Below are 122,000 nucleotides of genomic sequence, written 5' to 3'. Positions count from 1 at the left end.
AGAGAGAGAGAGAGAGAGAGAGAGAGAATCAGTATCAAAACCAACTACGAAAATCAAGTTCCTCTGATCCACCCAAACTGTAGCACTGGATTTGGTTTGTCCAGTCATTCACATATCAGGTCATGCTATGGGCAAGCCCCTGCACTACTGCAGTGAACAGAGCCCATGACCGAGCCTCAAAATTCGGGGACTCGAGTAGCAATCACACGTGCCCTCACGCGTGAATACGAGGCATTTCCGCGGATTTATTTCCCCCACAAGTCCGGCGTCTGTGATGGGTCCCTGCCGCCTCCGGCGCACTGGGTCAGCGGGCGGCGGCGGCGCGCGCCGTTTGCGGTGCGCCGAAATCGCCGCCAACGGGCTGCAATCGTCGCGGCGATCACTGTCCGCGAAACCGCGCCGTATTAGCCGCGGGCGCCGGCGGCGCCGCCGGTTGATAAGGAGGTCAGCGGAGACGAAGTGTGCAACGGATGGCTCACGGTACCTACCCTGGGGAGTGGGGATGGTCGCCCGCGGCCGCCGCCGCGCGCGGGGACCTCGGGTGGCACCGAGCATGTCCCGTTCCATGCCCTGATGGGATCGAACAGGAAATACCGAGCCATTTGAGCTCAGTGCGGTGTTTTGTAGAATTGCCACCTAGCTGAAAATTGACAGCTTAAAGGAAGGGTGCCACCTTCCGAAATTTTTGTTCTATGAATCTATTTTACTTATTTGAATTTTTAGACGTGGTTAGCGCGTCCACAATATACAAAAAACCGAAACATTGCATTTAATACATTGGCCAAAAAAAAAGATCGTTGTTTATATCACCACTACAACTCAAGGTCGTTTGATGTGGCAGCTAGGACGGCTGGCATATCCTGTTGTCATGGCAACATATCATTCTGCCATTTGCATTGATGGCGCAACTGAGACAAAAAGATGAACAAATAAAAAGGAAGAAGATAACATGATTTGAACTAAGTTGTAGGTAACCAAGTAGGTAACTGTTGGCCATATTTGCCAACAGTTAAAGAACATCAAATAAGTCGAGTAAAGGTTTTTCCTTTACAATGCTTAAGAGATCTATGGAACCCTTCACCCTTCATGCAACTTACTAGAAAAACTTCCCAATTAAAATTTTAAAACTTAAGTGTATACCATAAAGAAAAAATATACCCTTTCAAAATGATAAAACATGCTTCAAAAGTATAACTTTTATACATACCTTTGCTGATTTCATGTTTTATAAAATACCCTTAACACGACGAGGAAATAGTGCTGAAGATTTTTGCCTGCCCGAATGCTGGCAGCAAAACTCGCAAATGATAACTTCACGTGCGGATTCAATGCTGACCGTCTCGAGCATAGGTAAGTCATGGATGAGATAATAATGGATTGGTGTCTTCGCAGTTTTTGGCGACATTGAGCTTAGGCCTGCCATCTAGCGGGAGAATTATCGTAAGTTAGGAGCAAGCCGAGTGAACGCCGCTGATTAGCATTGTGACACACGGGAATGTGGTGTAGTAGCGGGTTGTGCAATTTTTCAAAAGGTTACGTCTATATGTCAGTAAAAGCGAAGAAATTAATAGAATTATGTGCAGCGTCAGTAATAAGATAAGCAGTTCCATGTTATTTCCTCATTAAATCGTGAAACAGGGGGTTATTGGAGACTTCGCCAGCACGTGTCGTTTTCGCTATTTTTCACATGAGTCTTTACTTGGCCTAAATCAAACAAATTGCCCGATCAAAGAACAAAACGAACGTAAAGTACTATCTACAAGTCTAATGAAAAAGTTGAACGGAATTGCTAACGTCATTGCCGCTCAATATGCCATTCAAGACGCTCTTTGAAAAGGACCCAACCAGTGCTGCGTAGTCGATGAAATTTCAGTGACTTTGGCTCCAACTCCGATTCCGGTATCCAAATATCGACTCCGACTCCTCCGGGCAGAACTGTCGATTCACACAGACTCCGACTCTGACTCTGACTCTGCAGCCCTGGTAAGTCTGTGGATTCGATGACTTTTCGGTGACGTTCGACTCATACTCCGACTATACCTATAGCTTTTAAAAATCAACCGACTCCGAGTCGGAACTGAACTGCTGGCTCTGACTACAACTCCGCAGCCCTGGCCTAAGATAGCCGCCTAAAACAACTTTGATGTGTGATCTTCTTCTTACGTACATTGTTAATGTTACCTATTTTAAACAAGGGGTGGAAAAGGGAGACGAAGCCTTCACAAACAAGGATCTCCTGTTGCGGATCAATCAGCTGCTGGAACAGAAAGGCATAAACTAAAACACCACGCATCTCAGTTCCTCGTTTTCTTTACGACTCTGCACCAATGTAAGCACTGATCAATGCAGTGCGAGCATCGATGTGACATTTGTGTACAAAGTTTGAGTGTTATCCGCCCAGCCGTTCTTGAGATATGGAAGCGGCACCCCGTCCCCGCACGTGCGCACGTGCAGTAGCACCCTCATAGTGACACATGGAAATGCATTGGCCACTGGGTGCCTAACTACTAACGAAGTTTTACTGTAATGGGCCCAGCCATTGCGGAGTTACTTTATGTGGAACAATTTCGACACCCCTAAGTTGGCACGTGGCACGTGCCGTAACAATTAACTGAGATGGAAAAAAAACGAGCGAAATTCGGAGAAAAAGGAATAAGCCTACCAAATATGTATGGCATATTGTCAAATTGCTGTACCATTGTGAGTAAATGACAATTGAAAAGGTCGTACAAGCCGATGGGACCGGGCGTTTCAATACACACCGTCTTACGCATTTTATTTTCGTTATTACCTAAATGCTGCTTGACATTTTTGGCTTTCAAGCATTTAAGACATTTTTATCGTCTCAAGTCAAGTAAGATTACCTCCAACTCGTGGGAATATGCACTTCAAGCCAACTAACCCACCACACCCACGTGTGTCATAATGCTGAGAGATGGCGTTCACTCGGCTTGCTCCTAACTTACGATAATTCTCTCGCTAGATGGCAGGCCTGATCCCAATGTCGCGGATCCCAATGTTAATTTCCACGAGACACCAATCCAGTGTTATATCATCCATGGGTAAGTGAAGCCGGTTTTTAGGTTCATGTGAGGCTAATCTTGTAAAAACTGCGTTGTGTCCAAAAGGTGGCACCCTTCCTTTAACAGTGCTGAGTTAACTGAGGATTAGAAGAAAAAGGGTCGCGAGACGAGTTACATTGTGAGAATTTCCCAAGATATGGAGATGTCTCATGCAAATAGACCTTCCACCTTTTCTTCGGAGTCAGTACATAGTGGTGCAAAGATGACGAGATGCATTCAACGAGTGAAGATAGGGTATTGTCTGAAATAGCCATGATATTATGAAATAGCACCTACCTATATTCAATAAGTAAATTTATCCTAGTTTTGCTACATCAAAAACTAATGCTTCGCTCATTATCCACCTAGCAGTTAAAAATCTTACCACATCTTGGCAAAGCGACGAATCAGAAGAGGCATCGCGTTGTATGTGACTGGTAACATCTTCATTATCCAATATCCAGACAGTCGTTTGCAATTTATACCTATAAAGAAATACATTCTAACTATATAATAACGCCTTGCTGGCACCAACTCGTCTCCTCTCACCTGCACGTCTGGCGGCGCCGATGGCGCGCTAAAGTGGACCGTGGGCGGTGGGCGGTGCTCTCGTGAAATACCGGCGCCGTTTGGTCACACTCGAGTCCCCGGGCCACGCCGAGCTGCACCGCTAGAGGACGAGCTGCGGTCGTCCGGTGCCGAGAGCTTTCGCAGCCGCCCGCGGCCCTCACTGACCGGAGGATGGAGGTTTCTTCGGCCTGCAGCGGGGGAACGGGTTAGGTGGGCGGGTGGGTGGTGCCTGTTGGTTTGTTTGTTTTGTTGGGTTAGGCCCTTTCGGTCTAATGAGACCATTTCAGAGCCGGGAGGATGATAGGATATAGGGGGAGACATTGGTCTGGGCAGGCACCCTAGTGAGTCGCCGGGGCTGAGCCCGTCCAGAGGACAGGCCACCCAGCCCCAAGGCACTCACTGCACCCGGGTGCCTGTTGGAAGGGTGAGTGGAAGGTGAATGCGGCACCTATCGGAGTTGCGATGTCCCTACCAGAACTTATGATGCTCCATTGTACATTTTTCCCTGTCAATGTTGGAGAATGCCAACGTCCCTGTTTGAGAATGCAGTGGGTACCTATGATTGCACAACTCTGGCTAACTGCTCAGCCCTCGGGAGTCGAGTCAATTTGTGGATATCGGATTATAACAAAGTGTTGGTTTCCAAACGCTAACGGGAAAATGCAGATAGAAAGGCATCGTACGTCTGTCACAAAAAACAACACTGTTTTCCTTGTTTGATGTGCGGGTTATATTCAAGCTAACAAAGATGTTCAAACAATAAGAAAACAAATAAGCATAAATATTGCATGATTCTGCAGCTTTCCACAGCTACAAATCAATACTCCAGAAATTGCCCTTCTCATAGCATGTCAAACTAAGACACTAGCGGCCGCAAACGGCGAGGCGTTAGCCGTTAGATTCCCTCTTGTAGCCGTATATAGAGCTACGGCCATCATGGTCTACGATATTTATGTTTTGAGCTTACCTGATAAATGTTAAAGGTTTTATGCAAGGCCCTATATACCGTTTTATGACAACATTTCGCAATTTAAACCCCTAATTAACACCATAATCTTGTTGACGCATCCCACACGTGGCGCGCCGCAATCGTAAACACTTTTCAAGCAGAAGTGATCTTCAGGTTATCAAGAACTTTTAGCTTATCGTGTTATCATAAATCATTTATCACTTTTCAACTGTCAAAATATTATATGTAATGTATTCTTGCATGTTGTCCTAGAATGCCAGTCTACGAATTTGTTTTTTTTTAATCTTCACTTGTTTTTATACTGAAATACCAACTAACTATGCATGTGTTGATAGGAGATATGGACGTAGGTGGCGCCACGTTAGCTGCGTAACGGTAAGTTCAGCTGGTGGAGCCAGACCTGACCTGCCCTAAGGCCCTAAACTGACCAACGTGTTATGTAGGACCTGACCCCTTTCTGTGCAAGCAGCGGCGCCTGATTGCGACTTGTAGTAATAATTCATCCAAGAGAGAATTCTACCTAGCTAAACTTGCTCGACTCTGTCGGATAATGATACCGGCAATGCCTCCTACTGGTTTATGAGTCCCAAATAGTAGCTCCCTTTGCCCGGCCATCCCATTGTGTCCATTAGCTAGCCTCTTAGGTGGCGTATTTTATGCCCCTCGTTTTCCATCCCACATTCAACTTCATCGGCTTCCAGAGTGGATAGAGCACCACTTCATGACGTCTCAAGACCAAACGCAGCGGCCACCTTGCATATGAGTATATGTATTCCGTCTCACTACGACCAATGGTACACGGTGAGGTGTGAGGGGCTGGCGGCGGTACGACTGGTGACGTCACAGTCACACCCACGGTGAGACGTGATTGGCGGACGCTGACCGTCGGCGAGGGCAGCTCTAGGAACCGACCAGGTCTGGAGTTGAAGGACCGGGTCGTTCGATAGGTAGAGCCGCGTTTTGCAGCTGCTGAAGATCCACGAAAGCGGGGAACGATACAAGAAAATGGCGACAAACAAGGGGTTGTGGGCGTGTGTATACAAGCACGCCCAGTTTCACCGTACTAATTTCACGTTGACATGTCATGATCGTCCCTAAAACGCACTCGCGCCTCCTCAGGCCATGCACATCACCTCACGTGCTCGCGTGCGACGCCGCGATCGTGCCGCCGCCAGCGGACAGTCAGGGAACTACGAGTTCAGCTAGCTGCCGCGAGGATGACAGAAAATAAAAACACGTGCTCTACAGGTGGAAAACTAATAATCGATGGCACCTGCGCGGCCCCGGACGACTCCGGGTGATGAGAGAATGGTGAAAGGAAAGAGCGCTGCGCCGGCCGGCGCCGCGACGGAAGAGGACAAAAAGACAGGCGGGAGCTCCAGCCTTCGTTAAAGCTATACCACGCAGACAGACTTCTCAATGCGCGCCACTGGCCCGATCCCGGCGGCGCGGCGGCGCGCTCAGTTCCCGCGCGCGCGCGCTCGCGCCGCTTTGGCCCTGCTCGTCGCGCCACGCTAACGCTAAATTTGTACATTCTGGGCAACCGAGCGCACACGACGGCGCGTCTTTTGATTTCTACACCAGCTTAAATAGCGTTGCCCAATGTGCGTCGCGCACCTTTTCCACGCATCATCCCCGCCGCATACTTTCACACCGCACACAGTACACACACTCGCACAAATACACACAATCCGCACACTGCCACACAACATCAGCATGATCATCACACCGCGCAAACGTTGACACTATACCGGCGCATTCAACAGGAACATTTTGCATACCTACTGTGTTATATCACAAGCAGCTTCTCGGATCCGTGGCCTCCCACCAGCGCCGGGGCGCGTTGGTCAACTATTGCACTATCCGACATGTGCCGGCAGTTGTTGCTCTGCAGGCCGTTGGCCAATCAGCGCGCCGCTAGCCGCGGCAGCGACCAATCACCGACGCCGCCTGACGTGCCGAGCCAATCAGCGCGTTCCGACGCCGCAGACGGCCAATGAGCGCTCGCCACGTGGCCGCCAGTCGATGTTTTCTCCGGACGCTGGCGCTGCGTCTGCCGGGACCTCGCGGAGCGCTGGCCAGGACCTCGACTTCCGTCGACTGAGGTTGGCCGTGGCGTTCCGGGGTTACCCGCCGGATTCCGAGCACTTTGGGACGACGTTCCCCTCCTCCAGGATAACGTTCGAACCCAGTCTGTCGCCGGACGTCGCAGGGCCATCCAAGGCTTCGTTGACCGTTTCGTCATGCCTGCGGTGGTCAAGAGATCTCCGGACGTTTTCACGCAACGTTCTTCAGGCGTCTCCGGGCGTTGACCAAGGGTCTCGTGGCACAGAGACAGAGTCTCCAGTCTTCGCTGCCTCACTTGAGGACCAGTTCTTCGCCCGGAGGCGAGTCACCAGCGGAACACTTCGGGGATTACTTCGCCCGAAGGCCCGCACTCGAAGATGTCCTCGACGAGAAACGTTCGCTTAGACATCCTCACTCGAGAGATCCCATTGTGAAGCACCCCGTGCGAGACGGAGCCTGCCGCGGCAACTCATCGAAGGTCTCCGTGCTGGAGGATCCTCCTATCGGGAACTGTACACGTTTCACCGATGAGTCCCCACCGACCAACGCAGGCTGCAAGCTCCCAGAGACGTGGCTTCTTTCACCGAGACTGCACTTCCTTCTTCCAGAGAGCCAACTTTTCGGGTTTCCCCTAGAAGAGACCAAGCTTTCCTCGAAGAGACCAAGCTTCCCCACAGAGACCAGCGTTCACTCAAGAGGCCACACGTCCCCAGAGTCCAAGGTCACATCCGAAGACATGACGCTCAGCTTGCACCACGAGATCCACCCTGGCGGCTTCACTCGAAGAGGCTGAGAATCTCCTCCGCTGTGGCGCTGCTGGAGGGCGTTCCACCGCCGGTGGGGCCCGCCTGTGAGGCCGAGCCTCCGGAGCTGGGCGGCGTGGCCAGGTCGGGAGGCTCCAGGAAGGAGAGCAGGTCCATCGGATCCACGCTGGTGTCCGGGTACAACTGTGGGGAGGAGAGAGAGAGAGAGATGTCAGGGGACTGGGATACGAATGTCAGTGGATTAGCTTGAACTACTTGAGGCGAGACAGAAGACTGGGAGACTTTGAGCATGACCAGGAGATCAATGCTGAAAATCAGATAACTGGTGGAAAACTTTATATACTTCTTAAGCAACTAACTATATTCAAACAGCTTCATATCTCTTCGACAGTCTTCGAACTTTTAGTTTCCGTCTACCATTTCCAAAATAGCAATCACTGAATATGGAGGATTAGAGTTTACGATACGAGAATATGATTCGGCGGAGGAGCAACAGAACATGATGCAATAACAACCCTTACAGCACACCAGCAACTCTCCTCTACACCGCAATCCCAAACCGCCTCCTCCCCGTCGTCTGAAACTTACATCGAGCGCCTCAGGACCGCCTTGACTGTCGCCATCGACGATCTCCGACGGGTCGAAGTTGAGCTGGCCGCTGAGGTCGGGCAGCTGGGGCTCGCTGCCGCCACCGGAGGTGGTCTGCGTTTCACCGCCCGAGCCGGCGGAGGAGGTGACCGCAGTCGGACCTGGGGGTGTACGGAGGGTCGGTCAGGGCGGGTGAGGGGTGGGTTAGTGGGGGAGTGAAGAAGAAAAAGAAAAACAAGTGCTGCGGTTGTTGGGTGAGTAGAGCGAAAGAGGGGTCACACGTGTCGAGAAACACAAAAAAAAAATGCGAGAAGAAAACAGTTTCCCATTAGTTTGTATGGTTATTCTTTGTAGAAAGTTGACATTTGATAAGAAAATGTCGCAAATTATGTCGTTCAGCAGTTACTCAGAAGACCATCTGATCGGTTCCTACACAGTATCATTACATATGATTGGTCCCACCCCACACAAATCTCATCCCTGATTGGTCCCCCTCCCACCACCCTCGGCCCTGATTGGCTCACCGCTCGATGACGTCGTCGACGAGGAGGAGCTCCCGGGCGTCATGGGCGTGTGTGGCATGGTGTGACTGGCCTGACCGCCCCCCTGAGACTGTAGGCTGGAGCCGCCACTGCCGCCGCTGCCGCCGTTGTTGCTATTGTTGCCGCTATTACCGGTCATACCTCCCATCTGGAAGAAAGTGGGATTATTAGATTACTGCCACGATCTTGAGTGTGGTGAGGCTGAGGTAGGTAGTGAAACAGCTCATAAAGTTTCGCATCGATCTGGTGTTTTGCTTGAAGAGTACGCAACAAACTTGGAATGCACACACACCTGCAGTGTTTATGAAGTATAAGCTCCCAGCCTAGCATCAATATGTCAATAGCCTACGTTAAAAACGCACAAAAATGAGTTTCATTGGACTTCGATACAAAATAGCCACACATTTATTCTTTTCATACTCTGTTCTTAACTTATCATGTCTTGCACCCGCCAATGAACCAATAGGAGTTAAAACCCTATATTCGCATGTCCCCGTGTCCCTTCACTCACCGTATCCTGCATGCTCTTCTCCATGGCCGCCAGCGGGTCCAGGCTGCTGACAGACTCGCTGAGCTGGCTCAGCGCCGAGGGCTCGGACGAGTCCGGACCGCCCCCGCCGCCGCCCCCGCCCGGACCGCCGCCGCCCGGACCGCTGAACGACGAGACCGGACCGCTCGAGGTGCCTCCACCGGACGAGTAGGGCATCATCGAGCCGTTGTTTATACCTGATGAGAGGCGGGGTGAGAGGGTGAGAGGCTGTGAGGGTCAGGAGGGTGAGAGTGCATGCGACGGTGAGAGCTGAGAGGGTAACATGGAAGAGGGAAGAAGTTAACAGAGGTGACAGATTGAAATGACGAATGATCTACAAGTTGAGTAGAAAGAAAATATGTCTATTGGATGGCTATTGTGATGCTTGCTTTATAGGGCACCAAAGACTGCCAAAGAGCATTCAGGAGCTAACGTCCCTCCAATCACGAGGCTTTCGAACAGAAACTACAAATAATCGCGAGACATAACGAAAATGTTTCGAATATGCGTTAAAATTAAAATAGGACTTCCCCACCGCGGGTTCGAACCCATTCCCGTCCACTCACTGGTCATATCTGGCGGGTACGGACAGTAGGGCGACATGCTCTGCGCGCCCTCCCAGCTCGACATGGTCGGCATCTGCATAGAGGCCGGACTGATGGCCTTCAGTCGCTGCTGCTGCTGCTTGGTGCACGGACTGACCCCCCGATCACTGTCAGGCTCCTCCTGCGGGTCAGGGGTCACAGGTTAGAGGTCAGAGGTCACGGACTGACCCCCCGGTCACTGTCGGGCTCCTCCTGCGGGTCAGAGGTCAGAGGTAAGAGGTCAGAGGTCAGAGGTCAGAGGTCACAGGTTAGGGCCCACGGACTGACACCCGGTCGGAGTCCAAATGTCATAACTCAGAGGTAAGAGGTCAAACGTCAAAGGTTGGGAATCATATGCAACGTCGCTGGTTATGGTCATTGGTCATCAAACGGGACAAACATAAAAATTTGTGACATTAAACTTTCAAATACGCAAGGTCTTGTAAACATTTGTAAGGCAAAGGCCGAAAATCACACAATAAGAGTGAAATGGTCAGGGCAGTGATGACGAACAAGGACAACAGAATGATCCCAATTACGCGTAAAAGTAGTTCCAATATGCCACTGATTCAACTAACTAACCACTATTCGGCAAAGCCAAGACCATTCTCACGCCACAGCCCCTTCTTCTTTTCCCGAATCACCCTGTGCGCCCTTTCGCTGACATTTTTGACGGCTGTTCCGTTGCTGGCACGCCAGCTGGCCGAGGCATCAATGGTGACCTCGTCTACATCGGAGTTCTGTAGAGAGTTGAGGATACCCCAGATGTACTGGTCGACCTCGAGACCCTCCAGTGGCGCCGGCTTCCTGTGAACGGGAGAGGAAGAAGGGAGCGTTAGAAGGGTACATGAGGTCGGGTAGGGAGAGCGCTTCTTAGGGGGGGAGGGGGGAGGCTAATGGAAGGGGTTAAAGATAGAGAGATATGAGGGTTAATGGGGCAGGATATGGGGCGGGGCACGGAAAAATGAGGGTATGGAACGGGATACAGGGATGCTAAGGTATCATGCTAGAGGGTGGATAATCAAGTTATGGGGTGCGATGAAACATGAAGGGAGGGAAAGTAAAACGGCGGGTATGTGGACATAGATCAATAGGGCGTATAGGGCGGGTAAGGGCACATAGCTACGGTAAATACACCAACAACGTCATAAAATGAGTCTATAAAACACCACTGACACCATTGGGGCAGTCCTATCCCCCTTACCCGCAGACGGGGCAGCGCCAGGCGCCTCGCTCGCAGTTCAGCTGCAGGTACGACTCCAGGTCAAAACACTGCACATGCTTGCAGTCGTGACCTCGCGCCGGCAACGTGATGCGCTTGATGGTGATGGAACACTTGAGCGATATCTGAAAAGAAACAGAACGACGGGGAGGTTAGTAAAAAGGGATCGAGCTCGCCCCCTGAGGGTTCAATGTGTGCACTGTGTAGAATCGTGACAAAAATACTGCAATTGACACACTACGACTTATGTCTAATTGATAATCGATGCATGAGAAAGAGAAGCATGGGATAGATATACGAGTTATTTACTGGGCATGAGCATAGTAAGACCGTATTCCAAGCAGGTTCCAATGAAAAATCATTTCTAACGCTTATTTAGCTGAACATGATCGGCAAAACTATTACATAAAACCTCCCTCTCTAACCTAAACTGTCCTAAAAAAACAACCACCACTCCTCAACAATCCTCAACCATCTTCAACGACCCCTCCACCTACCTTGATGGCCGTCTGTTCCACGCCGTCTCCATCTCCGCCGTTCGGCCCGGTCAGTGATGACGAGCTGAAGTTCCGCTTGATCTTGTTGATGCAGTGATCTGCTGGAAGCAGCCGCTTCCTCAGCAGACCCTGTAGCACGCTCCGCACGCTCGGACGGTGCACCAGTTGCAGGACGAAGAGGTGGGACTGTTGGATAAAAAACAGCATGGTCAGAGCATGGTCGAATGAGTGAAGGTTACAAGTTTGATAAGTTGCTCCTGGAAATTTCTTTATGTCACAATACCGCCAACAGGTAATGCTCATTGAAGGGCGACTCCAAAATCCTGGCGGCATGCATGCAAGATATACGGTGGCAAGTGGCAAGAAATTAATTCAAAAGCTAATGACTCTGCGAGCGCTCCACGCCGGCTTGAGAGGACTCAGGAACTATCGGTTCTCAGGAAGTCCGTAAGACGTCTGGGCATCCAAAACCCTCTATCATTCGCGCCTTCATCTCTCCCCCCCCCCCCACCCCCACCCGTCCTCCACTCACACAGCAGCAGGCGGTGACGGTGATCTGAATGGTGTTCCTGCCGGGCTGACAGAATTCCTTCAGGTTCAGCGGCCGGTGGGTGCTCTTGTACTCGCCCCGGTCGATGTTGAGCGGGTACGCGTTGACCGAGACCTGGACAGACGCCGGCCAGTTGGTGTCCATGTTCCGGTCGTCGTGGTGGAAACACTTCAACTGTAGCTCCAGGTCCGATCTGTACGAGGGAAATGACGTCAAAAGTGGAACATTGGCAGCTCGAGGTCCGACCTGTGTTAAACGAACGGAGGAAGGGGGAGAATGTTGTCAGAGGTGGGATCAGAGACAGCTCTTTATAGGTCCAACCGGTGTGTATGGGTGGCGGCAATTGATGTCATTGTCAAGAGTGGATCCTTGCCAGCTTGAGGTCCGGCCTTCACGTGGGAGAGGCGGGAATAATAAGTGTTAAAATAGCGGTGATGGCAGGGAATGACATGTTGGGAAGGGCGATAGCCGATAATGAAGTCAATATCATTGACTAGCAAACAATAATCCTGTTCCAGGTTGTAACGAGGTATCTATGCGGCAATTTGATCAGGCGCAGAACCATGTTAACTGTCGGCTCAGCGTTACGGTTACATTGGTGTAGAACTGTAGAGTGAAGGGCGCGTTGTGAGAAAATGTGTTCATAAGCTTCGATAGGATCGAAACTAAGCATTATGCACTCAGCCGACGTTGTTAATTACGCGCTAACAGCCGTAGTTCCGACACAAGTAATCATCTATGCATCATAATGTCTCTACCATGTGCTTTTAATGTTGTGACATGTAATTTAGGCCCATAACGTCAATTGTAGCTAAACTAAAGTCTGCACATAAATAACACTCCCCAGGTGCAAAACTCCCGGCAAATGACTATCTGATCACATCTGAATAAGTCATTAGTCAGGTGAATCACTAGCTGACCGAACCTAACGATCAAGCAATCAGCAAAAGGCACGCAACACTCCGTTACAAGCAAACCTCACGCACAACTCTGAAATGTTCCTCGCTTACATGGTTCGAAACGAAAGTTCATTCCTCGCTTACATGAGCGGAAGTTCATTGGTCGATTGCTTGTCATTGCGAACAGACAGCTAAAACGTTTACCAATGGAGCACAAACCACCGAACCAAGCTCGCCCTTGACCCCCATAACGCACAGTGGGCCTTCCCCAAACCCTCACAACGCACAGTGGGCCCTCAAGATGCACAGTGGACCATCCTAAAACCTCTACAGCACACAGTGGACCCTCACAATACACAGTGGACCATCCCCACACAGCGCACAGTGGACCGTCCTACGATACACAGTGGCCCATTCCCACACCCTCTTAGCGCACAGTGGACCATCCAGCGCCTTTCCCGTCCAACTCACCGCCACATGAGTGTCTGGTGCACGGTGGGCTTGAGCGGGAACTCGTGGTTACTGACGGCCAGGTTGTGTTCCAGCCGGAACGGTGGCAACACGATACCGTCCCGAACCGGGAACGTTAGCCGCAACTCGTCGTCTTCTGCGGGGGAGAAAAAAAGTGGGTTAGAACATAGAAGGTGGTGGTCATACAAAGTGTCGAATCACTGTGTAGAAGAGTCGAACGGTGTATTTCCTGAAGATGTTTCGGAGGTGTGCATGGTTTTGTATGGCTACCTGTTGGGCTGAAAGTGCATTTCGGAAGCCGGAGCATCGGTTCACCCAAATAAGTGCCCAACTTAAGCTTCGCAACTGCGCGGTTTAGATTATCCAGCGTAGCAGCTCTCATTATGCTTGGATAACAACACCTGTCAGTCTTGTAGCTTATAGCAATTGCTTCTATCTGATTCTTCGAGTTATTATCGTCTGCCTCTCCCTCAGAGTCGTCTTGCTCGGCCCCTGTCTCGCCTAATCTCTACCGGCAGCTCCTTCGCCATCACCTCCGCTCTCTCCTGGCCCAGTCCGGCGCGCCGCCGTCGCCACCGACGCGACGTCGCCGCCGTTTTCCAGCTAACTTTATCTAACCCCGATTGATCCGGTCGGCGCGCGCCGCCTCCACCAATGAGGCGGCCTCCCGCCACCGCGTCGGCCAATGAGACAGCCTCGCGCCACCGGACTGGAGGCGCATTACTGCACAAACCGCGCGAACCCGGTTGAAAATCCATCCACATATTCTCCGCCGCCGGGCGCGAGCAGTCGTAAATAACCTAACGCCGACGCGCAGTCGCCAATAACGGCGCCAGAACGTCGCGGTCGACGATCCGACGGAGAATTTTTCCGCGGCCGCCGCCGACGCCGATGAGAAAGAGAATGAAGTTCCACCACTGCTGGCGACAAGGGACTGGGGATGGGGTTAACCCGCGCCCCGTTGGGCTCTGCCGAGCAACGCGCCCGGTTGGGGGGGGCCATTTTGGCCCCCCCCCCTAAGATCTCGAGAACCACGCAACATAGCGACAAGCGGTAAATGGCGTTGGATAGCCCCAACGGGGAACTACCTTGTGACCCAATTTTATTGACCTAGGTCAAACCGATGACGTCACAGGTCAGGTCAAAGGTCCAATTTTCACCGTTTACAGGCACTTCAAGAAATGCGTTGTAAAATCGAGTAAAATGCATTTCATTGAAAATCATCGATGGGGAAATGTTCTTCAAACACATATTTTGCTATTTGAGGTCACTGATACCAGGTCAGGTCACAGAGGTCAGGTCACGGGGGGGTCACAATATGAAAGTGTCGTGTGATAGATGTTTTATGGTCCATTTTACATGACAAATGCGATTATATGGGTCAGGCAGCCTTTGGGGCAAGCTTAGATCACGTTTTGGTCAAGGTCAGGTCAAGTTCAGGTCAAGGTCAGGTCAAATTAGGTCAAATTTCAGAGTTAATATTTTTGCATAAAGTGGGTATCGAATCGATGCAGCTCGTCACGGGGAGTTCAATGGTGGTCTTTGTTTTGCCGTACGTGGTCTAGAATTGCTAAAAATTGAGTTCAAAAATTTGACGTCATCATTTTTGAACAGTTTTTTTCGCTATAACTTGGCCAAAAAACGAGATATCGATCTGAAATTTGGTATGTATATAGAAGAGCGCTGGGACTATCACATATATTCCGGTTTTTTCGAAATTCGGAAAAATTCTGGATTTTTTCAAAGTTTTTCTAAAAAAATCAATTTTTTGAATTTTTTTGGGTCAAAAACCAAAAATTTCGAAAATCCGAGATAGCAGTTTTGTAGCACCGCTTTTTGTCTACTAGACCATATAAAGAACTTTGAAATTGCTTGATAACTGTAGATTTGGTGAGCGTTTCAAGATTGCATGTTTTTTGCTCATTTTTGCTCGAACATGACCTCAGTTTGACCTCAATAACTCCTGACCTAAGGTGACCTAAGACTTGAAATTTGGTGTGAAGGTGTCAAATTGATGCCCGGGAAGGTACTGAAAATTTGGCGGCGCTGCGCGCCGCCGTTTTCTTGCTATTTAGGAAAAACCACAGGGGGGGCCAAAATGGCCCCCCCCAACGGGGCGAGGGTTAATACAGGACTTTCCGGGAAAGAGGCATTTCGAACGAAGTCGGAGAAAAATAAGGAACTGGATTGTAGGTAACGAATCATTGTGGATATGGTGTACCGGAAACCCAAGTCGGCAGTCTGAGGTGAGCCATTCACTGGTTAGTGGTTAGTATGCAGTTGAGGGCAGAGCCACTGGAACTTTGCGGTTCAATTCCAGGGACGTGGGCATGAGCTGATCCCAAGACGTGAAAGGTCTTTGCACGGGCGAGCGAAGGCGTCTTAATTTATCTGCGCTGCAACGTGCCCCGGTTAAGTAAAGGTCAACCTAGCAGCGTGGAGGTTGCTCACTGCATCACTACCCCACGCAGTACCACCAGCCTCCACCCACGCTCCTCGCCCACAGGGCACCCATGAACCTCGACCTCTTCTCCTTAGGGAAGTCCCAGACTTTCTCTGAAGGATCCCTTGCCCACTACCGCCTGGACGCCAGTCTTCAACGTCCACACATTTTAGAAGGTTCGTCAGGAGAAGCATAGCACCCCACGCAGTGACGCCAGCTGTTCAATATTGCAAACTAACCGCACGTTGAGCTCCAGCCGCTTCCGATCGAGGTCGACGTGGGCAGCCGCCTCTGAACCTCGGGGATGCATTTAGATGGCCCACTTGAGCTCAGGATGAGGACAAGGCGGTTGGACACCGCCTGCGCGTGGGGCTCTCGCGGTCCCAGCGCGGTGAAACGCACAGCACACGTGCACGGTAGTTGACTCTCATGAGCCTCCGCTGAAGGTTTGCCGACACCCAAGAGATGGATGGAAAAGAGACATGGCATCTGGATAGTGAAAAAGCGAATGAGGAGCGTGACCTAGCATGAGTTAGATGAACATTCTTGTAATTGATTTGATTCGGTCAGACGTGGCTAACTGCCCGGACCAACATCATCATTAGTGTTTGCAGATCACCGTTCAGTGTCATCATGGATGCTCAGCTTCCCCCAGTCCCATCCCTGACCTCAGCCGTCTCTGTATCTGGCCCCAGCTGCCCCTCTCCGTCGCCACCTCCGCCGCCGCTGCCCAGACTCCCCTCCGCTCCGCCGCGTTGCTGGCAAGGCGATGAGCAAAGTTACCGAATTGTTGACTTTGTCGTCGGGCAGGGTGTAAAAATAGGGCCGTCGGCGCGCACCCGGCACGTCGGCCGCCGATCGGGCCGGCCGCGTCGACTCCGACGACACCGCCGTCGGTGTCGACGACAGAAATAGGAAGGTGGCGTCCGGGGCCTCCCAGGCAGTCCGACGCTCAGGGCCTATCGTCCATAGCCCGTCCGCAGCTCATCGCCCGCCGCCCACACCGCCAACTGTCCGGGCGTTAGAGGTGGCAGTAGCGTAGGTAGGTAGCGACAAGGTAGCGATGAGGCGTTGTGTGCCGCCGACGATCGGAGAATATCGAGAGATGATGAGAGATGCCAAGGTAGTGAAGAACGAACGGTGGGAGGGATAGAGGATGGCGAACGAAGCATTGCAGTGCTTCACATGGCAATGCAGGATTTATTCTGTCACGTCTACATTCAATTCATCTAAGCCCTTATTCATGTGTGAACGTTCGTCAGAATTTAACGACGGCATCAGGTTCATATCACTGTCCCAATGTGACATCTACCATGGCTGGCATTGACAACCACGCTACTGCGCTGTGTGCATAGTATGCGAATATAACCCCGAGATCAAAGGCAGAAGACTGGGTTCAGGGGGTCTCAGTTGCTCGATCCCGCAGGAGAGGTCAGGGGTGAACAAAGGTCACCTGTCTCCGGCGTCACCTGGCACACAGGGGCGATCACGTGACCATCGCAGAGCGTCCGAACCAATCGCAGCACAGGTGGCGAGGTGCGGTATTTGGCAAAAACGACAGTGGATCGGGAATAGGACGGTGATAAGACACTCGGTGGCTGGGTGAAAAGTTGATGGCAGTCAACACGGAGCATTTTGTATGACGGCGGATAAAAAGGCTTTTCATCCAGAATTATTTTTACAGCGATACTATGCTATTTTAAAGAAATTGCACAAAATAAACCATCGAGCTGGAGTCAAGACAAGCATATTCGTTCGCCATCATATCCACTAAAACTACTCTAGCACCATTTGTTGGCTGTAAAACCAAATCTGACCTTCAACCGCTACATGGTTTGACGTTTCACGCAAGCAGTATGCACTTCATGGAAGTAGAGACGGTAGACTAGAGTAACGGCACACTAAAGGAACCCTTCCGGGTCGCAGATACAGTTCACATTCATTCCTATTATTTCTCCGCATGGAGGCGCCCCGCGACTATTTGTGAGACAAATCAGCACGCGTGCCGACAGCAGAATCGCCTGAAGCCACGCTGATTTCTGGCAGCCTGCCAACTAGTCGACCAGACACGAGTGGCAGTATTTATGCAGGCTTTTATCCTTGGAACTTGGAAATCCGGTGCGATATTTCTCGGAAAAGACGCCTGTCTTTGGTAAGGCGCGTCCCATGTTTGTGAGGTGCTCCGTTTTGTCTGCGAGCTCATCGGCCAATGACAGCAGCACACAAAGAACAGCAGAAATTAATGACGGCGCTGGACTAAGTTATGTGGCACGCTTAAAAGCCAAACGACAAATCTGAACGGCTTGAAGTAGCACCGGTCTTCCAGCTAACTTTTGAGAACTCATCCATACATAAAATGATGCGCTTCGGAACGTGCTTGAGACCTATCACGATAAGCTCTGGTATCCAAGAAATCAAACTACAAAACTGCAATCGCCAAGATATAGGAACGCATGTTTCTTAACTTTAGCAAATATTGGTTAAGTTACGGTGCTTAACCCCCCTGATAAAGAAGAAGGGCTGGAGATCACAAAGGGCAAAACACTTCTTTCACCCAAGCAATTATCCACCACAATTTCGATTCTACCTTTGGTCCCTTTCCTTCCGCTTCTCTCCCCACCCTTCCCTTCCCTTCACCTCCATCCCTCCCTCTCCCTCTTCCTTCCCTTCCCTATCCCTCTCACTCACTGGAGGAGTTCATCATCATCATGTTGGGCTTGGTGTCGGTGCCCGGACTCATGTACGGCAGGCCGGCCGCCGGAGTCAGAGGAGGTGTCGGGTTGCCAGGTATCGGCGAGTGCTGGTAGTTCATCGCGTTACCAGACATTGGCCTGAAACACGGACAGAGAAATACAGTGGTTAGTGATGAGTTTAAAGGGTTTGTCAGATTGGGAAACAATGGGTGGGGTCACGGTGCAGCCTGTAAGTTATACGGGGCGAGGGTAAGCAATAGACAGTCATGGTCCATGGGTGTCAAACATAACAAATTAACCAATAGATATTAACAAAGAGCCAAGAGGAACAAGAAATCAACCCATACACAACAAAAGCACCACCGGAAAGACACGCCTTTTAATGACGCCTCGATTACAAATACAGAATCGCAAAACAGAAGAAAAATTTTAATGATGAATATAAAACAAATGAGTGCCTACATGACCAAAAAACAACGGTTTGACATGCCGACACACCCACCCACGCACATACACATTAATTTTATGCGGAAAACACCAAGGCCGTTCGCTCAAAGGCTTCAATGACGCGTGTCAGCCGAGACGCCAAATGGAGCTGGAGAACCGCCAAAGGGACCTCGCTCAACATCACAAATGGAACTCGGATCAGCCCGACGTCAGCCTGCCGCAGAAAACTGCTCCGCCAGGGAGAGGGGCGGAGGCGGGGGCGGGTGGGGGCGGGGCGGGGGTGTAGGTAATTACGGAGCGAGCGAAGCGAGCGGAGTCTTACGTAGAATAACGGAAATTTCTGAGTATGAGCGGCCGGCCGGCCGGCCGGCCGTGGTCACGATTCTGCGACGCTTATATCTCAGCGTCGCAGAATCTCAATTACCGCATGTAAATGAGTTATATCTCATTTACATGCGGTAATTTTTGTAGGGTAGCTTCATTCCTTCTACCAAGTATTGGACTATTCACGATGGATGTGGGTGACCCCTTATGCACGTGCCACGTGCAAAACGAAGAGGTGTCACTTTTGTAATTGTTGCAATATCTCGGTAACTATTTGGCCGATTGCGCTGAAAGTTGGCATGTAGGTAGGCACCCACCAGGCAATGCATATCCATGTGCCAGAGTTGGGGTGCTGCTGCACGTGCGCACGTGCAGGGGTCGATTCCAGATCTCGAGAACGGCTGGACCGATTGCGCTCAAATTTGGTACACGGTTACGGAGCAGTTAGTAGGGTGCCGTGCACAAGTCAGTTGGGACCCATTTTGCACGTGCGCACGTGCAGGGTGCCGCTTCCAGATCTCGAGAACGGCTGAGCCGATTGTGTTCAAATTTGGCACATCGCTAGAGACCGGTTAGTAGGGCGCCGTGCACAAGTCAGTTGGAGGTACCCCCTCGCAATTTCGCACGTGCAAGGCCCACCCTCTCGCTCGCTCCGTTAATCGCCCCAAAAGGCGTTATACTGGTTAATCCAATTTACTAATACGCTCACATGATTACCGCGAGCCCCGACCGCTACCGTCCTTTCTTGCCACCATATTTGTTCCGAGCCCCAAGCGTCCACCCCTCTCCCTCCTCTCTCCTCTCTCTTCGCTGCCGGATGTCCCCTCTCGACTCTCGCTCGGATCATCGCCCGGAAATTCGCTACCGAGTGGGAAAAGGCTCACCGCTGCAGCCGGAGAGATATCCCGACCAGTGGCGCCGCCACGCGGCCACGGCACGAATTAAGTCCCTCGGTCGACCGCCCGGCCGGCCGCGGTGGCTTCAAGGGTCACAATCATTGATAAAACCGGCGTCTGATGGCCCGTACTGTTTGCCCACGGCCGCACGCGACGCGCTGCGGTTCTGATTGCGTCACGCCGGCTCGACGAAGGAGGCAGGAGAGGGGCCGGCGCTGACAGCCAAAACAGAGACAAGACGGCGAGACGCGGGTAGACTCAACAGAGGCCCTGAGACCCGGTTTGGGGATAAGACGGCGGTTGATAGAGGGCCGTGTCATGAAGCGGCCCCGTAAGGGTGACGTTCAATAAGAAAAAAATGAACAATTAACACTAACTGGCTTGAGTGTCACCAAGACAATAGATAGGTAATTGTTTGTGCAGGGCTCAATGAAAGGCACACAACAATAATCGGCTAATAATGGCATCAATTGCCACTACGATCTGTAAGCTTAATCAATAAGAGATGGAAGAGACGTGAAGGAGAGGCAACGAATGAAAGCTTGTGTTACGATGGGTTCGCAACTTCGATCTCAAGCACCGAACATATCGAAACGAGCTCCGTCATCCGCTCGTAACCGCCGTCTCCAGCGCTTCCTTTCTATCGGGGATTCTCTCAGCCGCCCCCAAATGGCTGCGGCACTGTCGACCCCGGTCCAAATGAAACAAAGTAACGCATCCACAGATCAATGGGGCGGCGACGACGGACGTCGTGGGAGACTTTCGTCGCAGGCGACGATTTTCGACGGAGGCCCGCGACTCTACGGTGACCTCAAAGAGTCGGTGACTTTACCTTAAGCTCTACATAAAACGTGTATTCTTGTCTGTCTTTGAAGTCTACGTAAGCTTCACATTAGGTAATCTATTTCAGATAACCTGTCAAACTCACGTGCAAGGTTATATACGAGCCTCAGACCAATGCAAAGGCCTAATAAGATGTCAAAATTTGATGTAGACGTACGTCAAACGTAGCGTAATCTGTGACGTAACGTACACGTCACACAGTGAGCCTATGGCGTCATAAGCTGACATCCCATTCATGTGTGCAGTAGTGAAGGGACGGTTTTAATGCCACCCCTGTGCGTTCACTATCGGTTGAAGGGATGATTGCAGCTGAAGGACAAATTTCTCCGAAACTGTCCCGATGGAATGCCACTGACTCGAAGCCGACTGCTATTGTCTGGTGTACCTGGGAGAGAATCAATTACATTAACCAGGTTTTCCTGTATTCCGACGAAAGCTGCATGTCCCGCAAGGCCTCGAGAGAAGAAAAAACTGGTGATGAATGAAGCCATTCGCCGAATCTCCCGATGAAAGTAAGACTGCACCATCCCTTCTGCCGAGAGACTTACGACGAACAGCTGTTTCGATGAACCCGTGGTATTGCTTTCCATCATTTATTTCACACTATCAACACCCCGGGATTCGGATTGGGTGCACCAAAGGATTGTGCCGGAGGTTTCTACCTACACTACACGGTCTTCCTGTAAAATGTGGCAGCCCATATCTGTTAATCTAATCACCAGCGACCAGCCTAACAGCCTGTCAGCCTGTAATTGTCCTCTGATACCGTCTGAAAGCGATAACTATTCCGATGAAATAGCAATACTAACAACTACACCAGTTGCGACCCGTTTGTATCGACTGAACAAACCAGCGCCGCAAGTCAACACATTCAGAAATGAAGCGTAATGAACGCCAAATCAACGTCATCACTGCCATGATGACGTCATCAGAGGCTAAACAGCGCTGTCTTATGAGATGCGAGAGGTGCCATATGGCAGCAGACACCCAGTGCTGCCAGACTACCGTCGGTCGGAATAGAGGCCGCGTGTTGATGTTCCCAAACCGTTCACTGCTAGGAATGCGCAGCTGACAACAGAGCCGAAAACGAGGAGAGAGGGCGAGGGAAGAGAAAGAGGCCGAACAAAGACACACCGATCGGGACAACAGGCGCGTGGAAAGCAACAGGGGAGGGCGGAACGTAGCCGGGGACGCTGCACCCAGGGAGGGTGAGAGCGTGGCGAAGGGGAACGGGATACAGTCGCGCACACAAAAAGATGACCTTCCGAGGGCCCGCCGCGACGCGCAGTCGGTTGGCAAGCAGTGCCAAAGTCGGTTTTATGAGCGGGCCAGGGCGTGCCAAATTTGTTGTCAACCGGTAGGGGTTTACATAACTTCAGTGGTTTGATTCGGCGCCGGGAATTTTTCTTAGTCGGAGACGCCTGGACACTCCAAAGTAGAGGTGGCAAAAGATGAAAATTTTGGGAACCAGACTCGAACCAGACCCGGCTGGACATTTCTGGAACCAGTCGGACCCGGTCTTAGTTGGAATCGGAACCATTTGGACCCGTTCCCCAAAAGTCAATTAATACAAACTACTTGTAGGTGTCATTAGTTGCATCTTGTAAAACAGCCTATTTCCCACTGGGAATACCCATGAGCTACTGTGTGCAAAGAAACATTCACTTCATGCACTTCATATTTTGCAATAATGTGTAGTGTCCAAGATGTATAGTTTATGGTAGGACCCGGTTGGACCCGTCATAAAATTTCCAGGAACCGGTCTGGACCCATATGGGTCCAGACTGGTTCTTTGGACCGGGTCCTCGGGTCCACATTTTGCCACCTCTACTCCAAAGATACTTGCATACGGCAAATTTGACACCAATGTCGTCTGAACGATCAGATAAAGGTAAACAGAAATTCGCAACATCTCTGGCCTTTCTTCTACTACGCATGACACTCCCGTTCATCGTAGCGCTTTCCTTTCCTTCGCCCTTCGCCATTCTTCGTCCTCTCCTTCATACCTCGTGCCTTCTGTTTCCCTTCACCACCCCACTCTCCCGCCCCCCTCGCCGGCCTGCCTGGCGCCGCCGCTGCGCACCGGCCCGGGCGTCTGCCCTGCGGCTGTCCGCGGTCGATCTGGCACTCATCTGGCAGCGCGTCCGTGACGTCACGCCGGCCGGCTGACTCAGGCGCCAGACCGACGCCGACGAGGGCGACACGGCCGCCGCCATCTGGCACAAATCTGGCAACTGACGGTGCGCCGGCCGGCGGGAGGGGGTGCCGCAAATAGCGCACGTGCTGCCGCTGACTAACTGAGCATATCGGTCAGGTGTGATAAGTCAGGAGAGTTGAGCTGTTTGATAAATATCACCGGAGCCCATGTGAGTGACATGTCGGCTGCGCACATAATTGGGCCACTCAGCGGAGGAGAGTCGTTGGCACGCTTGAAGAACGCCCCTCTCCCCATCCCCCTCTCGTTAAACATCCCCCGTCACCACTATCACGAACAAGGTGCCCACACCTGACGACATATGTCAGACCCGGCCGGGACAGGACGATCCTCACACATTGACAAACGACTTCACAGGTGAGCGAGTCACCTGTTGCTGACTTTGTTGCCGTACAAGCCTACCCACTGCAACCCGTGGCTGCCACCAGCGCGGCCATTCATCTTATGATGGATGAGGGCGATTACGCTGCCAAACAAACAATGCACCGCCACTACTGAATTACTCGGCTGCCATTCGTAAGTCGGCGCCGATGACATTTGTCCTGTCAAAGCTACCCATGAATGATACAGCCGAATAACAAAGGCCATGCAAAGGGTGTCACTTGGTCCTATAGGCGTCTAAGAATCAATCCATCCTACGATTCACTAACCAAGCCTCAAGGGTCTCTCCTGACTAACACTTAGCACGAGATCTTCTAAGCCTCTTAACTATTCCCCGACCATCGGTAGCTACCCCGTGTGACCGTGACAACACCTGTGTTATCTTGGTGACACCGTGTGTCATCGTATCTCAGTCAGCTCGTTTCGGCTGACACCACAAGCTGTCAGGGTGACAAGCAGCTGACGGATTGCGTGGACTGTCACTCAAGCTGTCAGTGACAGCGTGACCTCAACATCTTTCAGCGACCGCTCAACTCAGGCGGCCTTTTCAAGGCAGCAGTTTTTGCCGTGTAAGTTTACCTCGGCGAGAAAACTCTTCAAAGAGCACACGCACGCATGAAGATAAATGTTTTGTTACGCTACGCTACGCATTGTTTTGAGATGCGATTGGACGTCGACTCAGCCTCTCGACAAAACGCCGGCTAGGGTAGACATGCACCATCGCTCATCTATAGCGCGCCAAATTTGTCACAAGGGGCGAGGTTTAGCGCGCGGAGGCGGGCAGACAACGTGCACGGCATTCTCGCGTCGCGCCGCGCCCAGACTCGACCCCCCCCCCCCCCACTGCCCCAGACGGGGAAGCGACAGTGAGACAGATATAGCACATGAGACAAACTGGAGAAGGGTGTGGAACAGGAGGAAATTTAGGGGAGCGGTTACAGGAAAAGTAAACACGCCTACAGAGACTAGGAATGCAGATAGTGAGCACTAGGAAATGAAACAAACAAATAACGAAAGCGACTCAGTTCATTTATGACAGCCTCGACGCACCACGAAAAAGGTTAACGAGTAATAGGTAACTCTGCAGGATGAAAAAAGTCCTTAGCGAATATATTAACCGGTAATGGATAGCCTAAATCGGACGAATACCAAGACACGGACCAACAACAACGAACCCTTGACAACCACCCCTGGGTCAACGTCCGGCGGCGACCCTGGCCGTCCAGCTCGGCCGTCCAGTCTCGCTGCCAAATCCTCACGGGCCGGACGCATGGGTCAACACTCCGTGAGGAGGTGCCAACCGACACGGCGCGGTGGCTGGCCGGCGCCAGCCGGCAACATTCCCCAACCGGCCCGCAACGGTTCGACGGAACCGCTGGCAGCGCGCTCTCATGGCACTGCTAGCGTCGAAAACGACGACGACGACGGCAGCGGCGGCGGCGGCGGCGGCGGCGGCGTTGGTGGTGGTGGTGGGGAGGGTTAAAGTCGACGGCGACGAGGGCGTCGACGGCACCGGCGGCGGTGGTCGCCTGTCGGCGCTGGCAGAGGGTGACAACTGGCTGTTGCCGCCTGCCAGACGCTTAACACGTCGGATAAGTTGGTGGTATGGGGGGACGAGGGTAAAACTAAGGCGAGACGAGGCGAAAGAGAATGGTCTGATAGGCGAGTGACCAGACAATTTAGAGCCCGAGGCATAATCGCACACAATACGACAAATGCGAGAGTGGACAGGAAAATGTAGGTAGCTTTAGCCGACAAGATGTTATCATTGAACGGAGATAGCGCAAAACTGGCACGGATGCGACAACAAGTTCCTGTATCTGTACAGTCTGCTCGTCTCCAATATATTCGGATATCTCAGAATAATAATGCTTCGAGTGTCAATACCGACAGTTGACTCATGACTCAGTTCCGTCCCGAGGCAGCCGACTCTCTACTCTCTCCCCGACTCAGGCCGCTGACTCAGACTCCCACTCTGCCTGAGTCTCCCGGAATAACCGTCTCCGTCGGCTCGCCGAGCCAGCAGACAGCCATTCACATTCCCGTCGACGGTTAACGACGATCGACGAACACTGCGCTGTCGACAACGACCAGCCAGTGTCGAAATCGACGGGGGCGGAGGTCGCGGAACTTCCTTTGAAGTGAGCGGCTGGAGCTATGCGCGCGAGGGAAAGCGATGTTGAACTAGGATGAGGTTATGTTTGAAAGAGACTTCGAGCTTGCCTTGGTGACTGCATGAATTCTGGAATGATTATAATAAAAGCAGACGCCGCGGTGGTTTGGATCTAACTCAGACCAGGTTCGTAGAACCATGAGCATGGCGTTATATAAAGGTTGATGCTGAAAATAGCGTCGGTCATACATAACGCAAAAGAGAGCAGCAAGTCACATGAACCATCACCCGCATATAAGAAGCTAAGAAGCTTTCAGAAGCCTTCACTGACCTGGGGATGCCTTGTTGGCCCTGCTGCTGCTGCGGCGGTTGCTGCGGCTGCTGCTGTTGTTGCTGTTGCTGCTGCTGCTGTTGCTGCTGCATGTTGCCTGCGGCTCCGGGCATCGCTCCGGCTGGGTTCATGCCTCCCATTCCGGTCATCCCCGCCCCCGCGGGCATCTGACCCATGGTGCCGTTGTTCATGACCCCTCCGGTCATCTGTGGCGTCATCGCGCCTCCAGCGCCCTCCATGTTGCCATAGAAGTTGCCGCCGTTGCCGGAGTACTGGTTGCCGTTCCCGGAGTATTGGTTGCCGTTGCCGTAGGGCATTTGGCCGCCCATGGGGCCGCCGTAGGGAGAGGCTGGCCTCATGCCTGGTCGGAGGCCGCCCTGTGAAGAGGGGTACACGTCGAGTGAGAACTGAGAACCGAGTGAGATGACATACAAAAAACAACAAGGTTTTGCAGGGCTCAGTTATCGTCGTTATCGTGCGATAGCCGTGAAGCAGTTTGTCGACCGAATGAACAAGAAAATATATCTTCTTCGTGTCCTGTTATCCCCGCACCCGATTTAACTTCCTCCAATCGCGTGACCTTTTCCCGATGGGCCAGCACTGGGCACTTCCGGTCGGGGGGGCGGCTATCGGACCCCGCACTTCCGGTTCACGGTCGAACGTCGATAGCGGAGACGGTCGCGCAATCTGGAGCCACCCGAGACGGCTCTGCGTGCGTGGGAGTGCTAGTGAGGTCTGCTGAGTCATTCCTATTGTGGCTCCATCGTGTCAATATGAAAGTACGATCGACCGCGTACGCGTGACGTCGGACGCGCTCCAAGTTATCTCTCGATATCATTTAAACATCCTGTTTTAGGGTCGTTTATCTGTGAGAGCTATCTAATCTACGAGCTATCTAACTAGGTCATTGAAAGGTCTTTCGACTAGGCAGCTTTGACTCTCTGTTTACTGCGAAGAAAAGTACCTATTTAAAATGAAATGAGTTGACCAGGAAGGGCGCCACATCTCGATAACGGAAACACGCCACAGAAGTACCGCGAAACAAACGCAATAAGCCGACTCTATTCTCTGACATCCCTGGAGGTTTCTGGTGCGGTAAACATCCCAGTGACGTCACAGCTCCACCAGTGACGTCATCGGAGGTCCGCCGACGCGTTTCCCGGGCTAAAGGCAAGGAGGCGAGGAGTTCACGATTGGGTCGGCTACACAAAGATGACGGATATAGGTACCGGATATAGTCGCAAGGCGGGTCGCTGTTAACAAACAGATTCGGGAGACGAGGAATACTCATACTAGTCAAACAATAGGAAAAAAGGTTCCGCAAGTGGGCAATGTTTAGCTACGCTAATATAGGCAAACGCAAGGTACTTCATATAAATTCCTCTTCCCCATTCCGTTAAGTAGGAAGTTCCTTGAAATCACCAATTTTCAAGAGAAACAAATGATCGGTCATCGCAAGAAGCATCCGCTTAGCTGTCCCCGCCTTCTTTGACGTAGCTGGTTGATCAGCTGAGGTCAGTGGCTTCCTCTCAGCTCTACCCCTCCTCCTACTGCGGTCACTCCTTTTCTCTACCTTCCCTCCCCTCTCCCCCACAGCTCGAGTGACCGCGGCGGACGACCACCGCCCGCCCGCTGCGCCGCTGCACGTCTCTGCCACATCACCACACGTCACCAGTGCGCCGGTGCACGCCGCGACGGCGCCATATTTCGCCGCACTGAGCACCGGGATGGCCCGCTGGCCTCACAGGGGGTCGGGGTCGGGTTCGGGTGCACGGTGCATCACTGCAACACTGCAGAGGTCCACCGGGGCCGGGCGGTGGCTCAAACTGGCTCTAGCCAGAGAGGCAGAGGCCGGGAGGAGTGTGCAGAGGAGACGCACAGCGAGGGTCACCGGACGCACGATGTGCGTAACTGACGGCTCCGCCCTACAGCGTAGGATCTATGGCTACCGGGTAAGGGAAAGCGGTGGCAGTGGATGGAGAGGAAAGAGGAGGGACTGCAGGTTACCAGAGGTCACCGGCTGGGGCTGGATATAGTGGTGTTTGGTCTGACCTTCCCAATCCAATTCTATCAACTTTTCTTACCTGGTTGGAACAAAATTTGCCATATCGTTACTAGAACTTTTTGCCAACAGTGTCACGTTTCTTACTTGGTTGGGAGGGAATTGTGAGGGAAGTGGCTTTTCTACGGGGTTGTTACGAACGGACGCCCATTTAGACCTTTTTAACGCAGCTCTATCCTTGTTTCTTACCTGGTTGGGAGGGAACTGCGAGGGTAGCGGCTGCTGCACGGGGTACTGGCCGTACTGGTTCGCAGCGCCCCTCTGAGCCATCTGGGGGTGCGCCGCTCCGTACTGCGCTCCGCCGTACTGAAACAGGGCGGTACAGAGCCGTCAACACCGGGCGGAAGGGGAGCGGGAAATGGCGAGAACGTGCTGTAAAGTAGGTACGCTTTTTAGAGTGAGCAACTGATTAAGACCAATAAGTGACATCAATTCAAACTGGAGCATATATGTAAAGCTATCAATGAGAAAAAGTAATAAAAATGCGAAATTCGGTATCGAGACAAGAGCCTGGGTGTAGGTATGACTAATATGGCAGAAAACGAGTTTATGCAACATAGTGCTCCTTTGCTCATTCGTGTTTACAAAATGCAGTACAACCATCGATAATGTCACAACCACTGACAACTTTATCCATGTATTGTCAACTTTGTTGTAGTGTGAACAAACAGCTCAATTTACCAACCAATCCAACCCCATTTCCTATCCAATATTCTCGCTCACAGTTTTCCCCTTCTCCCGTCCTCCACCTCTCCCCTTCCCGGTATATTCTCCGTCGCCGCCGTTGTTTTATCCCATCGCGTCGCTCCGGGCCGCGCCGCGCCTACAGATCGTTGATAAATCGCGTCAGGCCCGGCGGCGCGTCGTATTTTATACCGACTTAACAGGCGCCCGCCGTCACCAGGATTTCCCGTCGACGTCGACGCCGACGACGCGTCGTTTGCGACGAGGGGTGGTTCATAACGCTGGATCGACTGGTTTACAGACTTTGCATATGTGTTTGAGTGTGTTATACGGGCAATGTGGAAAACATTTGAGTGCATATGCAACAAGTGGCGGTCGTTTGCAAGACATAACACTCCGCATGGTTCCAAATGTTGGGGAGACTGAATTCTGTCGCTTGCACCATATTGGCAAGTCGTAAATTTTATTATGCTTTACTGAACTCTCCATTTTCGGGACCCAGCGTCACGGAATAACACTTGCTCATTCTGTTTTCGCCCTCGGGTACTCTGCATCAAGGCACCTTCCTCCACCGCCTCTCTCTCTCTTCTCTCTCTCTCTCTCTCTCTCTCTCTCTCTCTCTCTCTCTCTCTCTCTCTCTCTCTCTCTCTCTCTCTCTCTCTCTCTCTCTCTCTCTCTCTCTCTCTCTCTCTCTCTCTCCCTATCTCTCTCTCCTCTCCTCGCACCACCATTGCTCCTGAATCTCATGCATAAATTAGCCGCCGGGCGCAACCAGAGCTGTGTTTGAGACTGTACCAGCCGACGATCGACCGTCCTCTGTTGGAGGCTGTACCGACCATGTCGTCACTCGGTCCGGTAACTATCATCCGGGCAAGGAACTTGACTCCTCAGCATTTATCAGCAAAATGACAATAGTTCTCACAGACGTAACTGAGTTTCTGATAAAAACTCATCATCCGATCCCACAATTTTTCACCTATTTGGCCATAAACCACGTAAGTGCCATCATCATTCATCATCCTTTGCTCTAACCCCCCCCCCCCAATTTTCACACCTAGCTCCGCCCCTGCTCTGTGGAGACAGGTTGACCCCTTTGCACCCTCTGAGATACCACGGGCAGCGTGGCGTCACCCCTGGCGGCGGCCTCTCTCTGCCAATCGACCCGTGGCCCCCGAGGCAATGAAGAGCACACCCGTGGCGGCGACAGCAGAGCGGACGGATTTCACGCCCGACCGCCCGGCCGTGAGACGGGGTTGGTAAGCGGCTGATCTATACACTCGGAAAGGTCGACATAAGTGATGTTTATGAGCTCAAATTGATAAGTGTACAGCCAACGGCGTACCAATGCAAACAGTCGCTCTTCTCCCGCAACAATTGTCTCCGTAAATGCATTACTGACACGGCTTTTACCTACGTCAACGCCTGCAGTTGTTGCATCTTTTTAAATGTTTGTCTGACATGTTTTAAATTCCACTATTTCTTACAAAGTTACACCTTCTAGGCCTCCAAAACATCATCAAGCGCCCAATCACCATTGTTTGTTTTCTAGCGTGTCATGCTCCCAAGGAATTCGTTTCTCTTCTCGGAGCCCGGCGTTTCCCTCTCCTCACCAGTCACCCAGCTTTCTCTGTTCCCTTTCTGTTCTCCTTCTGTTCCCCTTTTATTCTCACCTGTGCGGGCATTGCGCCGGGGAACTGCCCTGCCCTCTTCTGTGCCATATGCATAGCTGGACTCGGGTATGGCGCCGCCCGTCCGCCCATCATACTCGGGTTCATACCGCGCACATACATCCCGTTAGGGATCATCCCCTGCTGTGGGCGAAGGGGGAGGGGCGAGTGTCAGGGTGGGGTACGGGGTGGGTGGGGTGTTGTGTGGGGACAAATGGCGGCAAGAGGAGGTAAGAGCGGAGTGGGTTAACTTGGCCCAGGTAGTGAAGAAGCGACTTATTGAATGGTTGCTGGAATGAACGAACAAACGAACGAACGAATGAATGAATGAATGAATGAATAAATGAATGAATGAACGAATGAATGAATGAATGAATGAATGACTAAAAATATGTTAACTGCTATCGACTCCTTGTTTACTCTTCGGTAACGATTCCTTCAATTGCGTTTCCGGAACTAAATTTTCAAAAGCTTCCAATAGGTACTAGCCCGCGCCCTGGTGGGGTCTGTTTATAACGCGACCTGGTGGGGGGGGGCTATTTTTTGCCCCCCCCTCGTATCTCCAAAACCACTGGACGGATCCTCAAAATTCAAACGGCGTTCGAAAGGCCTGTCAAATTTGTTGAGGGAAACCAAATTTCATTGACCTCGGGGTCACCGATGACGTCACAGGTCAGGTCAAAGATGACATGTTTCACCGTTCACGGGTCATATAGGGAATGCGCTATAACACCGAAAAAAAACGCATTTTGTCGAGAATCAGCGATAGGGCGTCAGTTGCCTAGTAGATATGTTGCTATTAGAGGTCACTGACAAAACCAGGTCAGGCACCAGGTCAGGTCACCAAGGGTCACAGGTCAGGTCACATGAGCCCAACTTTACTAAGGTTGTGTGATGCATGTTTTATGGCCAATTTTTCATTTCCAACTCAATGATGTTGGTTATAAGACTATCAGGTATGGCTTAGGCCACTTTCTGGTGAAGTTCAGGTCAAGGTCAGGTCAAGGTCAGGCCAAAAAAGGTCAAATTTTAAAGTTGATAGTTTTGCATAAAATGGGTATTGTTTCGATGCAGCTCGTCACGGGGAGTCTAATGGTGGTCTTTGTTTTGCGCTACGGGGTCTAGAATTGCTAAAAATTGAGTTTGAAAATTTGACGTCATCAATTTTGAACAGTTTTTTCGCTGTAACTTCGCCAAAAAAAAGAGGTATCAATCTCAAATTTGGTATGTGGATGGAAGGCGGTAAGGACTATCACATATATTCCGGTTTTTGCGAAATTCAAAAAACTTTTTGGATTTTTCGATGATTATATCCAAAAAAAATTATTTTTTGATTTTTGGGGGTCAAAATCAAAAAATTCCAAAAATCCGAGATAGCAGTTTTGTAGCCCTGTCAATTCTACAGCTTTTATGTCTTTATCATTTTTCTGTATTTGCAAAGCTATAGGCCTGACAGCTCTTCCCGCGAAACCCTTTTTTGGGTCGAAAACGGCAGAACATGACGTCACTCTGACGTCATTTCCGGCCAACCTATCATAGCTTTTGGAAAAAAAAAAAATTAGTCACAATGTGTAAAATTGATGTCCGGGAGGGTACTGAAAGTTTGGTGACGATCGGCGCAGCGGTTCTGGAGATATATCGAAAAGTCTAGAGGGGGGCAAAAAATAGCCCCCCCCCCCACCAGGTCGCGGGCTAATATGCAGCTAAAGATTGGGTAAAGGACATAGGCTGGCAATGGATGAAGGAAAAGCAAACACACACAAACACGACACTAAGCAGTGCTGGACAGTGGACACACGGTAACAGGACTTGTAGTAACGATCACACTGTTATTTACATAATCACGGCTTTACATTCAACTAAAAAGTATTGACATCACACTGGACAATGTCAAGAACAACGTAAATCCCTAGGAAAACTCTTCTATGAGGTCGTTGTAAGCTAAGCCCGTGAAACTAAAGCATTTAGGTTGCGAGCATTTTCGGGACCAAGCCAAACTCTGGACTTATTTTACAAAGACACAGGATAAAAATAAAAGACCGGAATTCATGTTTGCTTCATCAAAGCTGGTTAGAAATATGAGCAAGTCTACGTGGAATGTGGATGTTTGTATGGGTATGGACATTGTCGAACAGCTAAATTACCTAGTTACCACAGGGATCACGCGGCTACCTTTCCTAAGGAGCACAGGGTCACACAGCTCCCACTCACGGACTGGAGAAACACAGACTGACAGACAACAGTCTGGAAAAAAAACGGACAGCCATGAACAGGATCAGAATCAACTCAAAGCAACGTCATTTCACAGATTGGTAATTTAACTGGATAAATAGTACTCACTAAGTTAACGGAATAGGGGAGGAGTAAAAAAAAAAAACAATAAGAGAAAGTTGATGTCAAACTGGTAACAATCATCTTTTGTTTTTATTCCTTATACATTTGTTAAAATCAACGGATGCAGCTTATGAGAGCCTTGACCTTTCAGTGCATTTTATAATACACTAAGATGCATATCCATATTAAGTAGGAATAACGATACATTTATTGTGTTTAAATTGCTATTTTTGGTGATAGACGATACCAGTACAATTTCAGCCCCGGTCCTTAGAGCTCCCGATAGAATAACAGGAGCCAAGTGTACATACCCCTTCCCTCCTACAATCCCTAGCGCTGACCACACTCAGACACCCCGCCAGTTTGGTTTATTTTGTTTACACCCATGGCGCCGGTCTGGCGTCAGGGGCACCAAACTGCGCGTGATCGGGTCAAACAAACGTCAACACTTTGGGGTGCCCCGGCGCCGCGCTGGCGCGCCGTGGTCGCCGGTGACACCGCAGTGTGTCACGACGTGTCAGTCGCGTCACGGTGGTGACATGGTGTGATGACGTCATTGTGACGTTAGAAGAGGGTGTCCCTGGTTAGATCTGGGAAAGCCGTGGGAAGGCAGAGTAAGATGGCCGAATATGGGAATGTTTTTAGACTATTAATTCTGTAGAAGTAGGTATAGTTCGTTTTTCTTAAGTTTGCCCCTCACTGTAAACGTCTTTTTGAACACAGCACGAGAATTGCTAGCTGAATTACTGAGAAAACTGGTTGGCGCACATTGATTTCACCAGATTTCACAGACGATCAATTTTACCAAATTCGTTTACTATTTCACAGACTCATAGCTCGTATTTACCCATACCTACAGCTCCACAGTGATAGACGACTTCTCATGAATTATGTCTGAAGTAATTAATAAATTGCACGGCGTTTAACATTAACGTTACATCGTCGGTGTTCAAAACTTATTTTGAAAATATTATTCATATCTCCAATACAATGTGCGCCAACCAGTTTTCTCAGCAATTCAGCTAGCAATTCTCGTGCTGTGTTCAAAAAGACGTTTACAGTGAGGGGCAAACTTAAGAAAAACGAACTATAATTATTGATCTAAGCGCCATTGAGTCAACGTACTGAAGTGAAACCCTGGAACACGTCCTATTATGACAGGATAGGATAGTTAGGATTCCATTGAAACACGGTGTCCCGCCCATAATGCCACGTGCTGTTGCTATTTCTCACCTGCATTTGCATGCCCATCTTGCCTTGCATGCCCTGGCCCATGGGTCCGGGACCCATGCCGTTCATGGGGCCCGGACCCATGCTGGTCATGGGCCCCATCGGTCCCATGCTGTTCATTCCGTTCATGCTGTTCATGCTGTTCATGTTCATCATGTTCTGGTTCACCATGGGCCGCTGAACGTCGCCGAATTGGCCGCCGTAGTTCGGCATCTGGCCACCCATCTGCCGGAGAAGGAAACACAATAATTAGTCACACGGGCTTCAGGGAAATTGGAGAAAAACGAAACCGGTAGAACACAACGAAATAAAAACGTCCGCTTGTGAATGACAAACGCAAGTCAACTATATGCATACGCAACATATGAGGTAAAGGCTGCATTTTCTTTTTCACAAATGACGTCGACTTATTGATGCACAGCAGGGATAATATATTTTACTCGTCTATTTTGAGCAATCAATCTCAAACACAGCTGGCATCAAACGACGATCATTTGGGTTCGGGGTACCGTGCTCGATACCGGCCATCGCCATTTAAAACAGACATCGGATGTCATAAACGAACATCTGTCTGCCCCAACTCCCCGCTTCTGGCACATGCCAATCAAGCCCTCCTACTCCAACCCGCACATACGGCACGTGATCCTCAGCTGCACTGCCACACGTATATCGATCACGTGCTTCGCTCACGTGCCTTTCGTATGCTCCCTTTCCCTCCCTCAGATTACTCGGGTATGGATTCGCGACCATTTGTGTGGCTTTGGTCTAGCGAATTTCTACGTCGATTACACCGGTATTTGAAGAACAGCATGGCTGCTAAAACAGCTGTGGTATGTGTGGCCTCCAACCCTTAAATATCAGCTTTTCCTGGTTTAACGAAGAGCGAATCTCAGACACTGTTACCGAGCTTAGCAGTGTGCTGGGTGCGTGACATTGAGCTGGAGAAGGTACAAGTGACCCCGGTCACCGACCGCTAAGACGGAGAAGCTCTTCACTGACAACACGCGTGAAAATCCCATCCGGTAAAACATCCCCAAAATGGTCCGAAATCTCCGCACGCAGGGTGTGGCGAGCCTTACGACCTCAACGAAGAATCAGTGCGGGATCCACGCGGATATCTCGGACAGTCAGGCGTGTCTCGCCGGACGACCCAACACGGCTGTTAATCTGTGTGAAGGAGGTGCCTGTCGACAATTAACTCGCGTCCCGCACGTGCGTGTCAGTGCGTGAGCTGCGTAGACGCTCTGCAGAGGAGCGTTGCGCCCGGCGTGCGGGGAATGTTCTGCAAACGCGTCCAGTTGTTTATGAGCTGTCCAGAGGGCAGTGAGTCAGGCTCCGGCGGTGAAAAATATTGGGCCGGTGTGTTGACACACCAGCTCTGGAAAACATTCGGCGGACCGCGGCAGCACATTAGCACGTGATCAATGTCAATCAACTGGCCGAAATCACGACAGGGAACTGCGGTGAAGAAGGCAATCAGCGCTGCCTGGATTCACTAGCTAACGATGTTTCCCATTCCAGATTCCATCGGTCGGTGAAAAGCCAGACCGACTAATTTGTTATTGAAAATGCAGCAGCTAGTTCGGCGGATCTCCCCCCCCCCCCGTCAGGGCCCTTCCACATCCCAACAAATTTTCGTTGCTGTGCCAGACCATAATCCAAAGCTTCTGATCTTTCAATCACATCAGTCAACCATTGACCCATGATAGCCATGGTTATCCCAATCTCTTGTGTAAGTGGGATGGCTCGGCAGCCCGTTCCTCTCGTCTCTTAGCAGCCCCTTACCGTATTTCGTCCATGTCCTATTGCTCCCGTTCAGTGACCTACCCGCGTCCGGTGCTCTCTCCCAAGTCCATCCCATCCCGCACCGTTAGCTCTGTGGTTCGTGCCGGACGATGATAGTGGACCATTCCCTCCCCCTCTCCCTCCCTCCCTCCGTCCCTCTCCCCAGCCCGCTACCCCGGCAGAGGTCACAAAGGTGACCCGAGCGGACACAAACAACGGATACTGGTCGACCGAGGGAGGCGGCCCGCCGACGGCCAACAAATGAGCCACGCTGCCAGCCAACCGGTGGAGAAATATGTGGACACTGCGGGGTGAGAAGTGGATTGGGGACTGTGATACTTTTAGGTCGAAAAGTATACCAAAGAGGAACCAGGAATTTGAATTATTTTGGCAATCCCACGCCGTGTTTCAATATATACCTAGAGCATCAAATAATATAGGTAATAAATAGATAGTTGAAACCGCATTCCGATAACTAGAAATATATCCAGAAGCGCGTAAGAGCCTAGATGAGACTAAATCAATATCACTTCAACCTCAAAGACTAAATCAATATCACTTCAACCTCAAAGACGTCATTTATCCGTTCAGTGACGTCAGATGTCTATTTTCATTCCCCGAACATCCGCCCTTTGTCTCACACAAACGTCATAAGAGAATAAGTGATTCTTATTATATTTATCTCCAGTTGTGGCCCGATGGCTATAAAAAGGGTCGGTATTTCTACCACAGATTTGTTCCGAGAGAACTTGGCCACGAGCTATGGAACGTTACATAATACGAATTTCGATACACGAAAGCTCTGATGGGTTACATCAGTCATCTCAAACTGGTTCGGGAATAGGTGCACGCATTATTCATACCTTAGCTCCCCCTTGAAAGGCAATGCTATATTATACATGATAGCTCTATCTACTATACTATAGTTCGTTTTTTTAAAGTTTGCCCCTCACTGTAAACGTCTTTTTGAACATAGCACGAGAATTGCTAGCTGAATTACTGAGAAAACTGGTTGGCGCACACTGATATAACCAGATTTCACAGACGATCAATTTCATCAAATTTATTTACTATTTCACAGACTCGTAAATCGTATCTGCTAATACCTACAGCCCCACAGGGATAGACGACTTATCAGGAATTATGTCTGAACTAATAAATAAATTGCACGGCGCTTAACATAACGTTAAATCGTCGATGTTCAAAACTTATTTTTGAAAATATTATTCATATCTACAATACAATGTGCGCTAACCAGTTTTCTCAGTAATTCAGCTAGCAATTCTCGTGCTGTGTTCAAAGAGACGTTTACAGTGAGGGGCAAACTTAAGAAAAACGGACTATATTTGTAGAATGAAACTCTGTCTGTCTGTCTGTTTGCACCGTGCAGAGGGGTGCTTTGACGCCGTGCACAGGCCAGACGGTGCGGTCGAGGGAGCTGAAATTTTCGCAGGGTGCTGATGACGTCACGGGCACGTGCAGTGTCGTGTTTCGGGTCTCGGGGGGTGGATGGTTCGCACGTGGCACGCCCTGGAAAAGTGCGTATTTACTCTCAAATTTGCTCAGTCTTCAAGGCATCGGCAGCCGGGTTTGATGGACTTTGCAACTAAAATGCATGACGATCGGCGGCGGGTGCCTCTCATTTCCGGATTGGCAGCTTATTTATTTTGATAAACAGATGCGAATGAAGGTGTTTATTTTCGTTGAATGGGGTCAGTTTTAAATGCGCTAACACAAATGCACCGGGTTTGCCGCAATGCGCCACATTTGTCGAAATGCGCCATTTTTTGCCGGAAATTGCACAACTTTGTCAAATATGGTCCGATAAAGGTGCAATTCGGTGAAAGGATGCATGACAAAAGGACAGGCACAAATGCGCCACTTTTGTCGCAATGCGCCACATTTGTCTCAAAGCGCCATTTTTACCAAATACGGTAAAGAATAATGGAGTGACACGTGTAGGAGCAGTTTTAAGAACTCTTTTTTAGTTTATCAGTTTATCTGCAATAGTCTGACCTCACATGACCCAGTGGTTGTGGTAGGTGTAGTGGTAGTGGTAGTGGTAGTGGTAGTGGTAGTGGTAGGAGTAGCGGTAGGGGTAGTGGTAGCAGTAGGGGTAGTGGTAGGGGTAGTAGTAGGGGTAGTGGTAGGGGTAGTGGTAGGGGTAGTAGTAGGGGTATTAGTAGGGTAGTGGTAGATGTAGTGGTAGTGGTAGGGGTAGTAGTAGGGTAGTGGTAGGTGTAGTGGTAGTGGTAGGAGTAGAAGTAGTGGTAGGGGTAGAAGTAGGGGTAGTGGTAGTGGTAGTAGTAGTGGTAGGGGTAGAAGTAGGGGTAGTGGTAGAGGTAGTGGTAGGCAGTGGCGCAGCCAGGGGGGGGGGTCAGAGGGTCAGCTGACCCCCCCGAAATTTTTGTCGGGGGCCCGCTCGAGAAAGAGAGAGAGAGAGAGAGAGAGAGAGAGAGAGAGAGAGAGAGAGAGAGAGGGAAAGAGAGAGGAGAGAGGTCGTAATCTAATTGGACGAGCCCGCTTCGAGAAATGCCTACTGGGACACCACGGGTGAGGGGTCGGCCCGGGGCTCCAGGTGGATGGGGCCCGGGCCCCCGGGAGAACGGGCCCGGGCCCCCGATGGATGGGTCCGGGGCCCCCGGTGGATGGGTCCGGGTCCCGGGGAGAACGGGCCCCGAGCCCCGGGTGAACGGGGCCTGAACCCCCGGGAGAACGGGCCCGGGCCCCCGGGTGGATGGGGCCCGGGGCCCCCGGTGGATGGGCCCGGGCCCCCGGGAGAACGGGCCCGGGCCCCCTGGGTGGATGGGGGCCCGGGCCCCGGGAGAACGGGTCCGGGCCCCCTGGTGGATGGGGCCCGGGATCCCCGGTGGATGGGCCCGGGCCCCCGGGAGAACGGGCCCGGGGCCCCAGGAGAACGGGGCCCGGATCCCCGGGTGGATGGGGCCCGGGCCTTTGGGAGAACGGGCCCTGGCCCCCTGGGTGGATGGGGCCCGGGCCCTTGGGAGAATGGGCCCTGGCCCCCTGGGTGGATGGGGTCCGGGCCCCTGGGTGGACGGGGCCCGGGCCCCGGGTAGATGGGGCTCGGCACCCCTGGTGGACGGGCCCCGGAGCCCCGGGTGGATGGGGCCCGGAGCCCAGGTGGACGTGGCTCGGGCCCCCGTGTGGATAGGGCTCGGGCCCCCGTGTGGATAGGGCCCGGGCCCTCGGGTGAATGGGGCCCGCATAGGTTGACGTAGGCTACCTATTGAAAAATGGAGGCCATCGATGAATTGCTATGTAGAGGTTTAAAAGGTTTATATTTTTAAGAATATTGTTGCTCTTCATGCAAAAGCGATGAATGGATCTTGGACAAAATTGAATGCTCTTTTCAACTATGCCATTTTCAATTGTCAAACGTACCAGTTTATGCAGCAAAACCCGTATAACTAAGTAGATAAGTCATGAACAAATGCCATTTTCTTCAGCGATTTGTTCCACCTTGTTTTTGATCAATAAGCTTTTCATAATTTTTCCATGAGAGGCGGTACGTTTCTCTTGACCTGACCTTCAGGCAGTGGCGCAGCCAGGATTTCATTTCGGGGGGGTCATCGCCTCCAAAGCGGGCCCCCTAGTGTGCGGGCCCCCCACCCATTTTTCAGAATCTCTCCATATTTCATACACATTCTGCTGAGCGGGCCCCCTTTACCTGCACGATAACCCTGAGCGAGTTTGAATCAGAACATTTGGATAGAACAATAGCTCGGTAATCACCCGGTGTTCAATTTTTGCGCAAATTGACCACGACAAAAATATGCTCTGTAAAAATTCGTATCTTTCGAGGCCGAAATGTGCCTCTTCCTCAATATGCATAGCATATATGCAATCGGAACTGTTGCCTGCTTCCGTCGGACAATATTTAACCCTATTCCTGGCGGGCTCCGCCGGGACAAGAAACTGGCGGGGGGCCGATTCGGCCCCCCTTCAGATCTCAAAAACTACACATCGCAGCGACAAACAGCGAACGGCGTTTGATAGGTCGTTTAAAGATCTACAACTTTTACATAAAACATTTTCAGGTCAGGTCAATATTGAGGTCACCAGAGGTCGGTCATCAACGATAAAATGTTTTGGAATTAGTTACCTATATAACTTTTAAACTAAGAAACATATAGACATAAAACCCATACATTTTTTGTTGCTCTCGCCGAGGCGATGCGAAATAAGTATGTGATGACCTTCACAGGTCAATTTGAAATTTGACCTGAGGTCAAGGTCAGGTCATTCATCAATGAGGTTGTGAGGTATGGTCATGCTGCATACCAAACGACGCGCATTGACCAGGCAAGCAGTTTGGTACCACTTACAAGTCTTTAGCACCATCATGTCGTGATTTATTTACAGAAAAACGATTTATGACGTCACATGACCTCAGATGACCTTTGCCGGTGCCCCTGTCAATTAGCGGCACCAGGATCATCACCGATGAGATAATCTTCCATAATACTGAAAGAATTGGATGGTTTTGACTCGTTTACACGAAGCAGGAGGCGTTTCAATATTTTCCCATAGGCTTGCAATGTAAAGGTCACGAGTCTGGCCTGACCTCAGGTCACAGATATGAAAATTCTGAGATATACAAATTGCACATACTGGTACCCTAACTAAAGCCTGAAGAGAAGAAATTGATCGGTCAAAAACTCTAGCTCTGGCGTGATTGCAAACTTTTCTGAGGTAGGGTCACCAAACCGCCTCTGGTGACCTGACCTGAGGTCAGATCAACTCAAAATTTTCAGAAATGTTGCGTAAAAGCCTTTTATTAAAAGTCAGAAAATTTGAGCTTCCTAGCTCAAAGCGTTTGGGAGAAATAACCAAAAAACCTCAGGGGGGCTCCTGAGGCCCCCCCGCCAGGAATAGGGTTAACTAGTCCCATGTGCCTGTTCTATGTCATCTATTGGCTGCTGTAGTAAATTGTGCCTTTACTCTTCTTCATTACGTGAATTTGCTCACAAGAATTTTTAACCCTCGCGGCACAGGGGGGAAGGGGCTGATGCCTGATGCAATCCCCCCTAAAGTTTTTTTTTTTCGCAAATAACTCGCGTAAAAAGCGGCTGATCGCGACGTCTTTCAGTACCCTCGCGATCAATTTTACACCTACCCTAGAAATTTCATGACCCTGGCCCAAATGACCTAAAGGTCAATTCAAGGTCAAATTCCGACCTAAAGGTCGGAAAGTAGGCCAAACCTGGCCGACTTTCCGAGACCATGTTTGGCCAGAATCGCGGTTCGGCGTATGCCGGCTCGCATTAGCGGCGCGTTTGCAGTTCTTTCGTGGTTTCAAGCGTTCAAACATGTGATTTGATGTTGCTCCCATGCATAAGGGTGAATGTCAATGTCACCTGAAGGCAGTGGCGCAGCCAGGGGGGGGGGGGGGTCAGAGGGTCAGCTGACCCCCCCGAAATTTTTGTCGGGGGCCCGCTCGAGAAAGAGAGAGAGAGAGAGAGAGAGAGAGAGAGAGAGAGAGAGAGAGAGAGAGAGAGAGAGAGAGAGAGAGAGAGAGAGAGAGAGAGAGAGAGAGGGAAAGAGAGAGGAGAGAGGTCGTAATCTAATTGGACGAGCCCGCTTCGAGAAATGCCTACTGGGACACCACGGGTGAGGGGTCGGCCCGGGGCTCCAGGTGGATGGGGCCCGGGCCCCCGGGAGAACGGGCCCGGGCCCCCGATGGATGGGTCCGGGGCCCCCGGTGGATGGGTCCGGGTCCCGGGGAGAACGGGCCCCGAGCCCCGGGTGGACGGGGCCTGAACCCCCGGGAGAACGGGCCCGGGCCCCCGGGTGGATGGGGCCCGGGGCCCCCGGTGGATGGGCCCGGGCCCCCGGGAGAACGGGCCCGGGCCCCCTGGGTGGATGGGGGCCCGGGCCCCGGGAGAACGGGTCCGGGCCCCCTGGTGGATGGGGCCCGGGATCCCCGGTGGATGGGCCCGGGCCCCCGGGAGAACGGGCCCGGGGCCCCAGGAGAACGGGGCCCGGATCCCCGGGTGGATGGGGCCCGGGCCTTTGGGAGAACGGGCCCTGGCCCCCTGGGTGGATGGGGCCCGGGCCCTTGGGAGAATGGGCCCTGGCCCCCTGGGTGGATGGGGTCCGGGCCCCTGGGTGGACGGGGCCCGGGCCCCGGGTAGATGGGGCTCGGCACCCCTGGTGGACGGGCCCCGGAGCCCCGGGTGGATGGGGCCCGGAGCCCAGGTGGACGTGGCTCGGGCCCCCGTGTGGATAGGGCTCGGGCCCCCGTGTGGATAGGGCCCGGGCCCTCGGGTGAATGGGGCCCGCATAGGTTGACGTAGGCTACCTATTGAAAAATGGAGGCCATCGATGAATTGCTATGTAGAGGTTTAAAAGGTTTATATTTTTAAGAATATTGTTGCTCTTCATGCAAAAGCGATGAATGGATCTTGGACAAAATTGAATGCTCTTTTCAACTATGCCATTTTCAATTGTCAAACGTACCAGTTTATGCAGCAAAACCCGTATAACTAAGTAGATAAGTCATGAACAAATGCCATTTTCTTCAGCGATTTGTTCCACCTTGTTTTTGATCAATAAGCTTTTCATAATTTTTCCATGAGAGGCGGTACGTTTCTCTTGACCTGACCTTCAGGCAGTGGCGCAGCCAGGATTTCATTTCGGGGGGGTCATCGCCTCCAAAGCGGGCCCCCTAGTGTGCGGGCCCCCCACCCATTTTTCAGAATCTCTCCATATTTCATACACATTCTGCTGAGCGGGCCCCCTTTACCTGCACGATAACCCTGAGCGAGTTTGAATCAGAACATTTGGATAGAACAATAGCTCGGTAATCACCCGGTGTTCAATTTTTGCGCAAATTGACCACGACAAAAATATGCTCTGTAAAAATTCGTATCTTTCGAGGCCGAAATGTGCCTCTTCCTCAATATGCATAGCATATATGCAATCGGAACTGTTGCCTGCTTCCGTCGGACAATATTTAACCCTATTCCTGGCGGGCTCCGCCGGGACAAGAAACTGGCGGGGGGCCGATTCGGCCCCCCTTCAGATCTCAAAAACTACACATCGCAGCGACAAACAGCGAACGGCGTTTGATAGGTCGTTTAAAGATCTACAACTTTTACATAAAACATTTTCAGGTCAGGTCAATATTGAGGTCACCAGAGGTCGGTCATCAACGATAAAATGTTTTGGAATTAGTTACCTATATAACTTTTAAACTAAGAAACATATAGACATAAAACCCATACATTTTTTGTTGCTCTCGCCGAGGCGATGCGAAATAAGTATGTGATGACCTTCACAGGTCAATTTGAAATTTGACCTGAGGTCAAGGTCAGGTCATTCATCAATGAGGTTGTGAGGTATGGTCATGCTGCATACCAAACGACGCGCATTGACCAGGCAAGCAGTTTGGTACCACTTACAAGTCTTTAGCACCATCATGTCGTGATTTATTTACAGAAAAACGATTTATGACGTCACATGACCTCAGATGACCTTTGCCGGTGCCCCTGTCAATTAGCGGCACCAGGATCATCACCGATGAGATAATCTTCCATAATACTGAAAGAATTGGATGGTTTTGACTCGTTTACACGAAGCAGGAGGCGTTTCAATATTTTCCCATAGGCTTGCAATGTAAAGGTCACGAGTCTGGCCTGACCTCAGGTCACAGATATGAAAATTCTGAGATATACAAATTGCACATACTGGTACCCTAACTAAAGCCTGAAGAGAAGAAATTGATCGGTCAAAAACTCTAGCTCTGGCGTGATTGCAAACTTTTCTGAGGTAGGGTCACCAAACCGCCTCTGGTGACCTGACCTGAGGTCAGATCAACTCAAAATTTTCAGAAATGTTGCGTAAAAGCCTTTTATTAAAAGTCAGAAAATTTGAGCTTCCTAGCTCAAAGCGTTTGGGAGAAATAACCAAAAAACCTCAGGGGGGCTCCTGAGGCCCCCCCGCCAGGAATAGGGTTAACTAGTCCCATGTGCCTGTTCTATGTCATCTATTGGCTGCTGTAGTAAATTGTGCCTTTACTCTTCTTCATTACGTGAATTTGCTCACAAGAATTTTTAACCCTCGCGGCACAGGGGGGAAGGGGCTGATGCCTGATGCAATCCCCCCTAAAGTTTTTTTTTCGCAAATAACTCGCGTAAAAAGCGGCTGATCGCGACGTCTTTCAGTACCCTCGCGATCAATTTTACACCTACCCTAGAAATTTCATGACCCTGGCCCAAATGACCTAAAGGTCAATTCAAGGTCAAATTCCGACCTAAAGGTCGGAAAGTAGGCCAAACCTGGCCGACTTTCCGAGACCATGTTTGGCCAGAATCGCGGTTCGGCGTATGCCGGCTCGCATTAGCGGCGCGTTTGCAGTTCTTTCGTGGTTTCAAGCGTTCAAACATGTGATTTGATGTTGCTCCCATGCATAAGGGTGAATGTCAATGTCACCTGAAGGTCAGGTCAAGAGAAACGTACCGCCTCTCATGGAAAAATTATGAAAAGCTTATTGATCAAAAACAAGGTGGAACAAATCGCTGAAGAAAATGGCATTTGTTCATGACTTATCTACTTAGTTATACGGGTTTTGCTGCATAAACTGGTACGTTTGACAATTGAAAATGGCATAGTTGAAAAGAGCATTCAATTTTGTCCAAGATCCATTCATCGCTTTTGCATGAAGAGCAACAATATTCTTAAAAATATAAACCTTTTAAACCTCTACATAGCAATTCATCGATGGCCTCCATTTTTCAATAGGTAGCCTACGTCAACCTATGCGGGCCCCATTCACCCGAGGGCCCGGGCCCTATCCACACGGGGGCCCGAGCCCTATCCACACGGGGGCCCGAGCCACGTCCACCTGGGCTCCGGGCCCCATCCACCCGGGGCTCCGGGGCCCGTCCACCAGGGGTGCCGAGCCCCATCTACCCGGGGCCCGGGCCCCGTCCACCCAGGGGCCCGGACCCCATCCACCCAGGGGGCCAGGGCCCATTCTCCCAAGGGCCCGGGCCCCATCCACCCAGGGGGCCAGGGCCCGTTCTCCCAAAGGCCCGGGCCCCATCCACCCGGGGATCCGGGCCCCGTTCTCCTGGGGCCCCGGGCCCGTTCTCCCGGGGGCCCGGGCCCATCCACCGGGGATCCCGGGCCCCATCCACCAGGGGGCCCGGACCCGTTCTCCCGGGGCCCGGGCCCCCATCCACCCAGGGGGCCCGGGCCCGTTCTCCCGGGGGCCCGGGCCCATCCACCGGGGGCCCCGGGCCCCATCCACCCGGGGGCCCGGGCCCGTTCTCCCGGGGGTTCAGGCCCCGTCCACCCGGGGCTCGGGGCCCGTTCTCCCCGGGACCCGGACCCATCCACCGGGGGCCCCGGACCCATCCATCGGGGGCCCGGGCCCGTTCTCCCGGGGGCCCGGGCCCCATCCACCTGGAGCCCCGGGCCGACCCCTCACCCGTGGTGTCCCAGTAGGCATTTCTCGAAGCGGGCTCGTCCAATTAGATTACGACCTCTCTCCTCTCTCTTTCCCTCTCTCTCTCTCTCTCTCCTCTCTCTCTCTCTCTCTCTCTCTCTCTCTCTCTCTCTCTCTCTCTCTCTCTCTCTCTTTCTCGAGCGGGCCCCCGACAAAAATTTCGGGGGGGTCAGCTGACCCTCTGACCCCCCCCCCCTGGCTGCGCCACTGCCTTCAGGTGACATTGACATTCACCCTTATGCATGGGAGCAACATCAAATCACATGTTTGAACGCTTGAAACCACGAAAGAACTGCAAACGCGCCGCTAATGCGAGCCGGCATACGCCGAACCGCGATTCTGGCCAAACATGGTCTCGGAAAGTCGGCCAGGTTTGGCCTACTTTCCGACCTTTAGGTCGGAATTTGACCTTGAATTGACCTTTAGGTCATTTGGGCCAGGGTCATGAAATTTCTAGGGTAGGTGTAAAATTGATCGCGAGGGTACTGAAAGACGTCGCGATCAGCCGCTTTTTACGCGAGTTATTTGCGAAAAAAAAAAACTTTAGGGGGGATTGCATCAGGCATCAGCCCCTTCCCCCCTGTGCCGCGAGGGTTAAAAATTCTTGTGAGCAAATTCACGTAATGAAGAAGAGTAAAGGCACAATTTACTACAGCAGCCAATAGATGACATAGAACAGGCACATGGGACTAGTTAACCCTATTCCTGGCGGGGGGGCCTCAGGAGCCCCCCTGAGGTTTTTTGGTTATTTCTCCCAAACGCTTTGAGCTAGGAAGCTCAAATTTTCTGACTTTTAATAAAAGGCTTTTACGCAACATTTCTGAAAATTTTGAGTTGATCTGACCTCAGGTCAGGTCACCAGAGGCGGTTTGGTGACCCTACCTCAGAAAAGTTTGCAATCACGCCAGAGCTAGAGTTTTTGACCGATCAATTTCTTCTCTTCAGGCTTTAGTTAGGGTACCAGTATGTGCAATTTGTATATCTCAGAATTTTCATATCTGTGACCTGAGGTCAGGCCAGACTCGTGACCTTTACATTGCAAGCCTATGGGAAAATATTGAAACGCCTCCTGCTTCGTGTAAACGAGTCAAAACCATCCAATTCTTTCAGTATTATGGAAGATTATCTCATCGGTGATGATCCTGGTGCCGCTAATTGACAGGGGCACCGGCAAAGGTCATCTGAGGTCATGTGACGTCATAAATCGTTTTTCTGTAAATAAATCACGACATGATGGTGCTAAAGACTTGTAAGTGGTACCAAACTGCTTGCCTGGTCAATGCGCGTCGTTTGGTATGCAGCATGACCATACCTCACAACCTCATTGATGAATGACCTGACCTTGACCTCAGGTCAAATTTCAAATTGACCTGTGAAGGTCATCACATACTTATTTCGCATCGCCTCGGCGAGAGCAACAAAAAATGTATGGGTTTTATGTCTATATGTTTCTTAGTTTAAAAGTTATATAGGTAACTAATTCCAAAACATTTTATCGTTGATGACCGACCTCTGGTGACCTCAATATTGACCTGACCTGAAAATGTTTTATGTAAAAGTTGTAGATCTTTAAACGACCTATCAAACGCCGTTCGCTGTTTGTCGCTGCGATGTGTAGTTTTTGAGATCTGAAGGGGGGCCGAATCGGCCCCCCGCCAGTTTCTTGTCCCGGCGGAGCCCGCCAGGAATAGGGTTAAATATTGTCCGACGGAAGCAGGCAACAGTTCCGATTGCATATATGCTATGCATATTGAGGAAGAGGCACATTTCGGCCTCGAAAGATACGAATTTTTACAGAGCATATTTTTGTCGTGGTCAATTTGCGCAAAAATTGAACACCGGGTGATTACCGAGCTATTGTTCTATCCAAATGTTCTGATTCAAACTCGCTCAGGGTTATCGTGCAGGTAAAGGGGGCCCGCTCAGCAGAATGTGTATGAAATATGGAGAGATTCTGAAAAATGGGTGGGGGGCCCGCACACTAGGGGGCCCGCTTTGGAGGCGATGACCCCCCCGAAATGAAATCCTGGCTGCGCCACTGGTGGTAGGGGTAGTGGTAGGGGTAGTGGTAGAGGTAGTGGTAGGGGTAGTGGTAGGAGTAGTGGTAGGGGTAGGGGTATAGTGGTAGGGGTAGTGGTAGGAGTAGTGGTATGGGTAGAAGTAGTAGAAGTGTGGTACAGGCCGATCCAATGTGACGTGGTGACCTATACGACCTGGCCTCACCGAAGGTGACCTGGCCTGACCCAGTGTGACCAGGGATGACCATCTTGACCTGATTTGACCCCGTATAACCCAAATTTCATTCAACTAAGCCATCAGAATATTCCTTTATATATCTGCTTACAGACGGCTCATCGGTATGAATCAAACACCATTCGAAAGCAAACTGGCTGCTGCGTATTTTATGGCTACGCCGCGAAGCAAGTGGCGCAGCCACTTGTCTACTATACTATTTGTGAAATGAAACTCTGTCTGTCTGTTTGCACCGTGCAGAGGGGTGCTTTGACGCCGTGCGCAGGTCAAACGGTGCGGTCGAGGGGGCTGAAATTTTCGCAGCGTGTTGATGACGTCACGCGCACGTGCAGTGTCGTGTTTCGAGTCCCGGGGGGTGGATGGGTTGCACGTGGCACGCCCTGGAAAAAGGTGCATTTTCTCCAAATTTTGCTCGGTTCCCAAGCCGGCTTCAAGGCATCGGCAACCGGGTTCGATGGACTTTGGCAATAAAATGCATGGCAAGCGGCGGCGGGTGCCTCTCATTTGCGGATTGACAGCTTATTTATTTTGATAAACAGAGGCGAATGAAGGTGTTGATTTTCGGTAAATAAAGACAGTTTTCAATGCGCTTAACCGAATGCACCGCGTTTGCCGCAGTGCGCCACATTTGTCCACATGCGCTATTTTTGCCGCAAATCGCACAACATTGTCAAATATGGTCCGATAAACGTGCAATTCGGTGGAAGGATGCATGGCAAAACGACAGGAATAAATGCACCACTTTTGTCGCAATGCGCAACATTTGTCACTAGGCGCCATTTCAACCAAATACGATTAGAAATAATGGATTGACACGAGTAGGAGAAGGGTTAGGAACTCTTTTTTAGTTTATCAGTTTATCTGATGGTCTCCGACCTCACATGACCCAGTGGTAGTGGTAGGTGTAGTGGTAGTAGTAGCGGTAGGGGTAGTGGTAGTATTAGGGGTAGTGGTAGGGGTAGTGTTAGGGGTAGTAGTAGGGGTAGTGGTAGGGGTAGTAGTAGGTAGGGGTAGTAGTAGATAGGGGTAGAAGTAGAAGTAAGTGGTAGGGGTAGTGGTAGGGTAGTGGTAGGGGTAGTAGTAGGGGTAGTGGTAGGGGTAGTGGTAGGGGTAGGGGTAGTGGTAGTAGTAGTGTGGTCCAGGCCGATCCAATGTGACAAGGTGACCTATACGACCTGGCCTGGCCGAAGGTGACCTGGCCTGACCCAGTGTGACCAGGGATGACCACCTTGACCTGACTTGACTCCGTATGACCCAAATTTCATACAACTAACTACTAAGCCCTCAAAATAGTTCGCATGTTCAATATTTTCTTCTGCACGTTTCCGTCCATATCTCTGCTTCCAGACGACCGATCAGTTTAAATCAAACACCATTCGAAAGCAAATTGGCTGCTGCCGTATTTTATGGCTACGCCGCGAAGCAAGTGGCGCAGCCGCTTGTCTACTATACTATTTGTGAAATGAAACTCTGTCTGTTTGCACCGTGCAGAGGGGTGCTTTGACGCCGTGCGCAGGTCAAACGGTGCGGTCGAGGGGGCTGAAATTTGCACACGGTGTTGATGACGTCACGGGCACGTGCAGTGTCGTGTTTCGAATCCCGGGGGGTGGATGGTTCGCACGTGGCACGCGCTGGAAAAAGGTGCATTTTCTCCAAATTTGCTCGGTCTTCAAGGCATCGGCAGCCGGGTTCGACGAACTTTGCAACTAAAATGCATGACGATCGGCGGCGGGTGCCTCTCATTTGCAGATTGACAGCTTATTTATTTTGATAAACAGAGGCGAATGAAGGTGTTGATTTTCGGTAAATAAAGACAGTTTTCACTGCGCTAACACAAATGCGCCGCGTTTGCCGTAATGCGCCACATTTGTCAAGAGGCCCCATTTTTGCCGCAAATTGCACAGCTTTGTCAAATATGGTCCGATAAAGGTGCAAATCGGTGGAAGGAAGCATGGCAAAACGACAATTACAAATGCACCATTTTTGTCGCAATGCGCCACATTTGTCACAAGGCGCCATTTCAACCAAATACGATTAAGAATAATGGAATTACACGAGTAGGAGCACGGTTAGGAACTCTTTTTTAGTTTATCAGTTTATCTGATGGTCTGTGACCTCACATGACCCAGTGGTAGTGGCAGTAGTGTAGTGATAGTAGTATTGGTAGGAGTAGCGGTAGGGGCAGTGGTAGTATTAGGGGTAGGGGTAGTGTTAGGGGTAGTGTTAGAGGTAGTAGTAGGGGTAGTGGTAGGGGTAGGGGTAGTGGTAGGGGTAGTGGTAGGGGTAGTAATAGGGGTAGGGGTAGTAGTAGGGGAAGGGGTAGTGGTAGGGGTAGGGGTAGTGGTAGGGGTAGTGGTAGGGGTAGTAGTATTGGTAGGGGTAGTGGTAGGGGTAGTGGCAGGGGTAGTGGTAGGGGTATTAGTAGTGGTAGGGGTAGTAGTAGGGGTAGTAGTAGTGGTAGGGGTAGTAGTAGGGGTAGTGGTAGGGGTAGGGATAGGGGTAGGGGTAGGGGTAGTGTTAGGGGTAGTGGTAGTAGTAGTGGTAGGGGTAGCGGTAGGGGTAGTAGTAGGGGTAGTGGTACGGGTAGTCGTAGTAGTAGGGGTAGGGGTAGGGGTAGGGGTAGTGGTAGTGGTAGGGGTAGGGGTAGTGGTAGGGGTAGTGGTAGTAGTAGGGGTAGGGGTAGTGATAGGAGTAGTGGTAGGGGTAGTGGTAGTGGTAGTGGTAGGGGTAGTGGTAGGGGTAGTGGTAGGAGTAGTGGTATGGGTAGAATTAGTAGAAGTGTGGCACAGGCCGATACAATGTGACGTGGTGACCTATACGACCTGGCCTGACCGAAGGTGACCTGGCCTGACCAAGTGTGACCAGGGATGACCGACTTGACCTGACTTGACCCCGTATGACCCAAATTTTATCAAACTAAGCCATCAGAATATTCCCCTATATATCTGCTTCCAGATGGCTCATCGGTATGAATCAAACACCATTCGAAAGCAAACGGGCTGCTGCGTATTTTATGGCTACGCCGCGAAGCAAGTGGCGCAGCCGCTTGTCTACTATACTATTTGTGAAATGAAACTCTGTCTGTCTGTTTGCACCGTGCAGAGGGGTGCTTTGACGCCGTGCACAGGTCAAACGGTGCGGTCGATTGGGCTGAAATTTGCACACGATGTTGATGACGTCACGGGCACGTGCAGTGTCGGGTTTCGAGTCCCGGGGGTGGATGGTTCGCACGTGGCACGCCCTGGAAAAAGGCGTATTTTCTCACAAATTTGCTCGGTCTTCAAGGCATCGGCAGCCGGGTTCGATGAGCTTTGCAACTAAAATGCATGGCAAGCGGCGGCGGGTGCCTCTCATTTGCGGATTGACATCTTATTTATTTTGATAAACAGATGCGAATGAAGTTGTTGATTTTCGGTAAATAAAGACAGTTTCAATGCGCTTAACCGAATGCACCGCGTTTGCCGCAACGCGCCACATTTGTCACGATGTGCCATTTTTGTCGCAAATCGCACAACTTTGTCAAATATGGTCCGACAAACGTGCAATTCGGTGGAAGGATGCATGACAAAACGACAATTAAAAATGCACCAATTTTGTCGTAATGCGCCACATTTGTCACAAAGCGACATTTCCACCAAATATGATCAAGAATAGTGGAGCGACAAGATTAGGAGCAAGGCTAGGAACACTTTTTAGTTTATCAGTTTATCTGATAGTCTGTGACCTCAGATGACCCAGTGGTAGTGGTAGGTGTAGTGGTAGTAGTATTGGTAGGAGTAGCGGTAGGGGTAGTGGTAGTATTAGGGGTAAGGGTAGTGGTAGGGGTGCATATTTACGTCTGGACAACGAGTTGCGGGGAAAAGTGCTGATTGTGTTGCAGTTTTAGGAGCCGGTGATTAGGCTGGATTTTTTTGTTACTTTTTCGTTCTGATTCTTGTATTTCATAGTGTTTTGCTTTTGAATATTTTAGTTCTTTCAGATATATATTACTTGCTTTACAACTTTTGTAAAAACGTTTCATTTTTTATAAGCCGACGTTCAGAGTCCTAAAAATACATCAGCACTACAATCATTGTAAACAAACAAATGGAGCACCACTTGGCTCTGTTCCAAGGCCATTTTTTAGTTTATCTGGTGGTTTTCTTGCTCTTGTACGTCGTTTTGTTGGATGTTTTGAATCCCTTAAGATTGACATATCATATTTAAGAAGCATGTTGACTGAAAACAATCTGAAGTATCCCAATCTGAATCCAGGAGGCTGACAGAGGTCCTGGCTCCTGAGCAATATCAATATCAAGTTGAACAAGTTATGAAATTTTGGTTGATAAACGCAAGTTGATCGGGCTCATATATCAGCAAGAAAAAGTAAAAATTAAAAGAGCTAATTGGCCAAAAACAAGCTATAATATTGCAGACCTTGGAGCAATACTGAAGAGAACGTTGAGCAGGATCATGCCAGAAAATGTTGACTGATGAGCGCAGATTGATGTATTGGTATGAATATTGAATGATAACTTACAACAGCAAGATAAATTAGTGCTAACTATCAAGATAAAATCTAGAATGAATGGACTTGGGCAGTTTTACTATGCTTAGATGATATGCAGATTGTAATGTGCATCACTCATCAGGTACTCAGTGTCTGGCAAATGAAGCATGCGATCATTTCATTGCTACTGGAGGAGAAATCTTGGATCACTAAATCCACTTTATGTTGATTTTGATGTTAATCATCATCACTGTATTCCTTGAAAAAATGATTGTAGTAAAATTGTCAATGTGACAATCTATGCAACGATGTGAAATGTGTTCATAGTCATTCGTGATAGTGATTATTGGTCCAATATACAATGGCAAAGCTCTCAGTCTCAGCGTTTCTTCCTGTGGATGTCCAGCAGTGACTCAGAGCTTAGAAGTATTAGTTTTCTTCACAAGGCTGGGATAAAAAGTACTGAGGATAATCTTCCACCAAGGAACTCTACTTTGACATGGTATGAGATATAGGCACAAGTAGGTAGGTGCTCAGTTCCTATAGTCAGTAGTTGTGTATGTTTAGTCGGGTTAGCTTAGATTAGATTGTTAGTTTTTTAATTTACCAAATGTTCATAAAAATGTGACCTGAGCAATGAGCATACCTGACTAACCTGACAGCTGACCTAACCTCAATCATCACACATATTTGCAGCCTACCCAAGACCTGCATGGCAGTAGCACCTAGTTATAGGTAGGTACTCACCCTAACTCAATCTTACCTGCTAACCTTCAACTTGCCAAAAGTTAGCTCACATTGCCAAGCTGCATCCAGGGAAACAGTCAACTGAGGAACTGGCTCATTGGGTGGCTGGTGTGAGTCTGTGCATTTAAAGTGTTTCTTCTCTGAAGCTGCTCTGCACTGCTGTATGTCATGTTAGATGCTCAGAAAATGTGGGAAATGATTACTAAGCTACTTTAGTGCTTTGCTACTGCTCGAGACATGAACAAGTACAGATCCAGCAAGGTACAGCTATGAGTTAGGTGCTAGGTGAGTATGTTATGTGAATGTGCTGTTCCCTGTTTGACCGTAAGTATACAAACAAGCACAGGGTCACAGTTATATAATATATTCAAAGTCCACATAAACATACAACAAAAACGGCCATATAGCCTAACTCCGAACACACCACAGATAACTTAAGCCTTTGCAGGCACAAAAATGTTTTAATTAACAGGACAGGTATACAATACATCCTCTGTCCTTGGGGGATCTTGCTGCCAAGTTGAGGTACAATGACTGAACTTCAGGATTGATCAACCTTTCTTAGCCACTGCTTATATACGAGAAAGACCAAATGCTTGTTTATTTTGATTTACAGGACATGTATACAATTATATCCTCTGTCCTTGGGGGATCTTGCAGCCAAGTTGAGGTACGATGACTGAACTTCAGGATTGATCAACCTTTTCTTAGCCACTGCTTATAAACGAGAAAGACCAAATACTTGTTTGTAAACTGCGTTGAAAATTTAATGATCCACCTTCAATTCTCTGATAATGAATTACTCCAACACTGACGCTTATTCGCTTCATATTTTGTAACAAACGCGCTAAAACTGCAATATAACAGCACTAAATGCTTCTTGACAAAATGCAATAGTAGTAAAATTTAGCCCTGATGGCATTCATTCTTGGTGGAAACGTAATTACAAAATATTTTGTAGTAACTTTTTAATTCCGGCCCAAAACAGTGCACGGTTTAAAAAAGAATCATTCCAATGACGGTCCATTCTTGCGGTCCTGAAATCGCCACTATTTCCGGCCTCTCCAACGCAACTCGTTGTCCAGACGTAAATATGCGGTAGGGGTAGTGTTAGGGGTAGTAGTAGGGGTAGTGGTAGGGGTAGTGGTAGGGGTAGTAGTAGGGTAGTGGTAGTAGTAGGGGTAGGGGTAGTGGTAGGGGTAGTGTTGGGAGTAGTGGTAGGGGTAGTGGTAGGGGTAGTGGAAGGGGTAGTGGTAGGAGTAGTGGTATGGGTAGAATTAGTAGAAGTGTGGCACAGGCCGATCCAATGTGACGTGGTGACCTATACGACCTGGCCTGACCGAAGGTGACCTGGCCTGACCCAGTGTGACCAGGGATGACAGACTTGACCTGACTTGACCCCGTATGACCCAAATTTTATCAAACTAAGCCATCAGAATATTCATTTATATATCTGCTTCCAGACGGCTCATCGGTATGAATTCAAAAGCAAACTGGCTGCTGCGTCTTTTATGGCTACGCCGCGAAGCAAGTGGCGCAGCCGCTTGTCTACTATACTATTTGTTGAATGAAACTCTGTGTGTCTGTCCGTCTGTTTGCACCGTGCAGAGGTGTGCTTTGACGCCGTGCCCAGGTTAAACGGTGCGGTCGATTGGGCTGAAATTTTCGCAGGGTGTTGATGACGTCACGGGCACGTGCAGTGTCGAGGTTCGAGTCTCGGGGGGTGGATGGTTCGCACGTGGCACGCCCTGGAAAAGTGCGTATTTCCTCTCAAATTTGCTCAGTCTTCAAGGCATCGGCAGCCGGGTTTGATCTTGGGTTTGATGGACTTTGCAACTAAAATGCATGACGATCGGCGGCGGGTGCCTCTCATTTGCAGATTGGCAGCTTATTTATTTTGATAAACAGAGGCGAATAAAGATGTTAATTTTCGGTAAATAAAGACAGTTTTTAATACGCTTACACAAATGCACCGCGTTTGCCGTAGTGCGCCACATTTGTCACGAGGTGTCATTTTTGCCGCAAATCGTACAACTTTGTCAAATATTGTCCGATAAAGGTGCAATTCGGTGGAAGGATGCGTGGCAAAACGACAATTACAAATGCACCACTTTTGTCGCAATGCGCCACATTTGTCACAACTCACAAGGCGCCATTTCCGTCAAATACGATTAAGAATAATGGAATGACACGAGTAGGAGAAGGGTTAGGAACTCTTTTTTTAGTTTATAAGTTAATCTGATAGTCTGTGACCTCACATGACCCAGTGGTAGTGGTAGGTGTAGTGGTAATGGTAGTGGTAGTGGTAGTGGTAGTATTAGGAGTAGTGGTAGGGGTAGTGTTAGGGGTAGTGTTAGGGGTAGTGTTAGGGGTAGTAGTAGGGGTAGTGGTAGTGGTAGGGGTAGGGAAGTGGTAGGGGTTGGGGTAGGGGTAGTGGTAGGGGTAGTGGTAGGAGTAGTGGTAGGGGTAGTGGTAGTGGTAGTGGTAGGGGTAGTGGTAGGGGTAGTGGTAGGAGTAGTGGTTGGGGTAGTGGTAGTGGTAAGGGTAGGGGTAGGGGTAGTGGTAGGGGTAGTGGTAGTAGAAGTGTGGCCCAGGCCGATTCAATGTGACGTGATGACCTAAAGACCTGGCCTGACCGAAGGTGACCTGGCTGGACCCAGTGTGACCAAGGATGACCACCTTGACCTGACTTGACCCCGTATGACACAAATTTCATCCAACTCAGCCCTAAGAAAAGTTATTATGTTCAAAATTTTCCTCTGCACGTTTCCGTCCATATTTCTGCTTCCAGGCGACAGATCAATTTAAATCAAACACCATTCGAAAGCAAATTGGCTGCTGCCGCATTTTATGGCTACGCCGCGAAGCAAGTGGCGCAGCCGCTTGTCTATATTACTATTTGAGGTGACGTAGTTTCTGTCTATTACGAAGGTCGCGACATGGTGCTACGTAGCGCGGGTTACAGGTCACACCGTTGCACCTACCGCGCTGAAGTTTGCGCAACTCATAGAACAAGGATGGACAACGTGCCTTTGATGGGTCTCAGCTCGATCGGATCGATAGCGAGCGCGTGGCGCGTGCCCAAAAAGTGCAAATTCGCGTCATAGACTTTACATGTATTAATCGGCTGGCAAAAACGGGCGAAAACAGCCAAATTTGCCCGACACGGGTCCGGTTTCCGTGCAATATCTCGGTAACCGTGGGCCCGATTGACACGGGGAAAACACCATCGTGTAGAGAATCGAACGGGCTATCGAATGGTGTGCGGTGCGGAGGATGGCACGCGCCACGTGCACACGTGAGGGCAATTTTATTTCAGAAAGTGCCGTTTTAAATGGATTTTGGATTTTATTTTATTTTCACGTGACCGTCAGAATGAGTGAGTCAAAACAACGCCTATTCGCAGGAGAAATGTACCGCCTCTCATAATAAAATTGTGAAAAGCTAATTGATCAAAAACAAGGTGGAAAAAATCGCTGAAGAAAATGGTATTTGTCCATAATGTGCCACTAAATAATTACACGGGGTTTGCCGCTTAACCTAATACGTTTGATAATTGAAAATGCTATCATTGGAAAGAGCATTCAATTCTCTCCAAGATCCAATCATCACGTTTGCATGACAAGCAACGTATTCTTAAAAATATAAATGTTTCAAACCTCTGTAAATCCATTTTTAGAGAAAATTATCTACGCCTTTCATTTGTCAAAAAACTACGCACCTGAATTATAAAACACATTTGACAGGTTCACTGAACTATTGACAGGTTCTGAAGTAGAAAGCATGCTTATCAGACACGGGCACCTCGATCCGATGGATATTTTTTTCCAAACCAAAACGTTTAGCCATCAAAAAGCAATCGACCGAAATGGATAGTCGATAGATAACCCAACCGACACAAGAACAACCAAACACCCGCCGATCGAAAATATCCCTTTTCGCGTTGCGGAGCACGCGGGTCACCCTAGTCATGCTCCATTACCATACCACGCATCCAAATACTACTTCTGAACACAATGGATACCTTATTCCGCAGTGTTCTAAAATTGGATATTGGTTGGGTGTGCCGATGAAGAAAAAAATCCTAGGATGAAAAAAGAAAGTAAATAACTGCAGTATTTTTGCAAAATGGTGTGATGCCAATTTTTATGCTAACTGATAAACCAGGATTTCATGTCAGGATCTTGACAGGCTGTGGAACAAAAGGATGTGGGTGCATCAACTGTCAAGTGACAAGTGAACTGGCTGTTGGGAATACATGAAACTCTTTTCAGAGATGAAGTTAAGTTGGTCATTCATATTTTAGGGATGAAAATATTTTCCCCATTAGGTGTGATTTGCCACCAAAAAGGCTGAAAAATGAAACACTGTTATTCCGCCACTAAATAACCTCCTGTATCCGCCTCTGGCCATATCACGCCTGTCCAGCGACATCATCACTCCATAAGGTCGACCACCGGGGCCGCGGGCCGCCGCCTTTGTCACTGTGAGGGTCATTGATTGGTGACGGCGGAAGGAGCGCGACGCACCTCAGTCGGACGATCCCACGGGCCGCAGAGGCGCGCCCAGGAGCGGATAGGGTGGGGAGGGGTAGGACAGGTCAGCGGTTATGTGATTAGTGAAAACGTCACAGTGCAGATGGAGGGTATTTCCATGAATTGAATGTTGATATTGCTGTTCAATCGTCCATTCCCTTTGTATGGGAATACACCGAATAACTATTTCCCCTTAACTAAATATTCCCATTGATCATCGAACGCACATAAGTTAGATACAGTGATCGCACTTGGGCCCACACGATGTGCCTGGGTACGCCCATGCGCAGTTGAACGAACGTATACTACCGTTTACCGCTCGGCACGCGCACGGCACGCCAAACCGCCGTACCGCCGCACGGCTACGGCTTTGGATACGCAGCGCCGTGCACAAAGTCGAGCCGCCCGGGGCGTGGTTCCGGCCGGTAACCACGGGAATCACGACACTGCGCGCTGGGAACCGTGAGAGGAGCCGTGAGAAGAACCCGTGACCGGCCCGTCGCGCCCGGAGAGGAACCGTAACAGGGCGTAGCGGGGGCGGGGAGGGGAGGGGAGATGGCTGGGGTCACATCGACTGAGAATGTTTTTAGGGGCGTCACTCCGGGAAAAGGTAACTTATTTACCTTGGCGAATGAAATGCCCGAAAGGATGGATAGATATGCATTGTGCAACGAAAGGTCAATGTGTGTATATGCCGATCATCGTCGGTACACCGGCGCCGAGACAACGGTCAATGTTCGTATGCCGATTATTATCAATACACCGGCGCGGCGGCGCCTGACCCGCGCTGTTCCCGGGTCATTATCTCGCCGGCGCCAGTCGCCACGGAGGGCGGGCGCCACGGCCCGTCTCGCGCGGTCCCGTTCCAGACCGGAGCGCGTCCTCACCCGCGCCAAAACCGCTCGCCGCTAGTCACGCGCGCGCGCGAGGTGAACGGCCAGCGCGCCGCTTCCGTCGCCGACACGCCGCATTGGCCGCCAGCTGACTGGTCCAGCTGAGCGCGCGCCTGCAGCGCCAGCTGGCGACTGCCGCCGAGCCGGGCGAACACTGGAGACTGCGACGCCCAGGCGGTGGCTAGCCGCCGCTGCCGCCTGTCGGGATTGGGATAGGCTGTACCGCAACACACCGGAGCGCGGCGGCACAGCGGACGGCAGGGAAACGGAGGATTGTGGGGAGGGGAGGGGGACGGGACGAGGAGACGGACATTCTTTGCCCTTGATTTGCAAGCGAGGTCGGATGGAAAAGACAAGGAACGGTGCGTAATAAAGGTATGAACACTGCAAACACATGAAGAGTCACTGACGATTCACGGTAGGTGACGCTCAATGAACAATGAACCTTCACAGGAGCAATCATCAGTAACGACATTCGCTAACCGATGTTCATAAATATCACCCATCAAAGAGGAGGAGCAATGTGTGCCACAAAAACGGCGACGATGCTTTGTCTCTCTGAAAAATAAATATCGCCCTGAGTACTGCATGCAACGCCCACCCACCGGCCGAGTTGCTCGCGGTCGACCACATTCCAGCTCACGCACCGGCACGGAAGTGCGGGCGTTTCAAGTGCCGAAAAACAAACCTGCCCGCTTTTTATCGGCGTTGCCGAGCGTCCTGCTCTGCCCGAGTCCAACGCATTACCACCAGACACACATAACGCCCTCAACAAACAGGCCACGGTCGCCATAGCAACGGCCGCCGGCGTGGCGACAAAAAGTGAGCCTCGTGATCGGAGCGCGCGCTTTTTGTGGCGCGCCGCCGCCGCCGCGACTGTTGGACGCGGATCTGGGTGAGAGGGCGCGGGTCAGTGAGGCCATGCACGGCCTCCAGTCATGGAATGGAACCATGACAAGTGGACGCTCATGGCGAAACTGCCCCTGTGAAGGAGCACACCTAGTTCTTGCAATTAGAAATGGAGCAATGCGATGTTCATTTTTGCGTGAATTAATTTTGACGCTTTCCTGAAGTTTCCTGAACATCCCTGAATCTATAGCGTAACAGTGTTAGTGTTGTCTTTCGCACTAAAAGTGATAATTAGTGCCGTGGGCTTGTTCAAACACCGCAAGCCACAACTGTCTGCATCTTCTGACCATCTCCGTAACACAAACAGCATGTGAGGAGCTCTAAGAATCCCACGTCGACGCCCATACACAAGTAGGTGCACTAACATGCCTTCCCGACGCGGTGGGCATGGAAATGGCCTAGCTGAAGGGTTCATTCCGCCCCTCCCGTTGAGCAGCTTCCCTTTGCAGGGCTCGGAATCCGCACAAAAACTCCCGAGGATCGCGATCTCCATAAGTTGAACCATAAGCAGGTGCCGCCTGAAGCTTCACAAAACGACGCTATACATGGCGTCAAAACGCTCTGTGGTGGCCACAGGATAATCAAAAGTTGACTCATTTTGCAGCTGCAGCCATGCAGTGAATCGCCGCTGTCGCCGCGGTTGCAGTCTGGCACGGTATTGGATTATAGATCGGCCATTTTACGGGAATTAGGTCACAGGCAGGGCGCATACTTAATGCATGACGCCTCGACTAATAAGAAATCGTAAGCGCATTGGAGGTTTGGTAATTTGAAGTGAGGAGTAAAAGAGCGTCCAATGCACCCAACAAAAATCGCACACAAAGCGGAACGCATAGCACACTTGAAGAAGAACAGCAACTCGGCCAATTTCCGTGTAAATACGCAAACATTTCCGCCCATTAAAACTCGTCGACTGAGTTAATCATCTACGGACTCCCATGTCCGCGCCGACCCCTCGTGCTCATTTGCAGCGAGGCCAATCAATGCAGCCCTCAGGGGAGAGAGACCCACCACCGGGCACATGACCACGACCCGCCACCGATGGGATCGACGACGGGACGGTGATGGGGTCGTCGACGGGAGGGGCGCATCGGTCGCCGTCATCGACTAGCCTCCCTCCGGCGCGTGTACCGGTCGTCATGGCAACGGTGCTCTGTTTACACCACCACCAGTCGGCTCGTCCGCGTACAGCCGGTGACGAGTATCGGAGCCATCGATTGTTCCAAGGCGCTGTCCCCCCCTCCCTCCCGAAGTAAGTAAGGGGTCATGGCCGGCACGCCCTCCAGTGTAATACTGGATAACTGTCGGCCAAGGTACGCTACTGAGGCTGCAATTACACCGGCGATGCCCTTATCGGTGTTAACGTATGCCACTTGTGGGCGTAGGTCGCTAATGCGAAGGCGAAGAAAAGTAATGATTAATGAGGGAGTAATGACTCTGCGCGATTGCAGACAAATGCAGGTAATGGCTCTGTTTTAAAAAAGGGTTTAATCAAAGACAAGGATGCTGAAAATTGTGCTCGGCAAAACAATACTTAATAGCTCGAGTCGAGCTATGAAGTATTGTTTTGTTCAATGTTGATGATGGGCCCGTAAATTCCTTATAACATTTGATTGCAACCAGACCAGCTCAACTAGAAGTCAGACGTCAAAGTCATAATCGTCTCACTCATTGCATTTGTCACCTCATGCAAAATCTGCAGCCTCATCGCCAATTACACCACACTGGATCGCGGGCCAAACTCGTCCTCCGATCACAAATAAACCAACACCGTGACCAAGCTCAAAGGACCTCCATCGTTTACACAATCTTGGTCCGGGCGTCCGTCGCGAATCACAAACCAGGGTCTGACGCAGGCGGCCGGCGTTGCTACCGAGCTGCTGGGCTGCAGCATGGTCCCAGAGACTGGCCTCTTCAACAATAAACAGGCCCCAGTTACCAGATTGGACACTGCGCCGCTGCCAGATACCTGCACAGCGGGGGATAGGGTTGATGGAGACGGCTGAGGTGGGATGGTTGTTACCGGTGTCGTTCGGACAATACTGGATACAGCCGTTGACAAACTACTGAGCAAGCAAATCGTAAGGTGGTAAGGCAGCGGAGACGCATGCTGGAAACAAGCTGTGTTTGTAGCCTTCAACGAGGCGCGTAGATATTTGTTTCCAACTAAACGAGCCACCAAGTGCGCAACATGACATAATTGCAGCCGCTGACGCATATGAATTTAGCTCGTGTTTTAAGCGAAAGCAGTCCACTAAAACCGGTGTAACAATCCGACACCTAACCTCCAAATGATCACCATAAACGACAGCGCTCATCCACTGGCGAATCCTGTAGGGGCACCCGACACCGCCGAGTGAAAACCAAGTAGAAAATGCGTCGATCAAGACGGCAGCGATAAATCCAATTGTCCTCAGCTCGCCGACACCGCCACCCAAACAACCCAATCTCCCAGCGGGTCGAACGGCGCCACTGCGCAGCAGAACAGCAGACCATCCGCCGCCAAAGGCCATTCTTCCATGCCTCCAGCGGCGACTCTCGGCCTTATTGACCGGCGCGTGCCTGACGTGGCCGGGGTCCTCCGCTGAGGAGATCTCCGAAGACGCCAAGATGCCGCCGCCTCGGCCGCCGCCGCCGCCACCGCACCGGGGCGGTATTGATTTGTTTACCAAAACGGAGCCGCCTGCTTCTCGGTGACTGGCCTGGGCGGTACCGTCCGTTCTCGGAGAGAGGCTCCCGACGCACCGACGGCCGAACTGGCGCCACCGACTCATCAGCAGAAGGCGCGCCACGCGAAAATGGCGGGAACGTCGGGAGGAGCGTGGCGCCACCAGATGGAGAATGAACAACGCAGAAGTGAGAGGATGGGATGGTGGGGAGGGGAGGGATGGAAGCGGGTCAATGAAGGGAAAGAGAGAGGGAGAGAGGGAGAGAGAGAGAGAGGGCGGGAGAGGGAGAGGGAGAGGGAAAGGGCGGGGAGAGGGGAGAGGGAGAGGGAGAGCGAGGACATATAGAGGAGAGACAGCATGGTGAAAAGGTTTTATCCCAGAGTATTCGCCCAGGGAAATGTGTTACGTAATGACACGACATGCAGATATGGCACAAGATAACCAAACCCCACTGCGTCAGCGCAGCCCTGCAACAGCTGGCCACTTCAATTGCCTGGTGTTTCCCAGGTTTGAACCTCTGTCACTGGGTGATAACTGATAAGTCGTATGCTCTATCCATAATCTAATGACTAGACGAAACACGAATGCTCATTAGAATAATAAGCAGAAAAGCGCAAATCAGCAGCTGAAATAAAACTAGAAATATCCAAGCGGCAAGTTCGTTAACAGGCCCGAAAGAAAACTCCTCGCCGCGAGCAGTAGTCCTTCATTAACTGGATCAATACAGTCACAGGACCCACAAAGCGGCACGCACCATATGGAGACAACCAATGACGTCACACACCACGCCCAATGACGTCATGTGAGCTCCGGAGAGCCGCCTACGTCTAACCACCGCTGCCCACCCACGTTAGCCGGTGGCGGGCCATGATTGGCCAAAGGAGCTCGTCAACACTGACGTCACTAGACCTCGGCTGTAACACGGGAGACTTGCAAGGTGTGGGAGTACCGGTGCTGACGACAGGTCAGCCGCTCAGCTGGCGGAAACGCAGAGGCGAGACTGACGACACGTCACAGAGACCGGACGCCGGGCTATTTAGGGCAAAGGCGGCTTTACACGGCGCTGTAATGCGTCTTCCAAGAAAACGCGAGCAAACTTTGCGAAAAGCTGCGGAACAGGAGCAACGTAAAAGCTCAAAGCCAAAGCTCAACGCATTATCTGGTACTGAATCGTTCGGCTCTGTTGATTATCCTCATGTAATGAGTTTAATTTCATATATACGGATAACGTGCGTGCATTCATATCATATTTTCACGAAAGCGAAAGCAGTGAATCCCTCCAGCACCTTATGAAAGAAAAGGCCCCGGCATTTGCCTGACGTGCCACCCATCTCGCGACTGCATCCCAGACAAAGACGCCACCAATAATCTGCAGGTGCTGCCAGACCCCCCTATGCCCCCCCCCCCCCCGCCGATCCGGGTGCCCAGGTGCTTCCGAAGACGCTCCATTGCATCATCAAACCGAGACCAGATGGTAGGGGGACCTCGTAACGCGGCAGCATGGCGGCACGCAAGCTCTCAAACCGATTGCTCTCAGTTGCAGCGGCTACAGACAGATGCGCCTTCGTGGCACTCGGGGAAACCGGAATCAAATGTTGGTGGGTTACATCACGCCTGAGCGACTGGGATTTAAAATTGTCGACTGAAGTCACGCCAAGGATCACACGTTGGTGACTTGATTCACTTCTTGGCGTCAGTCACTCCTCTTCGTTCGGCGCGTCAGTGACAAAATTTCAGCACCTAGTTACCTTTGTCGTCCTTGGTCTACACTGAGCAGCATTGCCACATTTGGACGTCCAGACGTCTGAATGCACCCCTCGGCGTATAAGGTTGCGTCTAGACATTTCGGGTAAGCCCCGGAGGGACCCATGGTTCGATGTCAGGAATAACCCCATAGGCGCCCGGGGATCCCTTTGACGCCTGCTGACGAACGCGGCCAGAATGGCGCGACTTCGACAACAAATTCATGGCGCGTCTCGGCGGAACGAGCTTATCGTTTCATGCCAGGATATGAGCTTCATTTTGCAAGCACTCGGCGATTTCAGGCTACAAAATGAAAGCTGCTGAAAATAAAATGTAACGCCAGAGACTGCATTCACTAGCAATGATGTGATAGAAAACATAGTGATGTGATGGTTGGAAAATGCATCATACCGGTCTAGCTATGGTTGCCGGTGACCAAAGAGTGCAATCTATCAACCCTGGCGGACAAATCATCCCGTTTTCACTGTACCCTCGCCTCATGTCACTGTACGGCGTACGCGTCAGTGCGTGTTGGTTGTACCCACTCCCGCAAACAATACCAGCATTCCTACCGCTGCACCGGTAAACGAGCTTTGACATTCCGGCCGCGAAAGCACGCACCACGGACACAACATACCCACCCCATCGCTCTGGTGCCTTCGCGACCACAACACCCACCCCCTGACCAACGCACCCCACCACACGCAGTCCAGGAGTACGGCCGGGTCAGGATTTCGGCCACCCGGAAGAGGCCGGTATCCGTGCTCGGCGCTGTCCGGCCCGGCGGGACCAACTCCCACCGAACTGGGCCACCAGCTCCTGACCTCTCCACCCCGCCGGCGCCTCGGGGCACAGCGGCGGCGGCAGCGGCGGCGGCGGCGGCAGCGGCTGTTTACCGTCATGGCACCAGAGGCTCCCAAACCGCCCACCACAACACCCTGCGGAAACCTCCATCCCACGCATCGATGTCCTTCACGCTACCGGTGAACTTCTTCAGCAAGTTTGAGGGCCACTGAAGGCTGATTTGCGTATCGGTGATTGTGGTTCGGTTCGGTGTTTACGACTTCTGAACTCCAACGGGACAATGGAAGGGCCATGAGCTCCACATAATCGAAACATCGAAACGGCGACGGAGCGTGGGGAACAATAATCGCGGCATTCGATGTCAACAGAGTCGAACGACCTGATTTCCCCATTCGGATGGGGAAATAAGCAAGGATGGTTTAACGCCGCTGTGAAAATAAGCATGGTAAGAGAGGAACATGCAAGATGATTTTGCATAGTGATGAGGAGACGCCTGAAAAAAAATGATGGAGTACAGTTAGAATAATTCCCTGCAAAGGAGAAAGCTGAAGGAACCAAACAGGAACATATCGTGAGGGTTCAGCTGTGGCCTTCTGAGAACAGCTTAAATTCTTCATCCATTCCATGACGGCAGCCAAGGAATAGGCACAGCTAAATAAGAAATCATTTTCACTTCCAGATTGAGCTTATCATTCGAGCTGTCATTTTTATCAACCGTCGCCCACCCCTCGTCCAACTACTACCGACCCACCGCCCTCCCACCACCCCACCATGGCTCTGCCGACCTCAATCTACCTGAAGCGTTTCGTTATCACCGTTCACACGGCCCGGCTGGCGGCGGAGCCTCGTACAGGCATTGCGCTGCCACCCCGCTGCACGAGTGGCTAGCACGCGACCCCTGCGCGAGCCACCGCCGGCCGATTACAACACGACGGCATAGAGCGTCACCTGTTGCAACGCGCCGCAAGGTCACGCGTCACGTCACCGGTTCGTGAGGCGTGACGACAGGGCTCGTGACGGGAAGAGAAAGGGAGGAGATGGGGACAGGACGGGACGGGACAGGGACGGGGAGGGATGGCCTGGGGGTGAAGGGTTATTCGCACATGGCATATGTAATTGTCGGGCAAAGAATGTTCGTACGAGTGAGTAAGATGATGGTGGATTACATTCGATGCGAGGGAGGTTGCGAAGGGATGTGTGAATCATAGATGCTGAAAGAGGGGAAGACCACAATCGGTTGTAAAATCGCAGCCTCCGTAAAACGTGATTGAGCAAAACGTAGTTTTTGTTTGTTTTTGCTGCAACGAGAGGTCTATGCTGGGAGCAGGCATTAATTCGCTGTGCACTGATGTAAAACATTCCTCGAATGTACCACCTTAAAAGGCTTAAGCATAATTTGTGGAAGACCTTGTCCAGATCAGACAGCAAGATTCATCCGTGGTTGTTCGTGCACACCAGCTTTCAACTCTCGAAACACGATAGCGAAAACATGGCAACATGTTTACGGGCCTGCGGTTTTGCAAGAACCGCCACGCACGACGTACTGTCTGTAATCGAGAGAGTTCGCGTTGGCCCGACCCAAAACGATCATCGCGACACATTCCATGACTCGATACCGTTATTGGCACAGCTTGACAAGCTGGCACCTCCGCAGCTTCTCAAGCCCGTGATCACGTAAGGGTCTCGTAAGTTCCAAATCGCTGCACCCCTGAAGAGAAGCGGTATGGCGAGCCACCGTTCACGTCTCACGATGGCATTTGTGCGGTTTGCGGTGCCGATGTCGCGGCTAAGGTATTTTGTTCAGACGACGGGGAAACGACGGAACTGGTCATAACTTGGCTCGCGAATGTCTGCAACGTCCGCTGGAAATATGACTGCTGCAAGGCGCCGGTATTCACTTTGCGGTCTTGTCACCTGTCTTCGTATGATAGAGTGGGATAATTACGATAGAAATACTCAATCAATCAACACAATCCAGTGTTATGTGTCATGTTACAAACGAGCTATATAAGACCAGGCAACAGGTAGGCAATATATCATGTTTTAGTGGTTTATTGGCGTTATTGTCAGAACTTATGCCTTCGTGATAAGTGTCGTCAACGAGCATTGCAATGCTCAGCTCTCATATAATTCATATACATGACAATTATGAGTATTTGCGAGGAAAAGATGGAGTAAATTAATGCTCCCATTAGAAGCCAATTGACTCAAACTGAGTTGGGTGTGCGATTTCACTACAAAAATTCAGTTACGCTAATCATGATTTTTAAGAATCACATCCTTCGATATCACTGGTAAGTATACCTTACTAGTGCAAGCTGATTATTCACTAGCATTCACTTGCTAGCCAGTAGCCAGCCCTGCGAGTGCCATCGCACTGTCTTGAGCACTGATCCATCACTCTGATATCAGACGGAACCACCGGGCCTTGGGCCGGTCACTGCCACCGAAACAATGACATCGGCAGTCGAAAACGACCGGATTCCACGTCACGTCACGTCACACGCTCGCCGTGACGTCACAGAGCGCGCGCTGTGACAAACATCCGTGACGGGCGGGAGCCGGGCGCCGCTCTCCTATCACGGGAGCGGGGGCGGCCGAGCGCGACACGCCGCCGCAGTTCAGAGGCGACGCCAGGCGCGACAGTGGGAGGGGGGGGGGGTCACAGGGGCGGCACTGCCGCAGTGGTTATTTGACAAATGTGCCGGTGGGGTGACTCTCGGGTTAGGTTTGTTGGGTTTGTGAATCTCTCGGATGACACCGCGCGGGGAGTGGGTCTGTAGAAAGGTCACGTGAGAGAACCTCCGTCGGTGAATTCTCATGTCGACTCTAGTCTCTGCAGCCAGGCAGCTGCAGCGAACCGGCAATAACTCACACCCAAAACCCACGGCCACGAGAGGAGCTCACCAGGCGGAGCTATTTGTCATGCATCTACTGTCGCCAGAAATGCTCGATATAATCACAGCATTCGACGCCAGGCGCCAAGCTGACAGACAGAAACAGACACGGTATCTGTCGCGGGATAACGTGAGAAACACGCCTGGCCACCGCTCTCCGACAAATCCTGCACAGAAACGCGATACGTTGCCCAGATAAGACGTGCTAACGCCGTGCAGCTGACGGACAGGATTTGCACAATTTTTGTTCCGAGGAGAGGGCTCACTCAAGGTGGTGTCATGGGTCCATCGCTCTTTCAAGGGACTACTCAAGCCCACCATAGTAAAGCGTTATAATCCATTAGGTGGTGGAAATCATATGCCATTTATCCCTATGGTGATTTATGAGGGCATGTGTGTCCACGTAACAACTCCCAACTAAAACACCTGTACCCAAGCCATCAATCAAATTCAAATTCAATACCGTCCCAGTCTTCGCATACGAGAGCCCGCCAGCTCACCAACCGTGACCGAGAACAGTTATATGGCCTCGCCAGAAGCCGTTTATATGATACCGTCACAACAACATTGTTATTCCGCATTGCCCACGTGCGCCACTACCTGAGCACGCCTCTGGCACGCCGAGCTGAGCCGTTTCCGCCGTCGCGGGGCGAGTGTCGCGGCGGCCGCCGCCGGTCTGGCGCGCCACGGCGGCGGCGGCGGCGGCCGCGGCGGCGGCGGCGGCGGCCGCGAAGGTCCCGCGGTGTTTGTTCAACGTCCGGCCCGCGCCGCCGCCGCTGCCCCCGTCGAGGGCGGTGTCAGCATCCAGAAGACCTTCGCAGAGGCCGCTGGAGGGTGCCCCCTGTTGACGGCTGATACACACGCCGGACGAGCAGGGGCGCGCCCAGCACGCGGAACCGGGAACGACGGGTTTAGCGGGTAATTAGATGTATCAGATCACGGTAGTGATTTGAAGAAAGGTGTAACACCTTAAAGGCAAAAAATAAACAAGAAATAAGGGAGTTGCACAGCTGCATGAAGCTTACGTGACAGGCCACGTGTGTTTTTAGTTTCCAAAGTCTGGGCCACGTTTTAGTCACACTTGAGATGTCCCCTTATCTCTAGTTACCATTCCAAAGGACACTAACGCCGTCTAACCTAAACCCAGACGTAACACACCAAGGTCGTGTCGCCGGTCCCGTGTTTATACCCTGGATCGGTACAAACACTGCGCTATACACACGCCACCCGGCCTCGCATGCTAACATTTGGACAATCCCGTCTTAGACGCGATAACCACTGACTGACGGCCGCCACAACCACGACGGCGCCACCCTGCTTTCATCACGGCCCTCCCCGCCCCCGTTGCCCAGTCACCACCGCCGCCGCCGCCGCCGCCACGCCGCCGCCACCGCCGCGCGATCTCCCTTGACCCGAGTTGGACCGGCGCAGCGGCCGGCGATGCGTTCCCAAGACTTGCGCAACGAGCGGACGGCCGTCAGCACAGCCAGGGCACAGCCGCGTCGACATCGCGTCTGTTTTTCCCTGGTCGCGGTCAGCCAGCCTGCCTGCTCGCGCTGGTGTTGCAAAACTCGGCCGAGAGCAGACACACACGTGAGCGTTGTTTGTTGCCACCGCCGGCGGCGAGGTGCGGAAAAATCACACAAGAAGAGAGCGGCTGGAGATTGCGGGTAATTGTGGCAGGTGTGCAGGGTGCAAATGTTGTTGTTGCTCGACGCTTTGTCGGTGTTGATCGGGAGATGAATGTGAAACAAGGTGAGAAGGCGCAGAGTGATAATCCACATTCACGCCACACACTCGCAAACATCAATCATCTCTATTACAGCGCAATAAAAAGAATTACCCGTAAGTAAATACGCTGACAGGCTGTGTCGGCTCAAACCCTCCGACCCCACTTGTCGCGTATCAACAAATCGTCTGTTTACTTTGAAACCAGGCCGAACGGGAGCCAGGAGTCTTTTTAGCAGAGCTCGGCGTACGATCCCGAGGTCGGCGCAGCAGCTCGGCACTATTTACTCAGAGCTCAGTGCGCCTGACCGTAGCAGCCAACAGCAGGCGCGGATACAAGGGGGGGGGCCATGGGGGCCATGGCCCCCCCCCTTGGCCGATTTTTTTCAAAAATAAAATAAAAAGTTAAAAAGCTGAAAAGGGGGCCTCCTGAAAATAAAGTGGCCGAAATCCGATGAGTTTTTTTTTAACCTACCCACTTAGTTATTTCTTAGAAGACTAGCTGAGAAGACTTCTTTGTTAGAAGATTGGTAAAGCTTTTCATAACTTGGAGGTCTCTTATACTCACAGAGATGACCACTTTTACAGGGCCTCCTAACCTGCACAGAGGGCCTTCAAGCCTGCACAGATGTCCTAACAAACACAAAATCTCTTAGCCTACACAGAGGCCTCCACTCGCATCCGAACAAAGGGCCTCCTAGCCAACACAGAGGGCCTCCTAACTCACACAGAAGGTCTCCTATCCTGCACAGAGGGACTCCTAGCCTGCACAGATATCCTCTTCGCCAACACAGGACCTCTTAATCTCCACAGAGGGCCTCCACTCGCATCCACACAAAGGGTCTCCAAGTCTGTACTGAGGGCCTGCGCTCGCATCTGCACAGAGGGCCTCCTAGCTATCACAGAGGGCTTCCTAGTTCACATACAAGGCCTCCTAGCAGGGGCGGATCCAGGGGGGCGATAGGGACTATAGCACCCCCCCGGGCGACTTTCTCATTTTCTTTTTTTTTTTGCAAAAAAGCATGATAGGGGGCCCCCAAAAATAAAGTGGACGAAATCCAGGCTTAAACTTTTGGGGGTAGGTAGGGCCCCCATCGATGGGGGGCCCCCGATTCGGAATAGCCCCTCCCTTGGCAAAATGCTGGATCCGCCCCTGGCCAACAGTTACGTTCATGCCTACCGTAAACGTTCCGTTTTTTTTATGAGACCATGAATGGCGTTGCTCGGGCGACAAATATCAACAATGGGTACATACAAGCCGTCTGGGATCGCATGCGACGACAAACATGCGACTGGGGTGGTCACGAAAGAACACAACGTGCAAGTTTCTTTAGAGAAGCCTCTAACCGAGCTTGAATGGAAATGATGATATGAAACTGAGTGTTTTGTAGAGATAGCCGTGAGAAAATGAAAGGCAAATTTGAATGGGCTAAATGGGAGTACCCACAGTCATGAACAAACCATGCTGGTCTTCAATGATTGAAAAGTGTTTACCTTCAACAGCCATCGCAACTGCATAGCATTTGAAACAAAAGCAGGCGACTGGTATCGACAAACGACTGCACCTCATACCTACGCAAGTCATCGGGAGGCCGTGAAGGTCGATAGGCCCCTCGCGGACCCCCCCCCCCCCATACCTTTCACGGGACGACGCAAACATGCTCGTGGCGGCGAGACTGACGCAGCACGCACCGCTGGCGGCCAGCGTGGCGCACAACGCACCAATGACCGGCGGCTTTTTCTTTTGTTTGGGGGACCCACCATGACGGAGCAATATAGGTGAAGGGCATTTAAAACCGCGGACTATTGTAGGGGCTCAAAGAAAGTCGGGCGAAAGTATAATTGGATGTCGTACTAAAGGAATCGTTAGGTGTAGAACGCATGGTGCACTCGTATTAACGATAACTGTTCAACACGAAGAAAACGGCATTCCCGAACAGGAAAACTAGCCGATCAAGCAGCAAGCTACAAATCGTTGCAAGCTATCGGAAGAAAAACGAATCGCCGGATCAGAAAAGAAGGATACCAAGCAACTAAATAATATAAGTTAGCATAAACAAAAATCCAAATTAAGGCAACAGAGCAGATAAACACAGCAGAATTCGCCATTCTGACGTTGTTCTCAAGAGGAAGTCATCGGCGTCCTTCGCGCCCACCTGCGCAGTACACGCGTCGCCACGGAAGTCTGGGTTCGGAGAGCTGTCGGCAGCCGCGAACAATCCCCGCAGAGGTGACCCTGAGACCTCCCAGCGGGGGTCGGGAGAGACGTCCGGCCCCTACTGCCCCCGGGGTGCACCTAGGACACCGGGGGGATGGGGAGAGACGTCCGGCCCCTACTGCCCCCGGGGTGCCCCCCGAGGTGCCCCTCGCGCAGGGTGTAGATGGGAGGCAAGGACAGAAAAGATGACGAACAATGAGGATGAGTTATGCAGGGAAAGCACCAGGCTATAATGGGGACACGTTCTATGTGTCGTAGTAGAGGTTTTAGGCTGGGGCATGGTCGCTGAAGATGAAAGGGATATTCAGGCGAGCCATGCACCATGAAAGCGAAAGGCGAGAATGGTTGGATTGTGGGGACAGGTAGCTATGCATCATGGAATTGGGGTTAGGCTAGTGTCACCCCGTGGCTTCTGTGAAATGATAGTAAACGTCCTTCGTGTAGCGCAACTGTTCAAAGAATCGGTATGAAGAGATCAACGTATTACCATAAAGTTTGGATGAATGATGGGCAAATCATCATTTCAACGGACCGATTTGATTTGCATTGAGCAGCATTAGGGTGTTTGATTGTAAACATTGACCAATGAAACTGAATGCGTCAATTCCTCAATGCGGTACGCTTCTTTCTGGCGACAACAGCAGCTAAGACGCTGAAAGGCATGTGGGTATTGGTGAACAGTAGACACTGAGCGTCCCCCGATCAGAACACGTTCCGATGTATTAATAGCGTCGGTGTGTCCCACTTTGTTGTTACCGTGACAGGGACTGGCAGGAAACTAGAAAGCACCCATTCATTGCAATGTTTACATACATGATTCCGTGTACAGATCTGGCTGCTTTCCAGGCTGAGGCTAGATCAAGATACTTCTCAAAGAACTTCCCCGCCCCCAAACTAGCCGACAAGGTGCAATGCTCTAGCCTCGCTCCCCTTCTTCTATCTTTTGAAATAGCGTCTACCCTACCACCGACAGACTCTCTGACAGACTCCTGACAGACTCCCTCCTACTGACGATTGCCTGTTGAGTGACGCCGACCCGCTTCAACCGACCCGGATGACGGATGACGGATGGATGACGGGTGGCGTCACTCGGCGGCGGCGTCATCGGTCGATGACGGATGTCGGCCACCGGTTGACAGTCTGTGACGGATGGCTGGTGGACCGACAGGTGGCAGACATCGGAGCCACTGAGGTGATGATGGATTCACGGGAGGTTTCAATCTTGGCCAATCAAGTCTTGAAAGAGTTTGTCTGTCGTCGAGAGGATGTTCGAAAGAGGGCTGGACAGGGGGTTCATTACAAGAGTAAGCAAGGAAGAGTGTTAATCAAGTTGTTTTAAGGTCAACAAGGGCGTGAAATATCGCACTGTATCGAAGGATGAAGGGACTTAAGGAAGGAAAGTGTCATGAGTCAACTCCTGGCCTTCTCAAGCACCATAAAAGCTGACGCAAGCGAGCACAACTTTCTGGAAAGCCGGTCAGGATTTCTGGATTCGTTACGTCGCATGATCCGTCACCGTATCGGCGTTCCTGTCCATCACTCAAACTGGCCCACCGGAGCTGATTATATCGGTAACGACTCAACTTTGGGGCAGAATCACGACATGGGACATTTATAACCTAGCAGCACCACGTCTTCCGTAGTGCAGGCTTGGTAATCAACCCTTGTGAAGACATGATCATGAACTCAAGATTACGTTCTTTGCACAATGCACGGATCGAGACAAATAAAAACTCTGATCTCAGGCCAGATGGCGGATAGGAAACGAGCATACGAGTTGAGCTATTATTGCAAGGCCAAGGACTGACGGAATCGGCACCAGCTGTCAGTAAATCCACCTTCGCTTGTATATCAACCAACAAGATCATCAATTTGTTTATTGGGGCCTTAGGACGCGCCGACTACTAAGTTCAAGTTGCACCCATAACAAGACTGTCAACAAAACGCTATCACCACGTAGGCTATAGCCTTCAGTCATATCCTTTACAGGTGAAGAAGCGCAGCGGAAGCGCACGCACTGCACTGCCAGCCGGTCAGTCCACCCATCCCGACCCATCCTCGGTCCGACGGCCTTGGTCTCTGCAGCCAGTGCAGCCCACCTCACGGCCATCCATCACCGATTGCGGCTATCTGGCTCATCGGGTCTTTGTGTGCGTGCGACGTGCGGTCAGTGCCCGGCGGGGGCTCGCGCTGTGCAGAGCTAACCGCCACCTACCAACCGCTTCCGAGACCAATCAGCGGGCAGGACAATGGTACGCAGACACCCCCCAAGCTCCCCCCCCCCCCTTAGATGACCCCTCGCTGACTGGACTAGACTCGCAGAGCCGCTGCGTACTGGTGCGCAGCTCAACCGTGATTTAAGGACCTGTGGCGGCCGCAGCAGCGGCAGCAGCGGCACGGGCCGGTGGTAGGATGGGACGGACACTGAACCCTGACCGGGCGCGGGTGAGCTGGAGCGGTATCCGGAGGATTACAGTGTGGTGACCCCGCACAGCAACCCAGCCGGCCAAAGCCCGGTGCAGGTTATAGATATTCAGACGAGTATGTCGTCCGACCACTACGCAGCTGCGTAGAAGATTATAATCCGTTTCGGAGGTTATAAATTTTCCATGTTAGTCGAATTGATCTATCTAAAACGCATTTTCTTTGTTGGCAACATGGAAAAATTAGTACCTAATTATCAAATCATAGATACCAGTTCCAGCACAACCGTTCCTATATAATTTCTATACAAAGATTATGGACCATGGTCATAGCATGCGTTACAAAACCCGTCAAGGAATACCGTTGATTTCGACTGGTGAGTGGGAAACCTCACCTTCAATACCGTGCCGCTCCTCATCAGTCGAACTCTGACGCTGCTGCGTCACTGTTCGCCACAACTCGCCGCAAATGCACCACTGCACGCAGACGCTGCGCTACTGGCGCCGCGGGGCAAATGATACGCACAAACTGCACACGTGTGTGGAGGCGTACCGACAGCCATGAAGCGTAGGTAATGGAAGGGCCAGCTGGTATTTATCGTTCGATCGGAACACAGCCAATATTTAGGGTACTGAGGATACAGCTGCTGGAAGGATGTGTCCTGTTTTTCATTGAGACCAAGATTCAAAAGGCCATACTTTATAACCAAAATAACGTTTGCGCTCTAGGGATCTGTGGGATCTGATCTCATTCGCGTCTTTGCATCGAATGCTGATAATTTCGAATTGCTTTGAGCCATGTCATTATCTTGAATAAACATACAGAGACGCCCGTAACGCGGTAGTCTACTTTTATCTAAAAATACAGACCTCATAATTTATTATCATAGCCGAAATGCATCTGACAAGCTTGAGTCATTTCCGCTCCACGTCCAATCAGGAAAATCAAATACAAAGCCGAGACACAGAACATCCCCTTAGCAACTCACCTCCCGGGCACTTCCTCATGAAAGATTCACAACCATAAAGGTAGTCAAGCTATTCAAAACACATTTGGAATGAAATAATGGTGCACGTGCAAGCTCGTGCACGTGAATTCCCCGGGCAGTGTCATACAATTTTACCACAAAAGGGCCGCCATAACCGCACGTGGACGGACATTTTGTGCTTCCGGAAATCCGTTAGGCGATGACATAACAAGAACGTTACAAAATGACTGATTTCCTATACAGGAAGACCTGAGATTTGATGGAGAACAGGAAAAGAGAATGAAATGCGTTCATTGAACGCTATGCGTCTGATACGCTTATCATAAAGCACATCAGCACTGAAAAAAAAAAACAGTGAATACTAACCGTTCCAGAGCCCGTCACATGGATGATTGAACAAAGAAAATGCAGATACAAGGTGGACAAGAAGCCAGGGCTAACAGAAACTAGCAACACAACAAAAACTGCCGCCCGCTCACTTGGAAGGGCATAAGAACGTCGTGAGACCAGCTAGAAAAAAGAGCTGAAAAACTAACAAAAAAAATCATACGGCCAGATACCAGCAGCCCATTAGCGTAAAAGAAGGCCCCAGGCCTCACCCTGTCCCACCGATCACGTGACCACATAGTCTGGTCACGTGCTCCACCCACGTTTGCTGACTGGGGGTCACGCTGGACGGGGTGGGACGGCCCGAAGCGGACGGGGCGGGGAGAGGAGGGGTAATCCCTAGAACGGATGTGGATCGATCCTGCGGACACAGTGCACCGCACAGTTCCGGTGACGTCATCAACGTCCACCCAATGACATCGCACACACCGGCGTGACGTTCGAGACACGTGACGTCACAATGCAGTGACACGGAACGTCACAAATGACCCGGCGAGTCGATGCGTTAGAGTAACTCTAAACTCGTGACGCCGGGCAAGTATCTTCTCCCATTACCGGCACCGTTAAGGCATTAGCGGCCGACCGCTAAACGCATTACACGTACCACACAGTTTGCCAGTCATGGGCGCGATGTTTAATCATGGGCCTACGATGACAAGTCTGTCCCGTGGCCGAAAGCTCTCTTGGAGTCCTCATGCACGCATCGGGACCGAGACAGAACGTTCGAGTCATTATGCGACTTGCGCAGTGGCGGCGCGCAGGATTCCGCGCAGCACGCAGAATCTGAGTTGGCGCATGGTCAGCTGTTGCGCGCCAAGTAAAATGACGTAGTGGGTACGAATGGCGTGAGGGCCTCCTTCGCAGTTCATAAGGTCGCAACAGGTGAAACACTAACCGACATGGTTCGTGCGCACGATGACGCGTTCCCGACTCAAGTGCTAGCGCACTTAGACGGCGCTTTGCACGTAGGTGTGAGGCACGAAGGCAGGTGTGCCGGGTTTACCCGCGTTCCTGTTTGTCACAGGTGGCCGCCTGTGCGAGAACGTCGAAATCGTCCACGCCAAGTCGCCACGGCGCGAAACCGCACAACAAACACGCCTTGTCGCTGTCTGGGTACAAAACACGACAGGTCACGTCGTCATTGCGATAGAAAGTCGGCGTCAAGTGCGCAACCGATCCGCCATTTTGCTCGTCCAGACGGCTGACCCATTTACACTGGTGGCCCGTGACCACCCTCTGCCCCCTACACCCCCCCCCCCCCCTCGACCTCCCCCACACACCACCAGGCCTGTCAATGCTAAAAATGACCGGCAGAGCTGCCACCGACCGACCGGCCACTCGACAGACCTTGAGCCACTGGCACGCTCGCAAAAACAGCGCCCGAGCTGGGAGCGTCCTGGATTGAAATAGTTTCCAGCATGACCCGACGCCGGCCTTGCGCCGGTGGGCGCCTCTCGAACGCGTGTCGTGACCGTCCATTCGTCGCCTTGTTTGCATAGTAATTTGACCCTCACCGCCGGCGTCGCCACGGCCGCCTTTGGCGACTCAGCTGCTGAGCTTCGTCGCAAGAAGGTCGATGGTGAGCGAGAAGCAATAGCGTGCCCAGTTGCAAGAGGCACCGCCACTAGAGGAGATACCCGCTGCCTGCAGCGGTGCTTCATAGAGCTTTGGAATCCCTCGCCCAAGGTTGTACCGGCGTAAACTGTACCCCGGCATAGCATAATTCTATGTCAGGGGCAGCAACTTCACCGGACCTGTCGAAGATGATGGCAATTGTTCTGACGGGGATTCCGTCTGCAGCGCATTGGGATGCCGGGGCCGTCCGAGCCTAGATAGGTAGCGTGCCCAATAAATGACACCGCAATGACCACATGCCGCACCTCGCCTGTAACCCAGTTGCGGGAGGGTCATGCCAAGCGTGATGCTATTCTGAAGTCATCGTCCGCCTTCGGTCTCACGCAAACGTCTTTGCGGTGCTCATTTGATGCGATCTGCATGTTGCGCAACAGGCTCACGTTGCAACACAGCTCGGGCGGCCAAATCCCATTCTTGTCTGTAGACGGTGCCGCGTCGTGACACGCGGACCGGCTTCGATTCCTGGTCGCCTTTCACTTCTGGGCTAAACAATTGTCTGGCCACCCCCGGGAGAGAAGCCAACCGAGAATGATGTCAAATCATTTCTCAAGAAGTTCATGAGAAAACATGGTCACCCATTTTCAAAAATTTGAAAAGCACTTCAAGCACTAAGACAGCATTCATATGTTTTCCGCTTTGCTCATCAAACGGGTCAAACAGTAAAGCTTTGCTACGGTTCTCTTCCTCATCATTATCTGGCAGGATAATTGTGCTCCTAGCAATTATCACAGGTGCTTCGACTATGACCTGTTTAAAAGCCTCTAAGGACGTTCAAGTTTGTACAAATTCGCAGCATTGTTGTTCTGTAATTTCTCAGATTCTAGGGAATTATGTGGCTACGATCAGGGTCCTGCAAAATCATTAATTGCTACCAAGGACTTACCAATTCATGTTTTCATCACCGCAACGACGGTAAACAATTTGAAATGGTCCATTCTTAATTCGTCCGATATAGGACCAGACAATAAAGTCGAGGACATAGGCATAGCTGTCTTTTTAACCGCTTCGACTGCCTTTAACAAAATAGTTTTTTCTGTCGACAGTGAGCATGTCTGTCTGCGTTTTCCTCCAAGTCCGGCATTCCTGAATAGTTCTAAACTCTAAAGACCTGTGATCTTTAAGCACAACTGGCACACATTATGTAACAATACGAACACCTATCCTGTTTAACAGGAAACAAGGCCCCAACCACAAGGACCTTTAGAACAACAACTAGCAAAACAGTACCAGAAAATGTTCGTATTTTAGTAACACTAATTTCTGTCGCAGGCAACTCCCAGAAACGGACGATTGGTATCCTCACGGAACAAGACATCGTGACTGGTGCCATTTGTTGATTTGTTGGCTACAAGAGGCGTGTGTTGTCACTTTGGCAAACACTCAACACCATTATATAACCACAGGCTACAACCAAAAGGTGCGCCAAGTCGAAGATAATGAAACATCACGAAATCACCCCGTGCAAGAAATGGGCTCTCCACGAGCAGAGAAGAACTGGAGAGTTTGCAGACCGGCTGCTGCTCCGGTCACCACCATCGAACGCAGGCACCCAGGGACAAGAACAGGAACAAAAACAGGAAGCTCCGGGTGCGCACAACGTGTGGGACGGGGTCTCTCTCCCTCTCTCTTCGACCGGCTGGTATTTGGTGGTAAATATGTAGTGACTAGTGACTTTGTAGCTTGGCAAGTCCGACAAAGGACGACACCTTCCAAAAGCGAAAGCGCAAGATTTGGCCATAAATACCACAGGTAAATATGATGCAGGGTGAGCCAGCGAAATATGCTTTATAGCGCATGAATCGTTCAGCTTTAACAACCCACCATTGAGACATCGGAAAATCAAGCAATTCCGCAATTAGCCAGTCAATCGGTGATTAATAACACTAACCCCTGGGGAAAATCCAACCATACCAAACAACAGCTTGGGGCGCATTCGTTCCTACGTGTTTACCGATTGGGTAGATCACTAAACGGGCGCCAGAAGCGGTCAGAGCGCACCTCTCTGCGCTCGCCGCTCTACCAGGGGGTGTGAGCGAACAGTAAACAATTTCACTTCGGGAGCCAATTTATCACCCCGGGATGACCTCGCACCGGTCGGAACACACCTGAGACGACCACCTGTGAGTTTCACAGACGACCACTGTGAGTTTCACAGGTGAGAGGAGCTCGGTGTGGGTGAGAGGGAATGTTCGAGATGAAGAAAGGGATGGCTGAAAGGAAGGAGAGCATGAAATCCGAGGAGGGCGGAAACGGGTTCAGATGACATCTCCTGGCGCGGTAGAGTTATATCATGACTATTTGTTTGCCTTTTCTTACTGTTTTGGTACATTGTTGTCCAATATTTATGGAATATTGACTATCTAGCCCGTAAAGAGGGAGAAAAGCAAAACATTAGGCAAATGGCCCGACGCCGCTTCACGCCACTTTTTGCAACACTTTCCCCGAACGCCTAAGGTGTTTTGGCGGAATTTCTGCGCGTCCGCACTGACCGCCGCACCCAAGTTCACCACCTACCTCTCCTATCCTGACCTTGTCCGCGGCGATACAAAACATCGCCCCAGACGGACTCCCAAACCGCTGACCCGTCGACGAACCTTGAAAATCAGCCCTGCACTCAATACAGTGGCAAAAACCGTCAGAAAAACCCAGCGGCGCCTCGCGCCCCGTTCGCTGTGGCACCTCCCGGCGAGTCTTGTTTCTCTTTTCGCGACGTGGGTTCGGGCGCGCGAACGATGTCCAAAAGCGACGATTGGGCAAGGTGAGAGCGGGGCCTCTGGAAAATCCAGAAACGGCCATTATCAGGCCACGGACGGTGATTTGCAAGGTGGGAACCGGGAGGTTTGGACGGGTTCGCGGCGAAGTTTACGATGGTATTACAAATGTCGCAGAAACGGTCACACCAGAGACTGCAGGACGAGGGATAGTCAACAGGATGGAGCTGTGTAAGAGGGCCTACGGCTCTGACTGGAAAAGGCAGACGTATAACGATTGACGATATCAAGGGAAAGTGACAACAGAAAGTCTCGTTCATCCCATATAGCTAGTTTTGATCTCTAAAGTTCTGTTTTCATTCATCCCACCAATATACAAATCAAGGTGCGTTGGCGTGGGATGAAAGCCAATATCCACTCATAAAAATTCCTCCATATCGCGTCATTGTTTGATGCATTTAATCGAAATATATCTAAAACGCATTGAAAAGAACTACAGCCCCTTTCGCTACCACAAAGTGCTCTTTTCATCGCCCCACACGTGAATCAACAAGGCGCGGAGGCAAAGAATCATCACGTGGCCGAGCCAACTCGTCGCGAACAACACCACGTGACACCCATCGGAGAGACACAGTGACACGCAGTCACGTGATCTCCACTATTGGTTGTGTCGGTCGCAGACGGTCCGACCACGTGACCGCATTCCAGCCGCGCAGTGCAAACAAACAGGAGGGGAGACCGGCGCGGCGGTGGAAGGCGAGGAGAGTGGAGAGGAGAGGAGAGGCGAGGTCAGAGGGGCGACTCTGACACAGCTGAGGGGAGAGTGGCGCGCAGTGGGAACGAGGCGGTGAAATAATACCGCCAGAGTCACGCAGAGGGTAAGTGGGCAGATAAAACAAGACCCACAGTTGCGGAGAAGGGGATAAGGATAAGTAGATAGAGAGGAAGAGATTGAGAGAGAGAGAGAGAGAGAGAGAGAGAGAGAGAGAGAGAGAGAGAGAGAGAGAGAGAGAGAGAGAAAGAGAAAGAGAAAGAGAAAGAGAAAGAGAAAGAGAAAAAGAAAGAGAAAGAGAAAGAGAAAGAGAAAGAGAAAGAGAAAGAGAAAGAGAAAGAGAAAGAGAAAGAGAAAAGAGAAGGAGAGAGAGAGAGAGAGAGAGAGAGAGAGAGAGAGAGAGAGAGAGAGAGAGAGAGAGAGAGAGAGAGAGAGAGAGAGAGAGAGAGAGAGAGAGAGAGAGAGAGAGAGAGAGACTGACTCAAACGAAACTACCGGAGCCGGAGTTTCGTATGACCGGAGCCTAACCCCCCCCCCCTCCCCGTCGCCTCCCCGACCGTCCGACCTGGCGCCGCCTCTGGCAGCGGCCGGCCGGCGCCTGGGGCTATCGCCGGTCGGCGTGTGACCGTGCGTCCGCCGCCGCCGACGGCGCTCCTCCGTCGGTCACGAGGCGCGACCCGTGCAGCGTCGGAATCGATGGGCGTCGACGGCGACGGCGGCGAGCCAGCTTCGTTAAAGCTATCCCCGAAACACCAGGGCGGGGGAGAGAGGCCGGGAGGGTAGAGTGGCGGATGGAGAGGGCTCGGGGCGAAATCCGGGTAGTGTTGGGATAAAATCTAGCACAGAGCAGACTGGAGGAGCGGATTAATGGAACGCTGGGCAGAGTTTGGGGCAGAGGAGAAGAGTTAACTGTGGAACAGAGCAGACTGAATAGACAGATTGACAGGGCCGAGCGCGATAGAGCCAGGGGTAAAGTGGCGTGGCAGAGTCCGCGAAGAGTCAACGGAGTCGCGGAAAGCGGCTGTATCCGGTTAAGATCAGGGTGCCTGCCGTCTTTCCGTGGAGGAATGAATAGGGAACGGTCACAGCTGAGAGTTTGAGAAAAGATGCTTACAAAGAAACGGGAAAGGAGATCGAAGGGGGCGCTGACTGGAAGGGATTCTAGTTCAATGTTAGTGTTTGGTGGATGTGTAATGAATATGTAGTAAATTCATGCCAATGCAATATACTTAAGGCGACAAATGATTTTAAATATGTATCTCGTGTACATGTAGGCCTACATAGGATAACGATGCAAACAAAACGTCTTAAGCCGGTCACATCTAGGGGACGTCGCAATGCGAGGCATACAGTGAGTTAGAGTCATAAGCAAACATTGACGACACAAGGGATCGATGGCTGGTTTAGGCTGTGGCGCCTTCAACTGACACAGAGCGAGCATGATGATTACCGCTTCACCGTCGCCAAACTTCGGGAAATACCAGCTTGAACTCCGTCTGTTGCGGCGCGCATCACATAATCAGCGGCCTTGTAGGGTTGTGACGCTGGCAGCATCGCCTCCGGCCTATTTGGGCTGTTCTGTGCTTGTTTGGGGCCCAGGAAATTGTGTTGCAACGTAACAAATGAGAGTTCGGGCAACAATAACAAAACTAATGAGCACCTGTAGTCAAAATGAGGGGAGTTTTGGCTGGTTTCTTACGTTGGTAAACAATCAGTAGACAGGCAAGGGTGCGAGAAATATTATGGAATTTAGGCAAATGAGACAAGTCTTCATTTGTGTGACACCTGGAAAATTTTCTTACCTGCGTCTAATTGAAAATGGTGTTCCATTACTAGAGCAGGTCTCTTATTGTCATTATCGACTCTTTGATAACATAATTTCGTCTAGCTTGAAGATATCGCACCAATACATGAAACTAAACCGAACCTCCTCAAAACCACGCTCGCACAAGCACCGCCCTGATTCCCTGCCTGGCACCGCCCCTGTCCTTCGTCCAGCCACCGCGGTCCATTCAAACCCACCAGCACCCGACGACACTATCACCTGTCCGCCCCCCCCCCCCCCCGGACCCCCCTAGACGTCCCTTCCGTCCCCCCCCCCCCCGACCACCTCCCGCCCGGCCGGCCGCGGCCGAAGATCCTTGAGAAAAGGTTGCGCCCCCAAATTAGAGGTCCTTTGTCGGTGATACCAAGGGCGGACGGCGCGGACGCCCGGCAAAGGACCAGCGCGCGCGGCGCGGCCGTTACCGGCGGGAAGGGCGCACCTGGGGAGAGGGAGGAAGGAGGAGGACGCATGGAGAGAGGGAGGAGAAAGATAGAGGAGGGGAGGGAGGAGGGAACGGGGAGGTTTCTAGGCGGGACAGAGACGTCGGGTCGGACGCTCGGACCGCCATAGACGTGACACGAGGCGGGACAAGGGACGGAGGTAAAATGGGAAGGAAGGCCCACACAAGGCGATAGGAATCATCGGATCCTGGGGCAGCTAAAGCTTCATCAAATGTTCTGTATAATCTCACCGACGTTGGTTGTTTGTACAAGGTCCTAACCAGTCACAATGTTTTATATCATATAGCAGATAAATGGAGGTCCGGAGGCAATTTGCTTTACCGGTTGGATAATGTCCCATAGTAAGCAACACCGTGATAGGCTATGCGGAGAAGTTCTCGGTGAGCTTGTTGATGGCGCTCTCTGTATCTGATGGAAAAATCCGTCATTTATTTGAATAAAACAGGACAGCAGGGGGTTTCATTTGCAATGAATTAATCGAGCACATTTGATGAAAAGTAATCGCTTGTTATCCGTGTTGGGATAACACCATTACCCCAGCACCTAAAAACCGCCACCTCACGTCTAGAACCAGCACACGGAACCATCCACAGCCGTCCAGTCCGGACAGAGATACCAGCTAGACTCTGTCGCCGTGTGCCGCACCCATCGTCAGCGGCCTCTGTCCCGGGTTTTCCCGCTCTGCGGGTCTCGTTCGATCGCGCCGCGGTCCGGTGTGCCGGTCGCCCGGCGTTGGCTAATTACCGACGGAGTTTTCCATGCCACCGCACCACGGAGCGAGAGAGGGAGAGAGGGAAGGGAAAGAGAGAGAGAGTGGGGAAGAGAGAGCCAGGGAGGAAGTAGAGGGAATGTGGAGAGAGAATGCGCCAGAGAATATGGGAAAACCAGCTCGGAATAGGAAAAATGGAAAGTGGAAAAGGAAACGGGAAAACTGAGTGAAAAGAAAGAGTAAGAAAGAGAGAAAACCAGAGAAAGAGAGGGAGAGAGAGGGAGGGAGGGAGGAAGGGAGGGAGGGAGGGGGAGGGAGGGGGAGGGAGGGAGAGAGGGAGAGAGAGAGAGTGCGAGAGCGAGTGCGAGAGAGGGAGAGAGAGGGCATGAGAGGACAGACTGACCTTTGGACCGGTTCACCTTGATAGTTTACCCCCTAACCGCACCCTAACCCCTCCCCCGTCGGTCAGTTCTGGGGGCGCACGACTGTCCCCCGACCATGAGACAGCGTTTTATAGTATAATTATCACCTATCCACCGTCCCAAACATTTATCGCAGACGGAACCGCTCGTTCCGGCTGAATTTGGGATTCGTTTTGAATTACAATTGGGTTCGATTTCATAGCGATGGCCCAATCATGTCGGATAATTCTATCTTTTACAAATCACTCCTGGTCTTTCAGTTAACATGTTGTCTGACCGTTGTACCCACGTCAAAACTCGTTAAATCATCGAACGTCAAATGCCTCGATGGGTCAGGTCTTGTCGGTACTGATGTGCTCCTGCGGCGCGCTTTTATGGCGCGTTCCTGTGGCGCGTTTTCATCACGAGCGCGGGCGCGCGCGCCACCCCCGTGCCTCAGCTCTGGGGGCGGGTCAGCTCCGGATTATTCTCGACTGCGCCATGTCCAAAATCGATGGCATCCTCACGTGCCGCCCCGGTCATCCCCTCTCTCCACCCCCTCTCTCTCTCTCTCTCTCTCTCTCTCTCTCTCTCTCTCTCTCTCTCTCTCTCTCTCTCTCTCTCTCTCTCTCTCTCTCCCGCTCTCCCCTCCCCTCGCCGCCCGTCTGCGCCGCGTGGCCGTCCCGGCGCGCCGCGGCAAAAACGACGCGCCGTGTCAACAACCTGGCGCGCCGGTGCGCCGGATATGGCGCGGCCGGCGCCGCCCGGGTGCGCCACCCGCCACGACCGCGCCACTTTGGTCGGCGCCGACCGCACGCCCGCATCATACAGCTGAATCGACATAATTACGAAACGAGAGTTTCGTACAAGCACCGTGTGTAGTACTACGCTTGACTAGCCTCTATGAAAAACTGAATGCTCCCACTGTTTTCCAACAGCACGCAATAATCTCAATTGACAAGCCCCAAGATTTAATGGTTTGTAATAATTTTGGTTCAAATACCTATATAGACAGGTTTCAGCGAGGTCGGAGGGGACCGAAGCCCAACCTACGAGTGACAAGGTTACAATGGCGGAGAAAAGCGTTTCAATCAACGATAGTTCTGGTGAATCGAACTCTTTCTTTCACTAATTCAAATATGAAAATAAAATACATCTTGCTCGCCCTACCTGTTAGGGAATACGCAAGCTCAATTGGCTTAAGTTCTGGTCATTCAGCGTAACTCGTAACAATCCCGTAGGGGTCCACGATTCCACGATGTTTTGACGGCGCGACAGCCACTTTTGTGACCAACTGACCGCGGTGGGAGCCACTCAAACTAGTCCCTTGGGTGGAAACCGTGCGTGTTTATTTACAACTAACTCACTAGACGTCACTTGTGCTTGTCACGGCACCGACCCACCCCCAGCGGGTTCACCACGCTAATCCTTCCCACGGGAGCAGGATCGCGAGGGGTGACCCACGACCTTTTGACCCCAACGGTTCTCACATGCTGCTACTGAGGCGTAAACATAAACAAAGGACCGGGTCTTCTCGGTCCTCTAGCCTGTGTCGCACCCCTCAGCGAGGCGACGCGTCTTCCGACGCGAGGAAGGCAATTCGTCTTCACTCTTATCCATGCGACATTCCTTCCCACACCTAGAGAGGGCTTCCATATTGCCTTCGCTATGACTACTAGATGCTGAATGCGATGACGGATTGGAGTTATTGATAGGTACAACTGCAGCTTTGCTACTTGTCACAGTAACTGCTTCGGTTCAGGCTGCTCTCACTACATGTAGCATTGTGGCATGACGCAGCTATGTGCTACAGCCAAATGCCTACAGGTATGCCCCCTTTTATGTTAGGTGTATGCGCTACGCTACCGCGGCTGCCGCTCACGTTTCCACTACAGCTGCTATACGTATGCTGCTATCTACATCAGCTCCTGTGCCGCTACTGTGGCCGTTTTCCAGCATCACGTTCTGGTTCTGCTCTCAGCAGGGTGTCCCCCAAAATAGACAGGCAGCCCGCGCCTCGGCCTGTAAACAGGGACGCTCGGAGGCACCCATGGCCTGCCAACGGCTCGTATTAGTGAATCCCGGCCAAGAAGACCGGTCTTCACCTAAGCAGACCCTCCCACACTCACTGTCTTGGCGTTCTCCGTTAGCGCGGACGGCGCGGACGCTTGCGTTCCGCACTGAAATGTCTCGTCCGGCAATGAGGAGCAAATCGATCGAGGTTGTCAGGAGCCGTTATAAGCCCGGAGGCGTTGTGCGTAGCGCTCGCCGCAAGTTGGACGACCGTTTGTGATCTCCGTGGCGGAATGAGGAGACTATTGGTGGGAGAGCGAGCAGACCTCGTCACGCAGGTGTCGAGAAATGACGGAAGCGATCTTTAGAGGGTGATAAGATCGGCGTGGAAGACGCCCTGCTCCGATTCATGGACAAAACTACGCGCCAGGTGATGTCGTCATTGAGCCACGTTGTTAAATTTGATGTGCTATTTCGCATGAGGCCATCGTCCCCGTTCATCATCTGCTAAAATAATCCGCGGAGATAAGCTTGCTGACGAAAATTCATCGATCAGCAATAGCACTGATAGGATCTAGCACCTACCCAGTACCCAAACAAAAACAGGACTTCAGCCACACAAGCAAAGTGTTGATAACAACGGCTCCTTGGTGTGTTGTGTTCAACGAAGTAATTCACTGGAACCGCACTGCAAAGATACGCCGCTGATACAATTGATAACTTTGGCGTGTATCAGGTACGGTCGATGAACAATTAATGATACCAAAAGGGGTATTCTCAGCATCTGCTGCTCCATGAACCCAATGACATCATTCGAAAATTCCTCCCTCTCTCGTTCCCCCTCGCGTGCCCTTGTCCGAACATACCCGAGCTGATTTCACAAGAGATACTCCCAGCTCCGACGTTTCGGTTTTATTTCCGTTAAACTCACCACTTCGGGTGGTGTTTGGTGGTTTTGAGGCATGCGAAGAAAAGGGAAAAATCCTTGCTGGCTGAATCACATACTTTTTTACATCGAGTACCGTCATACGCCAGACGCTCTTTCCTTGACTGGTAAGCTGCCAGTTCCGTGGACGCCAGAACTATGGTACGGTACCCGTATTTAACGTGTGGCTAAACACCATGTCACGAACTGAGAGAAGTGGTAAGTGCCCCAAAACCGCAACTATGGCCTTCATTCGCACCTGTGTTGCACAGAGCACATATTCTGCACAGCTCAGTAGTTCACGAACCATCGGGAAATTGGAAATCCCAATGAATGAGTGACGGATTGTTTGCAGGCATTACGACTTTAATAACTGCATGTTCCGCCTACCGACTAAACAACTAAATACTTATGCTGAGTTGGACCAAAGGGCGACGCAGAGGCGTACTTAAATATAACTGTATAGTGAACTATAACTGTGTCAAGAACCCATCGAACCCAAAGATAAGGAAAAAAATGTCACAGCGCCAGTGCTGCCACCTACCTGTCCGTACTGGTCGTTACGGTCTCGAAGGGCGACAACAGAGGCCGTGGCTGTGGCGGTGGCCGTGGCTGCCGCCGCTACCATTGCTGCCGCGTTCAGGTCATTCGGTTGTCCCATGCCAGGGTTATACCCTCTGAAAAGAGAAGAGAAAAAACTCGGTTAGAGATGTAACTCATATGTGGAGTGTTGTTGACAGCTGTCGGCACATTTTCAAGCAAAGTCGAAAACGCCCAACAGTGATAGTTCAACACAAGCGGGTAACATCACGTCATAACAATGAGGGAGCCGATGAAGCTGCAAGCTTTTCAGCCCGAACCGAAACATCTGAGAGCGTTTTCGTATATATGAAGGCATGCCGAGGTGAGTTCAAAAACATTGAGGTGAGCATTGTGCACTCCTCCCGATGCAATAATTCCCTTTGAGCTGTGGGTGTTGAAATGTAACAAAAATTGCATGCATTTCACATGCACAAAGCCGCAACACGACACCACATCAACTCCGGCCGGTCTTTCCTACTCGTCCTACAACCAAGCTGGTTTTGAGGACCCCGTTGAACCAGCTTCACCCAATCCAGCCAACCCACCGGCCGGCCGCGCGAGGCCACACCTCTTATCGTCCGTGTCAACAGCGCGCCGATAGCGCCACTGTTGGCCGCACACGTTTGATGCGCGCCGCGACTGCCGCCGTATCGGTGACAGATCTGGCGGACCGGCGACAGTGCTGGTGGACGTCGGCAGGCGTCGGTAGGTAAAACGCGGCGTGCCGTTTGAACATCAACCGCGACACAAGTGAGGATAGGGATCTACACCGTTTTCAGGCCGAGCGCTACTTTCAGCGCAGAAGTTCAAGAAAACAAGCGAGTTCTCGAAATGCTTGTTTTCATCAGCACCGAAAACAGACTCTAACGGTCGTGTTGTAAGGACTCTATCACGAACTCCAAATGTCACAAGTGTTGTCGCCGCGCCAAAGTCTGCAAGAAACCGTTGCCGACGCCTGCGCAGCTGGATCGCCCCGAGCGAGTGACATCTGTCCATCGATCCGTCGTCGGAACTGGGGAGGGGCGAGGGAGGGCCCATCGGCGGTCCGGGTCACCCAGACAGGTGGTGGCACCCCTCCCCTGCTCCACCGTCGACGCCCCCGCTGGGCGCAGCCAGATAGCAGCCGGCAGACGGGGGACGGGGGACCGATAGCAGTTTATGACCCGGACCGGCGGGGTCAGGGAGGTCGCACAGCCGCGATCTGCAGGGGTTGCGAGGTGGATCAGAGGTCACAGGGTCGGTCAAAGGTCGCGAGGTGGGTCAACGAGCACCCGTTCACTTTCTGCGACGGCGCCTGCATATTCTGCTGACATTTCGGGTTACGTGGCAGGAGGGGTCGTTAAATTGGGGCGCTGCTACCTGTTGGTATACATTAGGTGCACCATCACACCCAGAGCAGATTCAGAAATGAAGTCATCTCCTAGCTCTCGCAGATCAACACATCAGGAAACTAATTGTTTTGACTGCAACGTCAGTGGAGCAAAGCTCCTCGATCACCGCTGACACAGCGGAAAATCCAGCACAACAAAGCAATGACCGCACCAACTGAAAACAATCACGAATCACCAATCCTCACGGGATGAAGACGACTCCGTTCCCGAACAATCAAGATCACCCTTCCCCTTTTCTCTAAACACGCAGGCATTCGGGGCCGACTCGAGGTCAGCGAGGGAGCGATGTTGCATCATCTTATCAACTACGCATCGGAGCTCTAAAACACACCACCGCGACATCCTCCCTGGTGGCGAGAGACAGGAAGTTCACGGGATGGTCTACCGCGATGTTCTGCGAGGTTTAGCCCGAGAAGACGTTACTCGATGCAACGCACTGTGGCGTTTGCTCACAAATGATGCGCGGGGAAGGGGCAGTGTCACCTCTGCGATTTTTGGAGACGCTGAGTTATCAATTTGAGCTTTAGGGCGCAAAAAGTACGGTAGCCATTTTGCGTCTAAGCATTCGCTGCCGAGTGGCTGCCGAAGATATTCAACAAAGCGTTAGACCACCAAACGGTGTTTACTGGACACTTGAAAATTGAAGTTCGCCCAATTTGCCACAATCGACTATGAACAAGCGAGGCGCTACCGGAAACGAGCACCACGATTATTTGCATTGGAAACGGATGCAGCTGGCAATGACTTAGGATCAATCCTTCCCCTCATGTTTTGTTCATACGTTCTGTTAAAACCCAGCTGATTCACGATTAGTAAGCAAGTCACACACACCCGAACCGTTGGGTGACAGCAAAACAGGCCCAGTATCGCGACAGCAAAACAAGGGGACTCGATGCCCTCACTGCCGTGAAAACCCACTGTCTGGTAGCAGGGCGTTCCAGGTAGGTACGATGGGACCCGGTCCTCAGCAAATAACCAAACAAAACATAGGAGGGTCGAAGCTGGATGTTTAACAAATCGACGTGGCACAGCAAGATATCACAGTTTAAATACTGATAACCTATCTGGATAACGCTATTTGGAAAGCGCCATGTTGAGGATAACTACGGATAACCCTGCGACCCGTACTAATGTGCTATATGCTCTGAGCGATATGCTCTGAGAATATACTCGAAAAAATGTACCGAAATTGGCAGATACGGAAAAGCGACCGTTCAATCTCACTTTCGTCAAAGCACGATGCGGCGATTCAGGGTACTTGACAATCCCATCTTTCTTTTCTCACGTCATTAATTGAAGCATGTAACAAGTCAACTACACAATCACGATAGAGATTGACAAGCGATGAGACTAATGACGAACTTCAAATCGGCTTACGGCATGTCACCTATGAAAACACAAACAACAACCCAACAAAGCAACCCATCAAACCTATTAGGTAATCAATTTGTCCGAAGGTAAGCCAGTCCTATGCGCCTCAGGCTGGCGATAGCACCAGATCGTGCAGTGACACCGCTGTAAGGAGCGGCCCCTCACCCCTCTGACGTCATCCGAGGCAAGCCATTTGTCCAACGGGACGAGCCAGCAGCTCCGAACGTCTTCGCTGCGCCATTTCGGTCGCTGCAGCCGCTGCCATATTGAGGCAGACAAAGTGCGCTACCTTAGCGGGGCGGCCTAACGAGCGCGCCAGCACCGGGGTCGGTATCACTGCGCAGTACAGCGGTACGCGCTAGTGACACGACCTAGCCTCGGGCGCATCCTGCAGAGATAACCATCGCACGCCTTCAGCTTCCCGCGCTTCCACACACAAGATCAATAGTCAATACTCTTTTCACTTTCAACAACCATGTCCAGCATCATAACCATCTACACAAATATCTAGGCTTGAGTCTAATCCCACTGCAATAAAACGACCAATGTCTCAGAAATCTACACGCCCCTTGACGTGTCTCGCATAAACTCATAACTCATATAGTAGTGCATCATACGATAGTACTTTTCGCCGAGCTAGCCGCAAATCCATCCACCTCGAGCAAGTTACCAGACCCAGAAACGCCAGCGTCTCAGCGCACGCAACCACACACGTACCGCAGAGCCATTTGGGGTGAAACCACTTCAAACGGAAAACCCCAACGCAGCTGACCGCACCCGCAACATCCGCACGAACGTTCCGCAGCAACGGTCCGCAAGTCCAACAGCGTCGTTCCGCCGACCTCCAAATCACCTGGGTGGCGGGTGTGTTACGAGCACGCACATACCACTAACGGGCGTCAGGAGGTGCCGCATGCTACCGACCTCTGACCTCAGGCAAAGACACCGCTGAGTTGGTATGACCTGATGTGGTTGATGGAAAGGGGTTTTGAGCTGTAGACATCGCAGCCGTAAAGCCAGGGTCCGGTTCGACGCAGTCGGACGCAAGCGGAGATCCACGAGATCGCGCGTTCGGTGCTGAATTAGGTGCGGGGAACGGCTGTCTCTCAGCCCGCCCCGATAGCCCGGATTTGTTCGGTGCGTGTTTGAAGTTGCGGTTGGCGCTGACAGCAGCGGCGAGGCTCCACGACCACCCTTGATAAATGTGACGGCTCGGCATGTTTCCCGACCGAAGACATGTCACAATTGCTGACGGATTACCACCCTGTGCGCAAAGGCCACATGGCGGGGGAGTCAAGCGCCACGCAGTTGACATCCCAAGAAGAAAAAGGATACTAAGGCTACGCAGTGACTATCCCAAGAAGAGATGCGCAGTGCGCACCCTCGCATCTATTACAACCGATCGATTTATCGTTATGGGGCGGTTTCTCAGAAAATCGCGCTGACCCAGCCGATCGAACCCTTATTGGATATCCCTTCGCTCGTCGGTTCGTTGAGCGTATCATGGGCAAAAAACAGACCTTCGGGCTGCGGAATCGAGGGAAACTGTCACCTAAATTGGAGACAATTCACGGTAGTCAGATTTCGCTCAGCGACCAGCTGACTTCTTGAGCAGTATCCAGTTCGCGATTTGTGACCTGACATACGGGCCAGGAGCCAAATAAGCTGACCAAGTGAACGTTCTATCTATTACCAGGCCGTAGATCATCACGTTGGTCGTCGGACAATCATCGATGCGCCATGTGGGCAAACATCAATTTCTATTTCAAATAATTCAATCTCGAGCGCTTCAATCAGATAAAGCTACAACAGTTTGCTTGCGCCGGAAGTCATAACCCGACTTGCATTGAGCAAGGGTTGAAAGCATTCAGTTTCATCATAAAAGGAGAAAATCTGGCCCGGAACTGAATTAATTCACGTGATCACGTCTGAACAAGAGCAGAGTTCATAACCAAGTGAGACGAATAGAGCACTTCCACCCTAAAATAATGCATCTTCAGGATTCCGTAGCATCCCCTGGCCATGACACATCCTCCAACAAACCTCAATGGTTCCTAAATCACGACTCCAACAATCACATCACCACAAACGCACCTGTAGTACAGCTCCAGGGTGGGATCTCCAACCCGCCTGTGGGTGTCCAGGGTCTCCACGGCACGCGCACCGCTGGCGCAGCACTAGCACACACCTCTGTCGCGCCGGTCACCTACTATACCACTGGCACGCAGCGTGGCGCGCGGGCGGACGGCGGCGGCGGCGGCGGCGGCGGTGGCGCGCGGCGGCGGCGGCGGCGGCGGCGGTTCTCGCCCGCTCTCCGCTGACCCGCGGTCGCCACGCGGGCGGTCCGCAGTGGCGTAACATCTCCCCTCCCCGCCGCCCTAGTCGCCCCGCCGCTGTCATACACCCACCATACCGCCCACACCGCCCCAGTCGCCGCCGCCGCCGCCGCCGTCGCCGTCTCACAGGCGCCACCAGGCCAGTGGAGGATGGGAAGTATCCTACCGTCGCCCCTCACACCATCATCATTCCATCACAACGTTTGACATCAAGACGACAGCTCAACGAAACGCTCCATAATTGTTGCGCGTTGAAAGGTGATCCAACACCGCGCAACAGCGTCGAACGACGGCTTCGTCAGGTCTCCCAAGGAGGATGAACCTACCGCCGCCCCTGTCGGCGCTTCACAAGCTGCGGCACGGACCTTTCACCGCCCCAGCGCGACGGCCACGGTCGCTTCGCACCGCACGATAAAGCCATGAGAGATCTCCCGACCAAAGGCACCATCGGCCGGCGCTGCGTTCAGTGGCACGCGCCCGCGATAGAAAGTTGAAGCGCCGCTCGCAGGGAGGGCGACGACCAATGGGATCCCAACCTCGGGGTGTGGTTAGGCTAGTGACCGTCGCTCCCTCCCTGACCACGCGCACCGTGGAGTGGCGCACAGCGGCGAACGGTGGCGCGCTGCGACAATGGCGGCGCACCGGGAGCGGAAACAGACAATGGAAGATGGACACCAGCGCCACGATGCGCCGCGATGCGCCACAGACGCCGCGTAACGGACCGCGATGGATGGCCCAGCGATCAGCCTGGAGAAAGAGGCGAGACAGAGCCGCGCTCACCACACGGCCGTGACGAGGTCACAGTAAAAAATGGCACACTTACCGCGCCGGCGGCGGTCAGCCGGGCCGGGCCGTGGCATGGGAGGGGTATTGGGTCAGAGGAGATGGGTAGATTATCACCACATCACGAAGAAGTGCCGAAAGTCCGGTATCAGGATGGGTGAAGACGGCCTGAGTTAGAAAATAATGAGGGCGACGGTGGAAGCATTGCTGATATAAGGACAGGGAAGGAAAGGATCAATAGTTTGATTGCAAATATAACATCCTGGTCGCGATGCGTTATGAAAAAGTTCTTCGCCATCTTCAAGAAGCACAAATTGCTTCTTATCTACGCATCGTATCACATTTCCAGTTGCGTGTCCTTGGCCAGATCACCTTGTGCAATATCCTCCCAAACCTCCTATTACGCACCCGCTGTCGCCAACATGCGTCGCGCGCACAGCGACCGGTTTCTGGTTCTCCAATCGAGTGCGATCCGCAGAACCAGGTGCAGTGTCATCCATTCCTGTCACATTGTAGCGCACACCCACTAGGGCCCTGACATCTCTTCAGCCGCGCAATACCCGCACAAAAAGAAACGGACGCTGCCTACGTACCATGTTCAGGGAAACGAAGCGCAACCCTGTCAATGATGACTACCTCACCTTCGTCTTCTTGCGTCAACTGACGTAATTTCAAGAAAACGGCGAAAGCCAGCGAGAGAGTTTGAAGTTGAATACAGTGCATGTCAAGGGATAATCTCAAAGGGCATGTGTGTCGTCTGCTGGGGCATGTGTCAAGCGCGATGACAACTCCATTTCTATCCCGTCAGGAAGCAGAAACAATCGCTGTCGAGGGGCCTCAGGCACCACGCCTACGCCGTCGCTTCCAAAGCGCCGCTCCTGTCGATGCCGACAACGACGGCGGCGTCCAATCCCCATCCCGATCCGCTTATCCCAGCTCGTGGCGGCGTCCAATCCGTCGCCCCCATGTCGCCCCTCCGTCGCGTATCGCGCGATCGCCCATATGTGGCAGGGGGACGCCCGATTGTCTATTAGGGGAATCAATGGGGGAACAAGCGCGTTCAATTAGACCCACCGACAATGCGATGATATAATCAATATGAAGCCAGGCGCCGGTCGCTGGCCCGCCAGCCGGCGGCCGCGGTGGTCAGGGCTAAAAGCGTATCAATCAATAGCGACGCTTGCAGCAAAGAGCTGGCGACGCGACGACGAGGTCTCTCCTTACCCGTCGCCGCCGCCGCGGCGGTCGTCGCCGTCGGCGGGGTATTTTGTGATCCGACGGCACGTGCTATTAGGGTAAAGGTCACCTCCGGGCGCGGCGGCAGCCAGTCGCCGCGCGCCAATCAAGCGGCCTATCGATTGCTGCGGCGCTGGCTGCTTTGTTCAGAGGCACGAGAGGCGCCGGGCGTCGGATCCCCAGTGCGCATCCCCAGAGAACGGGCCGACCGGGGTGCAGGGGCGCGCCCAGTGGCCGGGGCCCAGAGGCACAACGAGCGGAACAACGAGCGATACGCAGTGTCACACCGAGTGTCACACTGTCACACCAAGTGGAACACCAAGCGTAACACTAAGCTGTGCAACAACCGGTGCACCAATCGCTACACCAAGCGGCCAGTAACCAGCGCATCCATTGGTGCACCAATTGGTACACAAAGTCTGTTCCAACCGGCACCACTGGGCACACTGTGTGGTGCACCCGTTGGAACATCGAGCAGCGCACAGCCACGCTGATTACCTTCGTGAACAGATGGCATGGAAGGGAGAGGGACCGCACTGCGCCGCAGTGTAAATTAGTTAGAGTTGATCAGCGCGCTGGTATTGACGTGCCACTTGTTGAGCTCTCAGTCAGGGGATCCCAGTCAACTTATTTAGGATTCGCTGTCAGTGCGGAAAATGGATTGATGAATGAGACGAAAACCCAACAATCAATATCTGCTCAATCTTCATTACCCTCAGAGAGAAATGTACAGGACAAAATTGTCAAGCATCAACGGTTGACCAAAATTAAAGTAGGAACATCCGATCGATCACGAAAGCAATCTACAAATCCATCCAAATAGCCGTGGACGTTAGTATTCACTACCTACCACTTAACTTCACGTGTCTTGTTACTACTAGATCACATTATTTAACTAACCCACTACCCGCAACAACCCTCGAGGCCACTTCACGCCCTCACCACTGCCATCACTCTGAAGCCTCGTCCCCACCATGACGACACCGCGCCCCGCCCGCCGTACGCAGGACCTCCTCACGCTGTTTGGGGTGTCGTATAAACGCGCCCGAGGTCGAGTGCTACCAACACGCCTACTTACAAGATAAGGGCGACACGAACAGCGGTATGGGTCGTTAACATTCACCGGAGCCTGCCCAAACAGGGTGACGTCGCTTCCGGTGCCGGACAGCGGAGTCGCCACGAGAAGCGGATATAGGACAGGAGACTGAGGACAGCAGACAGTGGAAAGGGAACAGAGGGGAGCAGACATAGGATGGTGGGACAGCGGACACTAGACAGTGGACAGTGGGCAGCGGATAGCCGGGATTGTAGACAGCTGTGACACAAGACATAGGGATCGAAAGTCTACGTCAAAACCAAAGACGCTCATCTTCGGTCGCTTGCCCAACGACCCGTGATCCTGCTATCGCCACACATCCCCAGACGTCAAACGTCCTTGCGAATTATCGCATTACAGCCTACGTAACCACCCTGCCTCTCACCTACCTCAGCGCAAATCGCATTACCAAACAGACACCACCCGGGGCAATCTCTGAATCTCTTCAATGACACCATCACCAAAGGCGCCCATCCCACCGCGTCACGTCTGGCTCGAACTCTCGGTCTCGGCTCATCCAGCAGCAAAAACAATCACCTCTGAAGCCAGCCACTGACAGACTCGGCGATCACCGGCCAGTGACGTCACCCGCAGCAGACGGTCGTCATGACAACGGAGGTGGCTGCGACACCAGTTTGTTTATCGGTAGTCCGCCGCCGCCGCCGCCGCCGCTCGCCGGGCGCGGAGCGCGGGGCGAGCCGCTCGCCCCACAAACGGACCGCCCCGGCCGCCAGACGGCGGCGGCGCGCCGGCCGGCCGGCCGGCGCCCCCCCCCCCCTATCCGGCAGGCAGAGGCGGATGTAGCTGGGGTGACGCCAACAGCAGGGGTGACGGCAGGAAGGGCGAAAACAGGAAACTGGATCGAAGAGTTGTCCGACCGGTGCCAATCATCACAAACCAGGGGTGTCGGGACAGACGGACAAGGTGACGGCCTGCTCCAGATGGCCCTCGCCGGAAATAATAATAATAATAATAATAATAATAATAATAACCGCCCAATAATCACAAAGTAACCACTCACACCAACCCTTCAGAGAGTCAAAGATACGGCAGTTTGTATGTAGGTATAAACATCAAAAGCTTTCCAAACATGGCATGACGATTCTAAATATACCGCGGATCAAGCTCCGTGGCCCAAAATAATCAACTAGACAATTTAAAGACCCATCAATAGTGGGCTCTATTCCTAAAAATCCACCGGCTCCAGACCAGTCAGACTCCCACTCTCTTCGCTCCCACAGTTGCGACAGTAACGGAATATCACGTGACGTGACTACCAGCCCATAACGCCGATCACGTGACCGTCACGGCAGCTAGACCTGGTGCAAAAACCGCCAGGGGAGCGGCGTGAGACGAGGGGTGACGTAGGCGTCGGGTGGCGACGAGTGACGGGCGGGGATGGTGACAGCACAAGTGGAGCACGAACTGCGTCACGTTAGAGGTGACAGAGCTGAGGAAGTCATCGAGTCAGAGGGGAAAAAAGGGGAGTGTTGGGTGTCCGAAGGCAGACATGTGTGAAGTTGAAACGAGATAATTCATGTAAACGGGTGAATGGAGTAACAGGATTAGGAATGGAGGAGAATGAAGTTAGATATTCAACCAACAAGATGTCGTAGCATTAGTATTCAATTACAAGCATAAAACTGGCAGGGCGAAGTAAACAAGACAGCTTACGTTGCACTCCATTCAGAAGCTCCACCCGTGTCCTTCCCTAGTCTCCCCCTCAAACCCCAATCAAATCCCACACACGCGGACACCCAGACGGAAATTCTCCTCTCCCCTTGTCCAGTCCACGTCCCCGCCGTCCTTCAGTCTGCTCCCGGACCACCCCGGGTCAGCCTGTGGTCCCACCCGGTGCCGGAAATGCCACCCCGGTCGCAGCCAGCCTGCTCCCACGAGCGTGCAACAATGCCGTGGCGGAGCTGCTACAGGACGCTCGTGGACTGAGCGGGGGGAAGACGCCACATGTGGAGTCATGTGCGGAGTGGTTACGTAACCAGGCCCAGGTCATCCGAGCTGGTATTCCGAGAGAAATGGTAATTCTGTGCAGTGACGTCGATACGAAAATGAAGTTCCGTGAGTGAGGTATGCAAGAAATAGCGTAGCTCAATTACGTATATTGATTGTGAGGCCAGTGGTTTTGAAGTAACCGATAAGATTGTGTAAGATGCCGGCAAGCACGTATCTCGGCATGAACGTTGTCTTCAAAATTGCAAAACTGTTCGTATTAATTTTTGTTTCGGAATGCCCATCCGAAAGCCCATCCCAGAATGCTGATCAAACAAGATACACCTTGTCATTGTTATTGTCTTACCCATTAGGTATATACAGAGTTCCGGAACATGCCAATTAATCATTGATCAAAGAAGCCACTTTGATCACCACTCGTGCGAACATCTCCAATGCCACGCTTCAAAGAGCTCGACGAGAAACCCCTTCAGCCGTAATCACCGCCTTTAATTATCTCTCACCCTGCTCACTTCTTATCTTCAGTCGTTCCACCGTCACTTTTCGCCTTCAAGACCAACACATCAGCGCTACCCAGATAATCGAGCTTTCAGTCCCAGCTGAGGCAGCTGCAGTCGAGCGAGGCTCGGTACCGCACCCTTTGACACCTCAAGACACCTCGGAGGCTACCGATCTCCCTTGGCGCCGCAGGCAAATCAGACTATTTCGGCGGCAATTTCCACCGTACCGAGTGCCTCGGTGACATACCGATTGCCATGGTGACGTCATTGTGGCGACATCGCCGCGGGCGCCGCCTTTGATCTCCTGTCGAGAAAGGACGTCGCTGAGGCGAGAGGCTTTGATCGCGCTGAACAGAGGCGGCGACAGTGGAGTGATTGTGGACGTGAAAAGCAATGATAATCCAAGATTTTTTTATGAAAAGTTAGCAACTAATATCATGACAGTAAATACAGGAGGTAAGTGCTCACCCAAGTGATTTGTCAAGTGATTTTCGTTGAAAGCATTCGTCTAACAAGTGTCCCCAATTCTCCCCAATTACCTACCACGACGTTCAATACTTTACTTTTGGCCTTCCACTTTAAATCCCTCACCATACCGTGAGGTGAGTTTCGCTGCCAGGACCACACCCTGGGAGTGATGGGACGCGTGACCCACCTCCTCCCCTCCCACCTCATCAGCTGAGCGACACGGGGCCAGTGAAATGGCGCACCGGTCACGAATGACCCCGAGGTCACCGGCTGGTGGCGACGGGGACGCCGATACCCACGGGCGGATCCAGGAGGGCGGTTGGGGAGGCGCGCTTTCACTCCAGGCGGCAGACGACGGGATAATGGAATGGTGATAGTGCGTGCTGGGAGGTTCTGGAGCAAGCTGGTTCGGGCCAGTTCGCTGGTTTGGGTCAGACAGGAAAACGGGGGCTGAGCTGGTCTAGAGCGAGCTGGTTTATTAAACCAGAATATGTAGATGGCACGTTCGTCATGTTATGTAAGGTTTAAAAAGGCGAGACAGCAGCCTTTAGGTAATAACATAGCAGCCCGCAGCCGCCAAGACAGCATCCTGCAGCCAATAAGACGGCAGCCTGCAGCCGCGGAGGCAGCAGCCCACAGGCGGGAAGACAGCAGCCTACAGCCGCGGAGGCAGCAGCCCACAGACGCGAAGACAGCAGGCTGCAGCGGCGGAGACGGGCGCGGACAGGAAGGGCGGGCTTCCGGTGTGTCCCGTACCTGTGGGAACGCCCCGGCGCGTCGAGCGCGGGTGATTTACGCGGGAGCCTGGGCACGCCGGGCACGCGGCGGCGTGGAACGGCGGTGGCGCGGGGTCGTAGGAGACAGGTGGCAATGTTGGGGAGAGATGGAGCCGTGACGCTTTTGTGATGAAGTGGGGATGCCACGTTCGGGAGAAAGATAATATTGTAGACGAGATCGACCTCTAATCGTTGCTCTCAGCTGTGAAGAGCTTTCGACAACGCATTATCTCTAGGCTACTCATATGTGGAAAGATGTTCCCCAAGAAGAGCAAGTGACGTGAGGGGCATTCCACGTCAAATCAAACACCGAAATCCGTCATCCCCTTCGATTTTTCTGAAAATTTGTAGGCAGACTGGGCATGGTTCAAAACTGAGTTACGTATAATATTTTCGAAATTTGATAAAGTATCGCTGAGATATAGGTTATCGAACATAGCCAAAAAAGCCACACATCAATTTTTTAAATGTCTATAACTCTGGTTCCTTTTCTGGTATCAAAATGATATTAACAGGGTCTTGTAGGCAATTGATAAGGCTTTGATTTTTAATTATAAAATTAAATTGAAGTGACCTTGAAATGCATTTGACCTTGAATTAAAACAGAAAAATTTAAATAGCAAAAAACACGTCACCTTCGATTCGGGTAATTTTTACATATTATGTCCGTCACAATGTTCCTGACCATCTGTGAAAAAATTGGAGTGGGCCATTCATAACTCTCGCGGCAAACGCCGTTTTCATGCATCAACATCACGCAACCGCGCGTGACCTTGAAAGACAGAGTCAAGACATGCTTGCTTGTGTACACTTTCTGAAATGAATGATTGCTGATTAGTGATATTCCAAACTCTGCGAGAATGGAAATACATAGTCATCGTAGTCAAGCATTCAAGTTTCATAGTAAAAGTGTCTCAGGCAAACGGTATTTTGCGGTGAATTTTGAGCCGTGTGGAAATGCATCATGAAGCCAAAAATTCAACGAAAACATTATCACGCAACGATATCTTCACGTCTTTTTATCTTCACTCTACGAAAGATTATACATTTTTGAGTATGTATGGGGAATTTCTAGTTAATCCAATAATAAATATGGCAGTTAGAGACCTGCTAAGAGTAACATGTCGCCGGCCGACGCGGGAAACGCAGCAATCACAATTTTGTGTTTACACGTTCATATTTCAATTGTTTACCAACCGATTTTCAAAATTCTTACACCATAAGATTGCCTGTACATTTGTTAGTCTTCTCACAAAATTTGACGCGAATCAAACGTAATCAGCGGTAAGGAGCGCGATGTAAAGATGGAACCGTTCCGTGCCGTCCCGGCACAGTCTACAATTCAGGCGGCGGCTAGCGGTCGGCGCCGGCTGCCGAGTCGCCGCGGCGACAGGATGTTCACTTTACACCGCTATTACTAGACCAGTTGTGAACTGATTTTCTTCTTGCTTGCACGATGAGATGTGCAATTCAATTTTGGACAGGTAGCTATAATTAATTTCGCATTAATACTATGAGATATTGGCGAAAAACAGGAGGGGTGGGGCGAAATTCACTCTTCCCCCTCCACTGCGCGTGCTAACATACGTTTGCATATGTGCCATTTTCTTCAAAACTTATGAATGGCCCACTCTAATTTTTTCACAGGTTGTTAAGAATATGGTAGGCAATAAAATATATGAAAATTAGCCAAATCGAAGGTGACGTGTTTTTTTGCTATTTCAATTTTTGTGCTTAAGAACAGAGTTAAGCAAATTTCAAGGTCATATATTTAAGTAGGTGCAATTCTAAACAAATGCTTAAAAAATTACCTAAACAATAAGGTTTATTTCATTCAAATCAAACAAGTACAACCAAAGTTATGGTCGTTCAAAAATATAAAGATGCAACATTTTGTAAAAATTCGATGCCCTATATTTAGAAGACCTGTGGTCAGAATGTGCAAAAAAAACATCAATGTAATGTTAGGAGCGACACAGGAACTCGCTCACAAATTTATAATGAAATCGCTGATGGTAAGGTGCAAAACAGCCGATTTTTGTTCGATTTGACGTGGAATGCCCCGTGAGGAAAGCTTTGAACAAATACGCGTGTTTATCTGTACCCAGGGGCTTCCCTATTCCGAATAGTAGGCACGACAGTTTGCCCGCCGTAACAGAATACCTATATTCGCTGTAGTTAAGGCTGTGCAAATAACTGCGGAAGGTGTTGTAAAGGTAAAAGCCTCTTGAGATGAATAGCTGCACAGTTGTTGCCTCTTTGGAACAGACTCTGCAAAAACTGCGGGCTACACCTGTCCTTCAACGTCGCACCTGAAAAACCCGGAAGGCGTCGAGCTCAATCGCACACTATCTGTGCGAGGATTTATTTATAAGACCTAAGCCTGTAGCCTCTCTAATGTTCACAGAGAGTTAAGTTTAATATATTCCTACCGACCGCTATTGTCTACAGAGTTTACCTCAACCGGAACTCCTCTCTGAAATCAATCCGACTCCTAATTCCATCACGTCTCGCGTCACTCTCCCCGCAGCTCCACCACTACGCCAACCACCACCAATCCGGGTCCCCTCGGAGGCGGATCTCCGCCTGCTGGATATTTTTTGCGCTTGCATCTCGCCAACGGCGTCATTACACTAATCTCGTCTGTGGACAAGACACTGTTATTACTTGATCTGAGCCGCTGCATCAGGTTGCGGTGTGCCGCTAACGTAAATCCTCCTTTGGATGCCTAGGCAACCGCACGGCATTTGCCGCCGTTCGGACAGATGAGGATAATACTGAGTAGGCAGCGCTGGTAAAGGGCTGGCTGAGCGCCATTACAGGGAGATAATTGAGCTGTTATAGTAGGTCCGTCAGAGGAATAGCGCGAAAAACGGTAGTATTGATGCGATGGTGGTAACTGTATCAAAGGCGGATCTAAGGAGGAGGATTGTGAGACAATTAGTGCAGTGATTTAATAGAGGGCAGAACATGATTGAGCTCTCTCATAACGGCGTTCTAGTGATGCTTATTTTGGAGTAATTCGGAGTCTTACTTGTGTCACACGGTACACGGTTGTCCGTGGAACAATTTGCAGGGATCATTCGTAAAGCTCAAATGCGTCTGGCCCAAGGCGCTACGAACGCTAACAATTTTTGATCGCACTATGACAACTATCCCGCGAATCTACACTCCGCTCGACACCTAGCCCAACTGACATAGCCCTTTCCAAAACATAAACAACGTTAAAGCGAGCCAATTTTCCCATCACCACATTTCCAGTCAAAATTACTACTTACTAATATTACCCGGACAGTAGCAGTGGCGGGCTAATCGATCCGCGAGGGTACTGCGCGTTCACCAATACCGATCGAACCTCATCCCTTCCCCCACGCTCCCTCCCTTTCACCCCTCCCCGCTTTTGACGGCAGACCGTGGCGTCGATGGGACAATGGCCGACGCGCCGCCACCGCCACCGACGTGCCATTTCCGCCGCGCCAGAGCCATGCACGTGCACAGTGCAGGCGACCTGTCCGCGTGCACGGGCGCCGTGCACGGGCGCCGTGCACGGTGGCGTGCGGCGTGCACGGACGCAGCCAGACAACCTAACCGGGCACGGGAGTGGCTGTTCTGTTTGTAGGTGGTTACAGTGGTTAGCGGAACGATATCCCAAGCTGGTTGGTGGAGCAGCGCGAACGATGACAATGTTTGCACAGATCAAACAGCTTCAAGGCAATTGTAGCTCAACGATGAATGGCGATTGCTGAACAATCAACAATGAACGGTTAAACATAGTATTTTATGACGGTTGTTCAGTAGTGCGAAGTGAATTGTGATAAAAGGCACAGTCAATCATTCGCACGCTTAAAATGATTCCGCTTAATTTGTTCCGTAAGGAATGAATTCCAAAGGCAAGTAATTAACACATTTTATCTAATAGCTGAAGCGCAAGGAGAGCTCATTCCTCCTTCCCACACTCCCCTCCCAAGTTCAGAACACCCGTTGTGGCACGTCGGCAACACAGCATCCCCCCCCCCATTCTCAGCGCCTGGGCGCGCCCGTGCGCCAGGTGGCGGGCGGCCCTCCGCAGCGGATCGCTCACTCTCCGACCGCGAGCGGCCAATCTGCTAATGGAGCGCACGCCGCCGCCAGCCGCCGCCAGGGGCGCTGGTGGCGCCCCAATCGATAGACCCAGCCACACCGTTGACATATTGTAAATCCAGTGTTGCCGCGGCCGGCGGCGGCAGCCGCAGGGGCGCAGCCAGGCGTGGGGAGGGGAGATGATCTATTTATCGTGGCGGGTTCTGAAAGGTGGCTTGGGGAATCACATGGGTGACTTTTTAGATCGTCGCTGAAGATCAGAAGAGATAACGTCGTTGGACGCCGGATATCTTCATGATATTGCTGAACTGCCAGGTGCTTCCATAGGACACCTGGAGACAATTGAGATGCAAGGCATCAGTAGGACGACGCCAAGACAGAACACAGACTTTTAGCTAGCTAATGCACCGCTACCTTGAGGCAAATCCTCCTGTCAACACCTCGCTATCACGCCAGAACACTGGATTGCATCAGCTTATCCCAGAGTCCCCCGCCTGACGACGCCCCTGCGGCGCGGAGGACCCCCGTTTAAAGTGGCGCGAGACGCTCGCGCCGGATTTTTCGCTGATTTTCAATCGATGAGTGCGCGCGCCCGTGAGCCTGGGCGTCCTCCGCGCGACAGTCGGCGGGCCTGGCAGGGCGGAGCGGCGCGGCGAAACAGATCAGCGCCGCCTCTGTCGGTCGGTGCGGCAGGGCGGGGAGATCATACGGTCCGCGACCGCGCTAGCGGGGCGTGAATAGACTCACGGCGCGCGACCGATGGCAGGGGCGGCGCCAGGCCCAGCGTCTGGGGGTGACGGGTGATCTTGGAGCTACCGTAAGCACTAAGGAATGCGATAGTGGGCTTTGCACGCGCAACTTCACGGCGTCCTTTTGTTTGATAATCATTGTTTTCGTGACATGTTGACGCCCTATATGATCTTTTCAGAACATGTCATGCCTTTCTTCGAAAGAAAACCACATTCCCACCACCCGCTTTCCCAGTCATATGAAACACCACACCCAGCCCACAGTACGCCACCTCCACCCCTCCCCGTCTCGCCTCCCTGACACCGTCCCTGTGCACGCCTCTGGCGGCGGCGACTGCACCGAAGGCATCGACCGCACGCGCCGTCCGACAGAGCGAACAGGGAGGCCGCCGGGCGGTGCTCGCCCACTGATTCACATTGCCAGAAGTGAGCAGGGACTCCGGACGCGCACGGGCGACGCCAGGCGAAAAATGCGGGGAGCAAGGGGAGGGTGGGGAAAGAAAGGTGGGGATAAGAGGAGGAGGAAAGGGGGAGCGACTAGCGAAGGCAGTGGTGGTGAGCGGTCAGTGATGAAGATAGCACCAAATAATCTAAAAATAAGGGAAAATGGCAATCCTTTGATCTCATCTATACCTAGAGCTTACGCTCAAAACATCCATGTGTGACTAAATATAGCTTCGACAGAAATCAAAGACGTCATCATGACGTACGAAAAGGCTCCATTTCGAGGTCTTCAAGGCGCGCCTTTACGGAGGCGATGACGTCAATATTTGCAACAATGACCGATACTCAGGGTGGAATACCGATCCAAAGATCAAACAACGATGACGTCCTATTGAACTGCGCTTCACAAATAACTTACCGGGAACCCGGACCGTAAGAGGTGGGTTATATAAAACTCAGGGGGCGGAACATCTGAGAAAGGTAAGACCACCTCACAAAGCCTGTTCAGGATGAGCCGTAGCGCTCCCTTGAGGACCAACAGTGGCCTGATGATGATGAAGTTCATGAGTTCCGCAACGCCCTTATAACACAGCACCTTATAACGCAACGCATGTCAGCACCTTATAACACAGCTCTGCGCTGTAAGGTGCTGACATACATACTGCGCTAGATATATAGGGCCTGGCTACGAAAATACCTCGGCTGTCTGCCGGCGCACCGGGCGCAGCCACCAACAGCGGCACGCTCGGACAATCAGTCACAGGGGCGGATCCAGGACCCAGAATCCAGGATCAAAGATTCCGGATTAGCATATTAACTCGGTGAGGGTATGCAACAGGTCAAATATTCATTAACTTACTTTGTTCCAACTAACGTAAGCGGGATCAACTTTACCCCACCGTTGCCCGTGCCTGGAGCCGCCTCTGCGGGTCGATGCCCGCCGGGCGGCTCCGACCCCTGCGTGGGCCAGCTGACGTCAGCTGACCGCCAAACGCGGAGAGACCAACAGGGGTCCATGAACAGGGGCGATCAGAGGGGAAAACAGATAGGCCTGCCAGGCAGTGGAGGGGTGATTAGTATTGATAACATATCATGGTGCATGACGTTGTATTCGGATTAAATGCTGGGCACGGGTGGAACCAAGTTAAAGGAAATAGTTCACTTTCCTGAAATTAGTATTTTGCTATGGATTTATGTTTTTTTATGCTCAAAATGATCAGAAAATAAAACAAAACGTTTTTGTAAAAAGGATTATTTTCTATATTTTAGTATAAGAAGAACTATATTCTATATAAAATAATGTTTGACACGGAAGCTTATTACGCGTTGACCAATCATATTGCGTAGGACAAACCCATCGGCTGTAAGCAGCATTCTGATTGGCTGACGATGACGTGACTGCATTCCTCAGCAAGGCACGCATTCCTCTGCAAGGCACTCTTTTCGGAACGAAAAATGGAATATCTTCGTCTAGGGTGATCGTTGGGCCGTAAAAGCTTCTGATTTGTGCTAGTCTCAGCGCAAGCAACAAAACTGCTATTCCAGTTCCAAACCCCATGTTAAAAGTGAACTATTTCCTTTAACCTTCGTTGACACTTGACCTACATCAAACTTCTTGGATTTTATCTCAACTTCTGCGTAAATGCCATCAGTCTACACAGATCGTATTGATTAGTAAGTGCAGACCGTCCAATCTTAAGAAAAATATATTTAAAAAGTAAAAAAGCATAGCATGATTGTAATTCACGTAACACGCTCTGTCATCAGCTTATATGCTCTACCAAGGATGATCAGCGCCATTAGATTATGCCAGTTATTACGGACAGGGGTCTCACCGTCGTCTCGTCCCCATCTTTAGTTACGTCAGCCATGTCTCTGGTTGCAATTAGTGACACTGGCAGAAGCTAAGTGCCGCCCCGTCTCTTGGTGCCCCACCCAACGCGATGGCGCACGAGCACCCGTTTCGTCGTTAGTAGATAATGATGGCGTCGATTTTCAGAGTATTTACTCCATTTCTTTTCCTGTAAAGACCCCATAAGGGTCAGTGTCATCGCGAGTTTACCTACTGAAAACACCGCACGTCACAATTGGCAACATTGCCAGGAATATGAGAATGATGCAACTTTCATGCGTGGAAATATGAAAGGTAAGTACATACTGGTATCAAATGTGAATACAAAAAAGCGAGGGTCTGCAATGCTTATAAAGTGCGTGGAACCTTACGCTAGGCTTTATCTTACATTACCATACTATTCGTCCTTCTCCTGCCATATGACGTCACTATCCTGTCGGTAACAACCCAACCCTGTGTCCATCCCACCCACCCCTCTGCCTGGGCGCGCCTCTGACCAGTAGCCCAAACACCCGTCGCCGCGGCGGCACCCAACACCGGTGGTGGATCGGTCGGGGGCCACCGGGTGACACGGCGCGACAGATGTGGCCGGGCGCTGACCGAACCCATGACCCGGGGCCGGCACGGGGTCGAGCCAACTCCCCACGGTGGGAGACATGGGTGCGAGGGGACAAGCAAACATGGCAGATGATAAGAAGTGTCGTGTCACCATTAGGGGAGGGGGGATCTACGTGATCAGAAGTGTCGCGAGAAAGGTTACTGTGAACGACGCGTAGTAAGTTCAAAGGAACTCCAAGGATGACAGGCTTAGTCGGAATATTCCGGTTCAGGATCTCGAGCCGGAGGTAGTAAGATGCTGTGAATTACCCGAGGTCATTGTCGTTCAGCCCTCAACATAATTGCCTATTTCAGCTGCAAGAAAATTGTCAGCTGAGATCAGCGCAAATGATTGAACCACTCGCTTGAAATCTTAAGCCCGGCCACCAATCAATCAACTACTGAGAAGAGAGTTAGTTGCCGCGAAGTTCTCGAGCGTCAATGTCAAATAACTCCCCAGAATCGAGACTTTGGGATCAGTTTTTTTTTCGAGTGGAACTCACATCAGCGACCGTTGTTCCGAGTGACCTTCGTCGTCCATCTTTTCCGCGATGCAAAGTCCGCCTCTACCAGTCTTCAGTCCCTTCGTGTCGTTTCGAAATCGCGCAGCGTTTCGTCTGCGCCATCGTCCCGTTCGTTCGCACGTGCGCCGCAATCGAAACCAATGAAGACGCGTCGCCAGATCCTCGGCCGACAAGTCGGGTCCGTGACACCACCGCGTTGCAACACGGCGGAGCCCGATACGCCGCATCCACCCAAACCGGTCTGAGCGTCTCCAATCGCTCGTGCGCGCTAACGACAGAGATGAGATTATTTTTGCGGCCCCGCCCGACGTAAAACACTGCTATCGAGCCGCTCGCGCGCGGTTCGCGTGCCACCCCCGCGCCGTCGTCGCCCTCAGGCGTCGCTTGCGGCGCTGATTACCATATCACGTCGCAAGCGCGCCGGTTAGGTCACCTGATCAACTACTATAAATATTGCTGGCTGAGCGCCGTCATGACGGCCGACCGGTCACGAAATGACCTCGCGGCAGGGTCGGGTGGCCCCGGTCACCCTGTACTCCCTGTGAGGCCCCCGTATGGGAGGTGTGTGGGGAGGGGTCGGACAGACATCCCCTCAAACGTGCTAGACCCGGCGACCCCACACAGTCAGTCCAAAGGTCAAAGTACATCGTAAGTGCTGCACTGAGTGCACGGCAGCAAGCAGGGGTTTCCTCAGACATGTTCTTATCGTAGATATGAACAACGCGTTTCGTAAACTTGACATGGCGACACCTAACTCTTTAAGTGCCCACGCCACTCTCCGATAATCTGCCTACCTCTCACATACAACTAACGCGTTGATCCCTAGAAAGGCGTCACTGGGCTCCTCGGCTTACTACGACATACACCGGGACTGACGAGCCACCGGTTGCATCAGATCGTCCCCAGGATGTACCCCAGCTGGACCACCGAAAACGGACCCGCTTCGACCGACAAACAGTCCTGTCTTCAGTCATCGTTGATGTCATCGTCAACCAACTCTAATATCTGCACACATCGATGATCATCGCGCATTGATGATATAAGCCTTTTGGCCGCTTTTGTTCAGACTTGAGAACAATTAGTTTGGTGGTTAAGGGCACCCATACTGCACTGGTCGTCGACGTCAATTCTCGAACTCTGTACGGACTTTCTCGATAAGCGCTGTTCACAGATATTTATATGGCGCACGGATGGCCACAGAGTGCACCGATGCTGTCATTGTGGACGGATGTTCACCAATGAGTTGCACACGGAACCTGTGATAGCGTGGTGGTGACCGCACCCATCCGGGTGGCGCACTCGACGCTCGAGGGTGTTAGATAAGCACTCGAGGGCGCTCGAGGCGGTGTAGTAGTGTCAGATGCGGCGCTAGGTGCCCCGCCCTCCCTTCTCCTCCCCTCCACAGTCGCTGGCTGGTGATCCGTGGGGCGTGTTCGTCGTATTTACAGTTGGTTTGCCCGACAATCTAGCTGAGATGAATGAAAACCGTAGTACGCGAGGTGGTAAAAGAACAACCAGCGCGTACGAAGGCGATGTTTAGTGTTTACGCTTCGTGACCAGCGCTAGAGTAAAGAGATTTTCTGAGTAGTGTTGACATTTCAGCACTACTGTGTCACTCGGGCATCGAATCGCAAAACTATTTGCTGAATCGGCGAGCTGTTCATGCTGAATCCAAGTCAAATTGAGCAAACATTATCAGGTAAAAGCCCACATACAACTTCAGTCCACGAGTCACGTGTCTAGCCTGAGCTCATGACATACATTATTTTGGGTTGAGGATGGTTGGGGCTATTAGTAGAACATGAAAGACCCCACGAGAAACCTTCACAGGCACAGTGAACCCGGGCATTGTGACACTCCCCCATGACAATATTTTGCAAAATTACGCCTGCCACTGCCACAACTCGCGTCGTGCCAGCATTCCCTTCCACCCCGTCTCCACCAAGCCCTTCTCCGATCGGCTCCTGATATCACAACAACCCCACCTCTATTCCACCACTATTCCACCACTAACTCCGCACTTTTTCTGTGGCGGCGGTCGCTCTTTTTGTCTCGTGCCGACCAGTGGCGTTGACGCATGCGCAATCGCCGCCGCAATCTCGCCGCCGCCGCCGTGATGCCGCGGCCTGACCTACATGGAAGAAGCCGGCTCACACAGACACTGCAGCCGGACACCGACGTCTCAAGGTCACGGCATCGATGACGTCATTGGAGCAAGAGGCCGCGCCCGCAGGGCGAATCTAAGCTCTACGGGGCCACCCGAGGACGAAGGGCTCCGGTTTGCTGGAGAAATCCGCACCTTCGAGAAGCCGCCCATCGCTGGGAAAGAAGAGATCTTTGCAGATTTATCCCCAGTATCCGCTGGTGATTGCACACCACTGATCAACAATGATCGACAATGATCAGCGATGATTTTCGTCCAGCGACTAGTTGGCAGATGATCTGCAAGGACGATGCATTGCCGATAGTCAATGGTTGCAATGACTGTGCAGTGTGCAACGTAGATTTACCGCTATTTGCAGTAGGTTTACATTGCACTAGCAGCACTAGAGTAATAATAGATGAAAACGTCCCAGAACGATTTGTCAACAAGATGCCGGGCACTAAGCGACTCTGGTCTGAGACATATTGATCATGTTGCTGCGGCGATTATAACCATTATCGGTACCACCTTGCCAAACCGAGAGCAAACACGCCCAGCCTTGAGTCGCGGCAATAAAGAGAGCCGGTTTCACATCTCGTAAATCTACCCAGCATATCTTGCAGAATCGACTTAAAATACCGAGCAGAGGTTGCACGGTATTCGCGCCGAGCAAAAACGTGAGCTTCGCTGTCGCGAGTTTCATCCCGGAGCCGGTCGCTGGCCGTACGGGGGATTTCGCTCGCTGTCCACTGCCAGGTAGCGGGAGAATGTCACCACCCGGCAGCGGGTGAGCGAGGAGCGTCCATATGCATTCTACAAGCCGTCTCGCCAGCCTGGTCCGTCGCGGACGGCTCCCAGCTGGGTGCAGCGCGAGTGCAACGGACCCGTTTGGCGTGCATCCGCTACGTACTGCGCGCCCAAGCAGAGCGGCGAACGAACGCTCCTGAATCGCGGCCGTCTGCGCCACAACGGCACGCGAACACAACAAACCGGTTGGGCGGATCGGAACGCAGCGGCGTATTATGGACGGTACGAGATGGCGGAAAATGTAGCTACCGCACCGACTCCAGGCGTCTTAGAAAGCTCATCTCGATTCGTTTCTTTTCTGTTTTCTCGCTGTTCAGCGCCCGTACCATTTAATAACATTCAAAGCTTGCTCAAATTCCATCGCCATGCTGGCCGCAGAATAAATCAGATCTCAACGCGTCACCTGACCACTACGACGTCAGCAGTCACCCCCGATGACGTTGATGACGTTGATGACGCTGGCGACATGGCCGTCTGCGACACTCTCGGCTGCCCGCGGCTCATTACGGGCCTGTGCCGCGGGGTCAGAGCGTGACGAACTGACGGGGTCTCCGTCGAGCCCGTCGGCCGATGTCTGTGGCAGCCGCCGCGCCGCTCATCACCCGAGCACGATTGCACGGCCGGGGAGGTGTCAGATAGAATGACGTACGGAACTCTACGGCCTTTGTTGGGAGATGTGCTTTGGCTTCTCACGAAGCGCCAAAGGTGGCTTGTGATTCAGCGGTGTATCAAAGGCAACAAAACCTGGCAAACATTGACACAAAGGCACAATCTGGGACTATTGTACCCACTCGCCGCCGAGCTGGCGCGCGTAGTTTTGTGGCGTAGCACCACACTATAACACATCCCAGTGGCAGGTTGCACGTCTTGCCATGCGGTGACAGCAAACCTCGCCACGGCTGTGACGTACTTTTGCCACTGCCACTCCGCATCTGCCAGCGGGTGACCTTACTGGACGCCATATTTGGACATGCCGGCTGGCACCAATGCCGTGTTGCGCCCGTGATGACGTTTTAGGTCCGAGTGTCGCAGGCAGGGTGATTTAACGATAACAGCGCGCTGACGGAGCTGGCGACACATGTAGCGGCTACCGGTGAACAGGATTGAATTTCAGAAACTTTTGACGTCATCTTTGAAAACGGTTTGTTGAAGAAGTCGATGTTGGACAGACCAGAAAAAAAAACTGATTAAAAAAGATATTGCGTTTATCATTTGGCAATTCTACTTCCTTGCACACGGCTTTGGCAATATCCGTCATAATTTGTGCGCATAAGCCAGATCAATAAATAACAACCGTATTCGTATCCAGTGATCTGTACCGTGAAAATTGATAGTATTATTTCTACTTCAGTAGTAGATATTGATAAAACGCTGTTTATCACTTTTATAAACGCATCCTTGCCCTCGACTGGCCTCATCTCGGTTCTAAACGTTTCCAGTTCGGCCTTCAGATCATCCAACTCCGCGGAAGTCGGAGCTTTCGTGCCGCCTCACAGCCAACAACCATAAACAATATCACTTTACGACATAAACAACCCAGAAGTAAAAGACAAATAGAGCTAACGGCATGATTGCAGGCCTTTCAGCGTGACATGCTACCGGTCGTGCTCCGCCCGTGCATTCGCGTGCAATCTACTGTCAACGAGGAGGGGCCATACATAAGGCGCCAACCACCGGGTACCCAGCCAGAGCAGCCTGCTAACTCACCCTGATTCACAGCGGTTAGTCTGCACCATTGTCACAGCGCTGGCTAAAAACGGTACAATCTAACGGGCTGAGTACATTGGTGATTACATGCACACGAAGAGACACCTAGCGGAGGCTTTGGAATCACACCGGCGATCCCCTCTGGCCATAAATCACGTGCTTTGACTCGGGTTCGCCGCCGTCACAGTTACTTGGTCACGTGATTGTGATTGAATGCCAGTTACCAGCTGTTGTTAGACAGCGGCCCTGTCAGTGAACAGTAGCATGTATCATTTAGCATTTAGTTATGGCTTTCAATTACGCAAATAACTCATCTATTTTGTAATTGTTCTTCTGATTTATTTACAGCACCGTCTAATTCATCCGTCAGCGTGCCGGATGTTTCCCACAATGTAATCATCTGACCACTGTGTTGAGCTCGGAAAACCCTACCACTTTCCACAGTGCACATTAATTCACACGGGCAGGCGAGGCCGGATGAATCCTTGACCCCTCTGCGGACACAGTTGAGCACACTGGCTCCCCGTTCCAGTCACTGTGTACGGTTTAACCCCGTTCGATCACTGGCATGGAGCCAGATCTGCCAATCCATCCTAGACATGCTCCAAGAGACGCAGTCTGGGCAGCGTCAAACACCGGTGCCTCTCTACCGAGGGACGCAGAGGGAAGAGGAGGGAGAGAGGGAACAGAGCGCAGCCAAGGGTTGGAGGGTACGACCCAGTTACGACTCTTGTATTGACCAAACCCGGCACGTGGAGCGCCGCTGTCTGCCCGGTGCAGTCGGAGGGCTTTTGAACCAGCGACGCTGCCGCCGCCGCTGCTTTTACTTCGATCCCACGACTCGGAGGTCTTGATTTACGCAGAGTGCGTGCGAACATTCGCTGATTGAATTTATTCGTGCCTCGGTATGAGGAAGATATAAATTAGCAGCGTGGTGCGTATTTCAGGCAGCAGACCGTAAGTGATCGTTATCACGTGGGGATTTATAATTTCCTTGTCATGAAATACGTGAACGTGTACTCTAATGAAAACTGTAACTATTAATAACAGCGGTTCACAGCGACTGCACTGACATTCATAAAAACACACCTTTACTAGCCTCAAACGTCAGCAGCATTTTTTGTCACACATCCGTGAAATACCGAATGGCGAATGTAGATCTACGCATTTGTTCACGCACTGTCAAAGTCAACTATCTCATACGCATAACCGGTTAACCACATCTGCCAAAGGTTTCTAGTTTCTAAAATGTCAAGTTATGTAATCCGTAATACGTAACTTGGGCCTTGGGGTGGACACCAAGCTGCACCGTAAGAGCAGTCAGCTCTCTGTCTCAGTGTGGTCCTGCGGTCCGAGATGGCGGCCACCGGAGCTGTCACCGAGTGACGTTTACGGCGGTCACAGGGTCGTCCGACATTCCTCGGAGACACAAACTGCGGAGGTCCCAGCACAGGACCCTGCGCAACCCCCGGCGAACCGCCGCGTCCCATCGCGTTCCACCGCCGCCGCCTGATGTCTTTCTTTGCGGACATGCAGCTGGGGAACAATTAATGCCACATCGCCGTAATTGCTATCATTATGTTTTCAGGGTAGTTTAGGCTGTTGAGTTATTGTTTTTTGAAGACGGGTTCGTTGGTGGCAGTTGGAAAAGCCCGCACGGATAATGTTATTAATTAGATAAGCAGTTTTAAATAGCTACCTTTTCCGAAAGCTAAAGGACAATGAAGCGCCACATTTATGCACCCGGCAGACCAGAAATCCTCTGCCGAGGAGCTAGTCTCCAATCGAAGCCTTGGAGCTGTTTGCACCGTTTGACTGACGGCAGAAGTTTCCACCAATCAGCAACGTCTACCGTGTCATTTCAGCCAATTAACATCCTCGTCATGACCGGTTCGTCCAATTGGCGGCCGATTTCCGCGAACCTCCGGTTTTCAGGATGAGTCGGCGCTGCGCTGCCGCTGCTGACAGTCTTCACCTGCAACTGACCGGGGACCGTGTCCTTGTCCGCAGCAATGTTGCGATAAACACCACCCAGGCAGACTCCACACCAAATACGGACTCAGATCCGGCTTCGGTGCATTTTCGGTGCAGTAGCGTTCGCACGTGCATTTGACACACGGAACGCTTCGTAGAAATGATTTCAATACCAGCATCTCAATTAGCCCCTCCTTTCCGATGCAGATCCGTGACAGGACGGTGGACATCTCAACTCGGTGGCCTCTCCTCCCAGATTCCCTGCCTGGCGGCGCCACTGTGACGTCTGCGGACAGCTCGACCGCACACGGCGGCGGTTGGCGTCCAACTGCGGCCACCGCGCGAGTCGCGAGGTGTGACCGCACCGGCGCCGCTCTGCGGTACGCTCGCCGTCTGGGATTCCTCGTTGCTCATGTCACCGCTCGGCCGGCAACAGCGGGGCATCCTGGCGGCGCGGGGCCCCCAGAACCGGTCTGTCGCCGTGAGGGACCACTGCCTCACGCCGTTCATGTTCAGGGGTCTCGTGCCAGCGATATGCCACCGACCGGCATGATCGGATTGGTCAAAGCCGGTCGAACGCGTGGGAAGTGGCAACCGCGATCGATCCTGGTTTGAGCTTTGACCCTCCGAGCACGGCTAGCTCACGTGAACTTCGCGTAATTCCCAGATAGCAAGCCCGCCATGCAAACCACAACGTTCTGATAAGGCCACACGAAACACCGCGGGTTTAAAGCCACCCAGTGCGACGCTCGACAGCTCCACCAACACGACGGTTATCGTCACGGGAGGGTAACACGCCTCCCCGTTCCGCCGGCCTCCGGACAACAGTGGTTTCCATTGTCCGTGAGCGACATCGTCTACGTACCAAATGACCCCAGAGAAGCCCAACAACTCCATAGTACCGCGGCAACGAGGACGAGTCTTATACCGTCGTGCCGTCCCGGCTGGGAGGCCTCACGAATCATGACGTCACTTGCCCTTTTCCATAATCGTCTGCAGGAGCCGTGTGGAGGATTTGGTCCGGTAGCTACTCTCGTCCGGCTTGTGACTCCAGGTAGTGCGGGTGAAGTACTGAGAACCGTCACAAATTAGGGTAACATGCGTTCCGAGTTTAGAACTAGAAATAACAGACCTAGTTACCTTGTTGTAACAGCCTCGCTGGTTGCTGTATGGCCACAGCGCAAAGATGGGCAACATGTGTAACATGTGTGACCCAGCACGCTTATCGTGCGTTTCCGTTCAGATGACTCCAAATATAAACTACCTTCTTAGAAATGATTCTATTTATGACCGTCCGGTCGCTGTCTTGTTCGCCAGAAATAAACCAGCTTGACAGCCAAATCCTGTGATCTTCGAAACAAAAACTACCGCCACCGTCTGGCACCCCAGAAACAGACTCCCCCATCAACAGCCTCCTCTCCAGCAGCGGCGGCGGCAGGTTCACAGAACGCCCGCTTCCCACGGCTGGCGTCTGCAGAGCGTCCACCTTTGCACGCGCACCGCCCGCCGTGCATCCCTGCCCCGCAGGCAGTGGACACAGACGCTGACGTGCCCGGTCGACTCCACGGTGCAGAGGCGTCCTTGCAGTGCTGCAAGTTGCACCACGTGCCAGCTAGCGCCGCCGGCCGCCCGCGGTGCTGAGAGTTGCCAGATAGTGACCGGTGTAGTTGCCAGATTGCTGAACGATCTCTGAGACAAACTGAGCGGTCCGGATTCCGGAACATTGCGGTTAGCCTCGCTCCATATGCTACATCCTCAAGACAGGATAAGTGAAGATGGTGAGATGACAACAACAGAATGGAGGATGGCAAGAGTTGTTGTGCTTGAATCACAACCCAGGTGTGAGGTGAGGGATGCTAATCTTTCATAGTGTAGTAAATCAAAGGCCATATAAAGATAACCACCCTTGCTCGTTGGGTATTAAATTAGCTCATGAGTTTAGTAGACAGGGATAACCGGTTTTACGTAGGGTAGAAGTGAATCTACGGAATCATCAACGGCTTCTTCAGATTTACGAAAAGACAATCTTTGCCGGGATCGCAGACCAAAACAAACGCGTGCAACTAGCACGAAAAACCCCTATTTCGCTTGCAAGGCTTGCTCTGATAATCTCGCCAGCGTCTACGAATGACGTCTCTGCAATCTCCGCGTGAAAAATGACCCGTGCGACTGAATCACAAGACGTCGTAATCCCCAGGACCTTATCCCTGGTGTTGACCTGCATTCCACCACAAAAAAAAAGAACGCCGGTAGGCGGCCGCCCGCACACCCTGCAACCTTGAAACACTGCGCCACGACAGCGGCGGTGGCGGCGGCGGCGGCGGTGGCGACAGCGGCGCAGGTGGCGTTTCTTTCGCCTTGAAACCAACCCGGGACATGCACGTTCCGCACCGGACTAAACCGGGACTGCCCGGATCGTGAGGTACGGCTCAGAAGGTATGGCTGGCCTTAGATCGCCCTCAACAGCAGCGCGCAAAGAGGAGCAACCCAGGCTTCGATCTTAGCTGTGGAACCACGAGACAGACTCAAGCGTCAGCGCCAGCTCCGGCTCCGGAATCCAGCTTAGGTCATAGCTTCAGCGCCAAGCGCACTAGTCACGACCGCGCACATCTGTGACGAGCGCCGCCGACCGCTGAGCGGCGCGTCTGGCCTATATCCGTGCCCCTCCCTTCACCACTACCGTCGCGGCGGCGGCGGCGGCTCGGGCGGCCTCAGCGGCGGCGGCTGTCGGCAAGACGAGTCTCCGAAGGTCGTTTACAGAGGGAGGGGTCGACGGGGGACCGCCGGGCGCCGGCCAGCCAGTTGGCAGCCAAGGGTCGGCCGGACATCGCGCCGCCTGAGACCGTGAACGAAATGGTCCGGCACGTAGGCGTGTGCAGATGAGCTGCACATGGGGTCAACGGGTACGAATTCACGCGCAGAAATTCAATCGCTGCAAGGTGGTTGTCGTGGCCGGTTCTCGTTCATGGGTAAGGAAAGATCTGGAGTAGGATTACGGAAACGCTGACCGCATGGTCACAAATGTTTACAGGCGTTCACGTTGACAAGCACGTGCGCTTGTGCCGTTGTACCACAAGCTTGAGGACGATCCCTCTCACACTGACCACTGTGCCACGCAATCATGGCCGTACGTAGCGATGGCACAGGTTGAGTCATTTATTTGTGCAATGTTTATTGTGGCATTCGATACAGCAGTCGGTAACAAAGAGATATAAATTATATCCGAGGAGCAAATATTGAGGACAAGGACATAAGGATAAAACCACGACGGTTAGACTTTTGGAGCAGACGTGAGACTCTTCTTTCATGTCTCGTGACGCCCTTGTTGAGAGGCCCATACGTGAGACCGCGAGTAGACCATAGCAGAGACCACACTGACCATACCAGAGCCATAAAAACCCAGTGGCTTCCATTCTACTTGAAACTGGGTTCACGTCATATCCCAGACTTTTTACCGAACATATCTCGCAGCTGCGGGGAATATGTTCAGATACTCGTCGTGCTGAGTAGCGCAGCTTGTCATGTAATCCGACAGACACCCCCAGAAACCGAGACTCTCATCTTTTCGGACAAACACATCACCAATCCCGTCCAACCGTCTTCCATCCTGGGGGCAATCGCCGCACCCATCTTTACCCCTCCTTCCCAGCCGAGCGACGCTGCCTTCTTCGGCTCAGCTCAGCTCCTTGTACCGATCCGGTGTGCCGACAAGGCGTGTCGTCTGGATTTAAATAACCGGCGAATCACCAGCCGGCGGCACGGTGCAGTGACTTGCGCTCCGGCCCGCTCGCACCCCACACCCCTCCCCATCCCCGCCGAGCCGGTCCGCTGCGGTTGCAGCGCGGCAGGTCTTTGCAAGGTGCACACGGAATGGTTGGACCGCTCGGCCAGACAGACACACCAGGATATGGGCCTGACCGAACCGGATTGAGAGCTGGTGGTAAAGCTGGACCGACCAGAACCGCTTGGGGCAGGATTGGCAACGAGGATGACGCCAGGCGGGGACATCAGGAAGGGATGTCAGATAAGATTGTCAGATGGAAGCGTCAGGTAGGGACTACCTGACAAAGCCAACGATGTTCGGCGGTTTTGGTGTTAAGTTTCATGATGGTGCAATAAGCAATTTGTGAAGTGGTTTGTTTCGGAGGATGAGCTAATGAATCCAGGTGATTGGCCGGGCGGAAGAGGATGAGATATTTGACCCCAAACGCTCAATGCATGATACGGAATCAATTGAGCTAAATGGGTCTGCAAAATCACCATGAAATGAAGCCCGTCTCTGCGATTAAAAGTACTAACCTGATTAAATCACAAGGTAAACAAAGCAACGAAAATGAGCGGGACGTAGCTGCTTACGAAGGACTGAACAGTGGCGAGGTGAATTACCTTTTCACTGGGAGAATTTTCGCCTAACCGAAGAAAAAGCAAGCTAAACTCAGCTCAGTGCCACCATGAGTCGGTAAGGCCCACGGAGCGTTTAGCGGCGAAGTTGGCCGCACTCAAGAGCGAGCCATAACTCAGGCGTGCCCAGCGCCGGCCGACGGCCAGTCGATCCGATGACGTCACGATTCTGCTGACGTCATCAGACCAAAGCGTCTCTATTGCCAGCTCAGGTGGCGAGTGGCACTTTGCGAGCTGAGAGGGAGGTCGACGAAAGGTCGGGTTTTAAAACGGTGTGGTGAATGGTAGCTGCTGGGCGTTACATCTCCATTGAAACGCCCGGTGTATGAAGCAGACGGGGAATATTGTGTTACCTAACTGAGAGGATGTTGAGATTTACCTGAGGTTAGGGAGCATAACCGAAGCGAAATATTCCGCTCTTTCTCACGAATGGATACTCAATAAGGGAAACATTATTCAAACATTCAGTTGTCGTCATGCTGTGACATAATCGTCTGCGCAGGCAGGAGCAGTCATCGTTGCAAAATCGTTGAACGTGCCAGTATGCCCATGCTTGGATCCATACAATGATTTCACCCTTGGCCATGTGTGGACTATTATAATTTGTTCGACTCTTCGTGGATCGATGTCACAACAAGGCTTGATTTTAGCGAATCTTAACACAGCATCTTGGCCTCAAATGCCGTTGAGCAAGACTATGATATTCTCCGTCAGCACCTTACTCTCGATCACTTCGTCCTGCAGCTGCCACCAGCATAGGCACCTGCCAAAGTGACGTAGCCTTTCAAAACGACGCAGCCTGCCCAAGTCACGCAGCCCGCTCGAACCCCAGTTAACTTCCATCATTGACCGGTGGGTCGATGGGTACACTGCCCCGTTTGGCGGGCAGCGAGCGGTCACGGCGAGCGGTGACCGACGGCGCGGTCACTCGCGTGCCGGGGCGCAGACCGATTGCAACACGGCCGTCCCACCACCACCGCCGTGCTGCAACAGGCGCGGCGACGGGGCCAGGTGATCGGGTGGGCGACCGCCGCCGGCCGGCAGCTGGAGAGTGGGGCAGCTGTCCGCCACCACCCCGCCGCCACCGCCGCCGCCGCCCCTGCCCCCGGGCACCGCGGAGTGGGTAGGTGGGGATGTGGCCAGCTGCCTGGAAAGGATCCGGAGATGAGGAATGGTGCAGAGACCACCTGCCTGATCTCGCGACCTCGAAGTCTACAAGAGAGGAGACAAGGAGGATAATGGGTTTCCCGGTAGACAAGAGTGTTGGACGAGAAGATTGAATGTTTTTTGTTTGGCCAGAGTGCAAGATAAATGCAAGACAAACTACGCAAATGCCCCAGTTGTGTTCTCATGCTGTAGTATTTATCGGTAAGGTGGGGCACAGATCATACTCGTCAAGGACTCTGTCAAGGTCCTGCGAAGGTTAAAACCCCAACAAAGTGACAAGACTGATCAACCCTACGAAAGAGTGTTACTACGGTCTACGGAGAACGTTCAAAATATCGGCTGTTTTCTATCAAAATTTGACCTCCAACATTACGGTTTTACGGTCCACCACGACCCAGACTCCTTCACAAAACTGGACACCCAGCAACTCAGTTTCGCGGGACACGACGACCCCGACCCAGCTAAACCAGTGCCCAGCTCCGGATGTGAACACTCAAATCCGCAGAATATGATCTTCCAGACACCCACAGCGGTTGGTTCGGATTCACGAGACACGACTGGTTGGACCCAAGACACGACTGGTTGAACCAGAAACATGACAAGAGCGCCGCAAAACTGCGGAACTCGCTTTCATACAGCCGACATGGAGCAGGCCCTCATGTTTGCAATGGACGTTTTATTGCGGTATGTGATACCGCATCGCAATTCGCAGCGTGTTATATAACCCATGCATCTGGTGTAAGTTAAGTTGGTAATGAGGAGTAGAATCAGGGACACACCAACAGACGATTTTGCCCCAGTCCTGTCATTAAACTTATCAGACAACGTACGTGTTTTCAAAGAATCGCTAAAGAATTTTGAGCAATCATCAATGAGCCTCGAGCATCAATCTGGAATACAATGAGGTTCACCAAGCCTCCTGCCATTATGATCACAGAATTTTTACAAAACCATTCGATTTACAGACGGTGCACCGATTCACGGACAAGTCACCAGACTCCCGGATAAAGTCTCACCAAGTCATCGACAGTGACATCGATTCACGGTCACTCATATATATTACGGGATATTACGGAAATTCAGCATTCACCGCCCAAAACAGGATCTGGGAGAGATTTCGACTGGGCAGCCGGCTTTCCGGACCTTTAAGTCGGACTGGCCTTGACTGTGCACAAGTGAGCACGCCAGCCGTCGTAGATCCGACAGATTTCGCCACCAGGAAACACGGCCATAGAGTGGTCATTTTGTGAAGGCTGGCGGTGGAGTAGTCTGAGTTAGGATCTGTGTCAGTTTAATAGATGTTTTGAGATGACGACTTTGATTAAACTTCAGGCTCGAGAGAGGAATGGTAGTACTGAAACACCTTTGAAAAATTGTTTTCATAATGATCATAGTCCCAATCTCCGGTGTTTAATTCGGCAACTGTCATTTATTGAATGATGAAAAGATGAAGAACAAAACAACCTATGTAGGTACCCAAACACTAAAGATCCCCGATAATGATCCCCGAATCAACGTTTGCTTCGACTTCCATCAAACAATTCACATCTACGATCCGCGCATCATTGGCACCATGCGAACCTTCAGCCCATGAGGAGGACCATCGCCACAAAGTCAGTGATCGTGCCAGCGTGCACTATCACGTGACGGGGCCCACCGGACGGGTCTGTGGTGGTGGCGGCGGCGGCGTGGCCCCATCAATGGACCCGGCTGGCAACAGGACCGGATTTTCCTGGAAACTCCGCAGAACGGCGGGCGCGCGGGCAAAAACGCACCGATCACGTTCACGGGGCACAGAAGGGGGCGGAGGGTAGGTATGTCGGACGGCGGTAAATGAAGGAAGCAGGCGGTGACGGGGGAGAGAGAGAGAGAGAGAGAGAGAGAGAGAGAGAGAGAGAGAGAGAGAGAGAGAGAGAGAGAGAGAGAGAGAGAGAGAGAGAGAAAGAGAGAGAGAGAGAGAGAAAGAGAAAGAGAGAGAGAGAGGGGGAGAGAGAGAGAGAGAGAAAGAGAGAGAGAGAGAGAGAGAGAGAGAGAGAGAGAGAGAGAGAGAGAGAGAGAGAGAGAGAGAGAGAGAGAGAGAGACCTAGAGATCGAAGGACAAGGTCGAGAGTAGTTGTCGGTCACGGGAGCGGTGTCATTCTCCCTATGTCAACGGTGTCATTCTCCCATGTCATTCTCCCAGTGTCTTCAGTGTCATTCTCCCAGTATCACTGGTGTCATTCTCTTAGTATCACCGGTGTCATTCTCCCAGTGTCAGCAGCGTGTCGGGGGCGCCACGGGAGCGCCGCTGGATTCGTGTCCGAGCGGTGATCGTATCGGCCAAGGTCAACACCGCACGCCGAGCCCCGGTCGGGCGGTCGGACGGGCGGTCGGGCGGTCGGACGATCGGACGGTCGGACGGGCGGTCGGTTTCGGACGGACGGTCGGAGGGTTGGAGTGCACCTTCTTGGCGACAGAAGACACAGGACTGGGGCCCCAAGAGCCGCGAAGGGCTGGACTGAAAGGACAGAAACGCGAAGACACCTGCCGAAAATGAAAGACGCCGGAGCCAAAACTTTCTGAGCTAGGCATGCGGTGGGAGCATCACGTTGGATTCACCAGGAAACATACTGGTCCGACTTCGATGTAGTGCGACGTAAGAGCGACTTCGCAAAATCGACGTAGGCAGAGCTAGGCC

The 122,000-nt window shown here is 51.9% G+C and overlaps 1 protein-coding gene across 2 annotated transcripts; it reads right to left on the bottom strand.

Moving 5' to 3' along the window:
• Positions 1 to 5,351: 5,351 nt before the first annotated feature.
• On the bottom strand, positions 5,352 to 91,934 carry LOC122374566 (zinc finger MIZ domain-containing protein 1-like). 2 transcript variants are annotated; one of them, XM_043353377.1, is made up of 17 exons: positions 91,810 to 91,934; positions 86,916 to 87,048; positions 33,982 to 34,203; positions 30,418 to 30,558; positions 28,253 to 28,369; positions 26,002 to 26,378; positions 18,447 to 18,589; positions 13,316 to 13,451; positions 11,928 to 12,138; positions 11,396 to 11,581; positions 10,881 to 11,023; positions 10,342 to 10,483; positions 9,659 to 9,818; positions 9,075 to 9,289; positions 8,546 to 8,711; positions 8,022 to 8,182; positions 5,352 to 7,616 (listed from the first exon to the last, which is right to left on the bottom strand). In XM_043353377.1, the coding sequence occupies exons 2-17, from the start codon at positions 87,030 to 87,032 to the stop codon at positions 7,446 to 7,448; spliced, it is 2,808 nt and encodes a 935-aa protein (XP_043209312.1). In that variant the 5' UTR covers positions 87,033 to 87,048; positions 91,810 to 91,934; the 3' UTR covers positions 5,352 to 7,445. The 2 variants fall into 2 exon arrangements, with proteins under 2 accessions (XP_043209312.1, XP_043209313.1); XM_043353378.1 differs by having other exon boundaries at positions 30,418 to 30,555; positions 91,810 to 91,897.
• Between the last annotated feature and the right edge of the window lie 30,066 nt (positions 91,935 to 122,000).

Source organism: Amphibalanus amphitrite, unplaced genomic scaffold (genome assembly GCF_019059575.1).
Source record: "Amphibalanus amphitrite isolate SeventyFive unplaced genomic scaffold, NRLGWU_Aamphi_draft 001675F_arrow, whole genome shotgun sequence".
NCBI lineage: Eukaryota > Metazoa > Arthropoda > Thecostraca > Balanomorpha > Balanidae > Amphibalanus > Amphibalanus amphitrite.
Note: the sequence above shows the minus strand (reverse complement) of the source record. Positions and strands in the feature narration are given on the sequence as shown.

Excerpts from the sequence above, each read along its gene's own strand:
- LOC122374566 (XM_043353377.1), bottom strand. The coding sequence starts at position 87,032 with ATGGGACAACCGAATGACCTGAACGCGGCAGCAATGGTAGCGGCGGCA. Across the intron at positions 13,452-18,446 it reads GATGATGATGAACTCCTCCA|AAGACGACGAGTTGCGGCTA; the intron begins GTGAGTGAGAGG and ends TCTCCCCCGCAG. Across the intron at positions 12,139-13,315 it reads CACCAGACACTCATGTGGCG|ATCGGACCTGGAGCTACAGT; the intron begins GTGAGTTGGACG and ends TCCCTCGTACAG.